The sequence below is a fragment of the Dermacentor albipictus genome, chromosome 1, assembly GCF_038994185.2.
Source record: "Dermacentor albipictus isolate Rhodes 1998 colony chromosome 1, USDA_Dalb.pri_finalv2, whole genome shotgun sequence".
Lineage (NCBI taxonomy): Eukaryota > Metazoa > Arthropoda > Arachnida > Ixodida > Ixodidae > Dermacentor > Dermacentor albipictus.
In genome coordinates this window covers 268403551-268547729 of record NC_091821.1, presented here as the reverse complement: position 1 = coordinate 268547729, position 144179 = coordinate 268403551, and the positions used below count along the sequence as shown (strand labels likewise).

The window sequence follows — 144179 nt, the reverse complement described above, 5'->3', positions numbered from 1 at the left end:
AACATGTCCGCAATAGAGATTAGTAAGAGGCGATTGGAAGATTGTTGGAAGAAAAGCAGGTAAACGACAAAAAACGGAGACGTACAAAAACAAAGTTCACAATAGGGGCTCAGAAAATTTGGTTATGGCAATTCATCGTGGATTTTCTTGCTTCCCATTTTTTTTTACCCCACGTAGGACATTAGGCAGTATAATAGCAAGAGCTTGGTGGTGCAACCCACCACCCTTTTCCAAAGAGGACGCTCATAGTATTCGATCCATCCATCCATCCTCGGTGGTGCACGAGATGAGACGGGAACACTGTTTGTCAGCACCCGGACGAATAGATTTCGCCTGATATTTACCGTCAATTCGCCCTCATGCAGCCCAGCGTGTGCGCCAAGGCCGTGTCGTGCACACAGTTGCTCAGCAGGAACGCTGGCCACCCGCCGTGATGGCTTTGGTATTGCGCTGCTAAGCACGAGGTCGCGGGATCAAATCTCGGCCGCGGCGGCCGTATTTCGACGGGCGCCAAATGCAAAGAAACGTCCGGGCCGTGTCCCGCGCATATGGGGGCACGTTAAAGATCCGCTGGTGGTCAAAATTAAACCGTAGTCCCCCACTACGGCGTGCTGCATTATCAACTCGTGGTTTTGGCCCGTGAAACCCCAGAGTTGATTTATTCAAGAACGCTAGTGTGTGCGCGTGCCCAACGCTCGTGCCGGCAGCGGAAGCCAGAACGCTGCCCCGGCAGAGCCCGTTGAGCTTGGCTTCGTCGCTTGTGCGTCGAAACGGAGCGCACGTCTCTAGAACCGACCTGATTCTCCCCGCGCCGGCGCCGCACGCGCGCCGATGCCGTGACATAACGACGGCGACGACGCGAATGCGCCTCGAGCGTCCGCATTGATTGATATTGCAGTAAAGCTATGAGTAAATAGGACGTCATAAAACTGAAGCCAGGAAAAATTCGGCCCAGTGCGTGATCATGCATGTCGCGGTAGGTTTCAGTCTCCCGGCGCTAGCCGCGCTCAGCGCAAGCTTCTTCGAAAACAATGGGTTACGACAGCGACTGGCGCACTCGCACGCGCGAACGAAGACGATAAATGCATACGCACCAACAGACGACCGAAGTTGCGTGAGCATACGGGAGAAAATGTGCACCACTAGAACTATAACGCGCACGGGACCGGTTGTTTCCCATACCGAGAACATGCGAGCAAACTGCATGGGCGGAGTTCGCCGAGCGTGCGTGGGGTGAGTGTAGCTCCGTCTTAAATGTGCCGCGTCAGAAGGCCCGTCAACGGAAGCTTCGTTCTCAACAACCTCAATTTCAGAAACCTGTGACACATTGGTTCCTTGTCCCCAACTCCGTATGAAGTGCCCATCTGAAGCGATTGACTTCAATGGTCTAATATGTGTAACGTGCAACGATCAGAAGACAATGTTATTGACCTTATTTAAAATTTTGCTCTATTCGCGATCTTTAATAATGGCATGGCTCCTTACGCAATCGTTGTAACAAATGCAAATATAGAATTGAGCATAACGTTATTTCTCATATGTACGAATTCGAGCTAGGTACTCATGGCCACAAAGGGACGTGCACCGCTTCATTATAGGCCCGCAACGCTCTTGTAACCACGGAGAAAGTTAAACTAGAAGGGAGCATTACGTCATACAGCCAGCCTTCGCGAGCCAACTCTTCGTAAAGGTTTTCTCTCTCGAAAAAATCGGACCAGCGTGTCACATGTGACCCTATAGTAAGCATAGCGCCAGCAATGCAAAGCCAGATGTTTCGAAAATTCTCGGCCTGGCTGAGTTTTGGTGTTTGCCGCATAATACATGCTGAAAGAGCGCACTTTTATGTGACTTCGAAATTTTCGAAGTTCGGACAAGAATCACATTTCTTTTTTTTTTCTTTTTTTTTTGCAATCCACATGTGCCGCTCATGCCTAACAAGAAGAAAAAAACTTTATATCCCTTCAGCTCCCATTTGATACAAGCTTTTCTTCCGCGCAAAAGATATGTCCACCAGATATTCATCGCTATACTATGGAAGCATGAAGGTATATAAGTGCCTGCTATAGCCCACTGTTAATATATGATGTGCGAAATTTTATCGGAAAGAATTCCGACCCGAAGTCGCGCTTCATCAGCCCAAAACAGTGAGTGGAACCTAGCACTATCTCCGACTTAGAAAAAGGAAGTTCTAATGTGTACAAGAGTGCTAATGCGCTATTGTGGGCTAGTTGGCTGACCATCGACATACTGAGCAAGCAGCGCAGACAACAGGACTAATTTGAACTTCATCGCCAGCTGGAGTACAGTGCAGGCAGAGATGCATTCAACTGCGCTTTTAGGTATTTTGAGCTCTTTACTGCGCACATGAGTCAGCTTTGTGAGCCCCTGCGTGCTTCCCATGCATGTAACTGGCTGCATTTATTGGTGGCGTCCAAATTCACACCCCAGCGACAGCTCTCTCTCAGGGTAACAAAAGCCGATCTCGAAGACAATGCTTCTGCTAACTGCATGCGCTGGAAGCAATTGCAGAGTCCGAAAGATGTCATAAGCGCCATGTATTAGACATCACTTATTGCGGCGCGATCAACCTCGAGTAAACCTAAAGCTTCTCCATCATCATTTGCAGTGGAAGGCTTGTCGATTGAAGGGCTTTACTTCCGCCATGCCAAACTATCATCGCACTATGTATGGACCGCAGGCGATGAAAATCATGATCCATTTCCCTCAGAAAGACGGAGCTTGCGTTTTAGCTTGTCATAAATATATCTCTTTCTCAGCTTTCTGAACTGCTGCGTGGGTTGTTTGCTTGCCGTTTAGGCGAAACACACAGAGGCGATGGCATAGAGGCGTTTTTTGAAAAATATAAAGTACCAACGCATGTCACAAGCTTCACGATTTGTATACCTTCAGCCAATACAGTGTAACAGTAAAAGGCAGCGGGCAGTTACACCACCGCCGGGAATCATCACACGATTCCGCTGCCAACCCGCACGCAGTGACGCTTAAGTTCCGCCGATATATACTGCGTCACGCATTCACTTGCTCGGTTTTCAATTCAGAGAGGAGCACAGGTGCGCGACACATGGCCGGGATCATAGAAACCAGAGCCTGGTGCACGAGGCGTAAACAACAAAGACCAAATGCGAGAGCTGGATCACGTGTTGCTTTGAAGGGCTGTTTTTCGAATGGCGGGCACAGGAAGTACGCGCCGTAGTTGCAGGAAGGCCCGCAAAGGTGGGGCGCGTGATCACATCACGGGCAGCAAGCAACCCGGTCAAATCTACCACCGCTTCACACCGCAGTTCGCTTGCATGTTAGTATATTGTGTGTGCGAACATAAATTGAGAGGTGCAAAAAAAGAAAGGTGTGGCGGCAAAAACAGTCGCGGTGCTGTCCGCTCGCCTTCGCGAGGCTCTGCACGGAGCCCGTTTCGGCAGTGATTTTAAGACATCGCGCAGCCAGCCCCTTGTTCGAAGTTACTACGACGTGCATCATTCTGGCCTTATGCAGCTGCGAAGGGCCCGAGCAGCTGTGGCTTCTCTCAGTGCTGCCACTGAAGCCCCCACACTGCAGGCTCTGCTTCGGTGCCGCAGACAGTTGCCCTCGACAATCGAATCTTCACGCTGTTTGACATGCACGCACAATGGCGAAGCGTACAGCGAAAGCATATGTCTTAGCAATAAACAAGATTGTCACCCCTGCTGCCGGCTTCATCCGCTTGCAGGTATATTAAGTGCACCAACAAGCGCATAACAGATTTGAACAATACCAGGAGTAGAATTGATAAAGAGTTTCTTTCGTAAGTGCTATTTGCCATTGGCCGGTCACCTTCGCTAAATATATGTCCAACATCAAGATTCGCTGGACTCTGCTCTTCCTAACACTTCTGTAGCGTGATAATTAACTTGCTTCTTTTCTTTCTTTTTTTCTTTGAGTGAGCGAAGACACGGGCACGCAGTGGGAGTCGAGTAAACTACTTCCGTATCGCAACGAAGCTGCCCTGTTTGAACCTCGAAACTGCAAGACCCGCCTTGAATGTGTCGCTTTATCTCGCACACCCCGCCTTGAATGTGTCGCTTTATCTCGCACACTGTAATCTCAAGCAAGCAGGAAGCGAGGATTGCTCAGGTTACTACGAAAAATATATCCCGAAGCACGATCCTCTGCACGCCCGCGCAGCGCAAGTAGTTGCAACTTGCAGTGAAATATGGAGAATCTTAGGCATGAAACTGCCACCTTGCGGGAGGCCCAGGAAACGAGCAGACACGCACAACGCGGCGCGTAAATCTGCGATCGCCTGCGGCCGGATGGCTGTAGAATTTCTTTCCATAGCCCGCAATACGGCCCAGAAGAATCCTGCAGCTCTGAAAAAGCGCGTTAACCTTATGTTTGGAATGCTGACTTCACTGACTTCACTTTGAGGCTTGAGATAAAAGACATAAACAAGGTGAACTGCGGCAACCACCGCGCTTCCCGGCATATTAAATGCATCTGACTTATGGTATAGTTTGCGTATATTAGGTGATCTGGACAAGCTCACTTTAAACGACGACTAAACGTGTGGTGCTAGGAAGTTCCTGACCAACGAGAATCACGAGGTTCGAGCATCCTTGACCTGACAAATCGGGTCGCGCTGCGAGCAGGATTACTGTCTCTGCTCTGCCGCCAACATGGAAAAAGGTAAGGTGATCAAATGACAACCCCTACTAAGCGTTTGGACTTCCCTTTTGCCTATGCTCGATCATCGCATGGAGCTCAAAGGCGAACCTTATTGAAGACTTTCCGCATGTCAGGAATGTCGTGCGACTCGATGTTGCTACACGGACAGACGTGCGAACAGTGGTGTCAAGGATAATGCGTGTACGATAAGAGAGGGGATGAGAAGTAGGAAGCGCTAGACGCTGGAAGCCCGTGCGAAAATTAAACTAGATTGCTTACGGCAGCGTGATCTCCCCCCTAACAATATATAGCTACATATGCGGCCGAGTTGGCCTCCTTGCGTCATGTGGGCCTCTTTCGTCGTCTAAATATCTTCTTTTTTTTTTCACTTCGAATTATGACAATCCGATCCATTTAATTTCACGTATTTTTTAACAATAGTTCTTTATTAGACGATAACCAGGACTTGTCTATACCTGAGAGGCTCACTTCCAGTCATAAGTTCACTCAATTCCATTGCCTACATACTTCACAACTGACGATACAACCACGATACTCGACATTCTCATCATAACCACTATAAAAATGTTCAGCAACTATCCGGTGCGTTATACTGTAAAAGCGTTGTACTCGAAATGCGGAGATGGCAACGGTCGTCTGCGCAACCATAAGCAATGGGCAGGCAGGCTCTAAGGTGTAGTTTTCTTCAAGAAGTTGTAATCGTAAATTTATGCGCGGCGATTAGAAGACAGAAAGAGAAAGTAAGAGAGATGGCAGCGACGTTAAAAGTACTGACAACCAATTTTTATGGCACCTATTTTTTAGTGCAGCGGAAAGCCTACTGGTGAGAGTGTCCAATCACACAGTGGTAACCCGGAAAACGCTGTGGAAGATTTTTTATAAGACATTTCTGATCTGCATTGAGGACGAAGTATACTGCCTAATAAACATGATGGAAACAGTGATACGTGAGCGCGATAGCGATTATACGGAGGCATTGATGAGAAGCAGACATGTGCGGCTTTAGCTGTAAGAAAATATAATATTTTGCTTTTCAAGCCGATGCTCCTGCGGTTCATATTTTATGAAACGTCGAATTATTTTTACGATAAAATCTGAGGACACCTAAGCGCTTATGAGTTGTCAGTGCGAAAGCATTGATGTTCATTTGAACACCGCTCAGTGATCCTTCGAGTCGTCAACTCCTCGCGGGCAAGCAAGCGCGTTTTCATGTGACGCAGAACGCAGGCGAGGCCTTGCGCGGACAAGGAACGCGCCGACAACACAGGCTTCCGAGAGCGAGGGTGACGTGGCGTCGCATCCAATGGGAATTTAGGCTGCTACAGACGACGGCTTCTTCGCTCAATAAGCCATTTGACGCTTTCGCATCAAAACAGGCGGTGTCTGAATCTATGCCCCAGCGACGGCTCCCTCCACTCGAAACCTGACTACATGCGCCAGATTTTATTTTTTAATTTTATTTTTTTTATGTTTTAAGCCAAGCTAATTGGTAGGATATGCCAGTAATGCTATTATTGCACTGCTGGCATCCATTCACGGCACAATTCGTCGATGGCACTTTGTATCGCACAGAGACCACAGAACTCGGGGTACTAGCGCGCGCCCTCATGTGCGTCGCGAAGCATTGAACAGCTGTGCGTTAGCGTGCACTTTTTTCTTTAATTCGCAATACGCACAAGATAAAGCACAAAAGCCTAATAATATACGAAGTCCAATTTTAAGCAATAGATATGATATACTTAATAACAGCCGACTTACGTACAGTAATCTCATATGCTACATGCGAAGTACCAAGACTTCACCGCCAGGCCGCGTCACCTACTGGTTTTAGAGACTTCATTTGCCAATTTAAAATTATAATTCCTACTTAAATCATGAACAGTGGGCTGGATTCTGTCAAAAACAGCGTGACGCCACTGCGAGTGCCCCTCCCATCTGTCGCTCCTTCAAAGTGGCCGCTGGTGGGGAAAAAAAAAAAAAAAACGTTCACGCGACCTGTTCTCTCTGCATAAGAGCGCTGCTTGTATGTCAAGGGCCGCAATCTTAATTCCGGCATCTTGCCATTTGCTGAAGTGACAGCATCTACCAACTTTCTTAGAAAGTATAATCGACAACGTAGCGTTGTTGCCGACTGCATGGTTCCCTTAAGTCAGCATGTAGCATGTAGATCAAACAGCCACAAAAAAATTATTACTCTTCGACCAAGAAAAAAAAAAAAGAACAGGCACGGTTAATCCGGCAGGCCGAAGACGCCGCCAGGGCCCACGGGATCATGGACAACGTCTAGGCTGGGCCCCCGCGCCTCCTCCTCTGCAAGAGGGAGGGGGGACTCTTCTGCGAAATTGAATAAAGTTTGTTCCTCCTCTTCTTTGAAGGCCAACATTTTATCACAAATGATGCACATTTTCACGGTGCCGAAATGATACTTCGCTTAATTGATGGTCTTCGGACAAAAATTTGTATTGCATTGTCGTTGAGGTACTCACTGGCACCCCAATTACACTGTAGCTTGAAACGATATAGAAGATGAACTTCGTCTACGACTATCAGTCATACCCATCACGGCGGCTCAGTGGAGCTGTATCAAGTGGCGGCGCCTAAATTTAGATGAGGGAGGAATGCAGAAACCCTTGTTACCGTGCATGCTTTAGGAGCACGCTAAGATACCCCAGGTGGTCAAAATTAATCCGGAGCCTTTTCGGAAGCCACTGCGCAGCTTAGGTATGTTAAAGACCACAATATAATTTTAATTATTAGTCATGGTCATGGTCATGCGAATGTACAAAGCAAAAGCGTACATACGCACACAATCCGTTGCGCGGTAACTTAGCTGTGTCTGCTGCCTGCCTTCGCCGCTCTCAACCTTACAAGACCCAACTTTTGCATGTTTATGTACATCATCACAGCGTGGAGTCCTTGCTGTAAAGGTGAGTACAACAATAAAGAAACCGATAGAACATTAAGTTTTTCTTAACACACGGGAGATATGCGTTGAAATGCGATAATTTCAGTGGTTTGCCATTTGGGCATTCTTCATGGTAAAATGCATACGCACAGGTTCGGCAGTGTTAAAAACATGCTAGGGGCTCATTTACACTCCTACCTTTCAGCCCATAGATTATGCTCAATCGAAGGGGCTCTTTTTCTGTTTTTTTCTGCACACAGTGCAGATGGCTCCGAGATACATGCGCTCAGTAATCATCGCGTCTCATTAATTACCCTAACTACGGGTCCTGAAGTTCTGTCTGCGCGTGATCACTGCGACCGGCTTCATTAAACGCAGCAGGCGAACACAGCCTCGCAAGCGAGATGTATTGCTAATCGCGTAGTGCACCCACCCGCACATGCACACACAGAGAGAGATAAAGTGGCACGTTTCCCTACGAAAAGATGAGCCGATATCGTCGCTGTTCCTCGCCGTACACTTCACCACAACGTACGTAGCAGCTTCCATGGAAAAGCCCATATTCTTCATCGCACAATCCATCACAGACCACCACGTGGTTCACGTTCGCAAGTAAAAAAAGCCAGCGTCGCCAGATCTTCATCACGCAGTTTAGCACAAGCCGATGTCCGCCGACACACAAATACTCTTAATCTGGTTGGCAAGAGAATTGTGGATATTCACGTAACAAAAAGAAAAAAAACATCCGTCAACGTGGCGCCTACCTACACTAAGCACTGCGCGACTGCCCCACGCAGAAAGCCGGCAGCGGCGGCTATGTTTTGCCAACCGGGGTCACTGCACGTGCGCCGGTGACGTCATGCCGTGATGTTGTCGGCACGGTGTGACGTGCCCTAGGAGAGGTCTGGGTGCCACTTATCAACTGCCTGTTGTTCGTCATGTGCACACAAATATAGCACCGTTACGCTGTTGTGAAGTGTTGATAAGCCTCACGCGGTAGTGATAACTGCGATGACGTCATGCTTGCAGCGTGGCGTCGGCGAAGCGCGTCGCAAGATATATATAGCGGCAGGTGTTACTGGTTGTCTGAGCTTTCGACGTGTTCATCGACCAAGCCTAAAGAACTACAGGTTTTCCCGCTCAATTTAATCCAAGCGCCAGTCAATTTAATCCGAGCGCCAGTCAATTTAATCTAAGCGCCAGTCAATTTAATCCAAGTGCCAATGATTTTAATCCGAGCGCCAGTCAATTTAATCCAAACGCCACTCAATTTAATCCAAACGCCAGCCGAAATAATCCAAGCGCCAGTGAATTTAATCCAGGCACAACGGAATTCAAGAACCTTTGGATTTCAAGACTTCTGAAAATTTGCGAACATATTATGAGTTAACACCTTGAACATGAAAGAGCGCGGTGGTAAACCAGCAGCTATCCTGCCACGGGACTAACGACAACTTTTGGAGGTTTTGAAGCGAAAAACTTCACTACGCTATAGTCAACACCGCGCAGCGCGCGAGCCGGCATATTTCGGAATTGGCTCCGTGAGCGTGTTCGCAGGTGAATTGGCTCCGTGAGCGTGTTCGGAGTCGAATTGGCTCAATAAGCGTGTTCGGAGTCGACGCAGATGGCCACTGCCCCGCGCTATGCGTCATCGTTTGACGTTCGCCGCAAGCGCGTGTTTATCGCGGAGGCCGACTATATAACCGCTTGGTAGGGTATAGGCGTGCGCATTCAACATGGAAGGAGAAGAGAGTGATACTACTGATACAGAGAGCTGTGTTTATGGCTGTAGAGAAATCGCAAGACGATGTGTCCAACAGTGATGAATAAAGAAGTTTAATAATCCTGCATAACTTATGGTATATATAATTGATAATCAATTTGCATAACTACACAAGGCACACGTATTCGCACTTTCCAGCGCCTATAGGTGGCGCGGAAAACGTTCCAATATGGCGGGGATAGAGGTGATGGAGGCGATATGAAAGCGTGCGCATCTGCAGAAGCAGGCGGCTTACTGGCCTCTGGTATCTCTAAGCGCGATCCTTAACATTGCTAAGGAAACGCAGAGATGTGTTGTAGAGGGAGAGGCTACGTTTAACGCTGGCCATATAATATGGTGTGAAATACGAAAGACGACAAGCGCGGCTGTTCAGGTCGAGTAACTCTGCCTGCAGACAAGCGCCGTGAGAGGCCCGCCGCATACTATAAAAGTTCAAGTCTGCAGTGCAACCGGCGCCGTAAACGTCACTATGTATCCTTACGCTTCGTAACCTATACGCGATGTACAAGAATTGACACCAAGCAGTTAATCGGTAGCGCTCAGATGTAAACAAAGCGCAGTATGCGCTTTATACCGCTGCATAAGGTAAACGTTGGGTGCATTCACGATGAGATAAATGGCTCGACGCACCGGCTTATATACGGAATGCTTGTTAATGATGCCAGATAATACGTAAACATTTCAGTAGTGCCGATTTACAATATATGAGTGACACTATGACATGTGCCAGCGCGCCCCGTTTTACAGCACGATTAATGTTTTCGCGTGCTGTAGGGAAGCTCGCATGCGCATTCTTCATCAATGACCGCTTCAGGTACGTAGTCCTGGCCCTTGTTTCTTGCAACATTGTTATAGAACAGATACTTTAAGACCAAACAAAACTACAAAATCAGAAACACGTGCGCTCGACCCCCGATCAGTACACACCTTTGAATACAGCAAAAGAAAAAAAAATAAGCGAACGCCTTGTGCATAGACCGCCTGTTTCGTTCTCACACAAAACGACTACGAACAGTTGCGGAATAGGTTCTCTAGTTTGCAATGCTCGCGACGCAGCGTCAGGCACCGTCGCAGAGTATTTGCCGAAACAGTGCGAGTGCAGGCAGAAAACTTAATAAACGGTGACACTTGTGTACTTAAATTTCCTTTGGGAATCTGTAGAGGGCCTTCTTCGGCCAACGCTAGGTCTCAGTTACACCATGGTCTCAGTCTTGCTTCGTGGGACCGCAGCGGGATCTTTTGCGAAGGCACAGCGTTTCTCTTCAGCCGCTTTCGTAAGAGCTCGCCGCAAAAATAAAATGAAATCATTGAGCAACAGTCAAGTACACTCACCAATTGGGTGGCCCCAAAAGAAGTTTTTGTTGAAATTCTCGCTACATATGACTATTTCTTCGCTCACTTGCTTCCCGATGCGGAGCTTGATCACCCACAACTTCCTGTTTTTTTTTTTTTGGAAAGTGGTGCTTTTTCCAATACTTTTCCCAATATTGCACGATTTGTGCAATGTGGCACACTGCACATGCGGTTGCTCTTCGCTCGTCGACTGTTTTCTTTTTCCCATATCAAAGAGTACCAAAACGCCAACACAGCTGCAGAAACCGCGTGGGCGGGAGATCCATCACCCCCTCCCGGGTTCCGAAAAAATCCGCGCGGCGGCGCTAGCGTATCTGGAAAGCGTGAATAGCATAACCATAGGCTAAACGAAGCATATCCATAAGTGAAACCGTAAGCATACCCATAGGCTAAATCATAAAGCATAACTATAAGCTAAACCATAAGCATCACCGAACCTTTTCGCTTCGAGATATCCAGGCTTAACCTTAGCTAAGCCCCAGCGAATATTTTTTTTTTCTACTTCGTTATGAAAGCGACACAGAAGATGAACATTCTCCGAATTATTTGAGAGGAAACGTCAGCATGAGTACGTCGAGTTAATGGTACACATTCGATTTGGTCATGGCTATCAAACGATACAATAAAGTTTGATTCGATGATAATTATTAGGCCCTCGCTGGGAGGCTTCGGTCGCTAGCGAATACGATTCACTATTCTACTGCGATATCCGCAGCCTCCAATCAAAGACCTTGTCATCGGTACCGCTAAAACAGTCATGAATTCCATTTAATAGCATAACTGATATGGTCAAGCCACTAGTGATCACAAGTGAAATACAATGCGTAGTTCGGGGTTCTTGGAGTTTTGTGAAACATGACGTCATATACATCCAATGAAACACGATGAAACGAGTGACTCACTATGCCTACTATAAACTCGTATACTTAAGTCACTGGTGAATATTATTCACCTATTTTACTATCCCTGAGGCAGCTTTCCCTCGTGGGTGCCGTCAGTACTATCAATGAAGCTGTAGCACGATGAGTACTTTTGCGTTACCACTACTAACTGATACCTCCGAGTTTTTAGTCATCCCCAGTGATGCGCTCACTGCGATGTGCTCGAATTTTTATGCAGAATAGCGTGATAGATATTAAATGGGTATGATAGATGTGAAACGGCTATTCACTAACTATAATTTGATAACTATAGGAAATACTAAGATTGATTCACTTTAGTGATGAAGAATCACTTTGTGTAGTTTGATGGTCAGAGCCATCGTTCAGGCACGCCGTGAATGGTAAAATGAAAGTCTCAATAAATGAGAGTTTAAATCAGTCAACATTGCTAATTTACATCGCAGAGCCATTAATGATCACTAGCGATAAGCTCTGTTCGGTGTTCTGTTCGGTGTTCATAGCGTCGTGCATGTCAAATGAAACCTTTAAACAATGATCCAATTATGCTCATTTACGATCACTGAGCATTTGGTCTGCTACCATTGCTACCTGATAGTGAAGGGTGAGTAGTGATCACTAGTGACAAGCTCAGTTCTTTGTTTTCGTACTTCTTGCAGCCTAAAGTCGCGCGTATCAAATTAAAATTGAGTCAAATGGCAATACAAGTTTAATAACTGGGAGGTGCCATCTTGAATGCGCACGCCTATAGATACCCGACCAAGCGGTTATATAGTCACCTCCGCGATAAACACGCGCTTGCGGCGAACGTCAAACGATGACGCATAGCGCGGGGCAGTGGCCACCTGCGTCGACTCCGAACACGCTTATGGAGCCAATTCGACTCCGAACACGCTCACGGAGCCAATTCACCTCCGAACACGCTCACGGAGCCAATTCCGAAATACGCCGGCTCGCGCTTTTCGCTTCAAAACCTCCAGAAGTTGTCGTTAGTCCCGTGGCAGGATAGCTGCTGGTTTACCACCGCGCTCTTTCATGTTCAAGGTGTTAACTCATAATATGTTCGCAAATTTTCAGAAGTCTTGAAATCCAAAGGTTCTTGAATTCCGTTGTGCCTGGATTAAATTCACTGGCGCTTGGATTATTTCGGCTGGCGTTTGGATTAAATTGAGTGGCGTTTGGATTAAATTGACTGGCGCTCGGATTAAAATCACTGGCACTTGGATTAAATTGACTGGCGCTTAGATTAAATTGACTGGCGCTTGGATTAAATTGAGCGGGAAAACCTGTAGTTACCCTGCTTATACGGTCTTCGTACTCGGGTGGAGGTTATCGGGATGCTTCTTCGGCTCTCGCAATAGTCGTAAGAAATTAACAGCAGTGATAAATAATGCGAATTAAAATGTTCCTTTTAGTCTAATGCCGCCGTTAACGCGAAACCGGGCTGTATGTCCAATGTTGAAAACAGTATCGTTTTAGTCAAGGTGATTCCAAAGAGGCACCAGCGAGCAACAGCAAAGCAATAGAACCCCAAAAGCGATTTGAACGAAAGCGAACGTGTATACCCGTCCGTTTTGTGCACAATGTGGTCGCACCACAGTTACTTAACTACGACATTCGTGCGCTGTTTAAAACTTCTTTGTAAAATAAAATTATACAGGCCACCGGAGCAGAACCTCGGTACCGCTTGTTAATAGTAGGAGCCGTCTCCCCGCATGGCTTTGAGATACGCATAAGGTTACCATAGCAACAAGGTAATATAGCGACAACACATAGCTGAACGCAGTAAGAACAAGAAATTTCAAAAGACAAGTGCAGTGGAAGATTTCGTTTGTGATAGAAGGGTGGAATCATGTAATACCTCCTCTGAAAATGTAATGTTACCAAGGGTAACATTACATTTTCACACCACTAATAAAACATTAAATTACGCCACTAATAAAAGTTCTCCTTTATCAAAACACCCTGTTTCTTTTTCTTTTTCTGAAGGTTGTTTAAAAAGAGTTTAGCTGGCGCCACCTATAGGCATCAACTTCTCCTTAAAACAGTTAAAACTAATAAAAAAACGGGTGCAGGGATATAAAGTACAGGACGTTCACAGGCTTTAGAGGGTGTTCCAATGTTCTAATCAGTGTTACAATATTTATTCTAAGAATTCTTTTGCGCCTAGGTCTGGTACATGTCCTTATGTTGCAAGTACGAATTGTTAACTCAAACAACTCTGTTTGAGCCTACCGGACTCATCAGAATGATCGATAATTAAAAAAAGAAGACATCTTCATCGTGTGACGTCGACGGCTTAGATTCGAAATGAAGTTCTGAAACAAAAGCTTTGTACTTTCCCATGCTTTTAGCTAAATGTTTCCTGCAATCTTTCGGCAATAGAATTTTCTCGGATCAGTAGAAAGTTCGTAAGGTAGAGCCATTTCACAATCTGGAAACAAGCAGTCACATTTAAACAATCTACCTATATATTGACGCGAGTACATTGCTTACCCTTTTTTTAAACGGTAATTGAAAAAAAAAAAAGCGACAGTGTGCTCGTGTCATTGTACGTGACAATGTACTCTACACGAGAATCACCAGTACAATGATAGAAAATCCACGCACCTCTCTGACTTCCAAGAAGTAGCTCCTTTTTCACACCTGCCGAACATCGCTTTTAACTCATTCTGCGTTCCTTCACCTTACAAATCATTCTGCGTGCCCTCACCTTACTCCTCTTTTGAATCCGCTTATGCGGATTCAAAAGAGGAGTAAGGTGAGGGAACGCAGAATGATTTTTTGGCCCTTTGCGTCTTCAATAAATATAATTATATTACTATCATTATTTGCTCAAAGATATCATTATGTCTAACTACCATTCATCCGGAGTCGAGCATCAACCAAAACAAAGTTAGAGAACAGTTCGGTGCGGCACCGACGCTATAAATAAATGTTCCACAAGGGCATACCAAAACTATAGTGCATTTTAATTGAAAAGGGACATAAAATACAATACACTTGCGCATATTATTGCGTCACAGTGAGATTCCACATTTCTGGGCAACACTGCTGCAACTATTTCTGCTATAATTAAGTCTAATATCAGATGAACAAAATTCAGTGTATGAATAAAATTAGGCGTCGTTCTCGAGCGTACGTACTTGCAGCCCAGCTTGCACGAAGCTCAATGCAATCAACCAGCAAATATTGCACACAAATTTTCCGGCCACACTGACATTTTGCGCGAATTATTTTAATACTCTACGTCACATTATCGCATGAGCCATGAGATATGAGCACATGAGCCGCAGTAGAGTTACCACCTTTGGTAGCGTATACCGTAAACCTAAGCCACAGTGCGTTATTGTGCCTTCTATCGTCTTGTCAATCAAGGAATTCAACTATCTATAGTCGCGTATAACTCAAGTCTGCAGTGAAGCCCCGCCCACGCCCTCATAACCGCCAGCCACTGTTCCTCCGCGAGGCTGTAAATAGCTCGTACTTCAAACTTTACCTGTTACCTAAATAAGGCGGTAACCACAAAAATAAAATTACAAGCGCTTAATTTTATATGTGTTCACTCGTCTATCATAGTGGAAGGGTAAAAGCCTAATTCTGTATTGAACTGGAATAAAACGCTTGCTTCACTGCCTAAATAAGGCGGTAACCACAAAAATAAAATTACAAGCGCGTAATTTCATACGTGTTCACTCGTCTATCATAGTGGAAGGGTGAAAGCCTAATTCTTTATTGAACTGGAATAAAACGCTTGCTTCGCTGCAGCTGTTTATTGTCAAGTTTCACTTCAGTTGGCAGTGAAGTTTCATGAGTAAAACGGGCTCAGCAGTGAAATGAACTGTACCACGGACTTTTGAAGAGCGAAATCCTCAGACTCCATACACTTTGTCCATGTCTGTTGCACACCTCATCGCTTCCGCCGATGGAAAGAATCATCAAGAACAGCAGACGCTCCGGAGGTACCAAGTGCGACGCCGTTTTGAAATGATCGCATGACGACGATTTTGTTTGCTTCTGTGATTTCCTGGCGGAGTAACACAACCCCGCGTGGTCCATGTGCCTTGGTTTCGAACTGCTGTTTTCTTTTTTTAAGTTGCATCCTACTATAGATGTCACATATGTAGACGATGGCTGACAAACAGATTCTGGCATGTTATGTGAACTTTAACATTTTTTTTTTGCTTCTTCATAACGTGCGGTGGCACTTGTTGGTTTGTTTTTTGTCTCTTAATGCGATTGTAAGGTGACTCATGCGCATGGCTTTTGATGTATAAATTGTACTGTATCGTAAATAAACCTTTAGTTAGAAGATAGTGTTTGCGTATGTCGTTTCTCTTCTGTCTCATTTTTTCGTTTCCGCGCTATGAAGTTATATTACAGAAGGCTGTCAACCAATTTGGGGGGGGGGGAGGGGACAAGAGTGTGGGGAGGGGGGGTGTATCTGTAAGTGTCCATCCTGTCCATTTTGGGCGTATCTGGTTGGCTATAGCTGTACCGCTCACAAGGGACTGGGTGCATGTTCTTTCTCACTGGTACCCCAGCCCAGCCACACTTAAATAACCCCCCCCCCCCCCCCACACACACACACACTTCTTGCGAATGAAAAACTTTATGAATTCATCCTGCAAACCTTATTCACAAAATCTTCTTACAATATAACCATTCGTAAAAGCATATACAAGCCACTCACGATGCTGGACATATTATTAGCGAACGCGGCCGGCTAATAGCAAACAGCACTTAGGAAAGAATATTTTGTAGATTCGGCCCATGGTTGTTATTAAAAAATAATAAAGAAAAAAAGAAACACGCATATACAGCTCATGGACAATATACGATAACGGATCATACAGACCGGCGACAGAATAGAAATATTGGTACGACCAATATTTTGGGCGTACCAATAATAATAGTAATAATAGTAATATTGGTAAGAGACCGTTTATAGTGCCCTTGTGTAAGATGTCCCTCCCAAACGTACGCAGTGCTTACTCTATCCCTTTCTTCCTCTTTCTATTCCCCTTTCCCCCACCCCCAGTCTAGGGTAGCAAACCGGATGCTGTTCTGGTTGAGCTCCCTGCCTTTCCTATCCTTGTTTTCTCTCTTGGTACTGTCTAGCGTATGTACGGCGGAAAGAAAAGAATGAACGGCTTCTTCGCGGAGAAAATTTAAATTGAAGTTGAATATTTGCGTGCATACCTCAAATATGTGACCTCGCACACGAAACCTTGTGATATCACCAGCCCCGACAGCGGCACACGATTCCAGGCCAATTCCACATCTGTCTTGCAGCAGTTCCATGAGTTTTGGCACAGACGTCCGGTGCCCTAGTTTAAAATTTTTATTAGTTCTATTTCTTACCACACAAGATATTGTTACGTCTTAACACGACCAAGGGCATTAATTAGATGTTTACCGCGAAGCAACCCCACGCATTCATAAGCGCCTATCCAGAAGTCAACGCAGTGTTGGCACCGACTGTTGACGAGCCATCAAAGGAGCCCTCTACTTGCACCTGACCACCTGAACTAACGGTGAAAAGAGACAACGTCAAATGGCTTCGACCTCGGATTCCCAGATTGCTACGCGCTTGCTAAATACGCGGGGGCGGAGGTACATTGGAGGCGGAGTTCGGCGGAATGGTGCGATATCATGCGTGGGATATTTCGACCGATTCGACGATTGTGATTGGTCGCGACACAGTCATCAGATTCCATAGTCTAGTCACCTAGGGAAGACGACGGGATGAAAACCAGAGACATTTGGGTGCAGTGGAAAGTGCCGACGTGTCCTGATGTGTGAACTCAGACGTTTATTATGCTCCTGCATGGAGCGGACTTTTGTATCTGGAGCCAGTGTAAATAATGTAAAATAAACCCTTTTCATTCCTACTTTCCGGACGTAGTCGTCAATGGGCTTGATGGATTCCTGGCCCCAACGCCACCTCTGGCCGCAACAAACTGGTTGGCAGCGGCGAGATTAAGAAAGCAGTCCTCACGATCTGGGATCGGCGGTCCTGGAAACCTTTGCAAGCTCGAGGTAAACTGCGGACAAAAGAGCGGCTTCTGTGGATCCCGGATCAGCAGACCTCCTCTTCGTGGCTCAGGGAGGCACAGCCGTCTCAGTGATGGCGTGGAGTCTTGGAAGACTCGAGAAAACTTGAAGGAAGAGCCGAAGAAGGCAGTCCTTACGATCTGGGATCGGTGGACCTAGGTACGCGGCTCTGGCAGGCACAACCTTCGCAAGATCGAGGTTGGGTGAGTGCTAGAGCGTCTACATTTTGCCAGACGATAAGGACAGGGTCCTATCGGTCAATTAGCTGTACGTGGTTGATCGCCACGGGGTGTGCGGTCAATACAGGGGAAGTTGTAGTCGTCTCTCGGAAAAGCATGGCTATCACAGTGTTAAAGAAAGAGGAGCTGTTGCGCTTGGCAGCAGAGCTCGGTCTGGATATTAATCATAAGTTGAGGAAGCCCGAAATTCGTACTGCGGTTGACGAAGTCGGTTTCGATGAGGACGAGTTCACGCATGCCTGGAAAAAGATGTGTCGCGAGAGGAAAGAAAGGGAGGAAGAGAAGGAGTGCGAGAGGAAAGAAACATCTGAAGAGAAGGAGCGCTAAAAGGAAGAGAAGTAGCGCAAGAAGGAAGAGAGGGAGCGTGAGAGGAAAGAAAGAGCTGAAGAGAAGGAGAGGCAGGAAAGGCGGAAACAAATGCCGCCAGAAATTGAGTGCGAGAGAGAACAAAGGCAGAAATTGAGCTCCTGCAAATAAAACTAGAGGAAGGGAGTTTAGCACGCGATGCGGATGCGACGCCGGCACAAACGGAAAGCGTGAAAATGACGACTTTTCTTCAACCGTGCAAAACAGGCGATAACATTCGTCTGTGCCTGATTAATTTTGAACCGATTTGAGAAGCAGTGATTTAACTAAGACACATGGCCGGAGCGGTTGCTTGCGTTGCTGCCGGGAGAAGCGTCGCAATGTCGTTTTCATTCGAATCATAGGACACCAGAGTTCATTCCCACTGTCAACCTAAACTCTCTTAACATCAGTGCAGTTATTGAATGCTCATTTCTTGGAATAATTCTTGACTCTAAATTAAAATTTACGAAGCATATCGCCTATTTAAAGCGCAAAATTTCTCCCGGTATTAGAATTTTACTTAAATCTAGATATTATTTTAGCAAAACAACATTGCTGACCTTGTATTATTCTTTTATTCACAGCCATCTTAATTATTGCATTACAGCATGGGGTAACACATATCCAACTCATGTAGCACCACTACAGCATTTGCAGAATCAAGCCATCCGGATATTGTCATTCAGCTCATACAACTGCAGTGCTTCTGATATGCTTTTCAACCACAGAATACTTTCAGTAAAAAATATTGTTAAATATAAATTAGCCATAACGTTATTTAAGGTAACACGTAATCCTTCTCCAGTAAATATATTTTCTATGGCTACTTTGGTTAACTTGAACCGCACAAGGTTTGCAGCTTACAACAATTTCTTATTGCCACTAATACATACTAATTATGGAAAACAATCTGGATATTTCGCAGCATTATCCACTTGGAACAGCCTCCCATTAAATGTCAAGCACTCTTCTTCTTTGAGTTCCTTCAAGAAAACATTATTCACTTTTCTACTAGATAGCCAAAATAATCCACATATCTAAGCTATTCACCTCACTCCTGCTCATTTCCTTGCTGTTTTTTTTCCTTTTTTCTTTAGTTTTCTTATTCTCTCATTTTTAGCCAGTAAAGTTTTGGTTTCTTCTCTTCTTCTTCCGCCGGGTTCTTTCTTTGTGGTTGTTGCTCGCTCTCGGCTCTTCCTGAGCCGATGCCCTGCTTTCTGCTTCGGTTATCTCGGCACTAACGATGCTTGATGTCAATCATTTGAACTGATTTATTTACAGGCAGATAGTACTTCGGTTACAAAGAGTATATGGATTACACGGAGTTACAAGCAAACAAGGAAAACGGCTTCACATTTACGAATGCGGCTGAGCAAGGCCTCGGAGCAGTCCGTCGCTCCGATCGGGCACCTGACGAGAACGGTCCGTCGTCTCTCAGGCCTCAGCTCACACTGCCCCGCCCAGCCGCACACATTATCACCCCCCAGCCAGCCGCGGGACCATGTCCCCGGGCTAACTCGCACCGGCGGTGGCCGCCGCTCGAACCCCCCCGCGGCGCCTCGGCCCGACGCAAAACACTCCCCAATTACTCCCTTCTCCAGATGCCGTTACAGCGGCTCGCTGCGCGATTTATGGCCCTCGCCAGAACCAGTGCGCCAGAACCCCTGCCGCTCCCTTTTTCGCCGAACAGCGTCCGGCCACCGCCTTCCCAAAGCAGGCGCTCTCTGGAAGCGGCCCGGGTGCGAGCCAGCAGCACAACATTGCCACGAAACACACACACAAAACAGAGTGGGCCCCAGAGAAGTCGGGGAAGCACGCACTTAAGCAACGAAAATAATGCACATATGAGCTTCACCAAGCCGAACATTCACAACGACCTTACATAGCCTTTATAAGTATTTTGGTTTGTTATGTTGCGAATGCCCTAAACTACTGTTTTAATTGTACGACTAGCTATTGACTTCATATTACTTTACAGTTTGTTCTTATAATTTGAATATTCTTCATCATTGTGACTACTGTATTGCTGTTTTATGCCTTGTATTTCCTTTAATGTATATATTTTCTGTCAGGAGGCCCCCTTTCAGCCACATGCTCTGGGACCTCCTTCTGTATACTTATGTAAACATGTATGTCTCTTCCTTATTAAAAAAAATAAACTGAAAAAAAAGTCGTAGCCCAACTGAGCGCAGCCGAAGCAGGCGTGTGCAGTTCAGTGCAGTCGAGTTTGATCGCAAAAATACAAGCATTCCGCAGAGGAACTTCGGAGGGGGTTTCGTCAGGAAAGAAAGAAGCCTAACGAAAGCTTGAAGAATAATTAACACATGACATTAACACAATAACATGAGCCTGAAGAATAATTTTTCAGAGTGGGTGAAGGAGCAGGGGCGGATAACGTCAGTAAGCTGTCAGATTTAATCTGCTTAGAGCAATTTTACGAGACCCAGACGATAACGTGCGCCTTTGGGTTAAAGACAGGCAGGAAAGTGTGTCTGTAAAGAGTGCAGCACAGCTGGCCGATTAGTATGTGGCAAACCGTGGCTTCTGGCCACAAAGCAGTAGCGCACAGTACTATCAAAAGCCGTCCCCACGGCCAAAGCCGTATCCTCTAGCGCAGCAAACCACAACAAAAGAACGATACGACACCAGTCGCAGTTCAACGCGCACCGAAGCATAGCGAAATCGCCTGAAAGGCGTAGAAAGGAACCCGGAAATAATTTGGAAGAGCGCGACTCGAGCAGATGGCATGCTATAACTGTAAAGAAACGGGTAACTTCGCCCGAAAATGCCCAAATAAAAGGCCAGTATTCGCTTGCATAAGCAATCATACGGGTAACGTCGTTCTACTAAAGCTATACATGACGGACCTAATGGTAAATCCCAAGGGTACTCAGGGAAACCGCGGCCAAGATGGGCGTTGTCCATGCGAAGTATGTGAGAAGCGAAGACTACATGCCCGAATGCGCGTGGATAAGGCAGGCCTTAGCGAAGACTCTGTGTTTACCGATGGGAAATGCACAGATTCAGCGACCTTTCGGAGTTATCGAGACAGTAACAGCGGTCTCCAATGGGCTGTCGGAAGGCTACCTTCACCTTCTCTCGAACAGCTCAGAGTCGCTACTGATTAAATGTGGGTGCACATTTGCTGAAGTCCAGATCATGGCTTTGGCGAGGTTACAAGCACGCGAACTAGCTCAGCGGATAAGTTACAACCATGAACAAAGTGCACAAAAAGAGGACGAAACTGCTAGCTCCGGAGAAGTAGTTGTGCCGGAGGAGGAAATATTTCTGATTTCCCCGACAGAAATTCGGGAAGATAGTCAGGCTGAGGAGCTGCTGACAGGAAGAGAAAAAAAGCACTCGGAATCTAGCACGAGAAAGCGGCGTCGCAGAGTCAGGAATGCGGCAGAGAAGGCAACGCGGCCGAATCAAATGAAAGCCGCTACCTGTGGGGAGCGCAGAGAAGGAGTGCCTGACTATATTAGGAAGGCGCGTTTGTCGTTTGGAATGTTTCCAGTCAGAGCGCGCCCGAGCCGCTAGACGAGGAAGAAAAGAAAGTGAGGTTCGGCGAGGAGGACAGAAGCCAGGGGGCAAATATGTTCCCCCTCTTTGAGTTCTTTTGGAGGTGTAACTTGTATGACACAGTAGATGGCGCGGCGGTAAGGCGACGCGAAGTATAGTCATACTAGGCAGTAAATTCGTAGTGAAATGCCTAGACGGCACGCTGCCAGTACGTCAAATGTCGGGGGTCTGCAGCGAGGGTAATGGCCTACGTACTTCCTGGTTGACAAGGTTCACAAGAGCTTTCAGACCACGCCCGCCTCGAGTGCGGCTAAATGATATGAAGCAACGGTAGAATATTTAAAATGAAAAGCGGTATACATGTTTTGTGGAACCTGTTTGTTCCTTTATTTTTAAGCTTAGGTTAGACGTTTTGAGAGGGAGAGATCGTTGCGATAAACAAGTTTTGAGCTTTATTTAGATTGTATATTTTAGAAGCTCTTCAATATTCCGAAAGAGATATCCCGAAAGAGCGCGCATAAAGCTTTGACACTTTGTTTTCTCGATATGTCGTTCTTACTTTTTAAACACATAGGCGTCTTTTTTTTAGATACGCTTGCAACGCCAAGTCTAGGTTATTTGTTAGAAGCCTGTAGTGGCCCGCTTGAGTATCAGATCACTTTTCGGAAGTGTTCACGAGAATTTCTTTGAAAGTAAGACGCGTTATTTGGAGGAGCCGTTGTTTAACCGCACAATTTTAGAAAGTGTTTCTGTTCGTTTAGGGCGTCTTGCTCGGACACAAAGAAGCAAAGCGTTGGTGGGTGTCTCGCACGTGTATTCATAAGATGGCAGCGTTTTGAGCATCGCTTAGAGCGTGCATGAAAGTATTTAGAAATAAGCTCAATCTTCGTGTTGTTTGAAGCGCGTGATATGTGGAGCAAATGTTTTGGCTATTTCTTTAGTGCGGGAGAGAAAGACAATTTTAGTGCGCGAGTCGTACAAAAGAGCAAAATTTGCGGAGCTTTATTCCGAATATGTGGATTGTTTTGAAAACACAGCTTTGACTTCACGGCTTGAGCTTGTCTCGCCAGACGTTTGCAGAGAATTCATTCTCTAGAGTGATGCCAGCGACCGTGGTCTAGGTGTCGTCCTTGCCCAACTTATCAAACGCGGCGAAGAGCATCCCGTGTTGTATCTCATGCAGTCCAAAACTGACACCGCGAGAAGAGGCGTTCAGCAACTCGGAGAAAGAGTGTCTGTGCATAGTATGGGCCATTCAAAAGCTAAGATGCTACATTCAAGGCACGAAATTCACGGTCGAGAGCGACCATTGCCCTCTTGCGTGGCTGAAGTAAATGTCGGGGGAAAACGGGAGACTGCTGAGATGTAGTCTCGTCTTGCAGGAATAAAACTTCGAGGTCAAGTATAGGAAAGGGAGCCAGGGGCCCTACAACGTAAAACTATTCCAATATGTTTTTATTCCAATCTCCTGACGTCAAATTTGCGTAACCACTGACGCAAGCACCGGGCGGTGACCCGCAGGGTTGTCTGAACAGACCAATCAAATGCTTTCCTCGTTTATAGGCGGTCACTTTTGTTTGCTTTAAAAACGAATAACATTGCCTAAACTGAGCAGCTTGTCTTATCTAATTAGCTGATAAGAGGCGAGGAGCACGGCTTAAGTAGAGAGGGGTTCGATGGGGCCCAGCCAGTGCACTGAAAATCGATAACCGGATGAAGAGGGTGGTGCGGCGTCTGCGATTGGTCCACTTTCGCTTACTTAGCTTGCGGTGGCTGGTTGAAAATTACGGCAGCATGCAACGGAAGTTTAAGAATGCCGCTAAAAAGGATCATCAGCAAAGAAAAGTTGACTGAGCGAGGTCGTAAACGTGTCGAAGGTGCTCGGAAACGTTACACGGCCACGCAAATATAGTTTTATTACATGCAAATAAACCAATGAAATCCGGCAGGTGCGAGTGGCCAGTGCCTGAGCGAACGGCGGCAGCCTTCTTTTATTCCTTTTGGAACGGGACAGCCTGCGGCTATTCAGACAAAAATTCAGTTTTGTCCGGCATATTAATGCATCTTTAACGCGTACATGTCACTTTGACGCCGTGAGTTTTCGCGGTTATGTGACGTCGCGTGACAGGCAGGTGAAGTGGGTGCAGCCCAAAAACTTTTGACCGATAGCCGAGGTCTAATGGCGAAAAGGCGTCGAATCAGAAATAAGTACTTTTCTTTTGTTCTTTACATTCACGCATAATCAATGTGTTCATGTCATATCAGATGGGGAGCTATCGCGGTTTACGCGACGTCGCGTGACAGACAGGCGAAGTGGGGGTGGTTCAAAAAAGTTGTTGACCAATGGCGGAGGGCTGATTGCAGAATTGTAATAAAATAGTTTGGAATAGTTTTACGTTATAGCGTCCCAGAATAAGAATGCAGACGCTCGGGGATGGGGATTTTAAGCAAAGAACTCTGGTTTTTCTTTTTATATACATAGAACGTTTTTTGTACGTATCGCTAGCGATGTTAGTGAGATAGGCAATTTATTTCTGTCTTGCCGAGGGCTGACCCCGACAAAAAGAAAAGAAAGACCGGTAGAATTTAGTAAAACGATGCGGGGATAATAGCGTCCGGTGTATAGGCGTGTCGCTCGGGCACGCCGGCCAACGTGTGTGTGTGTGCTGGTGTTTTTTTTAGGAGGAACGCCGCAATGACGCTGCAGTGGGTCCTTAGCCATCATTTCGGAAGGGAACCTCGAAACTTCGGGCAATTGAATGCTGGTAACCCTCAGGTCGAATCTCCTGGCGGCGGAGGGGTCTGTTCCATCTCGATATAACCTGTCTGGTCTGTTTCAATTAGACGCTTGCCACGAGGCAATCCTATAGCCATTCATCAGCGTCTGTCCAGAAGTCAGCGCAGCGTTGACACCGACTGTTGACGGGCCCACAAAAGGCCACTACCACTACCTGACAGCCTGAACTAATGATGTAAAAGGGCCAACGTTGAGTGCTACCATGGAAATGGCTTCGACCTCGGATTCCCAGATTGCTAGTTCATCACACCATTCCCATTTCAGCGGAATGGTGTGATATCGTGGACGGCATATTTCAACCGATTCGACGATTGTGATTGGCCGCCACACAGTCATCAGATTCCCTAGTCTAGCTACCTAGGAAAGATGACGGGATTAAAACCGGAGACCTTTGCTGCAGTGGAAAGTGGTGACGTGTCCTGATGTGAACTGAGACGTTTAAAGTGCAACTCCGACTATTTTTGACCATGTCAAGGGGATGGAATATTTAGGTTCCCGAGACCCACTGTCCCGTGTCGGATAGTAGATTTGTTCCGCAAACAATTTTAAATAAGCAAGAAAGTGCAAAAACTAAAGCGAAACCTGACGGAACAGCCGAGAAAAACCTTTTCGTGTGACGTCACGAGTGTCTCCAGCGGGGAAGGCGCGCAAGGCATGCGGGTGTCACCCGCTGTGCAAACGAAACCAGCGAAGAGCAGACGCTAAGCTGATTCGTGACCGCGCCAGACCTTCGGGTGACAATGTCAGCTGTACCAGCTCTTCGGATCTGTCAAATATTGACAGTTATGATTCTGACAAATTCAATAGCCACGAATCGCCGTTCGCATTCGGCCCGTCACGACGAGAGCCAGAGCCCATGCGCTACATATCGTGCTGCAACATGAAGACCAAGGGTAGCCCTATGACCACTGATTTTATACGTGCTACTTGCTATTTCGGGTGTTTTAACCCTTCTCAGCGATGTACTTCGCATGCTCACTGTAAGATGGGGAGCACGACTTTCCGCATTTGTATCCCCGCAAGAACGCCGCTGACAGACCGAAGCACCGACCAGTGCATTTGTTTACATCGGCAGGCACAGCGACCACTCGTCGTTCGCTTGAGATATAATGTTAGCCGCTCGTCGGTGACAGCAATTAATATCAGAACACATCAAAACAGGTAAATTTTGTGCATGAAAGCGCTGCTGCATCACTCTGAATCGCGCTGACATGAGCGGCCACACACCTTCGAAAACAGCGAGCGGGATACCGTAGTACGAGGCTATTTGTCATTCTTCGTGTTCTCTTCATGCACACAATATGTTCCGTAATGTGGACACAGATGAGGACTTTGCGTGTATGATCGTTCATTTAGAGAACGCGTAGTTTTCTTGCGGGAACGCCGATGCCAGTATATATATTATTGTTATTTTTTATTTTTATTTATTACATACTGCAGACCCTTGGGTCCAAGCAGGTGGGTAGTTTTAAAGAAACAGTCATAATACAAAAAAAACGACAATACAAACTGTTTGAAGAAATAACATAGATAATAAAACACAAAATATCAACAATGGAATATGTTTCTAGATTAGTGCATTAATAGTGCTACAGTAACAGATGTGAAATGGTGCAACAGTGATACCTCGGTGTGGTAGGAGAGACTAAGATGTCTGGATTATCTCGTTCCAATCTAAGACCGTGCGTGGAAAATAGTAATACTTATAAGTGTCAGTTCTAGCAAAATAAGGTGCTAAAGAGTTAGGCTGATGGTGCCTTGTGGGTCTGGTTGGTAAGGATGATAGGTACGGTGATGGATTTATCACAAGTTTGTGGTTAAGAAGCAGTGAAAGGAAGTCGTTTCGGAACTGTTTTTGACCCGTTTTAAGAAGGGGAATGTCATTGGCTATCATTATTTCGGATGGAGAGTCAGTTCATGAGAATTTGTTATAAATAAACCGGACTGCTTTCCTCTGTATTCTTTCAAGACACTTAATGTTTATTTGAGTATACAGGTCTTATACTGCACTGGCATATTCTAATTTGGGTCTGATTAAGGAATAATAGCATAGTAGTTTAACATTGCTTGGGGTGGTGTGAAGTTTATGTTTCAGGAAGCAGAGTTTTCGAAAGGCAGATGAACAAATATTGCTAGCATGTATATTACAGGATAAATTAGTTATTAATGTAACACCTAAGTATTTGTAATTGTCGACTTTTTCAATGACGATGGGCGAAGTCTGTAAGTAAAAGACAGAGGTGTTTTTTGACACCCTGACACCCTTTGCAGCCCTTTACATTGACACCCTTTGCAGCTGAACGAGGTGGTTGTTTACGTTGCTGTATCGAGGTGGCCTGTGCTTGCTGCCCATTTGGGATACAAGGGAAGCAGTGCACCTCGGAAGCTAAATAATGAGTCTGCATGACTATACATAAAAATACACCCACGTTCGTAGTCGCATTTAATTTAGGGAAGTGCTGGCGAGTGCGGCTGGCAGCTTGCCGTCGAAAACGTCAACGTACCGATGTTCATACTGCTCCGTGTCGTCGCTTCTCGCTTTGTGTATGCTCTGTACAAAATGAGGAATGCTTTGTTTCCAATCCCTATGGTCAAAACTGAACTACAGAAGGAGTTTTATTCATCCTGATGGCTTAATTAGCTTCAGGTCAGTCGCTCAGGTCCGCCAGCAGTAGACGCATGAACTACGCGACTGTGACATATAGGCTTGACCTCGGCTGAACGCGATCGGCATCGGCTCAAACTGTGTGTGCGGATGGCGAGGGCTGAAGTTCGTGCAGCCAACAACACAACACCGCTTGCCAGCCCGCATCACTTGCCCGTTCACAGGGAACGCAACTCCTCGCGACAGCGACTCCTCAGGCCATGCACTAGCTCACGATCGTCGACTCCTCGATGCTCTCGTCGCCGTCGTCTACATGATCCCGGCATGCTCTGCATGGAACTCTCCTGACGTCATACACAATGTGGCATGTAGCTGAGGAGAAGGTAAGGTAGGGTGTTTGAGGCAATATATAAATTAATTTGTAAAAAATCTGTGCAACTCTCAAACCTGCTTTTTTCAGGACACGAAGGAAGTGTTCAGAGGAACGTACCCAGCGAATTTCATCGGCATCCATTGATATCGAAAAATCGCCGGAGTTGCCCTTTAATATGCTCCTGCATGGAGTGAGCTTCAGTATCTGGAGCCACGCAGTGTAAATAATGTAAAATAAACATTTTTTCCTTCATTCCTACTACCGGACGTATTCGTCGATGGGCTTGGTGGATTCCTGGCCCAAACACCACCTCGAGCCGCAACAATATTCTGCTAAGAAAACGTCATTTCTTTGGTCCAGCCACTGTCACTGAAGCACCTTGTTTGAACAAAGAAGGACCGTCGTTGTGTAAATGCGCAGACCGCTCAGCGACTAGCTGAATATGCTCGATAGCCGTGACGTAAGTGGAATTATCAAGAACGGTATCATAAAATCGCTGCATATATCATACAGTGCCACAAATAGGACCTAAGCATCTCAGAACCTCGATTTCACAATTTGAGGGTGAGGTTGAAGATCACTTCTCAAGCTCATGACAACAGATTGACTGAAGGTCGCCTGAATTGTGACTTCTACTTAGCATACAGGTTGGCCGGATATATATGATTTGATACTGAGGTATTGGTCAACTGTCTTCGAGTTCATTCACAAATGAGTTAATTTGAGTTTATTATTGGGTTGATTTATGAATCTGATTTGGAACATCTTTCAGAGCACGCATGGTTCTTCTGAAAGAGAGAGAGAGAACAAACTTTACTGATTATTGATTACTGAGAGGTTTGGCAGCGTTGCAGGCGGCCGTGGACCCGTAGGTAACGTACACCTTCCAGAAGAGCTTGGATTTAATGGGGACGGAAGCACCAACCAGTCAGCAGTCGAGATAGGCAAGATACTTTTTAGAATATTGGTGATAAAAGAAAGCAGGGAAGAGATCGATACGACCGGATCCCTTACAGGCATAGGTAGCGCTACAAGCTAGCAGTTTAGGCAAGTTTTGATGAAGAGAAATAAGTTATGGAGATGTACACAAAAATGCTAGAATGAAAAGCATGTGTAGCGTACCCGATTAACTCCATTGAAGGCTATAGGGTGGCTATTTTTCACCGCCCCGTTTCAAAGGGGGCGACAGTAAATCATCATGAGCATCATCACGTACCAAATGTATGCCTGGCAAAAGGCGCAATGGCGGCACAGAGCCAGTAGGTTTGGGCCGCGCTCTGACTGAGGACCCTGCACACAAGTGGGAGTATACTTCAGGACGACGAATAGCAGCTTGCCTATATGCTTTAAAAAATGCACATCCAACACACATGTTGAAATCTGTGTGAACCAAACATTTGTGAAACGGGTAATTTTGTAAAAATTATGCATGTCCAACGCACATTTGCGAATCTATCTGTAGCGGAGCTTTTGTAAAGCATGGTTAATAAAATTCTATAAATCTGCCTATTTGATTCCCACGCCCGTAGCGTAACGGAAACTGTCGTGCGCGCATGCGCTCTCGCGCACCCGTGCTGTATACGCTATGTGACAACTCATATATTGCCTTGCACTTCTTCATTTGTTCTTATTTATTTTAAATGTACCACCCGCTTCTTGTAAAATCCCCCGCTGAGGGTATGTGCCACATGTAGTATGGAAATCATCAGTCTTCAACATGCGGATATCATCTCGAAGGGCTACTTGGCGTTGGTACGATAGAAGCATACGTCAGTGTTTGATGCTCTAACACACAAAACGAGTGTGGTCACTAACACTTCTTTTGGCTTGCATCCAAACAGAACGTAAAGAATAGTGCGATTGTACAGCATCCAGCTGCTGTGCTTGGAGGATCGAGGTTCAATCCTTGCATCCGGCGTGTACTTCAAATGAGATATTCGGCAAGAGGGCAGCAGCCGCGGTCCTGAAAGTCCTAAAGGATTCGAAAAGAAAGGTTCGGTTTAAAAAAAGAAACACCGCCCATGAACCCCGTACGTATGGTAAACCAGCGTAGCTAAATATCGAAGCTGAAGCTGGGTTAATTCCGACGGTTTATTAAACTCCTTCTCGATTATTGGTTACATCAGGCACGTACCCAGGATTTTTTTTCGGGGGGGGCCCACCACCTTTATCATCATCATCAGCAGCAGCAGCAGCAGCAGCAGCAGCAGCAGCAGCAGCAGCAGCAGCAGCAGCAGCAGCAGCAGCAGCAGCAGCAGCAGCAGCAGCAGCAGCAGCAGCAGCAGCAGCAGCCTGTTTTAAGTCCACTTCAGAACGAAGGCCTCTCCCTGCGATCTCCTTTTACCCCTGTCCTGCGCCAACCGATTCCAACTAGCGCCCGCGAATTTCCTAATTTCATCGCTCCACCTAGTCTTTTGTCATCCTCGATTGCGTTTTCCTTGTCTTGGTACCCATTCTGCAACCCTAATGGTCCAACGGTTATCTAACCGGCGCATTACATGCCCTGCCCAGCTCTATTTTTTCCTATTGATGTCAATTAGAATATCGTCTATACCCGTTTGCTCTCTGATCCAAACAACTGTCTTTCTGTATCTTAATGTTATGCCTAGCAATCTTCGTTCCATAACTCTTTGCGTGGTCCTTGCTCTCAAACATCTCTGTCTCCGACTCTCTGCCCCATATGTCAGCATTGGCAAAATGCACTGATTGCACATCTTACTTTTCAATGATAATGGCAAGCTTCCAGTCAGGAGCTGGCAATGTCTGCCGTATGCGATCCGACCCATTTTTATTCTTCTGTGAATTTCCTTCTCATAATCAGGGTTCCCTGTGATTAATTGACCTAGGTAAGCGTGCTCCTTCACAGTCTCTAGAGGCCCACTGGTGATCCTGATCTCTTGTTCCTTTGCCCGGCTATTTATCATTATCTTTACCTTTTGCATATTATTATTCAACCCCACTCTTACACTCTCTCTGTTAAGGTCTCCAATGATTTGTTGTAACTCGTCTGCATTGTTGTTCAATAGAACAATGTCATCGGCAAACCGAAGGTTGCTGAGATATTCGCCGTCGATCTTTACTCCCAAGCCTTCCCAGCTTATTAGCTTGAATTCTAAGCAAGCAGTGAATAGCTTTGGAGAAATTGTGTCTCCCTGTCTGACCCTTTTCTCTATAGGTATCTCCCTGCTTTTCTTGTGTAGAATTAAGGTAGCTATAGAACCTCTGTAGATATTCTTAGGTGAAAGACGAGTCAGTAGGACGAGAAACTATTTATAGGTTATATTTACAACAATGCTTGCAGCGCTGACCGGTTAGATTCACAGCATGAGCCCATTTCGTTCTTCCTCCTCTTTTCTGGAGTGACGGCACCCACGCGCCTCGTTCAAACAAATACCACATGCGTGTAGCAATATTACTCCGCCAGTTAATCACAGAAGGAAACAAAATCATCGTCATGCGGCCTTGTCAAAATGGCGTCGTGCTTGATAGCTCCGCGGATCGTCCGCTGTTCTTGAAGAGTTTTTCCATCGGCGGAACCAATGAGGTATGCAACAGACATGGACAAAGTGTACAGAGTCTGAGTATATTTCACTCTTCAAAAGTCTGCGGTACAGTTCTTTTCACTGCTGAGCCGATTTACTCATGGAACTTCACTGCCAACTGAAGTGAAGCTTGACAATAAATAGTTGCAGCGGAGCAAGCATTTCAGTTCAATAATGAATTAGGCTTTCGTCATTCCACTGTAATAGGCGAGGGAAAACGTGTAAAATTAAGCGCTAATAATTTTACTTTTTTGTGGTTACCGCCTTATTTGGGTAACAGGAAAAGTTTGAAGTACGGATTATTTGAAGCCTCGTGGAGGAACAGTGGCTGGTTGTAATGAGGGCGTGGGCGACGCTTCACTGTAGGCTTAAGTTGTCTCCGACTATAGTAGCAGTTCTTGTATTAGCTCGGGAAGAATTGCAGCGAAATATATATTTGCGGAACAATCACAGTTCTTTTGGATTCCTCGTTTACTGCTCCAAGTGCGAAAACGACTCGTGTTGTTATTTGGGAAGTTGCGTACCGCTGTGTGGCCGCCAGTCCCATACAACCGCGTAGAGCGCAGAATACTGCGATTGTAGACGCACTGCGCCCACCGCGAAAGGTTAGAAAAACACCCACATAAGCACAATAGAGAAGTGGCTACGGGAGGCGGTTCAACCGATAACTGTAGAAGCGTCATTCAAAACACGTAATTGTTCCCCGCTTCCGACGGCGTTTTCTCTACTTCCTATTTAAATAAAAAGATGTTGATCCATAAATATTTTATGAAGCAAGGGTTATATTTGTTAGATTTGTTGTTAAATTCGCTTTTCCTTGCAGTTTGGTTGTTGCCTTGGCTCTCTCCCTTAGTAGATCGCTTGATTTCTCAACTCCTCGCGATTTTTGTTTCCAGTTGCCAATTTTGCACGAAAAGTGCTATACAATTAGGGAAAAACCAGACGAGGTAACGGGCGACAGTCATCTTGATTATCGGTTTGAGGGTTATTGCAGGTTTTCGTGATGGATGCTGTTTCACATTATTTTATTTCCCACCTTATCTAACCCATATCACGTGTATATGGTTCCGGGCATCTGCCAGCGTCGCGACGAGCTGTCATTCAAGGAAATAATGAAGCAAAAGGAAACGTTAAACGCAATTCGCGTTTTCTCCGCCCGCAACTTGTTCCACGAGAGTACAGACCAGCTGAGTAACAGCCGCATCCCTTTCCTGGTCCCAGGATGAGCCTAAACAAAGAAGGTTGAACTAACGAAAGCAACAACTATGCGCGTTACAGTTGAATGGATGGTGACAAATGAACGCATCTCGAGTTGATCTCGCGGGCGCCGAATCTATGAGAAAACTGGCCTTCACATCCCAAGAGATGCTGATAACTACCGCTATCCAAAAGGAGTGAAAAAGGCAGCATAATGCTGACCGATGAATAGCTGCCAAGTCTCAACATTGATCTGGCAGCGCTTTAGGAATGTGTGAGGAGTGGTGGCGTGGGTGGGGAGGGGGGGGGGGTTATGCCACCTGATTTCGGGGGGGGCCCGGGCCCCCCCGGGCCCCCCCCTGGGTACGTGCCTGGGTTACATCTTTGTGTTTCTTAATAATGTTAGGCACACGTTTGGCTCAGGTTTATCACAGCGTTTATTTGAAATGCTGCTCATCGGGCTTTGCATAATCACCATCATGGAGGGGTGCAATGAGCGGTTCATTGTGTTAATACAGCGGGTTCAACAAAGTCTTTCTGAATTATGTTACGCATTTGTGTTTCGTAATGCGTTATTCATAGTGTTAATGACTCGGTTGTGCAATGTAGTTACCAAGTGACACACCGGAGCCGCACATTTCAGTTAATTAAAGACAGGGACACGTTTTTGAACCTATTGCGAAGTCGGAGAGAGACTGCTGCGAGAAAGGAACGACGTTACTGCCGAAGTAGCCAATGGCGCGCCGCACTTTCCGCCGGAGGGTTTCTTTGGTCGGACCGCGAGCGCTTCGCCCATATAAGGAAATACTCTTACAGCTTCACTGTAAAAGTGTTTCTTAAATTATTTCATCTTGATATTGTCTTAACCCCGTCCCCTTCTGTGTTCCTTCCCTGCAATATTACGTAGATTTCTATGCCTACTCAACGAGAAATTTGTCCGTCCGTCACGTTAGACGAATGCAATGGCTGATACCCCCTAAATAATGGCTCATACCCCCGTAGTACGGTTTCTGTGGTCAGACCACAAGTGTTTCGCCTAGGCATATACAGCTTCGCTGTAAATGTCTGCTTTTTCTGCCCCGTCGTTTACAACATGGCGATAACCTGCCTGCCCGGCGAGACGGTAGCCCGCATGAGACCCCCCACTACGTGACTCAGGCGACCGTGGATAACACTTTGTCCGGGATCGGCCCATTTACTTTACTCAGCCAGAAAATATGGTCCGAGCAAGCGTGCCAAACGCCGGGGAAGAAGGCATAGAATGCTTCGCGTCAGAAGATTGGGTGCTTGAAGGCGTATGTTTAGTGCCGTAAGGACATTCAGGAACCGTTTATTGTTTCGCTGCGTGATTCCGTAGAGAGCGAAGCCGGTCAGCAGGAGTATGGTACAGATGGGGCTGCATAAAAGCCGATTCGTTCATGCGTGCTCTACAGCTTATGAGCCATTCGTCAAGACAGCAGCAGCAGAACCCGCAGCAGCAGCCATGGTCAGCAAAGTTCGGGAGCGTTCGCGAAGTAAGCATCGCTTTAGCAGGAACTTGCCACTGTCCAAATGGGCCGAAACATAGAGACTTCCGGAAAGGGTTAAAGGGAGACCAGGAAGGTGAAAAAGAAGACGATAGGAGCGACATTAAAAGTCATCTTCTCGTAGAATAACTGCTTTTTTTGTTTTTGTTTTTTGTGGCCACAGCATGCGGGCGGAATACCTCTGTCCCCTCACCCAGCGGACGCTGGCACGCAGGGGAGGGTTATACCACTTCCAAGTTGAAACTGCTGAAATGCGGGGCGGTCCACCTGAGTGAGGAGACAAGGGCGGCCGCCCAAATGCGGTGGCCGGAAGGCGAGCGGAAGGCAACGGGATAAGAATAGGAGCAGCATCATTTTGACAAAAGGGGCAGGTCGACATTCTCAGTCATATTAGGAGGAGCAAGTGGAATGACATGTAATGCTTCGAACGGACTCCCTGCGGTACCAGGTGAATGAAAACAAAGTCGAAGGCTGCAGACACGCAGTGGAGGGCGCAGAGAGCATTGGCAGGGGTCTTTGTCCCTGCAGCAATGGACGTCGTTCGGATGATCGATTGCTTCAAAGACCGGCTGTCTTCGTCGCTTAGTTTCTCCACCGCAGAATTTCATCAGAACAATCGAGCGAGTGTCGTCAAGTGTGGCTGATTAACTCTCAGAGGCGACCTCGTAATTGATAAACATCTTGTTCTCCAGAACGGCGCTATAGACATTTTAGAGCACTGTGGACGAAGTCAAAGCGCATTTAGTGAAGAGTTTTCAGCTACGCAGGAACATTGACGCATGCTAGGCCATTGAAGAATTATTACGCAAGTCATACGCAACCGTCAAACGAATGGTAAAGCGTTGTTCAACGCTTGGAAATCAGGGTGGACTAAGAATACCGGGAGGACCATCTCCCTAGTTGCGGATCATCACATTGTATACCTTTCCGTCCTCCCAAGAGGGACTCTTGCCCACCGGAAAGCCATATACGACAACTTGCAACTATTTCCTGTTGAGGAGTGAAATGATAAACTAATTACTATAGGTCCCTCACCGAAAGCACCACAGAAGTCGTATTTTGTTTATTTTTAATAAACGCTTATTTTCGTTTCTCTCTCCGTCCTCCGTTACGAAGTGCGGGACGTACCAAGCCAATTCGTTTTCAAGGCTTATCAAGATGTCTTAGGTGTCGTCGAGGCTTATCAAGAATTCACTGTTCACTTTCCTGCGGTCAGCAATTCGCCCTCGTCAGCAATTCGTTCTAGCTATGCGATCGGCCTGCCTCCTGGTTAGTTCAGATGGCAGAGCGGGTAGAGCGACCGTTACCCCAGGTGCCAGGTTCGAGTCCCGGACCAGGAAGAATTTTTCTTCAACTGCGAGGCTTTCCTTCTGAGAAACCCGCATGGGTATCCTTTGTAGCTTCGTGCCACAATTCGGGTGGATGCCAATTTTTACCCTTCATGTACTTTCCTCCACCTTGCGGGCTTCCGTAGAACCATTCCTGCGGTGTTCCAAACTCGGCCTCACAAAGCGCTTCGTACGCAAGAACGGCTCGCTTGGACGGGCACTCGCCAGTCATGATCGCCTAACAGCTAGTGGTTGGCACCAGCCAATGGCGAACAATTGGTACAAAACGAACTCGGAAACAGGTTGTTGCTTTGCACTGTTCGTGTGTGCCCTGCCTTCTATAAGGCCCTATACGGGAAGCATACGATAAGCGCCCGGCGCCTCGCTGCGAGACGCGGCGCTGCCCCGTCCCCAGGAACTGCTCCACGAACGCAACGCCGCGATGGGCGACGCGACGAGGCCAGACGCCGGGTCGAGTTGCGCACGAGCGTCTCTCGTTCCAGTGATGCCCGAGAATAGCAGCTGCCGGAAATACCCCGCCGACCCGCGCGCTTGCGGGCTGCCCCAGGATCCGTCTAGCCACACGGGGGCAAAAAACCCCGCCTACACTGGCGGCCCTCCAGCAGTGCCGCCGCCGGTGCAGTGCACGCTCCGGCGGAGAAGGCGCGAATCCGGCAGCGTGCGCAGACGGCGCGCTCCCGCCGCGGGCTTCCTTGGTGCCGAATATCACGGCGGCTCTCAGATTTCACGGCAGCTCTGCCAGTTGCGAGGCGGTTTCCCGGGGCGCACTGACTTGGTGCTCCCGAGGCCAGACATTGAAGGGGCCACGTTGCTATGGGGCGAAAGTGGCCGGCAGAGTGGCCTGCGCTGAGAGAGATGCCGCGGTGTTTCGTGGGCATGGTTGCACCACAACGAATCACTGGGCTGAGATGGAGGGACCGTAATTCAAGTCCTGTCCGGGCGCATTTCAAGCACCTTTAGCTTTTCAACGTGCACACCTTATATGGGTAGGCATGACCCCCTTTACATTTAACCCACACCATAACGGCAAGAACTTCAAGGTTTGACGTCATAATTAGCAGTAGCTACATGTTATTTTCTGGGCTCATATCCCCCAAGAAAGGTTCTTACGCTAGAACTGTTCGTAAGAGTCAGTGTCAGCCAGTCGTGGTATCGGACATATAGAGAACGCGGTCGGCCAATGGCAAGCAGCATTTACGAACAAAAAGGTTTGTGAGTTCGTCTCCTGGCCCCGCATTCACAAAAACCTCTTACGCTGGAATTGTTCGTAAAAGCGAATTCCAGACAATTCCGATGCTAGACATAATATTCGTGAAGACAGCCAGCCAGCGGCAAAAAAAAAAAAAACCTTTACGAACGAAAAGCTTTCTCCATTCGCCCACCTGTGTTTTTGACTCGTGGGCAGAATATAATAATAAAATCTCGAAAAATTGACATTATGGTTGTCAAGCTGGCACATCTGGAATGTTCTTTCGCAACAAGCACTAAACTTGTAGGGTCGCATAATTATAAGAATAGATCACAGCCAAAGCTTGTTATATCGATCTCGATATAGCGAATTATGCATTTTAGTGTTGTACGTGCTTCGTAATGTCACTAGTCCGAAAAGTACTGGCGAACTTGCGTTCATCCAAAAATTTCCTATTTTTGGGACATTAGTGTTTACACAAGCGGCATATGTTGCCGTTTGCTTTAACTGGAACTTCTGATGAACTTTTGTCGTTATATTTCCTTTTTTCTTGCCGCTGCATAAAATAGAAAACAAAACATCGTAGATTCATCACTTTGCGTTCTGTTACTCAGACTTCAACGTATATGCTTCCATACCCATGCTATCGTTGAAAACGTGCTCGCTAATCGTCTGATGACTTAAAGAGAGTCTTCAATGGGCGAAAGGTGAGGGGCCAGGCAGAATTCCTAAAGCGTAAGCCTTCTTCGTAAGTCTTCTTTGCCATTGGCCTGGTGCCTTCGCTAATGATATGTAAAGCATCAGGATTGGCAGAAATTTTCTCTTACGAACAATTCTAGCGTAAGAGCTTTTTGTGAGTGACAGGTCGAAGTGTCTGGCTTCAAGCCCGCTACTTCATTCTGGGGAAGAGGAAAAAAGGGTGTAAAATGTGTTGTCGGAGTTTGAAATGGCTAATGACAATTACCTTTTTCCAAAGGAGGTAAACGCAGTTGAAACGAACCAGCACAAAAAATTCACTAAAATGCCTTAATTTAAACGTTCGCTTACTTTACAACAAGGAAGCAGAACTGGATTTTTTTATCTCTAGTTCTTCTTTTTTGCTCGACGCTGTCATGTTAACTGAAACTTGGTGTAAAGACGACCAGGATAACTTTCGGTTTTCATGTTATCAGTCCTTCTGCTTAAATTGGAAAAATAGTCGTGGTGGTGGAGTCATGCTATTGATGAAGCCGAATGTAAAGTGTGAACTGCTTTCTTCTTTTTCTGTGCTATGCGATGATTTTCAAATATTGTCAGTTCGTGTAAATAAGCATGTGTTTTCTGTTTGTTACCCGCCCCCACATGGAAATGTGTCAAGCTTCTTTTTATTTTATGGGCAGTTTCTCGATTTTCTTTCTGCAAATGGTTACTCTGTCACGTCAGCCGGCGACTTTAATATAGATATGTTAGCAAACACTAACGAACAAAGAAACATGAAAATGCTTTTTACATCAAATGGTTGCGATAATGCAATCACACTACCAACCCGGATTACGAAAGACAATAAAACACTGCTAGACCTTTCTGGGACAAATTTTGATAAAACAGACATCACAGCAGGGGCTATATCATGTGGTCTTAGCGACCATCTTCCGATATTTGTTATAGGTAAAGAAGCAGAATTTAGAAGGATGCAAAAACCGACCACCCATTTTTTTTCAATCTATTACTCTGTCAAATTTAGACAGCTTCAGGACTGAACTACTGAAGTTCGATTTTACATGGGTAATGGAGATAAAAAATGCCGATGAAGGGTATGAAAAATTTATGACCCAGTTCCTGTAGATTTACAAGCGACATTTTCGAATAAAAACTTTTAAGCTAGGTAAAAAAATCCGCAAACCTTGGATAACTCCAGAACTGCGCCGAAAAATCTACGAGAAAAATATGCTTTACCATCCGTTTATTAAAACAAAAGATCTTGATACCTTAAAACAATTTAGGGCGTGCCGAAATAAATTAAAGAAGGAGGTTAAAAAAAGCAGATCTAGTTACATTTACTCTGAATTCCAGAGTTGCCTGAAGAAAAGTGACCTCGTATGGAAAAAGTTGAACACTGTTTTTAAACGCACGAAACTTTCACCTAGAATCGAGAAGTTGTCAATAAATGACTGTGAAGTGTCTTGCTGCGCCCTTGCAGATTCCTTTAATGAGTATTTACTTCATTATTCCGATCATGGTATACTTGAAGATTTTTACAATTTTGTGCCCATTAGAAATAATTCATCTGCTTTTCTAAGCCCTGTAACAGAGGATCAAGTTACATAAGTTTTTTCTTCTTTAAATAATAGTTCAAGTTGCGACGCTGAAGGAATTCAGACACGTCCGGTGAAATATGTGTTGGATATCTTATGTCCATATTTAACCCATATTTTTAACCTTTGCCTAACAAGTGCATGCTTTCCAAAGCGAATGCAAATCGCTTGCATTCGCTTTGATTGCGGATCTACGTGAAGCAGATTGCGGATCTACCTGAAGGATACCTTTCTGATGGCCCTTTGAGCGAAAAAGTCGGCGTCTGTAGAAGCGAAACGGCACCTCGATTCCCATTGGCTGCGACACCACGTCACGTGCGCCTCCAAGGAGCAGAGCGGGCGAAAGGGACGGTGTTGCGTGAGGAGACAGGGAATCGCCGTGACGCCACGTCACCCTCGTTCTCGGAAGCCTGTGTTACTCGCGCGTTCCTTTGTCTGTGCAAGCTCTCGCCTGCGTTCTAACTTAGCCTCGGTAATCGCTATAAAAAATTAGTGTAAAAAACAGAATAAATTCGAAAGGAACTACATTGGCGGTAACGAGTTTCGAACCTACGACCCCACCCCCAGAAGCCGAGCGTATTACCCACTGGGCTGCTATAGGTAGCACGCCTGTGCAATCCGCTTTAACATCATGCTACTTGCACCGTAATTTCAATTGCCGAGCCCGACGTGACGGAAGAGGTGACGTCAAAATCACTGCGGCTTACTCGGGAGCGTGTCCATGAGATTCTGTGGCAGTCAGGTAAGGTAGCATGACGTCACCGATCGAAATGCACCGGCCTTGTGCTATCTAGGAGGCGTTGGTCGAGCGTATCAACGCGCTCGCTTGCCCGCGAAGAGTTCATAACTCGAAGGACCGCTCAGTGGCGTTCAAATGGACATTAATGATTTCGCATTCACTACTCATAAGAAGCGCTTAGGTGTCCTAAGATTTCTTTAACTTTGATCATGCAACTGACAAAGCGAGAGAGCACACAGTGCAAAAGACGTGATTTGATAGGTGGCACTCATAGACAAAGGTCGCCTTATCACCTGCTTCTTCCCTAGAATATGTTAAGGAAACTCCTAAGATTCACATTCAGAAATCATCGGTTCCCTGAAGCCTTTTCTTCTCATTTCTAAGCCCATATTCCTATCTGCGCGCTTGCGTACACAGAACCACGCAGACTGATGGAAGGACGCATCACCGACGAGTTATGGCGTGGTTATCCTATGCATTTTTACATTTTTAACGAGAAGAGCAATTGAAGATTACACCGCACAAGCTGAAAAGCACGAAGGAGAGCGTAACGAACACAAGCGCTAACTTCCAACTGTACATTTTATTACGAAAAGATTTTACAAACAAACCAAGATCAGAACACTAAAAAGACTACGCTGAGCGCAATCTCTATCGCCTCGCGCCCGAAGCAAGAGTTTCTTTCTCCGTGGTGTCGCACGAATGCCTGAAGTCCCTAGGTTCGGTCACGCTCTGAAAGTCTGCCATCCTCTTGGTTAGCTCAAATGGTCAAGCGATGGCACCGGAATTTGCGTTGGCTTAGGGTTCGCTCCCCCTATACCATGACGAATTTTTCTTCCACTGCGAGTCTTTCTTTCTGAGAAATCCTCATGGGTTTCCTTTGTAGTTTCCTGCAATTTCCACCAATGGCAATTTCCTCCTTAAAGGGCCCCTCACCAGGTCTGGCCGTTTTGAGCTGAGAAGCGCGGAGCATACAATGCGCGATAATGATCGTGTCTGCAAAGTATTACATCGTTACGTGCCGCGGAAATATCTGAAATTTGAAACGCAACGCCGCTTTCCCTTATCCTCGCGGCCGCCGCGCTCCAAGCCGGACGATGACGTACACGTGCTAGTGCGCTTACGTACACGTGTTCGCGCTGCTACGTCGCTCGTGGTGACACGTGAATTCGAGAATTATTCAAGCCAACATCTGTCATTTGTGTAATATGTTGCTAGAACAGACGAATTAAAGCTTAGAGAAATAATAAAACACGGAAACCGAATTTCTGCATGTTTTCGTTTTACTTCGGACCGCAGCAAGAGAGATGTACTACCGTTTAGTCGGCTTGTTCCCATGTCGTGCAGTCACACGCACAAACACCGAAACTATGTCATTTTCTATCGTGTAGCACTGACTTATACCGCTAGTCAGATGTCCGCGTGCACAGCGCGCAAAATCGTGTGCTGCGCTAAATGAGACAATACCAAGAACTCGTACGCGACGCCGCAAAAAAGCGAAGACAAAAAAAAAAATAACGAAGGCGGGGCTCGTGACGTATGTGTCACGCGATCCTCGAGGTCCGGTATGGGAGAACGCAGGGAAGGAATTTCGCTTGCGGAGGCTTGACGGGGCAAGTGGAGAGAGCGTCTACGTTTGCGGTGAAACTCGCCTCCTGAAATCATGGGTTCGCGGCATTGAAATATTTCTATCTCTTCTATTACTGAGCCGGAAAAGAATTAATTACGGGGTTTAACGTGCCATAGCCGCCTTCTGATTATGAGGCATGCCGTAGTGAAAGACTCCGGAAATTTCGACCACCTGGGGTTCTTTAAGACGCACCTAAATCTAAGTACACGGGTATTTTCGCATTTCTCCCCCATCGAAATGCGGCCGCCGCCACGGCCGGGATTCGATCCCGCGACCTCGTGCTCAGCAGCCCAACACCATAGCCACTGAGCAACCACGGCGGGTATTAATGAGCTGATTTGAAAATTTTTTGTGGCAGAACGCTGCCTAGAGGACACGTAACAACTTCCAGCGTACAATCAAAATTTGCTATGGGGCCTGGTGAGGGGCCCTTTAATGAAACTTCCTGCACCTTGCAGATTTCAGCAGAATTAGGCCCAAATTCACAGAAAGCTCTTACGATAGAACAGTTCATAAAAGAAAATGTTAGCGAATCCTGCTGCCGGACATATTATTATCGAAGGCGACCGCCGGCAAATAGCAGAGAGCACTTACCAGCGAAAAGCTTTGCGAATACGACCCCTAATTTGCCGGAGATGAACACTGCAATGCCATTACCAACCTGGGTGAGACAATTAAGGTAATACAGCGAGGTAATACAGCAATAAAGGTAGACAGCGAGGTAATGTAGCAATAAATAAATAAATTATGGGGTTTTAAGTGCCAAACCCACGATCTGGTTATGAGGCAGGCCGTAGTGGGGGACTCCAGAATAATTTTGACCATCTGGGGTTCTTTAACGTGCTCCTAAATCTAAGTATACGGGTGTTTTTGCCTTTCGCCCCCATCGAAATGCGGTCGCCGTAGCCGGGATTTGATCCCGCGATCTCGTGCTTAGCAATGCAACACAACAGCCACTTAGCAACCACGGCGGGTAACTATAGCAAGAACAAGGAAGGTACCTTCAGGCACATTTACACCAAATAAACGAAGTTCCCAAGTCACATTAGTTCATTACTATCCACAAGTGTGCCGAACCAACCTTTATGAGGTTTTAAAGCGAAGCTTTCTTTGCTCTTCCTTCGACTTTCCCACTGCTGCATTTGGACCCCACCGTTGCTGATGATGTTACCCTGCTTATCTTTCAGTGCATACATCTTGGTTTGTCCTATGCCAAGTTTCCTTCTCACTGATTTCAGGCCGTGTCCACTTTTAACGGCTTCTTCAGTCTTTCTCATGTTATAATTTCTAATACCAGTTATTTTCGCTTTGTTGATCAGTTTTGACAGTTCCGCGAATTCTATCTTATCTCTTGAGTTGGACACTTTCATTCTTTGTCGTTTCTCTAGTAGGTCCTTTGTTACTTGTTTGAGAGCTTGCCTACTGGTTGCCCCACTACTAGAGTAATATGCTACCTTTGGTAGCATCTACTCGGTTTCGGGGAAACAGGATAAGCTTAAGTTCAAGTACGGTACAGTACGTTGCTGATATTTCTGAAAAATAAACGCCATGCAAATATGTCAAGCGGGCAACTTACGCAGGGCGTGCAGAAGCAGAGCCGCAATAATTGAAGCGCACCGCAGGGTCCAGGCGACACTACGGAAGCGGTCGACCGTCAAATCAACACTTCTGTGCCCGCCACGGCAGCTTTGCCGGTATGGCATTGCTAGAGGTCGTGGATTTGACCCGACCGCGGCAGCGCCATTTCGACGGGGGCGAAAAAGAAAACACGCGTGCACTTAGATTTTGGGACACGTTAAAGAACATCACGGTGTCCAAATTAATCCGGAGTCCGCCACTACGGCGTGCCTCATAATCCGATTGTGGTTTTCGCACGTACAGCCCCATAATTCAAGTTTAATATTTCTGCCACGATGCGATGTGCCATGTGAGGCAATAACAATGCTCAACCCTCTCAGAGGTTATGAAATATGGGGCTCAACAACGCCTCAAGCAAACACCTCTCCCTGTGTGTTTTGTGTACTACGCAGACAAACAGCAGGAGTGCACGCCAGGTAACTTTAATATCAACTCACCACTCTCGTGTTAGACTAAACGTTGAAGAAATTAAACATTCGCCGTCAACATCACTGCTAATTATCGTAAATCAAAGCAAACAGGAGAGAGAGCTTCGCCTACATCGATTCCCACAGTGCGCGGTATCTGCATATTTTTTTTTTGAGTACCAGAATACTTTCGATTCAGTAAAAACATAGGCATTCATGTAAGCGTTGTGTAGCCAAAGCATAAAGGAGCTACGCGTAAATACATCAAAACATCTACAGATATGAATGCCACCTGCGTCAATTGTGTTAAAGAAGCTTGATACGGGAAATGATAACCTTTTTAATCCTTATTTGCTACCTGCAAAAGGTGACAACAACTTTTCTCTTTCCCTGATGTCATGTGAAATCAGCTTGGGTCTAACCGCCATAATGCCAGCTTAATGTGACGAATTGATCCTTCACACCGGGTGATCCTATCTCAGTTGTAAGAGTGAGAAAGAGAACATATGTAAGGAAAGAAGGCTCAGCATTAACCGAACCACCTTCGTTATCAGTAAAAATCCAGTTGGCTACCCTGCGCGAGGAGAAGGGAACACATAAGGACTGGAAAGTATGAAGCCGGAGCTGGCAGTGACCGGTAAAAATGCATATTGCTTTCTTCTATCGGTCGCAACCCCTCCTCCCCCTTTGACTTTTTCTCTAGGAGCCACAAGGAAAGCCTGCACAGCAGACAACGTTGCAGGCGACGAGCAGCTGACGAGGCAAATGCATTCCAGCCTGTACCTTCCACAACGCTGGAGAAACCTGACTGATATGAAGAAAGGACTCATACAAGTTTCGGGGAAAAAAAAATGAAGCCGATTACAATTACAGTTGCTTCATTCAAAAGTATAATTGATTTCAGTTACCAATTACAGCCCCAGGAAAGTAATTGAGCAATTACTAAAATATAATCGATTACTGTAACGTTACTTTTTTCTTCCAGCTTTCTGTAATATTGTGCAATATATACAGTAAATGGAAAAAGCTGGCCTGGCTCTTTCAATGCCTCCTCACCAATTATTCACACGCTGTTTATCTTCAATGGCAATTGTTTTTCAAAATTTTCGTTGGTCATCTTCCCTCGTTTTACTGTGAAGGCAGCAGCAAAACTCGCTCGACGTATATGCACGAGGGAAGGGGGGAAGAGAGAGAGAGATAGAGGTGTAGCGTACGAGAAACCTGAGCACAAGGTTGTGTTTACACGATGGCGTGATGCTTCACTGTACAACGCACTGTAACGCACTGTAAACGTCCACTGTAAAACGCAACGCTTCATTGTTGGTTGGGCGCCTTACGGCAGGGGTGCAGGGAGAAGCTGAAATAATTGTCCGTAGATGATTTCCTGTCAATAACGTCCGACGTGGCCATCGCTGGCCATAGGAGGGCCGGTTCAAATCGTCGGCCAACATCCGGTGCAGTGTTAAGGCGAGAGAGGGAGAAAGAGAGAGAATAAAGTTTATTTATTGTTTATTACAAAGGAAACACATACTGAGCGCTCGCATGTGCCTGTCGGAAACATTAGCGAAGCTGTTGCAACCCACCGCGGCAGGTGTTCTGCTGTATATATCCCCCCCCCCCTCCAAATTCAAGTGCTCGAAACTGTGTCGTCTGTTACACAGCTTGTCTCGTAAATAAAGGACATAAAACGACGTATCCTATAGCTCCATCTTGTGACAAATAAGGGGATGCTTAGCGGGAGAGAACTACGGAAGCACGGGGCCCATATCTAAACTCAAAAACGCGACACACGAGGTAATCGTGGCCGCGGGTCTGGTCCCCATTCAATTGAATGCACATTGACTTTTCGACATTAGCAGCATGCACTGCGTGTGCTGTTGTATATACGCGGTGCTCTTTTTGGACAACACTGTTTATATATATATATATATATATATATATATATATATATATATATATATATATATATATATATATATATATATATATGTAAAGGACATAAGCGCAGTAAACGTGGCGTTTTCACGGAGGAGTTCCTATAGGCGAGGTGAGAATACTTTGCCGCTAATAACGGGAACTTCAGAAGATAATTCCTCTCGACGAAATCTCTTGGTTAGGGAAGGGAAAAATTGTCATCCACCCGAATGTAGCACGAAGCTACAAAGGAAACCAGGAAACCCAGGCGGGTTTTTCAAAAAGAACGCTTCGTAGTTGACGAGAAATTCGTCCTGGTCCGGGACTCGAACCCGGGACCAATGTTTTTCCGGCGCTGTCGCTCTACCATATGAGCTAACCGAGAGGCTAGCAGATCGCAGCGAGAGGGCGAATTATTCGACAACTCCAACGCAGGGCATACGTGGTTTCAAATGTCAGAATTTTTACCTTGATTACTCTTTGGGGCCTTAACAAGAGGAAGCCTCACTTTTACATCGAATAAGGACAGGATGTGCTCGTACACCGGCATGGTGACTTAAGACGGCGCACGAATTCTCCGAACTGCATGGCATGCGACGAAACAGGAGACGTTGAGCACTTTCTGTGGTCGTGCCCGAAATACCAAAATGAAAGGGACGCTCTTCTGGAGAACCTGCAAAAAAAAAAAAAAAAGAAATAGAAAAGGACCTACCGCATAAGTGTCTGCAACACCTCGTGTTTCTCGAAGGATGACTTTTAGCTCGCAAAGAAGCTTGACGTCTCCTTATTGCATTTTTAAAAGAGACTTGTTATGGACATTTGATGAAACACCGTAGTGATGTAGTAAGAGACGCTCGGGCGGAAATATATAGCCGGCCTTGATCGTCAGGCTAAACCCGCCTGTTGCTACAACCCAACACCAAAGAATACTAATTAACAAACCTTTATTCATTAGCTTTTTTTTTTCAAGTGTCTTAGGGACAGTTTTTTGTATGGTGAATTTGAAGACAGTCACATATTACTGCTCCCTCCTTTTCCTTTTTTTGATCTTGGAAGTCGCAGCTGATTCGAGATATCTATCATCGACTTTAAACGGTAAATCCTGGCAATATGGAAACCGAGCGCCGCGGGATGTGCGTAAAAGCCGGCTCCGCCATCACAACCTACCGAAACGCACCGTGACGAGAAGCGCGAGGAAGTTTGAAACCGAACGTCTCGGCCATGGCCGAGACGTTCGGTTTCAAACTTTTTCGCGCTACTGAGCTACGCTTTGTGTGGCAAGCATGCGTGGCCGGGTCAGGATTCGCTGCGGCATGCTGTCATTCAAACTTCGCCCGACGCTTCTTTACGTTTGCCACGTGAGCGACGCGCTCGGTCTCGATTGAGCTTTGGCATTTGATGACGAATATCTCGAATTAGGCGCGACTTTCAAGATTCTTAAAAGAGGGGCGTGCATGAAAATTTTGTTAGTGTCCCAAAGCACCATCAAAAAAAGTTAATTAATGCATTTTTTGTTAATTAATCTACTGAAGCTCACGTTATTAGCGCCAAAGGATGTCCGCCTCGCCTAGCAACTCGTCTGCAAAAAACGCCACGTTCGCTGCGCTCATTATTTCGTATGTATGGTCTAAAAAAACCACCCTGTATAGTATATACATACCGTTTGCCCTCGCAATAGAGCATTACAAGTCGAAGTGTTTCGTTTTGCCCATAGAGCGCTCTGCGTGAGATGGGCGCTCGCAGTGCAGCGCTTGTGGCATGCCACCGAGATGCGGGGTGTACAGTGGCTTCTATCAAAGATATTTGCTGTGACCTATAGGGCATATGAAACACGCGCTGAATTCCGCTCTCAGAAAGAGTGATAGACTGACCAGCTCTGCTGTAATGAGTAAATTTCAAACCGTATAAAGGCACAGACGACATTCAACGCGGCGACAAAAGTGAAGTGTGTGTGTGTGTGCATATATATATATATATATAACTCCGGCCTTTCAGCTAAGGGGATGATGAATTGCAAGCATGTCCTTCCATTCGGCGTCGCTCGTATGTGGCTCCCTTTGTGGATTGCCGTCCGCCACAGGATGTCTGCAGTTATCTTCCTGATATGTGGACCTTTCAAAACCATTCGTTGCCACGCAGAAATGTAGCATGGTTTTCCCGGTTTTATCCGCAGTATTGATTGCGCATCGCTCAGTGGGTAGTCTGGGAGCCGGTATACCTTCCGCGTGCGGTGTCACCGGCACGTAGCCTGCGGTCCACGAGGCTACTTGACCGGCCGAACGGGTTGAGGTCGGCCTTCTGACCGACCACGGGCGGGTCATAAGAGCTGGCCTTGAGCATTTTGAGGCTGAATACCGGGCTGTCCTCCTGCGCGCATGCACTCCTCCAGCAGGACTATAGTAATATATCAAATGACATGGCCCGTGGGTGAAGGCTCTCGTATACAAACATGATGAGCAGCTTAGAACGACAGAAAGCTGAGCTAGTTGGTAAGGATTCATTATGCAAAAAAGAAGTGAGGCGTGCAGACAGGACGCAAGAGTAGAGAAGTGGACAACACGAACGCCGGCTATCAACTGAAGGGAGCACTGAGGCGAAAAAAGAAAGAAGACACAAAACTCATCTGCGCAAGCTCAGGAATGGTATCAGCACGTGTCAGTCGGGTACATGTGCCGGTCTACGTGAGGCACTGTTAAGGCAACTGTTAAGGCACTTAATCTCTTCCTTATGTAAAGTAATCGAAGGCTGACTCACGCATGCACTTCCACCATTATTGATAAGCCATGCCTCGACCATAAGACGCGTATCTTCATTCTTATGCCTGTACAATATGGCGCATTCATCTAACTCTGGCGTGCAGTTACAATCTCGGCAATTTAGCGAAAGATTAGAAGGCGATCCGCCGGTTAACGACCTTTCATGTTCCATTAGCCTCTGATTGATACACCGTCCCGATTGCCCTACGTAGAACTGGCCACAGCTAAGGGGAATTTTATAAACCACACCCATACGACAGTCAGTAAAACTGTTGTTTGTGCTTCACTGGACAAATATCTTTTCGTTTTTTGCCTTTTACCCGCTCCTTTTTATTCTGTACGGCAGCGCATATCTTACCTAGCTTATTGGGAGCAGTGAAAGCAACAATAACATCATATCTACTTGCAACTTTTTAAGCCTGTGCGACACTGAATGAATGTACGGTATGGCCACTACTCTTTTTTTGCTATTACTACTTTCTGTAATCACGTCCGTCCCTCTCGAAACCGACTTCTTTAGGCGCACAGCCACAGTGGCCACTGCTACACTAGGATAACCTGCTTCTAATAGGCGCCGGACCTGCGCATTAAAACTGGCGCTCATTTTGTGCATACAGGATCTGGTGAGGGAAGACTTAAGGCACGACATGGAAATTCCGTTTTTTATTACTTTGGAATGCTTGGATTGAAAGTTTAGCAACGACTTCGAAGATCTTGGAGAGTACTGCCAGCAAACATGATTTTGTTCGAAGATCAAGGAAATGTCAAGAAACTAAATTACGCGTCGCTGAGGAAATTCCTTGGTAAAGTTTAATCCTCCCCCATAAAGTTTAAATTACTCACTTACTGAGGTAGCAGCGGAATCGAATTCCTCCCTATTGCAGAAAATCAGGTAATCATCAACGTAACGAAATATCTTGATAACTCTATCACCTAAGGCTTTCTCTAAGCAGTTGTCAACCTTACTCAGGTAAATGTTGCTAAGAATAGGGGCAGCCTTTGAGCCAATACAAATGCCTGATTTCTGCAGAAAAACGCCATCTCTCCACCCATTGAGTGTCGACTTCAAGTACATTGAAAGAATTTCTAGAAAAGCTCCCGTGGAAACACCGCATATTTCAATAAAAGCCGACTCTTACACTTGTTCTTTAATGCATTCATTTACGGAATTTAGCAACCCGTCATGCGGCAAGGAATAATACAGGTCTTCGATATCCATACTAAAAGCTGTACAATCACCAGGATTTTTCTCTCTCAAATACTGAACTAGTGCCTGAGAATTACGTAAGCAAAAGGGGTCTGAAAAAACTAGTGAAGCTAGGCAGTTCTGTAGGTAACTAACGACACAGACCTGCAACGTCCCTTTCTCTGACACTATAGCACGAAAAGGAATTTCTTGTTTATGGGTCTGGCCGAAAAAAGCAGTTCTAAGGTGAGGGATTTAGCTTTCTTGACATTACAGACAAGCTTATCAAGATTATCTCTTGACAAGAGGTCAACCGTACGTTGCTTAACTACCGAAGGCTTGAGTTTTACTGGCTGTAAATTCTTTTCTATGGCTGAAATCACTTTTTCTGAAAACATGTCATCTGGCATAATTACGAAATAACCTTCCTTGTCAGATATTACTGGTCTAAGTTTATGCTCCACAAGGTAATCAACTAACGGTCGGACAGGGTCAGGCGTCTTAAAATGAGAATTTGATGTTCAGTCGGCGTCACCCTTGTGTGCAGATGAGCGCGGTAATGGCGGCTGCCGAGGCGCTCAGTAGCCAGCCATTCCCGCGCTCTACACACAAGGGTGACGCCGACTGTATACTGCGTATAGCACTAAATACGGGTCGCAAGAATAAGGTAGAACGAAGCGCTTCGTCTGTGTTTTACCTTATTCTTGTCGACTCTCTTTCAACTTCCAGTATACAAAATGTTCAGTCAGTACCAACTAGCCCAACCTTCTGTTCTACGAGCACGCGTATATGGTGTTATATACTCACGCATGCTGGGGCTCGGACAAGCGCTCCGTCTTGTATGTCAGGTATGCGCTCGGCTCTAGTTTCTGGCGTTTGTTTTCGCGCTCGTGCGGTCTGTTTAGTATGACGCGGCGTCTTCTACGTGGTAAACGGTTCTATGAGACGTACTGATGTGGTTTAAGTCGGCATGGCCGGACTTTCTCCGGGCGTTAAGGCCGACGGAGCACGCAGCACGATGTGTGCGCGCGTGTTTGACCCTACAATCAGCCTCGGAGATCAATTGTGTATTCCTGAAAATTCCATTCGCTAATGTGACCTTACTGCAGTATTCTCCTTTAGTTTTAAGCTGCTCTTTAAGAGCAATGAAACACACGTGATGATCGTAACAGCGTGGGTACGGTTCTGATACGATAGCAGTTGTGCTGTTATACTTTGACAAGCGTTCAAACTGTTAGCTGCAGATTACATTGCGTGACTACTTGGTTCGGTGGACGAAGTTCCCACCCATGAATAAAATTGTTCTGGTTTGTGTGAACACCTTACAGTGTTAATTATACTTGTCCAGCAAAGTTGTAGTCGTGAATGATCGCACTAGAAACTTCACCGACGCATATCCATCAGAATGCACAAGACTGCCGCTAATCTGTGGTACGAAGACATTTCACTTGCTTAAAACGCACTGTCGTCGCAGGTGAAGAGTTCTTAAGGAACTGGCTTCTAAACACGATGAATACCAGTTCAAGTCCCAAGGTCGTCACAGATGTCACTTCTCACAGTGTTTCTTTCGAATATGTTTCTAGAATGTGAATATATCTGCTCAGCGGTCGATTTGGGAACCACTTGCCTCCTTGAAGCCCTTGGGTTCAGCGAGAGCAGGGTGAAGTAAACATGTCCACAGTAGAGATTATAGTAAGAGGCGATCGGAAGATTGGTGGAAGAAAAGTAGGGAAACGACAAAAAACGGAGACGTGCAAAAACAAAGTTCACAATAGGGGGTAAGAAAATTTGGTTATGGGGATTCATCGTGGGTTTCATTACTTCTTTTTTTTTTAAACCTAGGTAGGACATTAGGCAGTATAATAGCAAGAGCTTCCATGCATTCCGCAAAAGCAATGTACGAGAAAATTCGAAGTTCCATTGCTGAAAAAAAGAATCTAAAGATTATTTCACCACGGATGCTTGACAAAACACTTCACCGCAGCATTTTTGTACACATGAGCCCGGTGAGAGCGAGCCGAGACAGAAGTCGGGCACTATGACCGGAGAGAGCCTACAAGAACTATCTTCTTGGCGGACCGAAATCTCAGTAGCAGTCTGCGCGTGAGGGCGAAGAAACAGAACACGAACACTAACCCTGCTTTTCCACTGCTAACTACGAAACTTTGACCTGTCTTGTTTATATACAGGGTGGTCATCTTTAAGTTCTACGGAATTTTTAAAAATCGCCTATGGCAGATAGCATAGTTCTTGTATACGTCCCTGAGCTGGATTATTCGAAGAGGCGGACTTTACTAGAACGAGAAATAAAAACATATTCAACTAAATAACAAACAAGCACTAATTAGTTCTTCATTAATTACTTTACGGCACATATTGCAATTTAGGAATTGTAGCCGGTGAGTGTGCAGGGTGTATCCACTTCAAATGAATCTGCAAGATGACTCCAGTTTCCAGATATTATTTCCCAAAGTGTAGGACGAAATACATGGACGTTCCAGCTACTTCTGTGCTTGAATGCATAAAATAGCGTTCTGTTAAAAAAAATAAAAATAAGTGGAACAAACTTGCATCTTACGGTGAGTTTGATGGCGCATATCTCTCGATTGGTGTCATTCTGGAAATTCATTCCAACTGTATACGCCTCGGAAACTCACCGGCCACAATTCGTAAATTGAAGTATGTGCCGTAACGTAATTATTTAAGAAGTTACTCTGTGAATTGTTCTAATTAGCTGAATATATGCTTCGATTTATCGTGAAAGTAAGGTCCGTTTCTCTGAATAATCCGCCTCAAGGACTAGAATTACGTTATTTGCAATAGGCGATTTTTTTTTATTCCTGGAACCTTAAAAATTATCATCCCGTATTCACACGAACATTTCCAAGCAGGTCGGGATGGTTCACCCAACACCCGCCGCGGAGGCTTAGCGGCTATGCTGTTGCGCTGCTAAGCACGAGGTCGCGAGGAATCATAAATGCCGGCCGCGGGGGCCGCATTTCGATTGGAGCGACATGCAAAAACGCCCGTGATCCGTGCATTGGGGGCACGTTAAATAACTCTCGGCGGTAAAAATTGATCCGGAGTCGCCCATTACGGTGGGCCTCACAACGAAACTCCGCAATTCAACTTAAGTCAGCCAACTTTTGAGTCTGCCGGACGGGCTAGAATGTAAGGGAATCTGACAGGTAAATTTCACCCCGACAAACATATTCGACTGGGTTTCGTCGGATTCACGTACAAAGCCCCGAATGACAGCTAATGCCTTGGCTAACGCAAGCACGAACAGCCTCCAGGCTGCGCGACCGTTGCCCGGGGCGTCCATCGTGAGCCAATCACTGCGGCTCCCGCGCACACGAACAAAACTGCGGACAATCGCGATCTCCGCTCGCAGCTTTCTTGCGTGTGTGCGGGGCTTTGTGGCCCCTTGCGAAGGCTTACTCGCGAAACATCGGCTATCGATAGTGAATGTGCACCGCGCTGAGGGCTGTACTTGGTACTTAAAAAAAAAAAGAAGTAATATTCACTAACTAAATACTAACACGTTACTTGTCACAAAAACCACTATCTTCTTAGTAAGTGCAAGTAGTGAAACGACAGCTAGTACCTTTGCTACCTTCTGAAGCTAGGAAAAATCACTAACTTCGTACGGAGTACTACTTCGGTAGTGTGATTACTAAAGCCACCGAAATACAATTACCAACAAAACAATGGGGCCCATTCGATTTATAAGTGCCGCTTGCACTGTCATATTAATTCGGTGGTATTGGATAAGCATAAGAAGGTAAAATACTACATATTTAAATAAAGAGAGAACCGCGTCATTTGGATATATATGTTAAGCATCAATTATTGGTACACGTAATGCTTACCAGAGATATTACGGCACAATGACTGCGGGTAACAATGTACTGCATCATCGAATGGCATCAAGCAACGATCAGCAAGAACACAGAACAACGACAAAGGTGCTACGCGACACGTACAGTAAGAGTAGCCGTGCTTATATTTAATTTCGTTCTGACGTTATGCAGCGTGGCAACCCGAGCGAATAAAAATTTTAAAAATTCAACAGTATTTATAACCCTATAGCTTGGGAAAGCAGATGTTGCACCGGCGAGCACTACGCAGCTGGATAAATAATCAACGCTTATACCCAAATTCCTATAGCCTGCTGTCTACATATACGTATGCTAAGACGTCGCACGTAACTGTTGGTCACAACATAATGAACTTTTGCATAAGACTGTCACAATCACAGCATCAGATACCACGGCCAGACGAGGTATAGTAGCGGCTCAGTAGTTGCTTAGTAAACACTACTAAGAAGCCTTTCTATAGCTAGTGAAGGCCCTAGCCTCTGTCTAGTTTTTGCGCTAACATCCTTTCGTTACCAGCTAGCCCACGACACACGGACAGCGACAGATACCCGCGTGCGTCCCAACTCGATCGCGACAGACGGCTTACGTCTTCCCCCTTGTTGTTGCGGCTCGCGATACGCAGCGGCAGCCTCCCGACACCGCGATGTCCGTAAGCACCGCGCCTGGCGACACGAAGTACGCCGTGCGTGTCCGCGGCTGGCGCGCCGTGCTGCGCGTGTACCTGTCTCGTGCACGGGCGCAGCGGCGACGCTGTGTCCCCGCAGCAGTCGTCCGAAGAGGCGGCCCAGGTGAGAACCCATGGAGTGGCGTGGGCTGCCAGCCGCGGCTGCGGCCACGCAGCGAGGCCGTCACGTGACCCGCAACTGACGACCCCCGGGGGACACCCTCGGACCGCCCCGGCGGCTGCATCGACCTGTGGCCCGCGCACGACGCCCACCTTCCTTCCCGACCTGTGCTCCACCACAAAAGCCACCTGCTCACTCTCGTTTTATGTTACGTATAATTTACGCGCTCAGCTTTCAACACGTCTACTTCGCGGCACAGAGCGAGAACCTCAATGCACTATATACACTCAACATAAGCCAAAAACTGGCCTCACCGCTTCCAAGAGCTTTATTCACAGGTATTAAAGTATTATTATTATTATTATTATTATTATTATTATTATTGTTGTTGTTGTTGTTGTTGTTGTTGTTGTTGTTGTTGTTGTTGCTGCTGTTAAAAGTGATATCAATGTTTTCAGTGGCCATGTAACGCTGCGGGACAGCTGTAGGCACACGAGCCAAAGCTTTCACGACGCGGCGCGACGTAGATCGGACGGGGTATAGTTGCCGTGTGTAGGGCGGAGGACGTTAATTTTCACTCGAGTTACCGCGCAACTGGGTAGTTCTATAAAGCAACGTTAGAGACACAATGAGAAAAGAGGGGTGTGTAGTTCAAGACATGAAACATCGCCATCTTTAAATCTATTTCGAAAGCCAGTAGGCGCGCTCGATGCTGACGTTACAATTCAGTTACGATTCATGGGAACCACGTCAACGGCATCCCGCGGTGTTTGACTTTTGACGGTGTTTGATGGTGTTTCCAAGCCACTTTTGACGGTGTTTCCAAGCCATGTTTGTTAAGGAGGACACTAAAGAGAAACACTAAATCAGTTTAGACTAATGAAGTATTCTTTGTAAACTCTAGTTTTAATAATTTCGCGATAATAAGTTCATCTTTAACGAGAAAATTAAGGTTAACGTTAATTTTTCTTGAATTTCGCGCCAAAAGCTCAGCTTCGGTACGTCAGTGTGACGTCACGCCTTTCAAAGTATGTCTTCGTATTTGGACCGCGTTGGCTCAGTAAACGTTCTCGAAACTTGCCATGTTCAATATTTGGCTCCTTTATAACACACAATGATGTCCAATTTTGCCAATCGACGGTTGAAACGCAGTCGAAATACACAACGCCATTGTGACCTGTGGCGGGAAGGTGCCCCCCGCCCCAGGCATCCACCCCTTCCTTTCCTTTTTGCCAAGCCAAGGATTGCCAAGCCTCTTCTAGCGGGTAACAGTGGCGGTATTGTAGAAGGGCAATTTACTAATATACCTGAAATCATTTTGCACTTTAGCGTTCCTTTAAGGATGAGCCACGATAAGCCATTTACGTATACATACTGTTATGATCGACCTGTCAGGTGTGAGAAGCATTCAAACGGGCTTCCCCACGTGACATAATTGCCCTCTTCTCCGAATCGACGACACGCTTTTCCCAGAGCTGGCACAAAAGGGGAGACGAAGCAAGACAAGCCAAAGGGCAAGAAGGCGCTGCAGCCCGCTCTCAACAAGATGACACAAAAGGATGGACGGCGAAAGCACTACTACTTCCACAGGCTCCGGAAGAAGACGGCGACGATCACATGACCACCAGGCGTTATTTAAGGCCGTGCTCGCCCCCGTATGAAAAAAGAAAAAGAAAATACCACTCGAGATCAGATGAGAGTCGCATCCATGTACCAATGGAGTGAATACAATCTTTTCAACTTTTTTCATTCTCACTATGCCCGACTTCGTCGTCGTTTCCTCATTCCTGCGGTGAAGACCCACCTCACCCGGTCGAGATTATATCAGTACGTATGTTTGCCTGGTGCGGTTTAGCTTTGCCCAAAACCACACAATGACTTGCGTGTGCAGCTCACGTCGTAAGTAGACCTTCGTGTAACACAGTCGGCGAGCAGAGTTGTAGAGGAAGATGTACTATGTACGTTAAAAAAAGGCAGCATTCATTCAATCGTGTCCGGTGAGTGAACTGAAAAGTAGCACGGGGATAGTATGGCTGCCGCAAGAGAGGCCACCGCTGAAAGGTGGGCAGCGAGCAAGCCTTCAGCTGAAACGTCATGCAGCATTGAATTGGACTCTGCTTGCGCAGGCCTCTGTCAAAGAATCTACGCGCCCTCTTCAGAGAGAGCAAGCTGCGCTTCGGGCATCGAAAGTGGCTGAATTTCAATTTATGCCAATATTTCTATCGCAGGGGTCGACAGGTACCATTCGGGCCCCTCGACCGAGGTTTGTAAGCGCGAATTACCTGACCACATCGTGTGTAAGGCGACAAGCGCCTGCCACTGACGCCTACATTTTTCCATGGAAAATAGAATGTCCATGCACGCATATCGAGAGCTATAGCGTATATAGTAATGGGAGAAAACATAGCAGAGTAGGATGTTGCATGGGCTCGCCATCCTTCCGCGATGTTCAAGAGCATCACAGTCTTTAGTGGGTCGGATCGCTTCGCAGGAAAGACCTTCAGCGACGGGCCTGCGCTGTGTAAAGCACTAGGAGGCTTTAATTGAATGCTCAAGTGCTATATAGCGGCCGTCGAGGAGAGAACACTTAACCGACCCATTCACTTGCGCCACCAATCTGCCTTCTCTACTTTCTTTTCAGTCTTCGCGTTGGGCTATATAGAACGCGGCACCGATGTCCGCCCGGAAGCAACACTTGTGCATATTCACGCCGATTTAACAACGATATATAGCCTTCGCAAGGCTCGTCACGACACTGTATGCTCTACTCTACAATACGCAGCCCTTGCCATCTGCACTGGGCTGATACCACTCAATGTCAAAAAGCAGCCTAGCAATTACGATTCCTCCTGTAACAAGAAAGAAAGAAAGAAAGAAAGAAAGAAAGAAAGAAAGAAAGAAAGAAAGAAAGAAAGAAAGAAAGAAAGAAAGAAAGAAAGAAAGAAAGAAAGAAAGAAAGAAAGAAAGAAAGAAAGAAAGAAAGAAAGAAAGAACCTCGCGAAGTATTATTGCGCAGAATGAGACTCGAGGTGGCTTTCATCCGACGAAAGATCGGTTACGAAAACGACTACAAATGACACATGTGCAAGATTCCAGAAACAGTATCGCACATTATCTGTGACTGTGGGCCCCGATTTTGAAACCGAACGTAGGACACTCAGTGCCATATATTGCCTGTTTTGGACGGCCTATTTAGGAACGGAAGTGCATTGCGCGCAGCATACGCACAGAGAGCGGCCACAACTCCAGTGTTGTGGCATGTATGCACAGCGCACGTGTACACTGCACTCGTCGCGATGTGCACATTTTGTTTCCCCCTTTGCCGTCTCCCACTCCCGTATGTATAGCAGGTCAGAGCTCCTCCGGCCGCCCTCCCCGCCTTTATCACAAAAAAATATTTTCTTTGTCTAGGGCCCTCTATCAGCTGCTTCAGCGAAAATAGCAATGCTTGAAAACGGTGCATGCAGTAGAGATAAAAAGGTCATTTTTTTTCGCCAAAGCATTGTTATTTGGCAGAATGCGTAAAACACACACACACACATATATATATATAGGTCGCCTCGTAGGTATCTCTAGTGGACACAGACCAGAATACCGCATGATAGTCAAGGTTTCTTTGACAATTTAAATATTTGGCCTGCCTCCATTCTCGGGTTAACGAACTGTGAATTGTGCGACATACTCTGAAAGTTGTAGCGCGTTGCACCGCGTTATGGTGTTAACTTTTTCCTCTCTTTATTTTACTTATTCCTTATATCCCCTTTTATTCCATTTCCCCAGCACATGGTAGCCAGCCGGCACTTGCACTGGCTAACCTCCCTGTCTTCCTCTCCCTTTTTTCCTACAAGCCAATCACCGAGAGTAGATACATGTGCCACAGTGAGATAGACGGGAAGTGAATGTACTTGCATATGTGACTGTGAAACAACGCCTACACAACATACGTGTCGTTCATTTCTTTGTGTACACTTCCCCACACAATTGCTCCCCCCGACAAGTATCGATATCGCCAACGTCTCACGGCGTGCATCCACCTCAACTGTTCGTGGCATTTCGGCATAGCTTGTGAACAGTGTATAAGGTGCAAAAACATAAACATTGCAACTTGTCACCTGCGCGGTGCATAAACATCGCATGAATTTACACGTAGCATAAAATGAAAACGTCGTAGCGTCGCGTAATCTCGAGTTTTGTCCGAGAGAAATTGTCCCTCAGGACGCATATTTTTAGATGTGCGCGCCGTTGGCGAGGCGAAGGAGTGGCCGTCGGCTGAAACGTGCCCGGGTCGCCGCCACCAGCGTGCGCCGATCACGGTGCCGGGACGCTGCGGCGAGCGCCTGCAGTGCAAACTGCGCTGGCCGCGGGCGGTTCGCCGATTCTATTTGCGGGTTATGCACTCGCGGTAAGGCCAAGGATCAGCAACGCTGCCGTGCTTCCGTGACGGCAACGCGATCGCGTGCCGCAGGTAGGCGGTTCGGCTAACCCACTTCGGCGGCGCAATAATGGTGGCCCACTTTGGACGGCCTTTCTCTCAAATGACCGCTACCTGCACGACGGCGTATACTTTTGCGCAACTAGACGCATAGAGGTAAGAAAGAGAAAGGGTTGTTGCCCTAAATGTATTTCGATAGCCTGACGTCCCAACAAACTTGACTGGCTTCAGCGAGTCATCTCGCCTGCCAGCGCACAGCTGCGCCAAGTGCCGTATGCATCGAATCGAACGGGGAACGAACGGGCGGACCGCTTGGCTCGAGGCATGACAGGCCGAGCCGCGGGCCACACCGCCCGGGAGAACACCTCGACACCCGGTGCGCCAAGAGAAATCCTCGAGTTACAACGGCTAAGTAGGCGAACCAAAGCCCTTCCTCACCCAGGCCTAGACAGGAGGCAAGCACGGGACTGGCGCCGCCTGCAAACAAACACTTTCCCACATTTATACAGGCTACACAAAATGTACCCAGACAAATACAGCAACACTTGCCCGTGGTGCGAAGGAACACCGACATTGGAACACATAACATTCCAGTGCGTGTCACGTCCGGCGGCTGCCACCTCGCCGCTGCTAGACAACACTCTACATAACTGGTCGTGGGAGGCGCGACTCGCGGAAGTGGAATTGGGAAGCCAACTGGCGACCCTTGACCAGGCCCGGCGAGCCGCTGTAACCAGTGGGGCCCTGGAGGAGGGGCTCCACCCACCATAACCAAACAGTCTCTGTTACAATAAACGTTTACTCTCTCTCTCTCTCATCGAATCGAAAGCGCGGTGTGTCCGCGCATTTGCGCGACCTTACGCGACCGTCCCACGTAATTTGAGTGGAAAGAGAGTGAAAATATATCCAATGACGGCAACCCTAGTCCGGGTCGCCTGTTGAGGTTACAGCATATCCTGTCACCGAGGGGTCAGTGCCCGACCGAGGAGGGGCCATGGCGTCGCCGCACGTCATCTCGCTCCGTCCATTCCCACTCCTTATGCTATACTCGAACCATTAACGCAGATGAAACGCAGATGAAAACCAAAAAGGTCTCAGGCCTCGTGACAGACCTTATTCGGCATGAGAGAGACATACAAGCTTTAATGATACGCTGGAGATGTTAGCCTGGGTGTTCGTAATACTCGCTCACGAGAAATTTTTCGCATGAGTAAGCTTACAAAGTGAAAAAAAAATATATCGTGAGAAGTCCTTTGTTGGGTGTGTTCTGATAAGGACAGTCAGCGGGATGTCCTGACATTTTTTTGTTTGTTTGTTTCAGTAGAATTTTATATACCATGTCAAAATCACTACACACATTCCCGAACCGAGTTCATTTATCCGACGCAAGCTTCAGTATATTTTAGCATGAAAAAAATTTAACTAAGACAAGTTTGAAAACTGGGCTTGTATGCCATCGCACGATGTCCTCACTTCGAAAGAATGTTTCCCAACTGTCTCCCAATTCTGAAAAAAAAAATTTTATAGCATACTCAGACAATATATTAACTAGAAATATAATAAATAAAATTTATTATACAAACGGTCAACACAAACAAAAATCAAACACACAACCGCCCCCCCCCCCCCCCCAAGAAAGGTAAGCTTGTCTTCTGAACGAGCAGCAAAAGTACGTTAAGTATATACGTTAAGTATATCCTAATTATGTATCTTTTGAAATTTGGCAGCAAAATTGGCTGTTTGTGCACGGAAATTTAAAAAAAATGGCTCTTTCTGGCGCCATCTAATAATAATATAATAATATTTGGAGTTTTACGTGCCAAAACCACTTTCTGATTATGAGGCACGCCGTAGTGGAGGACTCCGGAAATTTGGACCACCTGGGGTTCTTTAACGTGCACCTAAATCTAAGCACACGGGTGTTTTCGCATTTCGCCCCCATCGAAATGCGGCCGCCGTGGCCGGGATTCGATCCCGCGACCTCGTGCTCAGCAGCCCAACACTCTGGCGCCATCTGGCCCTTGCGCTAATAAAATTAATTGATGGCCAAACCCCAACAACTGCAACAAAAAAAAAAGAAGAAAAAGATCAACCTCTTACTTGTCTGAAATCTTCCCACGTTCATCATGGTGCACCATTTTGTTCCGAGCGGGTTCCATACACATGCGGGCTCCATAGCTGTGGGTTCAACAGGCTGTTTTATAAAGCAACGCGCGTCGCGCAGGCCTCAGGTTCCTCGATGGCTTTCGTTTGTTGCATGAACTGAGAAGCAGCCACGCAGAGCTAACAGAAGGAACACTGGCGCTCTCCAATTGAAGAAGTGCAAAGGCGAGACTAATTAAGTCTCGGTGGATACGGAGATCTGCTGCCGAGCACGAGGTCGCAAGTTCGATTGCCGGACGCGCCGACCAAATCCCGAAGGCAGGTGGGAAAATTTATTTCAAAGCGCCCTACTGCGGCGTCTCCCATAGCACCGGCGTTTCGTTGGGATGTTGAACACGTTCTGTCACCCAATTACGGAATGAATGAATGAATGAATAAATAAATAAATAAATAAATAAATAAATAAATAAATAAATAAATAAACTCAACAAAACCAGCTGAATATATAAGTCTTGTATGTTGTGTAGCGCAACGGAGCGTCATGTTATACGACTGTCGCTTGATGCATTGCCTAAGACGTAAACTGCACAGCTGCATGCGAAAAAGGAAGGTATATATTCATTATTTAAAGGCAAAGGATGGACAAAGCAAAACTTGAGCTCAAATGTCTAAGAATATCAGCTTATACTCGGAGACTCGTGCAATCGCTGTACAGGCCACCACACGGCCGGACGCGATACGAGATATTAGGTAATGCGGTGTTGCTGATTAATTACATAAAAAAGAAACTAAGTCAGAGCTTAGCCCCGCTAATACTCTAAGTATGCGACAGCCTACTCGCATTGCGATGCCTACATGTGACGTCAAGACAGCTGCGCGCGTGTGCTTGCACACACTTATTTGTCAGAGTGACGTTTCTGTGCCTCGTATATGCTGCAAACTTTCGATGTCGTGCACACTGTGACGCGCTCGCGTATACAATACAGTTTTATGTAACGTACCTCCAAAGTGGGTGACGTTCGCGTCCATAATGATATAGCGTTAAAAAAAAAGAAAGAAGAAAAAAGGGCTACCATTCAAATTTGCCGAAGTGGACATAGCCCGTTATTGATGGCGTGTCTCACTACTCAGCATGATGCAAATGTGGCTCTTGATGAAACTTGCGCATGCGCTATGCGGACAAGTCGATAATACTATTGCGGCTTCCAGAAGCTATACCCAACACGGAATACCTTTTTCGCGGCTGGAGCATCAGGAAAGGCGAGCGCCTACTGTGCCTCTCATTTACGGCGCCAAACAAAATGTGAACAAATACGCGATAATAAACGTCAAGTGTATTTCTCACGTCAGCGACAAGACCTTCTACAACATCGAACTTAAAGGGCTCCTCAGCAGGTCTGGCTGACAAGCGCAGTGCATACAATGCGCGCTAACGATCGTGTCTGCTAAGTGTTGCATCCCTACGCGCCGCATAAACAGCTTGAATTTGAAACCAAACGCCGTTTCCCTTCTCCTCGCGGGCGCCGCTCTTCCAGCCGGAGAGTCGACGTATATCGCGCAAGTGCTGTGATATCGCTCGTGGTGACACGTGACTTGGAGAATTATATTCAAGGCAACATCAGTTATTTGTTTAATCTGCTGCTTCAATAGACGAACTAATGTTCAGAGAAATAATAAAACACACAAACCGAATGTTTGCGTGTTTTTGTTTTACTTCGTACCATAGTAAGAGAGAAGTACTTCCGTTTCGTCTGCTTGTTCTCACGTCGCGCAGTCGCGTGCGCGGAAAACGTAACTATGTCATTTTCTACCGTGTTCCAGCGCCGCGATCATGCTTTTTCATCCTCTCAAGCATGCCTCATTGCTCGTGATTGTGGCACTGATCAGGTGTTATCGTGCAGTGCGCGCGAAATCATCCGCTGCGCGAATCGAGACAAACGAAGCAGCTCGCGCGCGAGGCCGTCACCAGAAGTGCGCCCATTCAGCAAAAACGCTAGAAAAAGAGAGACATACGAATGCGACATACGTAGACATACGAATGCGCGAGAGGACGAAGTCCTCTCCCTGCGATCTCCAATCACCCCTGTCCTGCGCCAATCGATTCCAACTATAGCACCCGCGATTTTCCTAATTCCATCGCTCCACCTAGTCTTCTGCCATGCTAGACTGCGCTTCCCTTCTCTTGTCATCCATTCTGTAACCCTAATGGTCAACCGGTTATCTAACCTACGCATTACATGACCTGCCCAGCTCCATTTTTTTCTCTTAATTTCAATTAGAATATCGGCTACACCCGTTTGCTCTCTGATCCAAACCGCTCTCCTTCTTTCTCTTAACATTATGCCTAGCATTCTTCGTCCCATCGCTATTTGCGATGGAGCCGCCAGTTTTTCAAGCATTGTCTCCTCCATCTTTGATTAAATCGACTGTTATTCCATCTTCTCCTGCCGCTTTCCCGGTTTCATGTCTTGCAAGACACTTCTAACCTCATCGCTAGTTATAGAAGGAGTCTGTGCAACCTGTTCATTACTGCTTCGAATGGAGGTATCGTGGCTCCTTTGGGTACAGTACAGGTCAGTATCGAATTCTTCCGCTGATTTTACTATACCTTCGAGATTGCTGATGATATTACCCTGCTTATCTTTCAGTGCATACATCTTGGTTTCTCCAATTCCAAGTTTTCTTCTCACTGATTTCATGCTGGGTCCATTTTTTACTGGTTCCTCAGTCTCTCACGTTATAATTTCTAATATCCCTTATTTTATCTTTGTTGATCATTTTTAACACTTCCACGAATTCTATCTTATCTCTTGAGTTGGACACTTTCATTCTTTGTCGTTTCTTTATTAGGTCCTTTGTTACTTAGGAGAGCTTCCCTACTGGTTGCCTTGGTGCCTTACTTCTCACTTCAATCGCTGCTTCTGAAGTCAGCCTAGTTATGGTTTCATTCGTTACCTCTATGTCATCTTCATATCTCTGTTCTAAGGCTGCATATGCGTTTGCAAGTAGCAGCCTGAATTTGTCAGCTTTTACCCTTACTGCGTCTAGGTTGGCCTGTTTCTTTCTGACCAATTTTACTCTTTCTCTCATCAAATTGAGGTCGATCCTAGACCTGACTAACCAATTATCACTGCACTTTACCAAACACTTCAACATCCTTCACTATGCTGGGATTGGCAGAAAGCATGAAATCTATTTCATTTCTTGTTTCACCATTAGGGCTTTGCCAGGTCTACTTTCAGTTGTTACGCTTTCTGAAAAAGGTGTTCATTATTCGCAGCTTATTCCTTTCCGCGAATTCTACCAGCATCTCTCATCTAGAGTTCCTAGAATCGACGCCGTAGTTCCCAATTGCTTGTTCACCAGCCTGCTTTTCCCCCACTTCTGCATTGAAGTCGCCCATTACTACAGTATAACAATATTTTTATTTTTACGCTGATAAAATGATGTCTTCCGAATGGTCTCCGGTAGTCTGAAAGTGCGTTTGGGCATTTTTGCATTAGAAAGTGGTAATTAGATAAATAGTGCTAGAAAATAGTGTAAAGCATGATTGACGATTGCGAAAGATGATAGAGCGTGGTTCAACTAATGTTCTAGATAAACCGCCTGTCATTGAAGAAAAATTAGATTTTTCTGGACAGAAAAAAAATTTTATAACATGCTACACAAAGTGACTAGAATTATGAGCAAAATTTTAAATTTGTATCACCTACAATGCCACTCAGTCGACGCGAAATTTTGCGAATGAGCACCCTATCGTGCTTCATTTCCAAAGCTGCGTAAGCTCTCGTTTACTCGCTCGGCGCAATGTTTTGTGACTGAGTCACGAGATCGTTTCCCTGCCCACGAGGGCTGTGGTTAAGTGAATTTTTATGTTAATTAAAAAATGAAATTATGAGATTTTACGTGCCAAAACAACCTTACGATTATGAGACACGCTGTAGTGGAGGACGCCGGATTCATTCTGACTACCTGAGGTTGTTTACAGTGCCATTGTATTTAAGTATAAGCGAGCGCTTTCGCATTCGCACCCATCGAAATGCGGCTGCCGCGGCCGGAGTCGAATGAGCGACCTTGAGCTGAGGAGCGCAACGCCATAGCCACTAGGCTACCACATTGGGTAGATAGGTCGTCTGGCACCGGGGCCCATAGGTCTTCTGTCACCCCCCTCCCCGGGTGTAGCCGGCGGAAAGGGGGGTGTCTTCAGACGTATGTGACACCCCCCCACCCCCCTCACTGGCCCCTTGCACCCGGGGCCCACGGCCCCCCGGCCCCCCCTGTTGCTACGCCACTGGTGCCATGTTACGCGAGACGCAATCAGAGCGCGAGGAAACGCATGAAAATGAAGCTATCATAGCCGGAGCGTGGCAGACGACAAAGGCGGGTGCCCCGACTGACGTCACCGGAGCGCCGTTCGCAGCGCCACCATCGGTTGCGCACGAGGCTAATAGAGTGCTCGGAACACATTTGCCTTAGTGTTACTGTACATGCTACCAAAGCTACCTTTGGCAGTTTATACAGTAACTCTAATTTGCCTAAGACACTTTATTCTATGCCTAGGCTGCCTGGATGTCAGTGCAACGTGGTATGGGGCCGCGTTGACAAGCTAAGAGCGCTCGGAGGCTCTCCCACCTCCAACTTGGGAGCGTGACCGTGATCTGGCAGAGACTCGATTGCGTGGCTACTCCAATTGGCCTGAGAGTAGCTAACGCGTTCGCCTTCCGCGTGCCCTCTGCAAGCATGTAGGAAACGGAATGAACATATGAGCCGTGTTTCCCTCTTTTCTCAAAATTGAAAGTTTTATTTTGCACTTCATCAACTACTATTTTCCTGCCAGGTTTCTTTCTTGTTTTTAACGATAGCTGGTTTAGAAGAAGCTTTAGCTCGGGTGCTCCAATCTAAATACACGTAAAAGGAGAATTCGTTTTTCTCGGCAACCACGGCACCAAATTTGCCTAGATTTGTTGCATTTAAAAGAAAAACTTAAAATATAGGGGCTGTTGGTTTCGAATTTTTCATTTAGGTCGGCAATTTTTTATTAGAAAGTAGCAAAAATAAAAAGAATCAGAAAACGAAACTATCAAGTTTACAACGCTGTAACTCAGCGATAAAAAATGATATGACAATTATGAGAATTGCATCTAATAGTACATCTAAAGCGGACAAAATTGGTATGTTACACATGAATCTCAAAAATTTTAGTAATATAGATATGCAGCTTTTGCAGAACCCTTGTACAGAACGTAATACATTCACATAAGATATAAACCGACATATCAAATTTGTCCGCTTTCAGTGTTCTAGTGGATGCCGTTTACGGAACCTCGATATCGGTTCTTGATTCAGAGCTATTAATGTGTAAACTTCGTGCTTCTATTTTTTTCAAACTTTCGAATTGAGGCCCTAAATCGAAATTTCGATTGCAACAGTCACTAGAATTTAACTCTCTCTCTCTCAAATGCAACAAATTTCATTAAAATCGGTCCAAGGTTTATCTCAGAAAACGTTATTGCGTTTTACATGTATTTGAATAGGCCGCGTCGGAGTTGGGCCCGAGCGCGCTAGCGAAATTCATGAGCCTTATCCAGACGTTGCGTGTTACTACAACCACAGGCTTTGTAAAACAGCTGTTGTTGATCCTGGAACACATCTACTGCGGGAAGTAAACCAAGAATCTAACTGTAGGAGGCAACAGAATAGCAAACGCGAAAAAAGAAACACAGTACTTTTTTTCTTTCTTCGATCCTGCATTTCTCTTTCACATTTACAGACGCCTTCATTATACTACTACCGGTCATACTGCTACGTATATGTGTTCTGTGATCTACTTTTACTGCCCTGCGACGGCAACCAGTGCACAGAAACCTGCACAACCATGCGGCAACCATGCGACGGCAACCAGTGCACAGAAACCTGCACGTGCAGAGTGCATTGTCGTACGAGGCTGCTCCTTCCTTTCTGTAGCTGCGTTGTATGATAGATGCTACTTTTGTTACTAGCTTTTCTTTCCCACATAGGTGTTCCGTAGTACACCTACGGTGCAAGCTGAGGGTCAGTCAAGTCGGGTCACGGAGTAAGACATTTAGGAGGTGAAACTCCCGACAGCGCGAGCGAGCGCGGGCGACCAGATAAGGTCTGTTGTATGCGCCGACGGGGCCGTATACAGTGGCGGCGCCATACGGCGCGTCGTAGAAGCCGCAGCGAAAAAAAAAAAAAAAATGCAGCGCTCGGGCAGGCGGCTTCGGCGCGCTGCGCGCTCGTTGCTCTCAACAGCGGTAATTTCTTTCCGGGCCGCCAGGCGCCGCCAGCACGATAACGGCTCCGCGGGCTTGTGACCTCCTTTTCTGGTCGCCGCAAACAGCGGAGTTTCCACTCCTAAATGTTTTTTCCTCCGTGAGTAGGGTAAGGCAGCGCCTTAGTTCAGCGGGGAAGTGTTGCCATCTTGTGGAAATACGTAACACAGAAAGAGAATGAACAAGCGAGTTGCAAAGCTCAAAGCAACATCGTGACTGCAACGTACATGAGTTTGGTACTCACTGCACGCGTTATGAAAAAGCACAATTTTTCCCTCTTTTTACGGCCGTGACATGCATAACGAAATGTTACTTATGCGTGACTGACGTTTCTGTTTTCCTCTTCCAGACGCCAGGGGGCAATAGAGCGGCTCACCGGAAGTTGCAGTACGGAATATGGCGTTGCTTCCGTTATGGGTAACCAGGTTTGCTTTTCCGTTTGCGTGAAATAATTATTTAGCACGACTATTAGTGGCGGGGAAATAACGTATGAGTTTTTGCGCTACAATCAGGCCAAACTTCTTCGACTGCCTATTCTGTGCTCGGGCCTATTGCTGATCAAATTCAAGCTTTGCAGGGAATAATTTCAATATGGAATTCGGTTGAAGCCTTCACGTATTTTAATGCTGTAATTTTGTATTTACGTTGTCATTTGTTTTTCCATTTTCACTGTTAATGCTATGCAGAGCTAACCCGCACAATGCTTGCTAACCTTAGTGGCTACTAACTGCAGCACATCAAACGTGCTGCGCCTATTCTCGCTTTCTGATCACTAACCATTGCCACCTCTCCTTCAGATATAATCCAAACGACAGCCTACTAGCACCTGATTGTAGGTCTGGGAATGATTATTTCCTGAAACGATAATGAATGATTTGTAAGTAACCCTTTTCCTGCTTCTCGCTTTTTTCTTGGGCCTTTGACGCATGTCTTTCGGTATTTGACGTCTAACCATCGCCAGCTTGTGATGCTTTCACTTCATATGTAATCGCTTTGGCCTGGCATATGGGTGCGTGAATTCGCGTTCACTACGATGCAGAACTTTAGCGTACACGAAAAGTTGCAACGAAATCTTGTTCACAAATTCTGCCATCCCTTCTTGGGAAAACACAGGTGTGTGTCGTAATCCTTGTCTCCTTCGAAGCATGCGTTGAGGACTCGGTATATGTTGCTTTAAGTTTACCTGCTCACTGGCCTGATTTTGCTTCGCATGAGTGCGTGCTCTGCTATGGTATGCTGAAACTGGCCATCCCATTCAAATGTGCTGTGGGGAAAGCTCTCGGCGAGACCATGCCCTACTTGCAAAAATTTAGCGCCTGGTCTCGCGCACGTTGCTCCAAAAACTGTCTAAGCAAAAGAGGTTAGACATACTTCATAGCAACATTCGTTGCAGACAACTTTTGCATGTTGAATCCATACCAAACAGGTAATGCCTTACATGAAAGCATGCCTGTTGGAGTTTGACATAAACCTATATTTGCAAGTAGTACTTTTTTTTTTGTATATGTGGGTGCTTGTCGTGGTATGTCGCCTGGAGCCAACATGCACTTGTTACTGCCAAATGTTGCCCTGTGTGGCACTGATCGGACAAATGACAATACCTGTTTTTCTGCTAGCAAAAAAAAAAAAAAAACGCAATTGACCATGACATGGCTTTGCTTTTCTTTTGCTTTTCTTTTGCTTTTCTTAGTGCATACTGTGCCTTTCTGTGCCTAGCAGTGCAATTTCTACTGTTCGATCAGCCGTTCAGCATGTTATCAAGCTGCTATTAGTAACTTTTGTGGCCCTATAGTGCCATAGCTGTACATCCATCGTGGTGGACATTAAGGTGATCATAATGCTGCTAGATTGTGTACAGTGCTCAGCGATTGAAACGAGACACTCAGACAGTACGGCAGCCGGTGATTCTTGTGCCACCGGTGAGCGCTGGGTGATCGCTGAGCGGGCCCAGTTGCGTCCTGATGAATCAAAATGACCCTCGTTTTTATATGACAAAAGCGCATCAGCTCAATGTCCCCAGTGTCCAACGGTGGCGCAAAAAAAGTGCCGGCCACCATGCTGCCTGAGTATCGCATTTCAATCTCTGAGCACTGTACGTTTGGACATGAATGGAGTTCATTGTGCTCCAGTTTTCCTCAGATGCATTTTATTTTGTATGCTGGGATGCAATATTCTATCATAACTGAGTAAATTTTGGTTACATAAATACAGTGTATCAGGCACTCAAATACATAACATTTTAAATGCAGTATAATCCCATAAAATGGAATCTGAGGGGACCGGGAAAATAGGTGCTCATTAACAGCAGTTCTGTTTACTAAGAAAGTTATGCAGAAATGCAGCACTATATGTCATACACCCTTTTACCAAATTTACATATGTTAAGCATAATGAAATGTATGTAGCTGCTAGTTTGTCCCATTGTTTCGTGCATGATCGACGGCTACTGGATTGACCAGGCTTTATAGTTTCAGTTTTGAGGAGGCATTGGTGACATATCAAAAGAAAAGCATAGCTCTTGCTGCTCCAGTCAGTGGTTGAATTACATATGGTCATGCGAGAGAGTCCAAATTATCAAACGGCATGCTGCAAGGCTCTCAAAATTTTCATTGTCCTTATTTTGGTAGTCTGTTGAGCGAGTGCCAGCGCTAAGAAGCTGTCCATGTCTGTATGTGCTATGCATTAAAAATCAAATGTTTGCCTGCTTGAGTCATTGCCACCACTTTTTAAGAATGGCTTTCTGGATAGAAAACAGGGTTCACAAAAAATATTGCCGATCCTGCATCATTCTGAAAAAATTCTTTAGAGCTTGCTTCTGTGGTTTTGTTTGTAGAGAGTTGTGAGAATGTTGGTTCTAGTTATAGAAATTTTTTTTTGCATTACCGTTTACCCTTACCATTTTTTGCATTAAGTACAACATCAAACACTTTAGAGGACGTTGTTCCACTTAAGCAGCAATTCCATTTAAGCTATTTTTGTTAAACGAAATTCTACTGTACTGTGAGTGCTGCAGCCTGTCACTTCACTCGCATGAATTGAAGTATTGAAGGTAGTCTATCACAAAGCATGAAATATTCAGGCATACAGCCCAGTGAGGTGTGAAAAATTCTTACAGGATGTGCTTAATTGTGCTTTTGCTTGAACTGTGCTCCACATATCATGATGCAAAATTTAGTTTGGTTCAGTGTTGATTGTGGGCTGTCGAAGTCTGCATGTTGTACCGCAGCATATTATGAGTATGAAGTAAAGGTTTAAAAAACCAAGTGAAGTTTGCGCTCGTGTAAGGAAACAAAGTAGTTTTGTGACCAAACAATAAGAGTGACTCTGGAAGCATATTAGATTCTTGGTTATCGAAAGAGTTGGACAAGAGTTAAGTTGGTCAACAACGGGCAAAACCAGTAGAAGTTCAAAAATAAATATTGCTTCTCTTTTCGATTCTACTTTTCTTGGTCTTTGAGGAATTAAAGAAAGAGAATACAATGGGCAGGGACAGAAAAAAGATGGGGATACGGTGACTGCAGGGATCTGAAAGCCAATGACGATGGGAAAGATACTTTCCTGGCATTTGAGTCTGAATAATGCAGCAAACATTTTGAGCACAGACTTTTCAAGGTGCATTCAATTGAGGCACACTACATATAGCAGCTGCATGCAGCTCCCTTTCTGTCTCGCTTGATATTTAACAACTCTTGTCCTTTTTGATGATTTAATATGCAAACCAATATTTATTTTCCCACAATGTACCACACTTCTCCTAATTTAAGAAGACATTGATTTATTGGCTATTCGTCTGCGCTTCTTTTGCTTTCGGAAAACGCAGCAGTTGGCCGTTCTGCAGATGCTGACGTTCTGCAGATGCTGACTGTGTTGCTGATTCACAAACAAACTGTGGTACTGCCACTGTCTGTGAAAGTTGTGAATAAAAATTTTGTTTAATTTCTTAAAAATTTTTAGAAGTTTTTTTTAAAACAAACCTAAGTGTGTGTGTAAGTGCACTGTAATGTAGTCATGGGAAGTAGTGGTCATGTAGTCAAGGCTGTGTTAACTTGTTTTTATGTTCTAAGCCGAGTGTCAGACATGAGGCCTTAAGAAAAAACCTTTTTTTTTTTCTCATATATAGATATAGTACTTTTGTTTACTTGGGTGGCTTATATGTATGCATCCTGAGTTGTACTCTGCAAGTTTGTAGGCTCGAGCAGCGAAATTTTCTAGCTTGCACCATAAATGAATTGTATATGACATATCACAGTTGTATATCTGCCTCCTCACTTTCACGAGCCTGTATTTGCTAATGAGACGTTGGATATATGGTTGTATGCATATGGATTCCATAAACATAATTTTTGCTATAGGCCATTTGAGGCATCGATTTCTTTGATGTGCACCTTTAAATGTTGATATGGTTATATTGTGTGCTTCATATACAGTGTCTAGAATGTGCTATAAAATCCTGCAAATGAACCTTAAAATAATGTATGGGAAAATGGGGAACAGTTTTAGAGCCGTGAAAATTGCCCAAGTATGGTTTGGCTAACGAATGCTTGGTCATTGCCATATAAGGCTGAAAACAGTTCAGCCCTAAGAACTTTGGCACTTAAAGGGACACTAAAGGCAAATATTAAGTCAAGCTAAAGGGATAGATTGGGGCTCGAGAATCTCTAAGGCGTCAATATTATCACGAACAGAGCCTTAATAATAGAGAAATTGAGGTAAATGCAGGACATGATTAGAGACTTCCCCGGGACATTCAAGTACTTCCCCGATGACGAAAGCACTCCTCGGTTAAATTCTGTCACTAGTAGTCAACCATTCATTGCCAAAGAAAAACATCCTTGTATTGTATTATAAGGCGAAATGAAATTATCCTTGTCCAGTTCTATTTCATTTTCAGACAAAAGAACTCATTAAAATTACGCTGACAACGACGCGCGTGGTCGAAAGGTTTCATTTCCGCTCGACTCCGCGCCGCCCACGCTTTAGTCTTGCAGTAGTTATTGCGTAGTGCTGTGCTGGTTTTGCTGATTCGTGAAACTCTCACAAACTGCAAGTAGCAGAGATTTCAACTTCCATGTGATGTCGCGGGATGCCCAAACGGTCTACGCCACTTGACCAAAAAGCAGTTGCAGCGGCGAATCTGCCGCTCTGACTTGGCTTGGTACCGCCATCTGTCGGACGCCGTTTTACTCGCCAACTGCAGCAAAGGGTAGTGATAGCGTATGCAACCTCGCCACTTCCCCGGTTCGGTGGCGAGAGATTTGAATTTCAAAAAAGGTATTCACATCCTTCAGATGCAAATTTCTCGTAAACTAAGTCTTTTCTTGGCACGAAACAAGCGTTGCGAGGTTTCTGGAATATTATTTAAACTGTCCACATTGACTTACATGTAATATTTGCCTTTAGTGTCCATTTAAAGATTTATTAAGAAAATTTGACATGGAAAATTTTGAATTCAGAACTTCTGTTATTTGCAGGATTTTACAGTAAGCAACATCCCAGTTTACAGAATATTGTGCTACAGAGGTCTCTTGTTTCCTTTGAGATGATGTGTTAAAATGGTACTTTTCTGTAAAAATGAGTACTAGACATATTTTTGGTGGCATGTTGAAATCATGTAGTTTTGGTAACACTATTAATGCTTTTCTATAAATATTTTCTGCTGCATTAGTACAGTGGTTTGCATTAAATATTTTCATTTACACGGTTGCTTGTTTATAGAATTTTTGTTCGCTTATAAGCAAGCATCGTCACATTTTGAAATGAATTAATGCTAAAACTTAATTTAAAATGGCTCTTCATTCATGGAGGTATTGTTGAATTAAGGTTTGAATTCTCGAAGCTCGTCAAAAGAGAGAGAGAGGTTCATTGTTTAAATGTTTTTTATCGCTAATTAAGGACAACCAAGATCAAAGTGTCTTGTATAACCAATAGCAGGTATCGTGTATAACCTGCTGAATAACTACTATCATTTAGCTTGTGGAGCCACGTAGATGGTCTTTTACTGATTAATATATATTTTCCTTGAGCACACATTTGTAACTAGGCTTTTGATTTAGGGTACTGCCATGTGTACTTCTGTGGCTGCGCCTATTTAAAAAAAAAAAGTGGGTGCCAGGAAGTTTAATATTGATCCTTGATCTCGTAGCAAACATGAAAATCAACAAAGGTGCCACTTGATGCGTATGTGTGCAGCACAAGGCCTACTGCATACTATGGGCAGTCATCGACAGTGTCGCGTATGCAGCAGCAGTACTGGACCACCAAGCAGGCATTCTTCCGCAAGATTGGTCGCAAGGAAGATGACTGCATCATTGCCAGTGATGCTGAGCTTGATGCCAAGCTCGAACTCTTCGGGGCCATCCAGGAGTCCTGCACTAACTTGCTGCGGGTGCTGGAAAACTACCAAGACCGCATATTGGGTGCGTTCATTTTTTATTTTTTGCCAGCTGGGAGCAGTTGCAATAATGCTTTATCAGACAGCATTAATTATTGCATGTATGCACAAAATAGATGCAAAAGCATACCAAGAGCTAGGTATGAGGTATGATGATGCTTGACTGTGAGCTGTGGTGTGCCTCATAATCAGAAAGGGGTTTCGGAACGTAAAACCCCATAATTTAATTAGCTATGAGCCGTGTTTTCCTTGCAAATCATTTGAACATTTTTAAAAGCTGCATGCATGGTTAATTGTGTAACACTGTATATGTCCTGTACTTTACTGGACAAATACCAGTGTAAGAGTGGGAGTCAAAATTAAGTAGACCCGACAGTGCATGGCTCTCATCTATGTTTTTCTTTGCTGCAATTTACCTTGTGTGCTACTGTGTATAAATTCAGATTCATTTTTATTTTTTGATTAGTGGTACATATATACAGGGTGTCTCAGCTATCATGCATCACAATGTTAATAAAGGTGGACCGTTACATTCTATGTGAAAATAGCCAAGTGTTTATTGTTCACAGTCGAGTAGAGCAGCCGCCAGTAATTTTTTTGTTGATGCCATTAAATTTATTAATTAATTTTAATGAGCTTACTTTTTTAAATTACTGCTCTGAATGGCATGCTGTCAATGAAGAATTTCTGGAAAATTGAAAGAAACTTAAAACTGGCATGTTTTCAGCCAAGTACACCCGGTCACAAAATATTGCGGACCATGAAATCTGAGAAAAAGCTGGACATCTCTGTAGTTTCACAATGCAGCCTGATAATTGCCTCGGACCCGCCGTGGTTGCTCAGTGGCTATGGTGTTGGGCTGCTGAGCACGAGGTTGCGGGATCGAATCCCGGCCACGGCGGCCGCATTTCGATGGGGGCGAAATGCGAAAACACCCGTGTGCTTAGATTTAGGTGCACGTTAAAGAACCCCAGGTGGTCAAAATTTCCGGAGTCCTCCACTACGGCGTGCCTCATAATCAGAAAGTGGTTTTGGCACGTAAAACCCCAAATATTATTATTATTATTAATTGCCTCGGCTAGAATATGCTAACAACATTGTCGTATATAGTTTTACTGGCTACTGCTACAGGCTGCTGGGGAAATGAATGTTTTCTGAGATCTTGTGGTGTGTAAGCTTTTGGGGTCAGGTGTACTTTTTGCTGTATGATGTATGAAAAACGTGATGTATGATAGCTGGGACTCCCTGTATAAGAGTGCGACAGTTTGCTCAGTGTTGCAGAAACTGCTGTTGGACTGAGTATATAAATTAAATGGCCTGAGGTTGTGATGGTGGTGTGTAATATCTGTGGCTGGGTGGCAAACAGTATTGCTCCCTTCATGTATTTTCGTTGCAAAATGTTATATGAAGATAAGAAAAAAATGTAATCAGTGAACACAACATGTTTGCACACTAATTGGTATATATATTCATGCTGTGAAAGGTAAAGTTTCAGAAAACTTGATGTATAAGTTCTTGCATACACAGGCTTTACTGTACTCTCACCTGAAGGCGTTGAAGGACCCCTCACCAGGTTTGGGCATTGCAAACAGAGTTTGCACAATGCATGGGTCATGTGCTGATAATCATGCCTACAAAGTATCAAACTGCTTCAAGGTGCGAAAACATCTAAAATTTCAAATGAACACCTGTGCACTCTTCCTCTCAAGTGAGCGCTGCTTCCTGCCGGAGAATACAGGTTACATGCATAAACGCCTCTACATAAGACACCTTGCCTGCAATGTCGTTGATTGTGGCACGTGACTTCAGTAAATCATCCAAGGCTGCATACCCCAAACTGCAACTGGAAGTGCGCTGCTGCTCAGCAAGAAAGGAAGAGAAAAAAAAAATGCAGAGGTGGAGCTCGTGTCGTAAACATTACCAGTCACTTGGTTCCAGTATGGAAGAAGGCAGGGTAGAAATATCACTTTTAGACACTAGTCGAGGCAAAGATGAGGGTGTCATGTTGGTGGTGAAGCTTGCCTCCTGTCAGCATGGCAATGAAACATTTCAGTTTCTCTCATCACCTCTGATAAATAGTCAATATGAAAAATTCTTGTGGTAAGATGCTGCCAAGGTGGCAGTTTACGTTTTCTGTTCTATAGCCAAAATTTCCAATGGGGCCTGGTCAAGGGGCCCTTTAAGACATGCTATTGGCACATGTGCACCAACCTTGAACTAATGACATTAGTGGCTGTTTTTCGGGTGGTTCCTGTGTCCCACAGCCGCACATCAACATTAAAGTAATTTTAGTGTGGGGCTGTGGGTTGTTTTCCAACACCTGGGGATTCTTTAATGTGGACTGTAATGTCAGCATATGGGTATTCTTTGACCCCATTGGTGTGTGGCTTCTTCTGGCAGGAATTGAACTTGTGATTGAATTTAATTGGTTATGTATGTGCCCCAAAAGAGCATGTAAAAGCATTGTAATTTGGTACATAATGAAGAATAAGTAAAAAAAGGATCATAAACAAAATACATATAACATCGAAAAATAATTCAATGGTATTTTTAAAAATACAGGTACCGTTTATGAAAATGTCAGCACTGTCATCGTTATTCACACTGTTAAATAAACATTGAGAACGAATTATGTGACTTGGCTTGCGAAATTTATTTACTCTAAACAGATATTTCATTCTAAATCGCTTTGCCAGGAGAAAAAAAAGCAAATACAGTGAAAGCTCGTTAATTCGAACTTCAATAATTCGAATTTATGGATGATTCGAACTGTACGATTTGGTCCGGCCAAGCTCCACAGAAGTCTATGTATAAAAAAGTCCGTTAATTCGAACGCGAGAAGGTTCCCTCACGGATAATTTGAACTACGCTCGCCTGGCACACGGCCAGAGAAACGCACCTACTGCCTACACACAAGGCTGTATTGCCTCCGAAACGGAGAGAACGGCGAGAGAAGGCAAAATCGGAAAAAAATCTAACCGACGCGGGGTCAGCCAGAAGGCAGCGGCGGCTGCCACCTCTCCGTTCTACGTAACCTCCGAGACTTCTTGCCCGTTGCGAATCTCGGAGGCTTTGCAAATCTTGTACAGCTGCTAATGTTGTGCGGAGATGGCACGGCAAGCTCCAAAACACAGCGAATCAAGTACGTTGCAGCTGCGCTTGCATTTAAGAACCAACGAATCAGGGCTTTCGCCACCTTCACATGTTCAGCGTCTTTGTCTCGGCAGTCTTCATCGGTTGTGCACCTCTGTTTTCAGCTTAGGAGGTATCGGCCGTCGCGATTCATTGTGATGGTGTTAAGCCTCGACTAACGTTCATTTCGGTGGACATCGGTGGTGTGGCACAGTCGGACCCAGAGCTTCGACTTGAAGATGGCGTGTGCCCACGGCACACGCCATCACTTTCTGACACACCAAATTTCTGACATGCCCTACTGCTTCCAAATCGCAGTGTATCCTTCACTTTCGTTAGTTCGAACTTTCGTTAATTCGAACTGAAGCGGCTTCCCCTTGCGGTTCGAATACCCGCCGTGGTTGCTCAGTGGCTATGGTGTTGGGCTGCTGAGCACGAGGTCGCGGGATCGAATCCCGGCCACGGCGGCCGCATTTCGATGGGGGCGAAATGCGAAAACACCCGTGTGCTTAGATTTAGGCGCACGTTAAAGAACCCCAGGTGGTCGAAATTTCCGGAGTCCTCCACTACGGCGTGCCTCATAATCAGAAAGTGGTTTTGGCACGTAAAACCCCAAATATTATTATTATTATTATTGCGGTTCGAATTAACGAGCTTTTACTGTAGTAGATTGAAGCAAAAATGGACATGCAGTATACTCATGAATGCACGTCTGCAAAAATATGTTGTCCCAAACTTTTCATTGCCAATTCAATGTTTTTCATGTTACACCTATCAAGAACTCTCACGTAATTGTAATAGTATGACTGACCCGTGAATCTATCAAGAAATAAACTAATAAATCTGCATAGCACTTTTACAGTTTTCTCTTAAAGAACAACACCAATGCTATTCCATACTATTTAAACGGTATTCATGTTTACTAGTGAAACAATCTAATAAACCAATGAGGATCACTAAAACCACGAGTAGTTCAGAATACAAAACCAAGAACGCTAAAAGATGCACTTAAATGTGGTTAACATGTTTACCAAATCTTAGGTTAATAGCAAAATGAACAACTATATCTTTAGTTTGATACTTTTTGTTCAACAGTGTACCATCCAAAAGTGTATACAAAATGGACAGGGCAGTTTTTAAAATTGAAGCTTTTCTTTGCAAACCTCACCGGGTTTTGACACCATGGGAGCTGCGGCTTAAATGTTTCCTTGCTGAATGGGCCAACTAGTCACAGTGGAGCACGCAAGCCTTGTGCGCTGCTGGGTCCCTTGCAGCATCACCAGATGGTGCTCGCATCCACGATAGCGGTGGAGCTGGCCGTGTGGAGGAAAGGAAAAGAACCAGAAAGTTGTTTTTGCTCATCCACAGGTGCATGGTAATGATGAAGTAAACTCTTCTTAGGGATAGAATAGATTCAATTGCACTATGTACATATGCACCTGCTGCCTCTGAACCAATGATGCATTAGGGCGTCATTCGTACTCGTTAATAGTCAGCAACTCCGCTTAAGGGGCCCCTCGCCAGGTCTGGCCATTTTGAGCTGACAGGTGCAGTGCACACAATTCGCGTTATTGATCGTGTCTGCTAAGTATTACATCCCTGCGTGCCGTGGAAAGAGCTTAAATTTCAAATTGAACGTTGATCGCACAAGTGTGCCTACGTACATGACAGTGCTGTGAAGTCACTCATTCAAGGCACATAAGTTATTTGTTTAATCTGTTGCTTCAATAGACAAATTAAAGTTTAGGTGAATAATAATACATAAAAACTGAATGCCTGCGTGTTTTTGTTTTACTTCGTATCGTAGCAAGAGAGATGTACTTTTGTTTCGTCTGCTTGTTCCCACGTCATGCAGTTGCGTGCACAGAAAACAAAGCTATGTCATTTTCTACCGTGTTTCTGCGCTGCAGTCATGCTCTTTCATAGTCTCCAATCTTCCTCAGTGCTTGTGATTGTGGCATCTATTTATACCGCTAATCACATGTTCTTGTGCGGAGCATGAAAAATTGTCCCCTGCATCAAAGAAGACAAATGCAACAGCTCGCGCATGCAACCATCACCCAAGGTGCACCACTCAGCGAAAACGCGCGCAAGAAAAAATCATCATGGGTGGTGCCCATGATGTATTTGTTACACAATCCTCTGACTCTGGTATGGGAAAATGCAGGGAAGAAATTTCACTTGCGGAGGCCAGACGGGGCAAGTGGAGTGAGTGTCTCTTGGCGGTGATGCTTGTCTCCTGAAATCATGGATTTGCAGCACTTCAAATATCTCTGTCTCTGCTATTAATAAATGAACTAATTTTGAAAATTCTTGTGGTAGAACACTCTTTAACCCTTTCAGGGTCGATTTTTTTCGCCATATGCGACCTCCCAGGGTCGATTTTTTTTTCATTGCAGATTCCAATTCTTCTTAGGGACTTATTTCGAAAAAAAATGTACCACAATTTTTCTAGGGTGACCGTAAAGTGAGAAAAAAATATTTTGCATTGGCATATACCTACTGTTTATTCATGAACAACAATAAAAAGGAAATAAACTTATAAGTATGAAAATTTTGATTCATTGTTATACACATAGTTCAAGGCTTAGAAAATGCGCTCACGAGAATATTTAATAATAATAATAATATTTGGGGTTTTACGTGCCAAAACCACTTTCTGATTATGAGGCACGCCGTGGTGGAGGACTCCGGAAATTTTGACCACCTGGGGTTCTTTAACGTGCACCTAAATCTAAGCACACGGGTGTTTTCGCATTTCGCCCCCATCGAAATGCGGCCGCCGTGGCCGGGATTCGATCCCGCGACCTCGTGCTCAGCAGCCCAACACCATAGCCACTGAGCAACCACGGCGGGTCACGAGAATATTTCGCAAGTCTCAAATGTTCCTGCTCTTACACTAACATTTACATCCATAGCATAATCGAACTGCGTAGGTGCACGCACCCAAGAAAACCGTGTGGTTGTGTGCCTGTCAAAAAAGCAGAATGTATGACAAAGCTCCGCTAATCTTCATCTTATCACCAACCATAGGCAATTAGTTTTCGTGAGTCTTCAAAAAAAAAAAAGAAAAAAGAAAAGTAAAGGAAACGCATGCACAGTGGCATCCTTCCTACGTGCACCCTTGTGAGCACTAAATAAGCGAGAAACAGGCGGTCGTCCTTTGAGCGATTAGTAACGAGATAGCCATCAGTTTTGCGAGTGCAAAAAGCTGAAACCGCCTGTGGAACAAAAGCCAAAACACCGGCCGCTCGCGTGCGCGCCAGTGCACGAGCGGTAGTATATAGACGCGCCAGAGCAAACTAGCTTTAAAACAAACCATGCAACGAAAACTGAGAGAGGGAGTCGCAAGGAAAAAATTCCCTCTATTCCCATGTAGTGGCAGCACATGAGAGGAATGAAAAAGTTAGGAAATTGCCGCACTTTTTAAACGTACAGACGGCGGCGTAAATATACGGCATCGACCATTTTGGACTTGTTCGCGGCACCATATATTTACGTCATTGACCCTGAAAGGGTTAAAGGGCACGTAACAATTTTCAGCGTATAACCATAATTTGCTGTGTGGCCTGGTGAGGGGCCCTTTAATAAAAGGCTCGGTATAATTTGTATGCGCCCGCGCTCGTGTGTGTTTGTGTCTGCGTGCACGTGCTTGTGTTCCGACTTTTTATGTACTCACACAAATTTTCGCTGTATATAGATTCCAATTCATTGAATCTGCTGCGCATTTTTTCTAGTAAAAGACATTAAAACATTCTTTTCTGCATTTATAAGTACATTTTTCATACTGTTACTGATGTTACTGATGATATAAGTTTGTTCGGGATCCCAGATGGCAGACGCATATTCTAGGTTAGGACGGATTAATGTTGTGTACGCTAGTTTTTTAACGTGCGTTGGAGCTTCCTTTAAGTTATGTTTAATAAGTCCGAGAGTATAGTTTGAAGAGGCAAGGGTAAGATTAATATGATTATTCAATGACAAGTTTGACTGAAGATTGATGCCAAGGTACTTGTAAGTTGTTGCGAGTTCCACAGCATTGTTATCAAGGGAGTAGGTGGTTGGAATTCGTGGCCTATTGGTGAAAGACATGAGTTTAGTTTTGGAAATATTTAGTGGCATTAACCAATTAGAACACCATGCACTTATTGCATCCAGGTCAGTTTGTAGTAAGTGGCTATCAGTGTTACTTGTTACACATCGATAAAGTACACAATCATCGGCAAATAGTCTGATTTTGGAGGACACTTAACTGGGTAAATCATTAATATAGATTAGAAAGAGTAAAGGTCCAAGTACGCTACCTTCTGGAACTCCAGACGTAACATCAGCATAACATGAGTTGGAATTGTTAACTGATGTAAACTGAGTTCTAGATGAGAGAAAATCGGTGATCCATGCAATTATAGTAGGGTGAATGTTAAGCTGTGAAAGTATAAGTAACGACCTATGGTGTGGAACACGATCAAATACCTTGGAAAAATCTCAAAATATTTCATGAACTTGGAACCCAGCGTCTATCAGTGCGTGTATGTCGTTAATAAATCCGGCAACTTGGTTGTTGCATGAGTAGCCCTTGCGAAAACTGCGCTGATGCTTAAAAATAATGTTATGGTCTTTAAGGAAGTTGATGTCTTGACTGTGTATGATATGTTGGAGTAATTTACAAATAGTGCTGGTTAAGGAGATGGGACGATAATTAAGTGGAGAAGCACGATCACCTGATTTGAAAATGGGTATCATTTTAGCAATGCGCCAGTCATTCGGAATATCACCAGTTGATAGTGACTGCGAAAATAGAGTGGTTAAAGTAGAACAAATACTATGCGATGTATTCTTTAAAATTTTATTATTGAAACCTAGATGGTCGGCACTAGATGACGTTTAAGATTTGTTGGTAGAGATAAAACACCAGACTCACTGATGACTACCTCATGCATTGTGATTCCCACTAATGTCTTTAAAGTTGGCAATGAGTTAATGTTTTCATGAGTGAAAATTGTTACAAACATATCATTAAGAAGTTGAGTGCAATCTGAATCGGGAATAGGGACACCATAAGAATCACTAAGACTGATGTCAGTGCGAATTCCAGGGTTCACAACACGCCAAAAGCAATGAGTATTATGGAGTGTAATGGCGGCAGGTTTTTTTCCAAGATTTGGGGTTAAAATCGAGAGTCCGGCCATTACATGGAAAAAAAGACACATTTATTTTTTGTAAATATTTTCGGTGGTATTTGCCTTTATTGAACTACAGTACTCACTTGTACTGGCTCTGGCTATTCTTGGCTATTCCCGTAGCGTGCGACCTGCGGGTTGGAATAGATAGTGACGTCCCAAAGGCCTTGGAGGCAGCCGCTAAATCTCGGAGGTTGTGCTTTTGCTTCCTTGAGGAACCGAAAACTCAGCATGGCTAAAGCCCCTAAATGAAATAAAAGTAGTACCATCTCCTCTCTCCTCCTCCTGTGCCGGTGTTGGCTCCCCCTACACAGTGCTGAACTAGCAGATGCTCTCCGAAGACGCACTCCGCATTCTCTGCGCATCTCTCTTCAAGCTAAGTAAGCGGTGAGAATACAAAGTGTGAAGCTATATCAGCATTTGGCACTCTGTCTGCATTGCAGATCACTTTCAAGGTACTGTCCACTCGGCGGTGCCGCCGCTTGAGTGGTTTTGGTCATGGTTCATAACAGTTCGACGTGGGTGGATAAGGCGTAAAGAGCGATAAAGACTTATAATGATCAGGACGTCATCAGCGCACTTGGTTGCCTACATATCATCACCACTTCGTAATGTACAGTGAAACACTCAAAAGGGGCTATTTGTATACATTCAGGCCAAACAAAGACAATGCCACGGAATGTATGACTGAGTCGACAAAAAGCACATGCGTTTGAAGACAATTTTGATTGAAGTCGGGCACGAAAGGTACAAATCAATGCAGCGCGAGCATGCGGCATTTAGGAGAGTGAAAAACTAACGAAACAAGTGGCAGCATATGAGATTAGTGATGAGCGAAGAATTGCTTGCTTACCTCACAGAGCCGGCACCATTGCGTTGGGTTGAAATGAGCCCGGCTGATTCTTTGAAGCCAGGTGTTCCGTGCTGCCTCTCGCTTGGCAGATGGAATACGGAATAGTCGCTTGCCATCCTTTTCACTTGTGCTGCACTCGAAGGCACAGCAACGTGGCATAATGAACACATAACTATGCTACGAAGCACAAAGGAGGCATGAAATGTGGTGCCTGCTTACGCCACTTGCAATATTTGACACTGCGATGGCGGTGGAAGCAAAAAACAAGCAAGACAAAGGTGTGCAAAAGCACGTCACAGCCAATGGGAGGACCAAGCATCAAGGGAAAGTGCAGGGTATGAGGATGGTGGCAATCTTCAAAGGATGGCACTACTTTTGATTTGTATTGAGAGGCTTTAAGCACAGCTGCCTTGTTTTGCCACCGATTGAAAAAAGAAGCTTTGGAACTCTTGCACCATACAACAGATAACACTGCCAACCTTCTGAAAAAATCAAGGGTGCGTCCTATACACCGAAGTAATGTTCGAACTATATTTTTGGGGGATTTTTGTTTTTACAAAGTTCTGGGTGCGACTTTTACATGGGTGGTGCCATTACATGAGCATATACAGTAAATTTATCATTGCACATCTGTTATGCCTGGGGTCAATAATGAGCAGACAGAAGAAAAATAATCATTGAACGCCTGGGCAACAGCATAAGGAAAGGCAGACCCATTACCGGATCCTGTAACATCACCACTATGCACATGGGCTCATGGGCTAATTTATATTCCTTTACATATTTCCAGAATTATTCTGGCAGCTTTGAAAAGCTGAATTGCACATATTCCAAGTACTTACCTTGTCTCGATGGTAAAGATGTTTGCACTAAGTTCTAAGTTCACTGAACTGCTTATGCGATTCCTGGTCACGCAATTATTTGTAACGATGATGGAATGACAGTTTTTTGCGGGGCATACGCCGTAACTCGAATGAAAACCAGCAAGGACTTCGCTACTTTTTTTTTCACCGATTTTGGATTATATAGATGAATGTTATTCATTACCACGCAAATGGAAAGTTCAGTAGTGTCATTTATATCTGTTGCATGGTAAATTGGAAACCAGTCATAACATTTAAAATGTTTAAACATACCAAGTAGTTACCCATTAAAAACAAATAAAACATGGCATCACACACCTGTAGTCATTGCATACACAACACTAAAAGACCTGGAATGTCAGATGCTGCACATCCTGTTTAACAAGGGGATCACTAATTGGCACAATATCATCAGTATCAAAATTAACAAGAGCAAGGTCTAAAATGTTGCCAGCCACATGAACGAATTTGTTTATTTGCACTAAAACAAGAAAGAAACAAAGGGGACGAGGGCATCTGTCTGAGTTAACATGTTCCAATTCAGACACAGGATTTCTGTTTCTCCAATTGACAACGGAGACATTAAAAAGTGATATGACAGCATCCAACCACAGCTTTGTTCTTACTTGATTGGATTTCAACTCAGATGCTTTCAGCACACACTTAAAGGTTTCAGTGGTGCCTTGTTTTGAAACTATCCTGCACGGGAATTAGTACACCACTACCAGAACCTACATTCAAAGTGGAGTACTCTCGACCTGTATGAAAAACAGCCTAGTTTTGCAGGTGGTATTCACTTGTACTGGAACGTTCATTAAGCCAAGTTTCAGTAAGACGTGACATCATGATCATTGAAGGCTACATTTGAATGAAATTCATTTCCTTTTGTTTGAAGGCCATGCACATTTTGGTAGTAAACGCTGCAAATAATTTGCCTAAGGCCAATGGTTGCTTAGCTTCCTTTGCCTCCTGCATTCCGAAAATGTCCGAAAGATCAATCCTTGGCATGCACTCAGCAGATGTGCTCAGCAGAATGCATTACCATCAGCAGGCACAGATCAGGCCTCTGACGCATAATGACCAATGCTTTGTGGTCCTTGAATGTACTAACCTTTGACCTGCTAATAGCAGCATGCAATATGTGGCTGGCAGCGCTACCTACTCTGTCTGCTGACTGGTGCACTTGATTAGGGTACAAATGCGTGCTGTGAAAACAAGACACCTGCCTTTGAGCTGTGTGCTTATTGTGAAGGACATGAGTCGTTTTTGCACATGCTGGCTCAATTCCGGGGTGTGGGTAGACACTGGTGACACATTACTTAATAGCTGTTCTCGTCAGCAGCTGCATCAGTGAGTGCCTGTGACTGTGATAAAAGTCCTTACTAGTTTTCCAGTGGGTCACTGAGGCATGACCTCAGAGCACCCAACGAAGAACAAAGCTGTTTATTCATGCTGACGCATACAAGACATTTAATACACACAATAAACGAAAATAGGATAGCACAGACCTAATAAAACAGCTAACAGTACATTACATCTTGAACTGACATTAATAGAGGATTGAGACACCACGGTATGAAACAATTATTTTTGGACCGTGCGGTTCAGTCAAATCTACAACAGTTCACCACTACATAACTAGTGGGGCTAGGTGATGAGGAAAGCGGCGATAATCTCGCCAAACCTGTGATGAGGCTAAGTGATGAGTTGATGAAGAATGTAGTGCTGTTGTGTCCAGCCGGCTGAAGAGACACAGGCATTGCAGTGGAACATTCAGGAGGAAGCAGCAAGAGGTTGGGACGTTCTGGCCAGGCAGCTGTATGCAAGCTTGGGTCCACAGCTCAACTGCTTATGTGCCGCCTATGGTTGTAGGCATCCAAGCATCTCATGGCAGAAGTCTGTGGCCAGGTGAAGTCTTGAAGCACTGAAACGCATAGGCCAGCCCTTGACTGGTAGCCCCTTGATGGTTGAAGTTGTGGTGGCTCGGGTCTGAAACCCAACTTTTCAGCACCCAATAGAGTGTCTGAACTTTCTGGGAGGCTTCTGGGACTCTGCCTCTGGTCTACAGTGCCTTTCGCATTTTTCTCCACTTCATGGCCTTGTGTGTCCCCACAATTGGTTCGCTAAAGCTTTGTGGACTTGTGCGAGTGGCTTCTTGCGTTTTCATTTCTTTCTTGCGGCGCATGTCCTTGCGCTTGGTTCTTTGTCGTCGGCGTTTCTTCTCATGCACAGCACTTTCATCCGTGCGTGCACCCCTTCATGTAACCTTCCTTTTCTTTGTTCCAAACACTGCATTCAGCCTCGTGCACTTCACTCATCAAAGTAAAGAACGATGAATGCCATCACCTATGAACATGTCCTTCATAAGATGTATGCAGCCTGAATACAGATGCCTAGGATTTGCAGTGCATGCTCATATCTCTACCAATAATGGCGCTGGTTATCTGCAGACATATCCTATCTTTTTGCAGTAAGGTGGAAATTTTTTCGAGCTGGAATTGATGCATTCTTTCAATCAGTGCAGAAAACGACAGCTACACAAATGGGAAGGACATGGGACAACACAGCACTCATCCTGTGCCCTTTCTTGTGTTGCCATTGTTTTTTATGCTGATCCAAAGAATGCATCTGATCTCTTTACCAAGCTGTGAACAGTGGTGTTTGGGTTAACTTTGACAAGACCTGCATATCGGTTTGCTTTTTAAAGAGGCACTAAAATAATATATTAAGCCGAATCAGATCAGTAAGTTGTTCGTCTACAAGTCTGTCATCATTTATTGTGTCCAATATATGACTTGGTTGTGCAGAAAATTCCTGCCGAAGGTCCCGCTGCTGCTCTTTAATTTGAATCATCCGTGCAAAAATGTGCGAGTTGACATAATCCCCATGTGACCTCCCTCACTGCCACTCTTTGGGAATCAGCCTGTGCTGATGATGTTGCATGAGAGGTACCATAGTCCAGTATAAGTGGTGCCACTAAGATTTTCTATTTTTAAAATTTTCTCGCTTACAAAAGCTCTGTTCTTGCTATGAATGGCAAATTAATTATTACATTATCTTTCAATCTAGATTGACATAATATTTTCTCTTTGTGTCCCTTTAAATGGGAACAAAACTGTGATTCTGGAAAGGCATTGCAGAATGAGCTAGCGATGTGCATATCTAATGTATCCTTCAGAGGAAGATTCTACTGGAGCCAGCTGGCAAACGGTATTGCCTCCCTCTGTGTTTCACTCTAAGGAATTGTTAGGTGAAGCTGTAGTTTGAGTGTGCACATTCTTTTTATTTGCCCCGCTCTTGTAAGTTCTTTGTACAACAGTGTGCATGCAAGTGTAGCTTGAGGAATGGCATAACAGCAAAGGTGTCACTTTGTGCATTCTAGTTGCCTTAGTGCCTGGGGTGTTAAATTAATCACCCCAGGCACTAAAGGAACGGATCTTAACTAGTACATTGCATTAACTTTTATGGTTGGCAAAGGACTCAGTTTCTGGTGGTTAAGTGGTTTAAGTGAGCACAGTATGTTGCATTTTGTCTCATAATGCGTCTTCCCACTTTGCTAGTTCTTGAAAACTGTTTTTGAAAGCTTGCTTTTTGTTGGCAGATATATTTACTGCTCTGCACACAATTTTTATTTTGCTAGTGCTTATGGAATCTTATTTTTCTATTAGCACTTAGCCAAGAAGAGAATGCATTGGGACGTTTCCTGAAAGAGTGTGGAAAACAGGACAAGACCCGAGCTGGCAAAATGATGGGTGCAACAGGAAAGACAATGAGCTACTCTGCGCAGCAAAGGTATGAGCCTGGCCTACCAGACACAGCAAATCTACACCTATGCTCCAGCCTTCAGAAGGATTACTGATTGTAAATCCTTGTCCGTGCCATAGTTACATTTTTCTTCTTTCATCAGTCTTGAGAAACACAATGACCCGTGTAATTCCTCAAAGTCCAGTTTTCCAAGGAAGAAATATAAACAAGAATTGCATATGTAGCACCATCTAATATAGGCTGCTGCTTATATTGAAATATAACACAAATGGTTTTTCCCAATATCCTTAGCTGCAAAGTCACCCTCACCTTATATGCGAGGCTCATGAATTCAGTTGATGTTTAAAGGGGGTGCTGAACCTCCCCTCAGGCTTAGTAAAATAACGCAGTCTGCGGATATCATACGCTGCTGTGAACATCTCAGCCAAATTTTGCTGTCGTGTACGATGTGCGGAGCTCACAAGCAGAGCGTGAAGTCACCTTCTTCTCACACACTCTCTTTTCTACAGAAGCCTTCTCCTCACTCTTTTTGAGCAGCTATATTTCGTTATATAGCATATTCCCATACACGGCTGCTATTGATCAACAGCTGACATCAATCAAGAAAGGTGTTTGGATCAGTGTGCTTCTTTCTACTGTTACTGTATATATTTATTTACATAGTTTAGTAAACAGGCTGCAGTAAGCGAAAATCCTTGCTTTCGAATTTTGATAAGAATTATGTACTTCCGGAAAAAGCCGACTATCGTCTGCTCACACTTGGTTGCGGCCACCTGCGTAGGAATTAAACTTTAGTTGCCCTGCTTATCGGTGTCGTAGCCGTCGGGTCTCTCTGATTACGATTAGTTTTAACAATCAACTAGCCTTGAACCACGCGAAACTTAAGGTCAAGCCACACACATGCTTGCCAGTACGTGCTCACTCCTGGTTAGATGCCTTCTCAGACATTGCTTCGTATTGAGCTATTGACAGCACTTCAAAATGTGCAAGTTAGATGTGGCTACTATCTGTCAGTCAAGCCGGGGCAGGACAAAGTGCGTCCGCACCACATAGCACGGCCAGACTGGAGCACACAAGTGCGAGCACACCCTCAGGCCCTGTCATGTGCAAAGCAGATGCTGTGCATATGCACTACAGTTGCATGTAGCTGCGGTCTGCTGTGTAGCATAGATGCCGTGGGTGCTGCAATGAGTCCGTGCACTGTGGCTCGCTGAGAACAGCTGCATTTGGCATGTCGTAGGTGCCAAAATTGGAAATAGTGGCTTCTACACGAACATCCAAAATCAAATTTGAACTGTGCGCCATGGTGACGTTCAGTGAGTGGAGCATTGTGGGCATGCCCCGCTTTGCCATAGCCTTCGCAGTGTGAGGCTTTGAAGAAGCAGCAAGAGCACTGCAAAGCGGATTATAGGCAACCTTGGATTGCCAATAACAGCTTCTGCTGTATGCATTGAAGTACTTTTCGTGGCAAAGTATTTTTGAAGTACTAGTGCATTTGAACTTCAAATGCATTTCTCAACTTCAATAATGTGGTTCAGGACCCCTTTAACTATGGCACTGTGAATGCCATATTTCAGTGGATCAAGTTTTTAGACGACGATGCAAATTCTAGCAAACTTCTTATTTTTTGCTTTTGTAGCAGTAACTGTTGCTGAGGGTGTTCTTTACATTTCTCGGATTTACCGAACACTCAAATCAGCTTTTCTGGAAGTTTGCTACCCTGACCAAGTACTATGAGCTGTCACCAGAGAAATCAGCATGTATAATTGCAGACTGATGTTGAACAAGCTGGGAAAATAAATATTCCTTTGCTTAAATCAAGACAACAAATTTATAGGCTGCCTAGAAATTAGGCATCTTTAATAAATGTCAGGAAATTGTTCCATCAGAAACTGGTGGCTCTGTGCACCATCTACAGCTCCTTTACCATAGCATCATTTGTAACAGTCACCACTTGCATTGGTCTTACTCCCTCTAAACTGTAGCAGCTGTTCTTATCCTGCATATTCTAACAAACCAATATAGGAAATTTGCAAATATAGAATATAAGTCAAATAGCTAGGGCTATTCAATTCATATTTGAAACTTCATATTCACATGCCATTACCTTTCACAAAACAGGCGGTCGATTGGCGCTATATTAATCCTTAAAACCAATAACATTTTCCAGGTGTCTCATGTTAGTGACTCGGAAGCTATCCTAGCACTGTAGTCTATTTGCCATGCACCTGTGTAGCATTGTTTGACCTCAGTTTTCTGCATGGTTCTGTGTGGGGTCCTAGTGCTTGTACTGTTCCTGCAGGCTGACCCTACGTGTGCCTCTAGTGCGCCTCTATCAGGAAGTGGAAACCTATCAATTCCGTGCTATTGCTGACACTCTGGCTACTGTTGAAAAGATGGAGCGGTCCAGGACAGACTACCGAGGGGCTCTCCTTTGGATGAAAGACATCTCACAACAGCTGGACCCTGACACGTACAAACAGTTGGAGAAGTTCCGAAAAGTAAGTTTCTCATGGTAATTCTCGTGCTTTAATTTGACTAACTGTTGAGGGGAATTAGCACTAAAGAGAACTGTTAATTAGTAGGAACAGTTTGTAGATATTATACATACAGTCATGCATCCACACAAAAATGTACAAACAGACCACACATTCACACAGGAACGTCATAGGTTGGTGCTCAATAACTTGTATTCAGTCACATGCAGCACAATGGAGGTCTCGCTTACACAACAGCCTCTGTTCAATTTGATAAACTAGACTACAAACACAATCCTTTAAGTGGTGCTATCACTTCTACAGAATGGCCATCCCCGAGAAGCATGCCTCACAACTACATGTAGTACCGTATTTACTCGCATAATGAACACATTTTTTTTTCCAGAAAAATATGTGCAAAGTTGGGGGGCACATTCATTATGCAGGGTAAAATTTTGAGCGATTTTTTTTTCCACGGCCACCTCTAAAAAGGTCAATTTCACCCAAAATGCAAACCATTGATTGTGACAGAAAATGTGCAGATAGCTACATGAAGTAAGGATAGTAGTTTTATCGGTTGTGTAAACTTCCAAACATTTGCCTCAACACAAATTGAGTGGCGAGAATGCAGCACGCACAAAGGTATGAGCCGCCATCGACTCTCCCATTGCATATCACTTGCAAGATAGGGTGCGAAGTGGTTGTGCAATGTGCAGTTGCTGCCGGAGTAAAACACCGCAACCCCTTCCCTTCGTTCCCCTCACCGCCATGCGTGCAACGGAAGACAGCGTGTTTCCTTGCCGCTTTGGGAGACGCTCCCGGACCTTCGAAGCGAGCGGTCGCATCGCCCCTCGCTCCGACGACTACGGCTCGCCCGCCACTTCTTGCGCGCGTACGTCTCCGCCTTCGACCGCGCTTACGAGCGCAGCCCTTTTCAGGGCTCACACGGCAGCTGGCTCGATTTCCTGAGCCACGCTGCTACACGGAGGCCCCATCTCATGGGTGACGCTCCGAAGCAGCAGCATCGGAAGAGGCCGAAGAAGTCAACTCCTGGCTTCAACGACTCGGAGCACCGACGGGCCCGGCAGCACCACCCGCGTGGACAACAACCACGCGCCGGCGGATCGCCTCCCGCGTTACGATGGAAGCGCGGGCTGAAGGCTCGTATGCTGCGTGCGCTGTCGGCCGATTCGACGGACTCCACGCCGTCATGCCGGCCTTCGCAAGGGAGTGCGACGCCGACCGCGCGCGCCCCATCATCCTCGGACACTCCCTTCCGCGCATTTCCATTTGATGTGCCGAAGACGACTTCCAGCGGCCACGACGCCGCACCGTCCGCTTCAACGGACACCACCGCAGAGGCCCCCACTTCGGCTGCCTCCACCGACGACGGTGCCAGCTGCGCGTCGATCGGCGACACCAATGAGAGTGCCGGCAGCTTCTTCTTGCCAACCGCAAGCATGATTGGTGCCGACACTTCGTCCTCCCGTACAGACGTGACGATCTCGCCCGAGGCAAGTCCTGTCCGGCCCGATTCCCCATCACTATCGTCGCCAGCGGCCTGCGCGTCGCGCGTCGTGCGCCTCGCGCTCGGCGGCGGTGCCTGCCACTGTCGAGGACGACGACCAGGCTGACGGCCCCTCGCCCAACGAGAGCCGGCCGAGAGCGCCCACCCCTGCCCCAGCTGCTGAGGGAACAGGGGAGCTCATACAGCGAAACTCTCCACTGCCGCTCGCGGCCGCCGAGGCTGCCCAAGCCTGCCAGCCGGCAGCGGTGCAGCCAAAACAAGCCGCAAGAAGGAGACGCCGACGGCTCGTCGACTTCGAGCCGCTCGCCCCACCTGTTGACGACGGCGTCACCCGCGATACCGATGTCACGGTCCTCTACCGTCCCACCGGACGCAAAGCGACTTTCCTCAAACTCTCACGGGACGGTATCGCTGCCCAGCTCTCCCCTGTGCCAGGCGTGAGACGCGTTCGCGTCAACTTCCGCCGGAATGTGGTGGCTGCAGACGTGATGCGCGGTGCCGACTTGGCGCCCCTCCTCGAAGTGTGCGACCTTGGCGGCGTGACGGTGCGCCCCAAGGCTCTACACAACAACTCCTGTGTGGGTGTCATCCATGGGGTCGACCCTTCTTTCGACGCCCGCACAGTGCGCAAAAACCTGGAAGCGCCCGTCGCGGTGCTGTCATGCTCGAAGAGTGGCGCCAGCGTCACCGTCACTTTCGTCGGGAGTGTCGTGCCTCCAAGCGTGCGGCTTTTCAAGCAGCTGCGCGCCGTTCGTGCCCGCCTTCCTCGACCGCTACAGTGCGACCACTGCGGCGTTTTCGGACACGCCGGCGCCACCTGTTTCCGCGACGCCCGCTGCCTCCGCTGCGGTGAGTCGCATCCTACAGGAGTCTGCCCCGCGGAGAAGGCACGCTGCGTAAATTGCGGTGGCCGACACCCTTCGACAGAGCCGAGCTGTCCAGAGTGGCAACGCGAAAGGAAGGCGGCCGTGTTGTTGTCTTCGTCCGAGCGGCCCCTTTCAAGGAAGAAAGCGCTTGAACTGGCCGGCGCCACATCGCACGAGTCGCATTTAGCCACTCCTTCGACGACTGCTCGCGCCCCGCAGGGCCGATCCTACAGTGACGCCCTGCGTGGCCGCAACACCCAGACGGCCGCTCCTGAGCCGTCATGCGGCCCACAAACCGCACCAAGCAGCGACCCCAGGGACGCACTCATAGCCGCTCTCGCGGCTGCACTCCGTGCCGTGCTGGACCAGTGCCCAGCCATCGACAGCAACGTCCGACAGATGTGCGACGCGGCTATCGCCGCACAGGAAGCTCTGCTTCGCCACGACTAGAAGCATCACCGCTCCTTATAAGCGAATGTAAACAACCTGCCCGCGCGCTGTCTGGGCAGCCGCCGCCGCGTCTATCTCACCCTTCTTTCCATTCCCTATCCCTCTTGTGCAGTGCGGTTGAGGTGTCCTCATCTGAGAGACAGTTACTGCACTGCACTTTACCCCAATTATTTCCTTCCCCAACAAGAACCTCTCTCTCCTTCCCGCTTTCCTCATTTGTACATGGGAGATTGAGCCGTGATCATCGGCACCCCTTGGGCACAGTTGTGCAATACACTGTTGCTTACAGAGTACAATGCCACTGTCCCATGGATCCCCCCCCCCCCCCTTTGGGCCTTTTGTGCGACGAAAGATGGCGTGCGAGATTGAGCGCATCTCCTACTTCACGGCAGCAAGTTCTGGGTGCAATCATTATGCGAGAAAAAGAAAAAACACGCTTATTGATAGGAAAAGAGGGCGCTGCGTTCATTATGCGAGTAAATGCGGTGATATGGGCTACCAGATATTCACCCTTCTCTTTCTTTGTTCCCATAAGCAATCGTTCATGCATCATTCAATTTTACCTATGTACACTTTCTTATAAGACATGGGAATGGCATAAACCATCCCTCTGGAACATTCATGAAGGGATTCTTATGGTTTGTGCTGCAACTTCATCTGCCATCATCGAGTATGGGTGGACACAGCTTCGAAAGCTTATCATGGGCAGAAAAACAAAAGGTATACCATGTCAGCTAGCAGCATTTCTAAGGTTGTGTGACACTTTGTGTGCATAATTGAGCTCTGGGTGCTTGCAATCACACTCCTGATGAAGGCCAGACCCTGACCGAGATGTTGAAATTAAATGTTTGTTTTTGCTGTATGATGTGCGCCTGCACATACTTACACACACACATGCCCCCCTCCCCCCCCACCCCACACACAGAGATAGAGAGAAAGTTACAAAAAGAGAGATTGTACACTACACAGGAGGCAAAATTGCTACCACTCTCTGAAAAAGCGTGCTTGAACAACAAGGATGCACATTTTTGCGTTGCCTAAACAGCTTTTTTCTTAACTCCTGACCAAAGTTATTAATTGCTAATGCGTGCAGCCACTTTTTATATAATTATGCTATTGTCCTAGTGCTGTTTTAGGCTTGTAGCGCAGCTCGGAAGAGCAAAAAAGGAAGGCGGTAGGGGTAATCAAAGGGAACGGAAAACAGAGTGAGCGCTAACTTCCAACTGACAGTTTATTTCGTGACACAAGACTACTTATACACTCGGCAAACCATATGACATGAGGAGATAACAAAGAAATGAAGCAACAAAACCGATAGTAAACAAGTGGTAACATATTCAGACAGCCTGTGGCTACAGTCGGAGATACGCCAATTCATTGCTTGATAATGATAATGAAGGTGAGCTTACACATGCATGGCCCAGACCAATGATAGCCTTTGCTTCGATGATTTCTCTTGTGAGCTGATTACGACTGCGACCAAGAATGACGCATTCCTCTAAGACAGGTTCGCAACCACACGTTTTGCAGTGCTGCGCAAGAAACCCCCCAGCTGTAATACAATTCTTAGCATTGTAACCATGTTCGCGCAGCCTGTCATTCAGACATCGGCCAGTTTGACCAACGTAACGTTTTCCGCACTTGAGTGGAAAACAATAAACAACACAATGTGTGCAATTAACAAACTTATTTTTGTGGTTCTTGTCACAGGAAAGAGGAGCTACCTTATTGGGATTAGTGAGTTTGCAAATTCTCATTAGCTTGTTAGGGGCAGAAAACACTACACGAACATTCGCTCGCTGGGCAATTTTCTTAAGATTATGTGAGACGGTGTAAATATAAGGGATGACGCTAGTCCTACCCCTAGTAGTTACAGGATTATCTGCGTGCTGGTTGTCTTTTCTACGCTCTCTTAGAATTCGTTCTGCTATTGACACTTGTAGGGACACGGGATAACCAGCCTGCGAAAGCCGATCGCACTGAGAGGCAAAGCTAGACGAAACAGTATGGTGGCACGACTTTTTCAAAGCATTATTAAGGCAAAGGTTAGCAATGCCTCTCTTGATCAACTTGGAATGGGCAGAATGAAACGGAAGAAGTGGTTTGTTAGCACGAGGTTCATAGGACCAACACGTATGAATATCCGAACAAGCTAAGCGCAAATCCAAAAACCGGATCTCATGATCCTGTGGGAGCTCGTAGGTAACGTCAAGGGGCGCAAGGCATTCTTGGACTATTGGCACTACCGAGGCAACCTCAGTCTCAAAGTCAGCCAGAGAACACTGAACACAAAACAAAAAATCGTCCACGTAACGAAATATTTTAAAAATGTTAGTCTGACAAAGGTTGACTGACATGGCGACGTCTAGGCGAGCTAAAAATAAATCACTGAGGAGCGGGGCAATGCACGAACCAATGCACACTCCGTTTTTCTGCAGATAGATGGTGTCATTCCATGTAATGAACGTAGATGACAAATAAAAGCTCAAAAGTTCTAAAAAGTGATCACTAGACATCCCAGCATTATTTTGAAAAAGGGTGACGCCAAATTCAAAGTCGTGCCACCATACTGTTTCGTCTAGCTTTGCCTCTCAGTACGATCGGCTTTCGCAGGCTGGTTATCCCGTGTCCCTACAAGTGTCAATAGCAGAACGAATTCTAAGAGAGCGTAGAAAAGACAACCAGCACGCAGGTAATCTTGTAACTACTAGGGTAGGACTAGCGTCATCCCTTATATTCACACCGTCTCACATAATCTTAAGAAAATCGCCCAGCGAGCGAATGTTCGTGTAGTGTTTTCTGCCCCTAACAAGCTAATGAGGATTTGCAAACTCACTAATCCCAATAAGGTAGCTCCTCTTTCCTGTGACAAGAACCACAAAAATAAGTTTGTTAATTGCACACATTGTGTTGTTTATTGTCTTCCACTCAAGTGCGGAAAACGTTACGTTGGTCAAACTGGCCGATGTCTGAATGACAGGCTGCGTGAACATGGTTACAATGCTAAGAATTGTATTACAGCTAAGGGGTTTCTTGCGCAGCACTGCAAAACGTGTGGTTGCGAACCTGTCTTAGAGGAATGCGTCATTCTTGGTTGCAGTCGTAATCAGCTCACAAGAGAAATCATCGAAGCAAAGGCTATCATTGGTCTGGGCCATGCATGGGTAAGCTCACCTTCATTATCATTATCAAGCAATGAATTGGCGTATCTCCGACTGTAGCCACAGGCTGTCTGAATATGTTACCACTTGTTTACTATCGGTTTTGTTGCTTCATTTCTTTGTTATCTCCTGATGTCATATGGTTTGCCAAGTGTATAAGTAGTCTTGTGTCACGAAATAAACTGTCAGTTGGAAGTTAGCGCTCACTCTGTTTTCCGTTCCCTTTGATTACCCCTACCTCCTTCCTTTTTTGCTCTTCCGAGCTGCGCTACAAGCCTAAAACAGTCATGACATACCAACTCGCCCAAACTGCCACGCTTTTGTCCTAGTGCTACTTTCATAAATAGGGATATTAAAAAGAATAAAAATTAGTTTACAAATTGATGCATTTATAAAATGTATGTGGATGGCCTAGTTGGCACATGACTTGGAAAATCTAACAGTGCTAAAAATGTTACCAAACAAAAGCAAGACAGTGCACTCTTTGTGTCTTCTTGTTTAGCCCCCTCTTTAGCACTGTTTGTTTTCCCAAGCACTTATATAAGCATATTGGAGGCAGAAAATGTAGTGCAGCCAAAACAGAACAAAAGGAGGACACAGACTACACACACATTTCGCGCTAACTTTCCACGACGAGTTTTAATTGCGGGATTGCAGCGTACATATACCCTTCACTTGGTTACATTAGAGTGCCATCTTCTGAGCATCTCGATAACGCCACTCGCAAAATGTATGGCACATATTGTGATAAAAAATCATGCCATGCACATAAATTCCAACTCTTTTTCTGATAATGAGATGGAAGGTTTGCTGACGCATCACCAAAGATGGCGATGTGCTTCAGTGATGAGTCTGGTCATCTCATTAACGCTTTTTCTGAGAATCCTCATATTTTCAAAGAGGGGCCGGCAGGTGCATCTATTGCAGTGCATCTGTTGCTTTTTGTTCAGTTTGCTCTAGGTGAATGTAACATGAAAAATGGAGGTGCGATCTAGTTGAGAATTTTGCTATAATGATTCTGCACTCTTACAAGAGGTTTAAACAATGAACTGTCAATTTTAACACTTCTACAGCAAAGCTGTTAAAGGGAGTTCCCCAACGATTTTCATGCGGCGGCATGTGGCAATGGGGTCAGTATCAAATGTATATGCTCCACAATATGTGTCAGAGCCACAAATTTGCTTTGATACATAATTAGCAATGATTATTAAATAAAAGTTACCTTGTGTATATCTAATTCGAATAGACAAGAACTTGATGCGCAATTTCTTGAACTAGTCATCCACAATTTTTGTTTCTCACATCGCATTATAGCGGCTTCATATTGGAGGTCAGCCAGGAGTTTGTATAGCTTTAATGGTGTAAACAGATGCCTCGGCGCTGTGACACAGCCTACGTAAGAGCCGTCAATAACAGCCAGCCATGACCACGCTCAAACACCGCAGCAGTTACTGCGTTTGAGCAAGGCCGTGAGCAGCTTTGTTGCCAGCTTTGTTGTCATTGATGTATTAGTTCTCAGATTTTTTTAAACACGAAAGTGTTTTATGCTGGGGTCCACCATGAACTTCCCGTAACAGATGTTACGTCGGTGCGAACGCATAAAATGTGGTCTCTCTTCACAGAGATGGCACCGCCATCCAGGAGCAGTGAAGCGAAGTACTGCATTATGACATTAACAAGCGCAGACAGTGAGTGCTTCGGTAATCTCAGCGCAGTGGAGACTCCAATGCAGTGTAGTCTGGTGCAGGCGGTGTAGGCCTTCTGCTGAGGTGATGACGCAGTTTCCACACATGGTTTGTCTTTCGCATCCAATTAGCCTGTGATGCCTCGTCGCCTACGGAGTACAGCTTCAACATACATCAACAGTGCTTATACTATGCCTACTGGTTTGCTTGCGATCGCACCAAATGAGAAAACTGCTGCGCTAAGCGGTGCAGAAAGGCAACGACGCTGACGGGCGAAGCTTGCTTTGGTCCGGCGAGAGACAAGCTAGCGTGAAGCAGAATGCGTTCGCGGCACACGCTGCGAACTCTGCCACTCATATTCCTGAAGCTGAGTGTGTCGCAACTCAACTGGCTGCCCAAGACACTACGGAACGGGACCAAAATGCTCGTACCTTCGCTGGAGCGACTCGGCAGCAGGATGCCGCTCGCCAACGACAGCGCGCACCAAGCAAACCTGCAACACGATTGCCAACCTGCAAATCATGTGCCTTTTGCTGCAGCGGACTGCGAGTTCACGAAGCAAACATGTAACAGCTTCTGTAAAGACCCGTTTCACTTTCGTGTTCTACCGATTCCTATGAAAGAGGGATCAACCATTTTTTTTTTTTTGGTTTCTTTCATGCTGCTGCCCAGGTGTGGCATATCTTTATCAATGTATGTAGACTGCAGCATGAAGTTTGCAACATACTCAACGAACACTTGTGAGCCTGTCCCAGCCACTTTCATACCTGTGCCATGAAGTCTGTTCCTTTATGACATAAAGCGGTTGATAGCAGGCTGAAGCAGACAGTGCTTCACGTCTTTACAGTGGGCTTCACTTCTGGGCTCCTTCCTTTGTTTTTGTATTCTCTTCGAGGCCTGTTATAAATGTTGCCTGAATTAGTCAAACAACAGGGTCTGGTTATTAACTCTTGCATAGTGTCAAATCTCGATTTCAATTATTGATACTTGCCCCCGAAAAATTTGTTTTAAGGAAATGTCTTTTAACTGGTGATTATATGGCGTAAATATGAAAATAATTTTGTGCTCTTTCATAGAGTCTCCCTGTTGGTTACCCTGGGAATGAGCATCCTTATATAAGATTGCAATAAATGTAGGAAACAGTTGCATGGGAGCTATAGAGGCATAATCAAACCAGTTCTATGGTATGAGTGTGTTTCAGAGTACCCCTCGAATATAAAGACTGCATTTATTGGGGTTAGCACTGACATGCTGGGTGTTAGACGGCAGTGTTAAGCATTTTCCTGGTCACTTCAGCATCAGTGTCTCTCACAAAGGCTGACAAAGTGCCTGTGCAATGCACAAAGAGCGACCAAAATTGCTTTGTTGAATTGAGACAGGTAATCCATAGTCTTTAGTGGAAGTGCTCAATGTGAAAATTTTACTGCAAACTTTCATTGAATGGAGCCAATATTTGACTTTCTTGCACAGGCATGTGGCAAAAAATTTGTGTGAGAAGGTGTCACTCCTGTTTATGCACTCCTGATAAGTGTCATTTGTTGCAGGCTGCCTGTAATAGCCTCTGTAGTCGCATACTGCAATATTAACTTTGCTGTGGCTTGGACTGTGCAGGTGCAAGGGCACGTGAAACGCACTAAGATGCAGTTTGAGAAGCTGAAACTGGACACACTACAGAAGGTGGACTTGCTTGCAGCCTCACGCTGCAACATGTTTTCTCATGTGCTAGCCACTTACCAGAATGCACTACTCTCCTTCTGGGAAAAAACCTCCTCCACTATGACCAATGTCGCTGAAAGCTTCAAAGGGTACCAGCACTATGACTTCATCGTTGTCAAGGTGTGTATGCCCATGGATCTTTCATGAAGGGGAGCAGACTTTCATTTTTTCAAGTGAGGTATCTGGATATGCTAAAGCTTTTAAAAGGTCTAATACTTGCACTCTCAAATCTCGTGCAGCAGCTTACCATTGTCTTTGAAAAATGTACAGTCAGTACATTCTACCAGTGCTCAGTGAAACGGCTGAAACTTGCGAGATACCAATGTAAATTTAGATGAAGCCAAGGCCCATGCAGTGAGCCATGAAATGAAAATAATAGGTAAATTGCTGAGCACTGTACATAATGGCAATGGTCCAGATTAGTTAATGCTTCTAGATAAGGTCTGCTTACACTTACACTCACATTTACACTCACACTTACATATTTGAGCTTATTAAGCTGTGAACTAAAAGGTTGTGTTAATCGGCTCCTGCTTTCCCAAATTACTTGAAACAAGTAGTGCAATAAGTAAAATCAGGTGGTGCTTACTAAGGATCTTTGTGTAGTGCAATAGCATTGTGATAGTGATAGTGATGTCATTCACCACAGGAACTCCAAGAGCCAAGTAGAAAACTAGCTGAAGAAATGGGCAATGGCGAAGAAAAAGCAAGCAAAGAAGATGGCGACAAAGACAGGTAGGATTGGGAATATTTATGTTTTCCTTAGTGCAACTAACACACTTGTCAACCTCATATTTAAGTTACCTTAGTTAAGCTGTAGCAATTTGGAACGAATGCTTACAGTTTCAATCGAAAGCCCATGGAAGAAATCTTGATCAAAGCACAATATCTTTAATAATGTATTGTAGTTGGCGGCGTTAAGTTGCTCAAAGCATGAATCTGAAGTGCTTGTTTTCTTTTGCAATTTTTATTTCAATTCGCATAGATGAAGCAGAAAATAGCAATGAGCAAAAGAATTGGCATACTTGTGGTGGGACTATCAGTAAACTGTCTTTATATTCAATGAAACACCTGTTTAGCAAACGCGTTAGTAGTTTGTAGATTAAAAAAATTTTAATCTTTAACGTTGGCATAGCTCCTATATTTACAAATTCGGAGGACTTGAAAACAGTAAAATGTGGATGTATCTATCAATTGTTAAGAAAACTTGAGGAACGATGTTGGCTAACAGGAACAAATACGAATTCGTTTTGCATGCATGTGTCTGCCATTTAACAAAATTATATTTTACAAACTGGTATATGACTTTCTTTTAGGCTTGTGTATAGTGTTGTATCTCACTCACCTACATGGTCCTGCTGTATGCCACCCCATATGCAATGCCTATGGGCTTTCAAGGTGGAATAAATGAAATGAAAAAGGTTGCCTGTTTGCCAAGTTGCAGCGCATGTGCATAATCAAACAATATGAGCTTGCTAGGAGGATGAGGCCAAGTACGGCATTAGTTAAAGGCACCCTGAAACGATTTTGACGATTTTGTACAAATGTACCGAGTCGTTAGAGTAGGTCTTTCTGATCATTAATTGACGCATCTAAGTGCTCCGTGTGAAGCGTCTAATTTATTATAAGGTTTTAAACAAGTACATCGCTGCCGATCGCAGCACACTGCTCGACGGAATTTTCAGCCGCCCCTACCCATATGAACATAAATCACCCAATTGACGTCAGTAGGGCGAGCTATCCGATTGGCTGCCCAGGGCATGTCATCGATAATTTTTCCACCTCTGTAGTGAACAAATAATGTTCGTAATAGTTGGAGTATTAGTTAATTTGTTTCTATAAAAAGAAAGTAACAGAAATAGAATGCACAAGAACAATTTCTCACTACACTTTAGCACTTCTGGCACACAGTAAGCATCATCTGCTTGTGTTACAACGTGGTCCATTTTGACTAGAGCTCTGCGGTCAGAGTCTTTTCGCGATAACTATGATTCGACTTTGTTGTGTTGTGGACTGCAAACGCAACGACTGGCAATATGTCAAGCTGCGACATCGTGTCCCTCTGCCAGGCAGCAGACGAGCGGACTGGCTGCAGCGCATCGGACTGCCGCTATCCAATCGGCTGCAGGATTTGCGCATTTGCGGCCGTCACTTTACACCGGAAGATTACTAACGCAATAGTGTTTCGCGTGTCCGGCATTCGGGTAAACACAAGCGCAATGGAACAGGGCCTGGCTGTTTGTGTCGTTTCAAGGGATGAGCAAAAGCGCAAAAGTAAATGGTCTGCACGGTGTAGCCATCTGGTGGCACACAGCTCAGCCACACACAGTTGCAGTAACAAAATGTATTCTTCTTTGCAGCTGGTGTAAATTTTTCGCAGGAGTGTAATCTTTAACACGTTGTTTTTGTAAATGTTTAAAATGTTTTACACTTGGTTAAAGCAGTATTAGCTCATTGTTTGGCTGGTTAAGCACTGCGCCAACGGGTGCCTGGACTGTGGAGACCGATCAGGCAGCTCACATATGTCTGCACCAAAGCTCCTTCATCAGCTTGAGTTTATGCCTCCAGCCATTCATACGCCCAGCTCGCCTGTGGTTACTGGAATGCCAGACACGTTTGGCGCTGCGACAGAATGCTTGCAACGCCTGCTGTTTCGATAGCTCTCGCTTGGGGTCGACTGCTTGGCTGGCGGAGAGTTTGGAGAGGCTTAGCACGCTCACTCCTGGAGAACCGGAAGTTGAGGACATGACGTGCCATCATGACGCAGAGCCAGTGAAGGTGGAGCTTAGCCCCGATCACTCTGTGAACGAGTTGAGGAGAAAATGCATGACTATGGAGGAGGGTAACTTGTATTCGTTCGTAGCTCTCTTAATAAGAGACGTTTCACACAAATTGTGGTGCAGCTGATTAACTTTAGCTGTACCCTACACATCTACAAAATTTGTCTGAACCGTTTCAAAGGACCTTTAAAGCCAACACATGTGTTTACCTTGATTGAGCACTTGGGGATGCTCTGAATTCTACTACCTCTCATGTTGGTGGGTATAGATCAGAAATATGAAGGCAAAAAGGAAAGACAATATACCACAGCTGTTGGCTTGTAAATAGATGTTATTCAGCAGTTGCACAGAAATATATTTATGGCAAGCAGGCCAAAATCAATGTAACAATACTGTCATGTATTAGTGAGGGTGAAGAAAACAGCAAAACTGTGAATGACAAAAGTAGTGTTTTATTGGGTGAACCTGTGCCCTCGGATATAGGCTGCACTCAAAGAACAACAATAGCGGCAAACCGCTCGGCAAACACAGTTGGTGATCGTTGAAAATCTGATCTGCCGCTCAAGCGCGTCAGCTTTTATACATGAGTCATCGAAGTTTCCAGAGTTATCGCTGGTGCCTTGCGTGTCTTCCAGAAAGCACTACACAATTCGCATCGCATATGCAGTCAGATTACACAGGCTTTGGTGACAACAGACAACGCATAGAACCACCGATAACATTCCAGTAAGTTCCGATCATGCAGGCATATTTGGCACTGAGCAATAACTTTAAGCTATAAGTGGATGAAATGAAGTCTCCAAGAAAAGGATAAGTAAATACATGTGTCAATACTGCCAGGCAGCCATACATAAAAGCAAGGCAATTTGAGCTTTTCAGTCTGCAAAGGCTACATAGGATTGGTAAATGTCACTGAGAAAGCCTGCCACTTTTTAAGCAGCACATTCATTGTAGTATGTTTCAGCAGTCTCCCAGGTGTTTAATGCTTGTTATAGAAAGCTGAGCTCATTGTTGGTACTTGCTCACAGCAATTTACGACTAAAGTGAGGTGCATTTCACTCCAAACAGGACACTAGTATGCATGACAAATAGTTATTGTATGAAAAACACTGCACATTCCACCATGGTATCTTGCGTACCTATGTGCACGAAATCATGGGTGTGGATTTAAGCACTGGTTAGATATCGGTTAGGTATTTAGATATTAGTTTCCGAAATTTACAAAGTAATACATTGGCAGTCCAGATACTTTTGTGCTTCAATCTATAAAACGGCATTTTGTTAAAAAAAGTGGAACGACAGTGCATTCTTTGCCCAAATCTGATGGTACTTTCTAGAAAATGGCGCCACCCGCAGAATTAGTTTCAAGTGAATATTCCTTGCGGTCTCACCGGCTAGTAAATTGCAATATGTGCTGTAAGGTAATTAGTTACAACCTTATTTAGTGATTTTTTTTTTACTAGCCAATTATGTGTTTCGATTTCTCCTGCAAGTAGTGTTAGAGTTTTTTATTAGACCAGCTATTTCTGCTATTTGCGACAGACGGTTTTTAAAAATTGCTTAATGTCCTCGCAGAAACGAATGGTATAGTCAAAAGCACTTACAACAATCTACTGGTCATAATATAACTTGAGTTTAGTCATACTACAAAATTCAAACCCTATGTACTGAAGTTACATTGAGATATATTTCAAACCACTATACTGATACAATAGGCCGTGCATGCCCACTTACTATAAAAGAAAACGAGCATGTGTGGAATAAGCACAAAGAATTTTTTTCAGCATCTTTAGAAAGGTACCAGTGGTTAGTCATTTATTTCTTGGTGTGCTTCCTTAGATGTGTAGAAAAGATAACGAGAAGGGGTACAAAACATGATGGCATACACGCACACCAACTCACTCTCATGCACACGCAGGCTGCGCCATATCACTCTTGTTCTCCTTCATGTTAACATTAGTTTGATTACCACATCATTATTGTCGAAGCAAAATGGGTAACCAGATGCTAAGCCTTCTGCTGCAACTGTTTTGGTTGCACATTTGCTGTGTGTGGGCTACGCCATTACATTGCCTGTTAGAAGTGCAGGCTCTATACCGTGAAGTGTTTCCTTTCAGCAAAGGCACAGGTGCTGTGGTCGCAGACACCACACAAGTGGCATTACTTAGCTCAGTGGGCCACCTTGGCCAAGCAAATGCATATATGTGGGCATGTTCGCTGGAAAGTGCTCAGATACTGACACAAGGGTGGAAATGCTGCGCCAACTGTGCCATCCTGCTCCATACCTTCGAGTTGCACCAGCCTGCTCCGAAATGCAAATTTTGAGTGAAGTCGTTAAATTTAATGGGATGTGCTCGTTCACTGGTAACCACACATTCATTGCTGTGCATTGTTTAGCGTTTAGCCCTGCACTCCAAGCCTAGGCAGTCAGTTTCAGTTCTGGAGTGTGGGTGTTAGGTGGCACATTTTAACTTGGCCACTGGGAAATAAGGAGTGCATTATGCATGTATTATACACTAGGTGGGGTGATGAAATTAGGAATTCACAGGTGCAAATTGGGATCGGTTGGCACAAAACAAAGGTAATTGGAGATCACAGGGAAAGACCTTTGTCCTGCAGTGGACATAACATTGGCTGCTACTGCTGCTGCTGCTGCTGCTGCTGATGAGGATGATTCACATTTTATGCAGACCAGCAAAAGAGGATTTAAAATGGTACTATTTTCATGGGACACCCAGGAAGGAAAGCCACACTGTCAGTTGAGGGAAGATGTTGTATTTGATCTATTCAGCATGCAGCATATCAGTTTAGTTATGCTACATTATAGTGTTTGCTTGTGCCCTGTTAGTAAATCTGTGTCGAAGTATGGGCGAAGACTGTGTGTATAATGCCCAAAAAATATTTCACCCATGCACCACGTCCAGTTGCCAAGTTGACAGTCTGGCATAATGGTAAACCTCCTGCTTGCTTTCGTGAAACTTCTCAACTACAGATATCCAGTGGCAACATTGATCATCACTCAAATTTGGTTTGACATAATACTTCTGCGGAAACCCGCAAGGTGATGAGAAGTAATTCGCAACAAGAGAAGTAAGGGTGGATGTCTGATTTTCCCTTTATTAACCACATTTGGTTTCCATCTACTCCATTTTCTGTGTAACCACAAGTCAAATCAGACTTTTTCCACCACAGAAACGAAACCAGGGGTCCAATGTAGCGGCTTTAGTCATGGTTTTAGTCAAACTTAGTGACCAAATGCCAATCGCAAAAGGTTGGAGGAAACGCAAGTGGCAGAAACTGTGTATGCAGCAACAATGCTTATGATGCGACTTGTGCAAGTCAAGTCTTGATTATTTAATAAAGCTTCATACAATGTTTAAAATATTGGTCGGCGTTGTAGTTTATGTCTGTGGGACCTGTGGTGGGACCGCGAATAAGACTTAGCTTGTCCGAAGTGTTGGTCTGGGATTGTCTGGCCCATGTTATTAAAGGGACACTAAAGGCAAATACTAAATCGATGTGGATTGTTTAAATACCATTCCACAAACCTTGCAACGCCTGTTTCATGCCAATACTTAGTTAACGAGAAAATTATTGCATTATTGCAATACCTTTATCACCAAAACCTTCATCGCAATACCTTTATCACCCAGGGTGTCTACCAACCGGGAAAACCGGGAATTCTCAGGGATTTTGAGTAGTCTGGAGAAACTCAGGGAAAACGCAGGGAATTTGTGCCTCTATCAGGGAAAATTAGCTGTAATTGTATTGAAAGGGTTGAAAGTCGCGGTAATGTTGGCTCGAGTGGCAGGCAGGAATCGTAATGAATCATGCCCTGTCGTCGGCTGGAGTTGCCAGTGTACTGTCAACGACCGGCTTTCCGGATGGCCGATAATTTGGACGGCTTCACGGCACCACCACGTGCTCCATCGAGTCAATGCATCAGAAGGCCTGAAATTTTGGACGCAAGAACCCTTCGCCGTCCAATTTTCCGGACTTTTTGCCGTTACCGCAGGTCTGAAACAGCATTAATCAAAGCCACCACCGCTGCCATTTTGATTACCTTGCCGCCTCGAACCGGCGCTCTCGCACGCAGATCCGCTGGCATCCGTAGCCACCACTGCGGCAACGCTAGACTTAGCTACTTCGACGTTCGCTATTAAGCTTCTTGCCATTGGATGCCGTGTTTTTAATTTAGAGAATTTGCTGCTGTCAGCAACGCCACCGACTCAACCTTTGTGGTCCTCGCGATTGGCTTAGAAGCTTGAAAAATACCGTGTGTTGCCGGTTTCCGAAAGTCCGCTTCGCCTCTCTACATAAATGTTACTTGGTGAAGCATACTCAAAAGTATTGCAGTGTAGCATAACAAGCGTGGGAAGGGGCTATTGCCACGGGACCAGTATGTATTCCTTAATTAAACACGTGTGCACCCAGTATCTCTTGTCACAGTACGAGCACCGATATGCCTAATACGTGTACCGACAGGCCTTCAGAGCGTTTTCAAATGTGCCTGTGGTGGTTTGAGCCCTTAAGGGCAGTAAACAACATGCATTTATTTTTTCCAACTGGCGGATTTTTCGGACGTTTTCGCGGCCCTTAGGGAGTTCGAAAAATCGAACGAGGACTGTGCAACTGACCAAGAAGATGCTTCAAATGGTCCGTGGGGCGAACGAGTGGCAGAAGGAGGACAAGAACAGAAAGGACCTACGCATTAGGGAATTGATTGGAAAAGAAGCATGCTGCCGCCGTTTTGAAGGAGCTTGAGCTCAAAAAACGAAGTGTTGGCCGATTCAGAGATGCAGATGTCCCTCATCCAAACCAAAATAAACTCTTTAAAGCCCAGAAACACAACACTGAAGCATCGTGTGCGGGCTGAGAGTGTGCCAGGACAGTGGAAGTTGACTTACGAGCTGTTGAGAGAGACTCTGAATTGTGACAAAGTTTGGGCCTTATACCACTGAGCTTGCAATAAGTTGATAGAGATAGCTCATATTCGAAAATATTTGCTTCTGTATGCATCTCTTTTTTATTCGTATTTAAGAATGTCCGACTCAATTCGCAATACTTTCGAAGACATTTTATTTGATGTGTATTTTACTAACCGCTCCCTTCTATTCTCTTTTTGGATAACATAAACACTACTCCTTGGAATTCAAATTGGATTAAGTCGTTTTTCTAAGTTTTTTTCATATGCTTACTAGAGAGTGACAGCCTCGGGCGATATGGTTTCAGCCCGTTTTGACATAAAACATATCTCAGCATCACTCAGGGAATTTTGCAAAGGCACTCAGGGACAGCCTGGAAAACTCAGGGAATTTGGAAATGTCAACTTGGTAGACACCCTGCTGCCACCTAAAGGGGGAGTAGTGACATTGCATGTGCCATGACTGCCCTTTGCTGCCATCGGTGAGTAAAACTACGCTCTACAGACGGTACTACATTTTTTTGCCCAAAATGCAAATACGTGGCCATGGAGAAACCGAGCCAAGATAGAGTGGTGGATTTGCTGCTGCAGATGCTTTTGGTCAAGTGGCGTGGACCATTCGTGCATCCCACGACATCACATGGAAGTGAAATTCTTTGCTACTTGCATTTTGGGCAAGTTTTGTGAGCCATCAAAACCAGCACAGCACTACGCGATAACGAAACTGCTAAGATGCAAAAGCATGGGCAGCGCTGAAGGTAAAAAGCGAAACCGTTCGACCACTCGCATCGTCATCAAGAGTAACATCAGTGAGTTCTTTTGTCTAAAAATCATATAGAACTGGATAAGTAGCATTTTCTTTCATCTTATAATGCAATACAATGGTCTCCTTATTACGAGTGGTTGAGTACAAGTCACAGAATTTAAATGTGGAGTGCATTCATCATTGGGCAAGTACTATAATGTCCCGGGGGAGTCACTAATCGTGTCAGAAACAATTTCTCGATTACTGAGCCTCTGTTTGTAATAATATTGATGCCTTAGAGATTCTCAAGCACCAATCTATCAATTTAGTTTGACTTAATATTTGCCTTTAGTGCCACTTTAAGTGTGTGCGCGCTCTGAAAGCCAGCGAACCTTTAAAGTGCAGCTCTTAGGTGGCCGTTCCTGCATTGAGTGTCGGCGTACCTTGGCGTATCCATGCGAACAAGCACAGTGAAGGATGAAATTGTGAACACGGAGCACATTGGGGGATGAAAGACGGCAATAGCGAAGAGAGCATGAGGAAGAAAGCAGAGGAGGAGGGTGCAGTGGAACCAGGAGGCGGCAAGTGGAGGAGAAGGATGGTATAGTCAGTGGCGTCGCAATGGGGTGGGGGCGTGGGCCTCGGGTGTGACAGAAGACCTATGGGCCCCGGGTGCCACACGACCTAGCTATGCCACTGGGTATAGTGAAAGCATGAGAAGAAAAGTGTAGTGCCGTGCAAGATATGTTCTGCAGCGACGATGGCTACGGGATGCCGCAAGAGTAGCACGCTTTGTCTGTTCACCGATGATGCCATCGATAAGCCATGCGGCAAGTGTGACCACTGGTACCATATATGGAAACAAAGTGATACATGAGTGGAGGTTTGTGTGCAGCAGCTGCTGTGAATCACGGCCACGTATCGTCCACACGCTGCCTCTTGCGATCTGATTAGCAAGCAGTCGCCCCACACTTCACTCCATTTGCAAAGTGTTGCACAAGACAGATTGTCCACGCCAGCCAATACATATATCATGAAAGGAAAACACTAAAGAAGCTGTGCTCAAATTTCGCAATAGGAAGTGTCATAATCGTCGGTGAATTTTCCTCTCATACATCTTTGTCAAAAAATAGTTTTTCCCTCTGCGAGGGATGTGAAAAACTGGCAAACATGCAGTGAAAGTAACTTCAGATTTTGTTCTGCGATAGGTTAATACAGACTGTCCCAAAAAAATGTCACTAAAATAAAAAATAATGTTATTTTCTCTCTCTCTCTTTTCTTTTTTTGACAGCTTTATGCAATTGGCACGCACTCTGTATTGATGGGCGTTGTTCATGCTATGCCATCAGACAGCTTTCTGTGATGATGAAATGAAAGCTATGCAGGCAAAATATGAACTGGTTAAGAGCATTCATGAAAATACAGGAATGCAGCAAAATAAAGTGAAATACACCCCTGGGTGTAAAATTTTATTTATTTTTCAGCTTATATCTCCACGTGTGGGCAAAAGCGGAAGTGTTACACGTAGAAGCTACGCTGATTCAGCACCTGTTCCTAAAAACCAAAATTGATGTCAATTGCTGCTGGAATACTTGGCATAGTAACGCACATGCGGAAGCTCCGCCCCCATAGCTTTCCCTTTATTGCCCTTGAAAGTTGTCTGTGAGTATAGTGATGGGAATTTTTTTAATTGTGCACAAATAGTTATTTAAGCGTAATTAGCAAACTTTTATTAACCTGCTTTATCAATATGGTGTCAATGCAATAATTGTGAAAGATTTTGAGAAATGACCGATGACAGCTCTTAAAGCAACCTACATTCACCTACAACCTACATGCATTTGTGGCAACAAAGAAATGTTGTGAAATTATTTTTTAATGCACTGTCACAGTATGTTTGCACATTTATGATTGCAGCAGTCTCAAATGTAAGCCTCATCAACAGTCCTAGTTCATCACACTGGGAACAAGCAGCATGTTCTTTCTCTAATGTGTCAGTGCATGTCTTTGTTCCTTATCAAACACAAAGCTGTGGTTCGAATTGTATGTGAGATGTGCAATATACTAAATGTCAAGGTTTGTGTATCATGTTGTGGTTTTTAAAGCTTGTTTTGTTTTTTTGTTTTGTTTTGTTGAATTACCCTCACGTTTCTGTGTCGGGAATGTGTGTTTTTAGTCTCTTTCATTGGCCAAGCCCAAAGATACTGCTGTCTAAAATTGTAGGCCGATCTCAACGGTAGTGCTGTATAAAACCGTTAGCATAGGTATATGCAGTCTAAAAATGTGGGTCAACACTGGTGGTACTGATAGTACCAGTGGTACCGATGGTATTGGGCGCGGTGGTACCAGTGCTCTTGGTACTGGTAGCAAGGAGAGCATTGTTGCATTCTTCCCTAGTAACAGTGAGCATTTTGAGATGCTGTCGTTGAGACGCTGTGCTTCTGGTTGAAGACGCAGACATGGTCGTTTTAGATACTGTGGGCCTCTCAGAATGAATTATAACTTGTGGTTCATACATCCCATTCTCACCCCCAACTTGCTCAGGAAGACATTGTCTTTAATCGATGTCAACTGGAGGTTGAATGTTATCCAACTTTAAATTTTTGCAGGCTCTTTCTTTCTTTTTCTGTTTTGTGAGAAATAAAGGTTTCTTTAAATCTTTCGTTACCCACCTATTCAAATCGGTCACCGGTGATTGATGCTTTACATCACCGATTTCTACATGTTGTATCCATTTCTTACCCACTTAAGGCCATCCAGTAGTTATTACAGGCACTGCACTTGTAGAATCAGTTTAACTTTTCCGCTCTGGCGATGTTGTGATTTTTGACGGACCTTTTTGCAAACTAATAATGTGCGTATGTTGTAGTGAAAGGGGGCGTGGCTGTCACCCTCTACCGTGCTCGAGAAAAAAGCATGCTGCTCATGATTACGTTGCACTAGCATCAAAGTTTTGTACTCAAATGACTCCCAGCAAGTCAAGAATTAAATTATATCTCCAGCTTTGCTGTCCAACTGTGCTGAGCAGTGATAATTAACCTAAAATGACGCCAGCTGTTCACTAGTGAGCTTTGGCTTGGAGTCCGAGTTGTTTATTCCACCAAAGTGCATTTCTGAAGGTCTGCCGCGCATCCAACATGTAGACCTAGCATTTTCAACCAGTCCTCCCTTTTCTTGTAAAGTTGACACAAAGGGTGCTACCAGTGTCACTGCGCAGTTATCGAAAATCGCTCTCGTGGCATCGTCCCACGTGGCTGCATTGCGAGAAAGGTGTCACACTCCAAACTATGCTGCACCCGCACTTGAATTTAGTGATGAGGACTCAAGTTATGATTCCGAAGATGACCGCAAAGCAAATTCAAGCTCTGGCAGCGACTATGTTTTGAGTCAACCTGGGACATCCATAGCAGTTCACTGGCGAGTTTCCTTTACAGCCGTGAGCGGTCTCCTTCCTTGTGCACACTTATCTGCTGATCTTTTTGCACAACCTGAGAGCACTGATTATCATCGGGGCGCATATTTCGCTTGGTCATAATGTGCTGCCATTGGCCGCAAAGAAGCTTCCGTTCACACACCCATAGCACATCTCTACCCAGCACTACGGAGTAGTGCAAGACAGTTTACAACGGCATGGGATTTCTTTCTACTCTTCTTCTCTGCAGAGGTGATAAAGACAGTATGTAAAAGCACAAACAGATATGCTTGGATACGTAATTCTGTAGTTGACCAGCTACGCTGAGAGTGATTGGTCTTGGAAAGAAGTGCATGACTCCAGACGAACTAGTGAAGTATGTTCCTTGGACTTCTCATCGGACTATCCCCAGAAGATGCCGAAAAAGTGGAACTGCAAATTGTGTTAGGAGGACCACAAAGTTGAACAAAAACCAGACGTCTTGTGGGAAAAGTGTGGAGTTGACCTATGCTTCACAAAATCCAGGAACTGCTTTACAGCATAGCATTAGCGATGAACTGGTCTTAGTTTTTTTTTTTTGTACCCGAAGAATGGCGGTGTACTGAGCATTTATTTTTTCAGACACTATTCCTGGGTTATTTATCTTTGAAATGTATGTTCTGAATTTCCTTTGACATAAATTTAAATTTTTTTGTAGCTATCATGTTTTCCTATTGTTGTTTTTATCAACTAGCACCAAAAATGGCGCTTTCTAAAATTTTTATGTTTTACCTAATACATTTTTTTTGTTTGGCAACTTATGTTTTTGGAAAGAGCATTTCATTATGTGCTATATGCTATGCCGCAGTGTGTGCTAGTATATTGTTTGCAGTGGTAAATAATTTTTTTTTCCGCAACCTATGAAAAATGTCCATTTTCTCATGGTAACAAAAGAGTTAAAGGCTGTTATCAATAATTTCTTGACATTGATCACAACATTTGCATTGACACATTGATTAAGTTAATAATTTTTTTCTAATTAAACCTAAATATTGTTTACTTATTCCTGCAGAAGAAAATACTTAAGACCAGCATGAACACACGCCAACATAGAGTGAGCACAGTTCTTGTAAAGCAATCTCTTATTTTTTATTTCTGCCACATTTGGCACAGCTAGTATGTAACATAACACTGTTATGCAGAGTCAGAAAAAGAGCACCTTTTTTAATCTACCTTTGTTTCAGTCATGTTGAGATTTATGAAGCTGCTCTGAAATGCATATATTCTCCTCCAAAACGGGCAATTGCTGCTCCGAATTTGCTGCTCCCAGAGCTGGTCCGAACAACAGTTGGCGACTTCTACCCCTGCCAATGTATTGCAATGTCGTGGAACATGCCTCAGGGTTTACAAATAACAGGCACCTTCAGTCCATGTGCTGTCAATGCCACATAAGATAATACCTGTTCCCCTCCATGATGTTAGTACTTGGGATCTGTCAAAGCTGAGGGCCAGCATGGGAGAGCATTGATTGCAACTTAGTACTAGTTTGCCATGGCTCTTCTTTTTTTGTCGTGGCTGCCGCTTTTGTGAAAAGTTGCTGAGTAAATATTTGTGGGCGTAGACATTGCATTTTCTGTGAGATATGAGAACATTGGTAGAAACAAATATTTACAGGCCTTATTTGAATAAATAGAACTAATTTGCGTAAACATTGAGCAAAAGATGCCAGCAGTATAGAGAATATAAGGTAACCATTTCAGAGTGACAATATTTTAATGGGTTTTCTTGCTGTTTAAAATAAAAACAAGCATAAACGTTGCAGCAAACACATTTAGAATTTGTGTTTTGGCAGTTAGACACAGTTTTCGGTCATTTGTTTGTTTGTTTGTTTGTTTATTTTGTTTCATTCCAGACATTAATCAGTCAATATCATTAATTATTTTTGCAAGCAGTGTTTTAAAACATTTGTTGTAGTGTGTGACTCACAGCTCATTACTTGTTCAGGTGTGCATCCAAATAAACATTAGACCGGCTCACCACATTGTACTGCAGAAAAATTGTATTGTGTTTTGAGGGCAGCAGGTGTGGTGCACAGTTTTCAGCTATTCAAACCTGATACTTGGGCCGCATGGTGACTAGTGCTTTTTCCATCAGCTGTGAGTACTTGGCGACCAAATGTAGTCACCATGCATCACAAACACTCTCACCCTCATTGTATAGTACAATGTATAGTACAATACATCAGCTTTATTTCCTTAGCACCTAACCGTGGCACAACAAGGCACAGCAGCTGTGTGCTCCAAGTCTCATATTTGAATTGTTGAGCACTCGCAGCACTTACTGGACATGAATTTAACATTCAGTGTCCAATGGTATTGAGTTTGATCGTACAGAATGAGCATGACAAGGAGAAAGGCAGTTCTTTTTTGTTGCCTCAGTGCTGGGCTGCCCGATGAAATTGTAGTCAAACCTTGTTGTAATGAAGCCACATTGCACACGAAAATACCTTCGTTATATCTGATAATTCTTTATATCCATGTTTGTTATATCGAGGTTCACTTGTGCCACACACAGTAATGTGACCTTCACATTTCACATTTGAAATACAGCACATGTTTTTAAACCTTAGGTACGCTTTTAAAGCGACAAAACTGTTTTGACAAATTCACTTTTCAAACACTTCTTTATTCCAAAAACTGCATCTGCAACATTAGTTGGCTACCGAATTCAGCTACATGATACGGCTAACGTGAGAGCTAGGAGCTCACTAGTTTTGTCTTGTCTAGGAAGTGTTTATGATAAGCTTTGCATGTTCCCCTTCAGATTTCTAGCACTTACACACATATACAGCTGAAGGCTTGCAGAGAAGTACATGACCATGCTCAACAATCTGCGAAAGACTGCCTGAGGCACTGCAATGCAAAAGCAAGCAGTGAGCAGCTTTCAGTTTTTTTTTTTCAATAAAGAAATGGTTCATTGCAACTAGCTGCATTGTCCTTGATTTCGAGATCTTTTTTTCATGGTAAGTTTGGGTATAAAGAATTCTCAGATATACTTGCTGCCTTATAAGAAATTATTGTGTTCATTGCAAGTGTGTTCAACGGCATTCTATCTAAGGGTTGGCTATAAATGTTCAAAATATTGCAACATTAAGTGTCAGCTTTACTTGCAGGATAGACAAATATGTTTTAAAGATGTCTAACAGTGTTTTTTAAGAAATCGGTATTGGTGTTACCACTTACTTTGTTCTTGAGACCTTTACTTTATAATTGCAGATATTCTAAATCTTCAGCATCAGGCACAAAAAACCATAAGTAAGAACTCTTCCTGCTTTATATGCATTAGCAGCGACAATTTTTAGAGCAGTCATATCAAATCCTATCATGCAGTCTACAACACTAAGGCTGACAGTTGAAATGTGTTTAGTGCTTTTCTTAAATTTATCAAAAATCCAAGAAAAAAAAAACATGGTCAGAAGCAGTTGCCCTGGCAGAACTTATCCGGAATTTTCGTTCAAGATCTGCAGTAATATTGGGACAAGGGCGTTTATACACTGCCACATACATGGCACAAGTGCTTAACGGTTCTTCTACATGTGAAAATACTGTATCCGCACAAATACAGCACAACAATGAAAATACAAGAGGAGGTACTTTTGGAAACTGACAAAGAATGCCATAATTATATTGTGAACCTAACAATGTGTAATACAACTGTAGCCACTAGTTTAGAATATGGTATTCTTCTATAGCCTTATGTGCCATTCAGTATAGCAAATGTTCTGTGTAATGGGGCCACCCACGTTGGCATGCATCATGGTTAAATGGCAGGACTAGTGTGCCACCTCAAGGGGTCAGATGCATATTCGTTCACTTGTGAACCTAAACAGCTTAGCTATATTTTTGCAGTTCCACATGGTAGGCAGATTTGGCTGTTGAACCGAAGTCCCGCTTCACCCCCTTTCACCTTGTGCCAAGTGTCAGTGTCACTTCCTTGCAGGCCTGCATCACCTGTTTACTCGTGCATCTGTGATCACCCTAACTTGTAGAGTTTACAATTTTCGCCATACAGCTAAGTCATTGTGTGGTTCAGGTTGCCATATTTTGGAGCCCAATATTGAGTGGTCTCATTTTACAACATGGTTCCAAATATAATGCTACATACTTTCTGCTATGTTTATGCTAATACGGTATGATTTTTAGTCAACCATTATGCAGGGTCTTTGAGACGAAATCCATAAAAAATGGGGTGTTATGGAAAATGCAGAAAATACGAAACAAGGAAATGTGTAAGGCAGTTGAAATAGCTTCTATCAGCAACCACCAGTGCCTCAAGCCTGTGCTTGGCCTGCTGCTAGTGGGCCATCTCCTGCTTGATGTTGTACTTGTGGCCATTCTTGGTGGCACAGTATTTTTTATCCGTCTTTGTTGAGACTGTGCCCCAATACATAGCAGTTGGCCAGCTGGGTAGTGAGCAGGTGGGAGTGAAGTCGTAAGGCTAATGGTTTAGTGCATTCTCACAAAGCAAGAGGCCTTGTTCTCATTCAGCCTCTTTTGAGAATATCACATTCAATGTGTAGTGATTGACTAAGCCAGTGCAGCTATGTTTGTTGAAGGTACTGACACTCCTCTGATTCGTGTTATTTTTGTCTTGTTGCTCTCAAGTGCAATGACAGGGTGTCTGTTGCTCTAGTTAGGTGTCGCACTAGGTGCTATGTTATGCAAAAATGAAAATATTCTTGAAAGTGATCTCTAGAGATTATGGCCCCTTGCTTAAGTCTCCCTGGCCTTGTGCACTGAAGCCAAGCCCTGCTTGAGCAAGTATTATGTTGCTGTTCTCTTCCGAGACTGTTAAACATTACTTTAGTTTTCTGCAGAATAATTTTTAGACCCACTCTTCTGCTTTGCCTCTCCAGGTCAGTGAGCATGCATTGTAATTGGTCCCCGAGTTACTAAGCAAGGCAATATCATCAGCAAATTGCAAGTTACTAAGGTATTCTCCGTTAACTTTTATCCCCAATTCTTGCCAATCCAGGTCTCCGAATACCTCCTGTAAACACGCTGTGAATAGCATTGGAGAGATCGTATCTCCCTGCCTGACGTCTTTCTTTATTGGGATTTTGTTGCTTTCTTTATGGAGGACTACGGTGGCTGTGGAGCCGCTATAGATATCTTTCAGTATTTTTACATATGGCTCGTCTACACCCTGATTCCGTAATGCATCCATGACTGCTGAGGTTTCGACAGATTAGGTTAGTTTCGGCAGATTAACAGATTAGAAGCAGCTCTGAAAAAAGCTGAGATTTATATGTCATCATTATGATGTGACTTTTTACCCTCTTCTGCACTTCATTACTTGAATTTAACATTGCTCTATTGCTGCATAGCATCATTAGATTTTTTGCAGAGCATCAACTCTTTGGTTGGACTTTCAAAAAAACTACAACTTAAAAAAGAACACGACCAACTCACCCAAGCCTCTACCCTACAGCTATACTAACCCCGTGCCGAAGTCATCGACATGACATCGCAACTTGAATGTGACGCCCTACTTCGCATGCACTCAGTTTAAATTCAGCTTTTTCCCTTGTTCCATAGAAGACAAGAATTCCTTACCTGCGGCTATTCGCTCATGCCCATCTCGAATTTTTTTATCCACCATCCAAGATGTGTGGTCTTAGCACATCATCGTTATTGCTGCATGGTATTTTGCTGTGTATATTTCCGTCTGTTAACCAGCTCTTGCTATAGCGCTTAATGCACTGCAGTATTTACAAATAAATAACTAAAATGAGAACTTGCTCATTGCTGGGCTGTTCCTTGTTGAGCAACAAATTACACCAGATGAAGCATGGTGAACTATTATGGCAGTATCGTGGCATTAACAAACTTGAAGCTCTTCTGGATTTACCTCGCTGACCCTCTACTTTGGTTGTAAAGTTGGTGGCTTATGTTGGAAAGCTGATTTTAAGATTTCTTTTTAATGAGCACTTGGCATTACATAGCATGCACAGCAAGTTTCCCTTTTCTACGGCTTATTCTGATTTCATTATTGAACTGTTGTTCATACTATGATCTAAAATCATTGATGCTGTTGTTCATTGATACATTCATACAATCATTGACACATTACATTGGGACAACTGTACTTTTTTATTTTAACTCTTACTTTCCCCTCATCTGCAGATAAGGGCATTCTCGGCTATCGACTGGTATCTGCAAACATATTGTGGGTCCCACTGTATTGTGTTCAGCATCATCACCTGGCTAGACAGGCTGTTTTGCTTGGATTGCCTGCTAATATACCTTAATTTCTTTACATCAAACACCCTTATGGTGGATTGGCCAGTATAATTACAGGGCAAATGTGGCCCAGCAAGTTTGTTATCTTTTATGTGCAGTTCATGAGCTACAAAAGGTACTTTTTTAATGACTTTGCTTGTTGAACGAAATAAGCTTTATGTGTCTCATAGCACCTTAGTGTTTTATGATGAACATGCATGAAAACACCTTTATAACCATTCTCTACAGAGTGGTATGGTAACTTGAGCACATTACACTTCACCTGTAGGCCTAACAGACTGCTTTCATAACTTTGCACATGCAATATGTTAGCAATAATATGAGTCATGATGATACTTGTGCTGCTACATTACGATCTTATTTTTAAAGCTTTGCAATAGCAGCATTCATTCTTGGTAGCTTTCTCTATGTCACTGCCAGCATGCCACCCACATGCTTTGACATCAGGTCAGCAGAGGATAACTCCATAAAGTGAAGTGTCCAGAGGATAATAACATTTTCTTTAGTGAATGTCTACAAAAACTACTCCGACTGAAGTTATTCAGTGCACTTTTTGTACTCTATTAGGCTATGGGAGGTGTGATCTCTATATAACAAAGAGACCTCTATAATGAAGAATACTTATGGTCAAGGCGTCCAACTGTGTTATAATATAGGCAAGCACTGCCTTTGTTCATGTGCCCTGCATATAGCAGGATGACTTGGGAACATCTATGTCTTGAGCTTCCTGCTTTTTGAAGCTCACAGGTCTTGTTCTCCTGCCGGGGTGTCTCCTGCTGGTTCGTGGATGAAATTAACAGTATTGTTCAAAAAATGAGGTGCCTGTTTTGTGCTGTTTGAACCTGAAATGAGATATTTGGTGCCTAGTTTATGGCACTTAAAGCATGCACTTTTAATGCCTGGGCACCTAGTATCTAATCAGTGATAACATCATGACTCTGTGAAGTGAATAGACACAATCCTTAATAAGCACATTTGACTGCTAAGGGTAGTATCATTGCTAGATCACTTTACATTGTTATTTTTAATGAAGCTGCAAAAGTAGGCTCAGCTGATGTTTACTGTTTAATGTCCCAGCACAAGTGTCCTGATTAAAATATTTTTGTAAAGAATTCAATACGGTTTCTCTCTTTGCTTGCTGGACAAACATTCATGGTGAGCACGTGCCACAGGATGTTGTTCTTCGAGTCGGAGTACCACGATGACGAAGGCAAGCGGGACGCACGAGCCAAGGACAAAAAGCGCAAGAAGAAAGAGAAACCTCCTCGACGTGATGGTGTGGCAGGCCCAGGTGGGGTAGACAGCAAAGAAGGCGCACGGTTGGACGCTGACACCAAGTCCCAGAGCAGCCTGGATGATGTGCCCCTGCTGAGCCTGGACGAGTCCACGTCAGAGGAACGGCCCCACTTTGCCTCAGATGCACTGCGCAACGCTGGCAAGTTGCCTCTCTGTGAGCACTTGGGCTGCACTGCTTGCTAGCCTCATTTTCCTTCCTTCCACTCTTTCTCTTCTGCTAGCTGCATGGCACCTGACTGTCTGCCAATTGTGCAAGTCTATAAAAAACATGGATGGCCCCACCAATAAGTGCTAAAGGCCAAGATTAACTAAGCAATCTATTGCTGTTATGACATATGGGCAGTTTTTCTGAACATGAGCTGAAGTGCTCCTAGCAAACTCTTAAGGCTACACAAAAGGGGAAATAATTGGTGCTGTATCAGTATAGTACCCTCTGCAGTGCCAAAAATAAAAAAGCCACTCTTACCTTGAGAAGAGGGTTGGTAAGCCAAAAAAAGATGCAAAAGCTATAAACTGGTGATGACACTGCCTTCAGTTCCCGTACCATTTCGCCATCACACGCTGTCTGCTTGAACCTACTCAACCTTTTGTCTGTAAAGATAGACTGCATTGTGTTCTGAAAGAGCCGGAGACTGGGGTATAATGCCATTGTGAGCAGTCAATATTTGTGGTGCAATCACTAAGTGGAAGAAAGAAAGAGTGTCCATTTCTTCTTTTTTCCAATGACCTTCGCACCATAAATATTAAGTTATGCACCAACTAGCCTACCATCGCAATATGCACAAGTGAGTGAGGCATGGGGAACTAAAATTTTTTCAAGCTCTAGGTGAATCAGACATAACACGAATGCCGTCGGGAACAGGCAAAAATTACGTAAAAGTAGTGTATATTGTAAAACTTCATTAATTTGCATTTCATGGGACTAAGAAGAATGTCCGAATTAACCGAATGTCGAATTATTGAGGCCACCAAGAAAATAAACAAATGCTTACTTAATAAACACGCTTTTGTTTACTGAATGAATCAGCATATCCTGTTTCTATTTAGTACAAAAGCAGTGCAGAAGCTGCAGTTATCGTCGTCTCGTGACTGATTAGCGCTCGCTGCGGTGAAGGCCTCGCGACCTCCTTTGCAGCACAACTGCAGGCATGCATCTTTATCTCTTACTTGTTTAGCACTAGCGCACATCCCGATTATTTTTTCACTCATGAGCCTGTTGCCAGCAGATTGTCCATCCATTGTGAGATGTAGCCGGTGCTCTTCATCCTCGACAGCTTTGCACTGACTCAAAATGAAGCAACTGTTTGCCACAATTGCTGCGGATGAAACCGCAGCCACTATTGATGTCACCGTGAATGGTGACTACACAGTTGCGAAGGTGTGCGGCCGACACATGCTAGAAGCCAAAACAAAACTACTGTTTGCCGCAACTGCTGCGAACGAAACCGCGGCCGCTATCGACGCAATCATGGATGGCAACTACGCAGTTATAAATGCATACAGGTGACGCGGTCTTACACGCGAGAGTTAACGCAAGAATAAAGTCTTTATAGGCACAAATAGGAAGAAGTGTTCCGGCGTTGTCGACATTCACGTACGATTTCCATTTGACGATGGCTGTGCAGACTCCGCCGCTTCATTTCGGTTGGATGCTAACGCCGTTTTTGCTCTTTTGCATTGCACATTTGCGGCGCAGCATGGTCGCCGAGATCCAAGAGTTGTCTGAATTAACTGATGTCTGGCCAAATAGGTCTGAATTAATGAGAGTTTAATTGCATTAAATAATGCATATGCCTGCCGGGACCAGAGGATGAGTTCGAATTATATGATTTTCCAAATTAACAAGGGTCGAACTAAGTTCTACTGTATTGTTGAAAGAAGTGCTAGTGTGGACTAGTTGGTACGTATAACGAAATAGAGTAATAGACTGTGGGACAGGACAAACAAAAGTGGTTTGTTCATTTCCTTTGGTTTTTTCTGTTCAAACATGGATGCGCGATCCTTATCAGTATGTGTTAACAGTGCGATCTGGATGCTGACTATTTATTATGTGTAAGAAGTTCTGTACTATAGCAATGACTGCTGCATTGCATTCTTAGTGGTATGAGGGCAGTATAAGGAGTGCAAAAAAAGCTAGATTCTATGAGGGGCAGTCTCGTGTAATGCTTAAAAAGGAGCAAGTATTGAAATGTTGAAGAACATCTGGACTTAAGGACAGGTGGGTGGGAGTTGACATGCTGTTAATCGCTATCAAGCAGGGAAATTGGACGACCACAAAAAATTGTCATCCTGGCATGTCAAGATCATGCTGTGTACTTACATTCCAAAGAGCATGAACAGGGTGGCGAGAAGAAAAAAAAGGAAGGAGCGGAAATGTGAATGAGCTGCTTGTTCCTGTGCGAAGGCAACATCGCATTCTGGGGCAAGAAAGCTTGTGACGTGCCACCCGCACTGCCAATCACTGCCTCATCACTGATGACCCCCAGCTGAAATGTGTAAATTTCACTCCTGTCCTTGCTCCTGCAGTCCTTAACTATAGCCTAGAAACACACTTAGTAACACGTCACTGTTGACTTGCATGTCACATGCCTTTTGCCTATGTTTTTTTATTGATGCTTAAATCGGCAAAATACTAACGTGCATCATCAATTGGCATAAAAATTCACTTAATGAAATGCCAACTTGAGTGACTAAAGAGCACTAAGCATACTGTAGTTATAGTTTTGTTGTATTTTGTTTTATGTTATCTCATCTTTTATGTTAATCTAATCTTCGCAGTAGGTCTGCTCTGCATCTGTACTTGGTCTAGTACATACAGATTGGCATGTCGCCAATCAATAGGTTTGCAGTCCACAATGCAACAAGGGCAAATCATGGCCCTCACACAAAGAAACCTTGAAACCAACACTGACCGTGTAGCTTGTGTCAACACGAATCACATTGTAACACAAGCATACACTTCCTCTGTGCCAGAAGTGCTTGAGTGTGGCGATAAATTGTCGTTGTGTATTCTCTTTCTTCTTTTATAGAAAAAAATTAACCAACATTCTAACTACCGCAAACAACATTTGTTCACCATAAAGTTGGAAAAAGTATTGATGACGCAACCTGGGTAACCACTCAGATAACTCTGCCACCTGGCGTCACACACGCCAGCTCTGTAGATTCTAACAAGGGGGCTGAAAACTAAAGGGCGCGATGCCGCTGCAATCGGTAACAATGCACATTTTTCAAACCTTATAATAAATTATATGCTTGCACGGAGTGCATAAATGTGTCACGTAATGATCAGAAGGACCTACCTTAACAATTCAGTATATTTGTACAATATCATCAAAATCATTTCAGGGTCCCTTTAACCCTCAAATTAATTCTGCAAAAACGTTCAAAATTTCCTGGATCTTTCTATATTGTCAATTTTTTCTATGTCTGATTTTGAAAATGTATAACTTGATTGGTTTCTGCTTAGAATTACCACAAAAATTTAAACAAAAATGAAAAGCTGCGTTTGAATGCAGCTTTCCGTGAATGCCGACTGTAACTCTTCCTTGGCAGTGGGAGCAGCACAACATTGGGCAGAATGAGTGTGACTTGTCTGTGGCGATATTGGTGCAACCTCCCATGAGGACTACTGCTTGAGATTGGGGTTAAAGGTCTAAAGACAATTTATAGTGGGATAAAGAGGAGGTAGGAGGTACTTATTTATTTGTTTATTTATTTATTTATTCAGATACTTCAAGGGTCGGAAGTCATTACAAAAAGGAGTGGGTTTGTATGTAAATTATAAGAAATTCAAAGAGCAACAACATATGTGGTTACTAGAGGAGCTTTCTTCGGCAGCAGGTTTGAAACAAGAGGCATCAGTTACAACTGATGCCTGCAGTGGGCAGACAGTTCCAGTCATTTTAGCTAATGGGAATGAATAAGTAAAGAAAATAAGTGTGACAAAATGGACACTTTATATTGGTGATCATGGTGACTTAATTTATTAGAAGGCTTGGAAAGGAGAGCGTGCTTTGTGTTCTTAGAAATTTTTGAAATTTTAAAAGTGTTTTAGCATGGTAGCAGTACAGATATGGCACGGTAGTGTCACTCATCTGTGTAAGAACAAGATTTTTTTAGATCTAGAACACACAGCTAGATTACCCGTCATTACATTTATGAATTGGTTGGCATTAAGAAAAAACTAAGTGAATTAATTGGTTTCTGACTGTCATGACAAAACATGACAGCGTAAATATCGACCAAACTTTTAATTGTGTTCAGCTAACACCTAAGCCTACTTCTTAAACCAGAGTTTTCATGTCCCAAAATTTAGGAACAATCGCTGAAAAGCCTAGCTAGTATGTGGGATGTCAGCAAGTGCATTACTCATTCATATAATTCAGTTTACAGTATGCCTTATCATGTACTACAATGAATTAATAATTGCAAGGACCTGTTCCTTGCAATTTCTGAAAGGGGCCTCCTTAGTGAAAATTCCAATATAAAAACATTGCAGCATAACCCGTGCCACAATGAGCGTCAATGTTAGTGCGATTAGTCTTGAAGACATCCGTCTGCACACGCCAATGCAACCAGCAAAATGCATCATGTATGAGGCGTGTATGCAGCCGAGCTGCTCAACAGGAAATACGTCACACTAGTATTAGTGCTGTCCCTTAGCTGCCGCGAGCATTGGAAAAAAAGAATGGGAAATGAAGTTAAGACATTGTTTTATTTTTTTTTTAAATTCTTTCCCGCGCTCTCGTGCTCCCTACCGAGCATGCTGTGCCAACTAGACTCGCTGCAACAAAGTCCCCGCATGGAGTGTGTGTGAATATATATTCAAACAAGACTGTCTGAATATATGTTACATGGGTTCAACTCTGCCCAGCACCGAATAAATTTTAATGATTTTCTTGAATAAGTAGATTTGTGCTGTTCACCATAAGCAAATTTTAAAAATTCTGTTAACATTAAAATAAAATTAAGTTTTCTGCCTTAATTTGCAGCAAGGAAATGTGTCCTTCAGAAAGCTATTCTGTAACAGTCCTAATTGATGGTGGACCTAATGCATACTTTTATTTGTCTATCAGCAAATACCAATAATAGAAACTAATACTAATAGAAATTATCCATAGGCTAATATACACCCAATTCAAATTTATATTGAACTCAAAGAAAAGTAATTGTTGTGCATGAGCCTAAAATAAACTCCTATTATCATTCTAATAAATATCTCATAGTTCAAATGAAATATTTAATTGGCCGATAAAAATGTTGGAATTCTCACTAGGGCTACAGTTCATACAAAAGTGGCCTTGCAAAGAATTCGCACATAACCACGGTAGTACATATCTAGCTCTTCTATTTTGTGAAAGTTAGTGCTTGTGAATTAATACGAAATTTGAGATTGAGCCAAGAGCTTGAAAGGCACTAGAACTCCATCAGAGTAAACTAATTGAGACCAGGCAAATTCAGAATAGCAGGAGTTTCACTTTAAGGGTAGTTTCTGTGAACACTTGTTAAACCAACAAAATTGTTTTAGACACTCGCAAAACTGTTTAGTAGCCCATGAAAAGACAGTGAAACTGTGAGGAGAAACTTTTGTGCCCTCATCATTTATGTTAGTGCTTCAATAAAGCCTTAATTAAAACTGCAACTATGTGTGGGAACAATAGGATGTTGTGATAGATAGCGTAAAGTTTTGCCAGATGTTCACCACAAAATTAGTGGGTGGTGCCTTAATAACTTACACATACAGCTGGGATTTGAATGCCTGGTGATGCTGCAAGCAGGCATGTATTCATTGAGAAGGTCATTTAGGCTTTTTTATTATAGTTACTATTATAGCTTATTACCATTCTTTCTTATAGTGAGGAATTTACTCTATCTGGAGTCAGTATAATGAGGTTGTATTGTATTTAAGCTCACAAATAAAATCTTTACAGTATATAGCTGGTGATGGTGACCATAACCTAAGGTTGGAGAATTTTTTATGCCATTTCAATACTACCATGGAAAGGCATGGGGGCATATCATTTTGTTTTCAGATGTCTTAAATTTAATGTTTGTGCCATTACAATAATTTATGAGCTGCACAGCAAAACAAAACTGCACAAGTGGGAGGAATGTGCAGTACTTGGGGATCAGTTTCGAACATTGTTGAGTTTAAAAAGCACCCAATAGGAAGGAAGATATAATGAGCCCAGCGTTTACTTTTCCTCCTCACCACAACGTTTCCTCTAAGCTGGAGCAGCAGTGTCTTGCCTATTGCTCATTTCTTGCTTCTTCCTGCGATGCACTTATGGTAACCCTTTGAGACTGGTATTTGACGTTCGAGCAATGACAGGATGGGTCGGCCACATTAACAACTGCTGCTTCCTAAAAATTTTACTAGAAGGGCGTGCATATGTGTGCCCAAATGCTGGCATCTGTTGGGCTTCATATGAAGTCATTGCTGACGTTGCCTAAGGTAGAAAAATGTGGGGATTTGGAAAGCCGCAAAGCAAGTGCCCTATTACGCAAGATTATAGGTCTGTTACTTCATGCATCGAAATCGAAATAATGTTTGACTTGCATGTTCCTGGTGACATTGTTTACGCATCATAAAATTTTTTTTACCATGTTCAAGAAGTGTTTGAGTGTCCCTACAAGAGCTGCAACGTAATGCCAGAACTTGTCATTTCCAACTGTTTCTACTAGTTATCACTAGCCACATTGATGGCCACTGGCCTTTTCATACTTCAGATTGTTTTTGCACTGGCTGTGCAGCCTTCTAAAAAACTGTCTGCAGCCTATTGCAATGCATAATATACAAAATTTCAGCCTGTTCTGCTGACGTGGTGTGAAAATGAATAATATGAGCAGTAAACTACTGCATTTGTCTAAGCAGTTTCTACACATAATCTTTCGTGCTCAAGTGCCAGCAGGCCAGTGTACTGTCAAGTGCAGTCACTGTGGAATCACAAGTGTCATTACAAGTAGTTCCTGTGTTACATGCCTGATAACACTCAACATTACATAGGACATCATTGTGTTCCTTACCTCTCGCAGTGGCTTAGCGGCTATGGTGTTGTGCTGTGAAGCATGAGGTCGTGGGATCAAATTTCAGCCGTGGCAGCCACATTTCGATGGGGGCAAAATGTGAAAACACCTGTGTCTCGTGCATGGGGGCACGGTTAAGGTCCCCTGGTGGTCAGAATTAATCCAGAGTCCCCCATTAGTGCATGGCTCAAAATCAAACTGTGGTTTTGGCATGTAAAAACCCCAAAATTCAGTTCAGTTCATTGTGACCCTTCTCAGACAAAAAAAAAAAAAAAAAAAACATTGATGCCTTTGGTTTAAAAGATTTATTGTATTTATGTTGCCAAAGCTGTACTGCAGCAATGCATTGTTGGTATTGTGATTCAGTAGCGGTGCGAAATCAAATGGGGAAGTGGTGTGTGCACACAGGGCGAGAAGACCTGCTGACTCACAACCCCGAGATCAGTGACTTGGAGAAGGATGACATGACCTTACTGTCCGAGATCCTTGCCTCATCTGAGTCGATCTACCCAGCTGCTTTTGAAGCAGGAGCACCTGAGGACAGCTTTGCCCAGCAGTGGCAGACAGCGTTTGGCCACCTGCCGCCTAGTCCTCAGAAAAGCCTCTCCTTTGGTGGCTCGCTGCTTACCAAGACCGAGCCCCTGGCCAACCCTCCAGCTACAGCAGCCACCACACCGCAGCCAGCCGGTGACGCCCCGTCACAGTTCCTTCCTTCACAGCTGCTTGACCTTGAAGATGGCATTGGAGTTCTCGAAAGCAAGGGTAATCGCCAGATCCTATGCTTATGAGAGAGTCAGTGTTAAGTGAAGCTTTCTTTGATGTTTGTGCAAATGTTAAGACCAAATGTTTGCAGACGTAACGCTAATGACTGAAACATTTGTACAAAGTGACTCAAATGGAATGGAATTTTACTCTCCTTCATTTTCACTTCCCTGTAGCTCAATGCATTTTGCTCAATGCATTTTGCTTGATGCATGCTCTGCTCTCGTTTTGTTCACTTGACTTTTCTCCACACTTCTTCACTCCTCTGCTGTTTACTTAAATTTTCTGTTGCTAACTTCTTCCCTTCTGTGTAGCCCAATGCTCATCGCTTATTGCACTTTTTAGTGCCTTTTTATTTCAATTCACTTTTCTTTCTGCATGCTCACCTGATTCTGTAGCCTTCTGTAGTCCTTATTCTTCACTTCTCTGCACCCAACTCCTTCAATATTCTGAAACCGACTTCTTTAATAATGATTTATTGGCATCCCCTTTCAAACGAGGTGGTGACAGTCACCTAGCCTGCTTGAGTTAATCAGGTATGCTATACATGCTTTTCATTCTAGCATTTTTTTTTATATACATATCCTTAATCATTTTTTCTCTTCCTCAAAACTTCTATGTCTATCTTGTACCGCTACATGTGCCTGTAATGGATCTGGTTGTATCAATCTCTTCCCTGCTTTCTTTTTACCAATACCCCAAACGTCTATTGCTTATCTTGACTGCTGACCGGTTGACGCTTCCATCCACCTTAAATCCAAGCACTTCTTCAAGGTTTGCATTTTACTTCTTGCCTCCTCTTCTGCTTGTCTACTATTTGGGCACATATGCAATAGGACATACCCGGTGGTATGTGCCCAGCGACCCAAGTTGTCTATTTGGGCACACATTATTCAGTGGCACATACTCACTGGCCCAAACTGTGTACTCAGCAAGCCAGTGCACTTCAAAGGGGGGAGTAAGAGACAAAGGAAGCTTCACTTCCAAAATGTAGTACCTTTACACTGTGCACATTGTCAGGCTTGTTTTCTTGGGACATCACAGCTGTGTACGGGCTGCATTGTTCTCCTTCTCGACTTGAAGATGCTGGTTCAAAACCATTCCAGCATTACATTAAGAAAATGCAGAAAGATGCATTTAGGAGTTCCAACTGAAAAGCATATTTATCCTTAGCCCTCGCTGGGGCCTGGTTATGGTCTTGCTATTTCTCTATTGACAAAGCTTGACATACCACATTGACCATGCTTTCCTTGCCATGTCTGGTTTTCATGAGGTCACCAATTATGGCCAGCAAGCATCTATTATGTGAAAATCCATTATGTTTATCAAAAAGTGGAAAATGACACCATAGCCTTTCTCCTACTTCACTGGACTGTGAAAAAGATGCTGGGCATAAACCTCATGTCTTAATATATCTTTATAGCTTATAAACATTCATGAACTATTAAAAAAAGGTCCTTCATTACGCTTGTGGTTTCATGTAAATGACAAATTTGGCTTTTTATTATGTTTTTAAACCATAGTTATATATCCGTAAGTATGTCTCCAATCATTCCCAATAATTATCTTATTTTAACATAATCTGGGATTGATGTAACTAGGATTCAGGGTTTTCTTTTTTTCACAAAATTCGGTTTTAACTAAAAAGAGGTCACTGAAAGCAAATTTACCAGAAAGCTTAGACAGCGATCTGCAGGAAGCTGTGATCCTACATGCGCTCTGATGCAAGCAGTCTGGTGAGGTCAAGGTCATGTGTCAGCCCCCGTCGCCCAAACGATATGTACTTTTTTCTTCTTATTTTAATTCAATTTGCTTGTCGCTGTGACAAAAACAAAAAGCGGAGGCAAACGGTTGTTTGCAGAGGGGGTGGGGAGACCTGGCCTAGGTCATTGCAGTCTTCAAGGTGTGGCCACTTCAGGGGATTAACTGAGCAAGTTCACTAGTGGTAATGCAAGGTCGTGCCTACCTAGTGTTTTTTCATTGTTTGTTGGAGCTCTGTAGCATAATCTTATGAATAAGGTCTCATTCTAATTGTGTTCCAGTACTAAATACCCTCACTTATCAACTGAATGGAATTGCGCCCTTACTACCCTGCTCTTCAAAAACTTTTTTATTTTGTGTATTGAATACAACTACATACAATGTTGAAGTGCAGGATTTGCAGTTTATACATCATGTTTCAGCATGAAGAGAATTATTAAACCAGATATAAAAAACACTATTAGCGTGAGGTGAAAAATCATACGATGAAAAATGCCGGTGAAGTTCATCTGAAAAGTTATATTCACATACAAAAAAAGGGAAAATAATAAATAATGCTGAATCCTAGGTGTGACAGATAGATTTTTTCAAAATTGCACTTACCCGTTTTTTATATCATGCAATGGAATTTGTTGAGGTTGTTGAATTGTTGGCTTATAATGTTTTAATTTTCATGGGTCATTGCATGTTAGTAGGTTTTGCTGATCTCTTTATACATACATGGGCCAATCTGCAGTAGATGTGGTAGCAGTTTAAATTTTTTTAACAGAATTGATGGACTTCTTGCTTTGCATTGGGTGCACATTAAAGAACCCTAGGTGGTCGAAACTAATTCACAGTCCTCCACTGCAGCATGCCTCATAATCGGATAGTGGTTTTGGCACGTACAGTGAAATCTCGATAAATGGAAATCACTTAAACGGAACACAATCCTCATGGTTGGTTGGTTTTGTATTCATGCAATTGTGTTCAGCTTTGTCTCTCAGTAAATGGAACTCCTGATAAATGGAACCAATTTCCCTGGTTCCTTGATGTTCCGTTAAAAGTGAGTCCACTGTAAAACCCCGGAACTATTTTTTCTTTCTTGTAGTAGAAGTGGCAATGATGACAGACTTTAGGCAGCTTCTCCAACAAGCACATATTGATGTTTTCTTTTTTCATTTCACATAAAGTTGCCGCTACTATCTGCAGGAACCGCCTATTTGCCTACATGGTGATTCAACCAGGATGGACATAATGTCTAATGTGAATGGATTTGTTCTGATATTTTGTAAATGTGACATTAAACATCCTTATGGTTTGATATCTTGACCTTCTTGAAGCTACATACTTTGTAGCCACAATTCTTTCTATACGCTATATGTTTCATGTAACTAGAACCAAACAAAGTATAGAATGGTACACCTTAGACAAAGAAGGCCAGTGGTGCATTGTTCGCAACCATCTTGAGGTATTCAGACCATTGTTTGAAGGCAATTAGTTTAGTATAATTATGTAAAATTTCAAATATTCATTTTTAGGGCTTAAGTTGTATTTGAAAAGGTGTAAAGCATGCTCAGAAACACCCAATGACATTGTTTCCTTGACATTATCATTTAGGTAGTCCATTGTATCAATCTCTGAAGAAAGGCCGCAAATTATAATAAGATGCAGTAACTGCACTCTTGCATATATGGGTGGCAGGACACTCAGTCGTATTTCAAAGAAACATCACTAAGCCATTTATCATTTGCAACTGGATTTAGATCTTGCAAAACATTGTGCATAACTTTTAGGGCAAAACTTGGCATCCGAGCCCTCCTTTGCTGAACTTTATACAGCTGTGCTGCTTTCTGATAGAAGCAGGCAATGGGGAAACTATGCACCACTTGCCATTGTCAGCTCCTAGAAAGGGCCTTTAGAGGCTCTCAATCAAGCAAGCGAGCAATCAATCAATCAATCAATCAATTAATCAATCAATCAGTCAATCAATCAATCAATCAATCAATTTTTATTATTACATAAAAATACTACACAGGTATTCGTATACAGAAGGAGGTCCCATAGTTAAAACTGAATTGGGACCTCCTGTTTATGGTTAACATAAACATTCATTTGGCAAGCAATATCAGCTCAATTGGTACAGTTGCGGTAATGATAAATAATGAGATACAGATATAAGTGGATGAAGTAATTAATAGACAATATATCGGCAGTAAGCAATATTGCAAAATTAGAAAAAACTAAAGTAGAAGAGGAAGAAACCAGTGCTGTTAAAATGTTTTCTATTTATGTGTTGAATACATGTTCAATAAGCCATAATAACAGCATTGTCATAAGAAGCCATCAAACAAAGATGCCAAGGACAGCATAACGGAAAGTACTTGTACTTATTAATTGAATTAAAATGATAAATTAATGGAAATGAAAGTGGATGAAGGAACAACTGGCCGCAGGTGGGGCATGAACCCACGTCTTTGCATTTCGCCAATTACCAATACCAAATGACCTACCATGGTGCCGTTTTCCCATCCACTTTCTGGTGTGTTTATGTTCATCTACTAGAACTAACCCTGGGAGTGTTAGCCAGCGCCACCACTCAGAAGCCTTGGCGGCAGATGTGGGACATCCTTTCTGCCGCAGGCATCATGTGTGCGTTATCTTGTTGGGTGAAAGCAACTGGTCAATAAACCCACACATGCTACCTGAAGGCATCAGTGCTGCCAGATTTGAATCCCTCGTTATGTAATTAACAAGAAGAAAGGAAACCGAGGGGCCCGATTTTTACTAGTCATATCACAAGCCAAGAAACAGTGACACTAAGGACAGCATAGCTGGAATTACTTGTACGTATTAATTGAATTAAGGAAAATGATAAATCAATGGAAATGAAAGTGGATGAGAAAGCTGGCTGCAGGTGGGGCATGAACCCACGTCTTCGTATTACGCATGCGTTGCTCTTACCATTTGAGCTACCACAGTGCCATTCTAGTAGGTAATTCTAGTAGATAAACGCAGCTACCCCAGAAAGGGGACAGGGAGCGGCGCTCGGTAGCTCAACTGGTAAGAGCATTGCACACGTAATGCGAAGACGTGGGTTTGTGCCCCACCTGCGGCCACTTGTTTTTTTCACCCACTTTCATTTCCATTAATTTAGCATTTTCCTTAATTCAATTAATAGGTAGAAGTAATTTCCCTGATACTGTCTTTAGTGTCTTTGTTGGTTTCTTATGATACGACTAATAAAAATTAGGCCCCTCGGTTTCCTTTCTCCTCGTTCAATAACAGCACTGGCATTTCAACCACTTGTTTTTGTAATTGTGCTTTGCATGTTTGTGAACTGGTCACTGGCAGTAAAAGCATTATTTGTGGTGTGATTACAGGGTGTCTACCAAGTTGACATTTTCAATTTCCCTGAGTTTTCCAAGTTTTCTCAGAGTGCCTTTGCGAAATTCTATGAGTGACACTGTTTTATGTAAAGACAGGCTGACACCATGTCGCCCGATGCTGTCACTCTCTAAGTAAGCATGTTAATTTTTTTTTAAATGTGGCTTAATCCACTTTGAATAGTAAGGAGCAATGTTTATTTTATTCAAAATAGAAAACTGAATGTAGAGGTAGTAAAATGTACAGCAAATAAAATAGCTTTTAAAAATGGTAAAGCGCATCGCAAATTGAGTTGAACATTTTCAAATACGAATAAAAAGAGATGCATACAGAAGCAAATTTTTTTGAAAATTAGCTATTTCTATCAACTGATAGCTAGCCCTTTGGTATATTGGCTCGAACTCTGCCACAAATGAGATTCTCTCAGCAGCTGGAAAGTCAACCTCAACTGTCCTGACATACTCTCAGCCCACGCACAATGCCTGTGTTGCGTTTACTGCTTTAAAGAGTATATTTTAGTTTGGATGAGGGTCACCTGCGCCTCGTCATCAGCCAACACTTTCCTTTTTGTTCAAGCTCCTTCAAAGAAGAGGCAGCATAGTTAATTTCCCAATCATTCCTCAATGCGATGGTCCTTTCTGTTCTTGACCTCTTTCTGCCACATGTTCGCCCCACAGACTATTTGTAGCATCTTCTTGAGCAGTTGTACATCAACGTCCGATTTTTTGGACTGCCTAGGGGTCACGAAAACTTCCGAAAAATTGGGCAGTCTGAAAAAATGACTGCATGTCTTTTAAAAAGCCCTTAAGGGCTCAAATCACCACAGGCACGTCCGAAAAAGCTCTGAAGGCCTGCCAGTGCAGTTATTAAGCATATCGGTGCTTGTACTGTGACAGGAGATGGCGGTTGCACGTGTGTATAATTAGGGAATACATATTATTTCCCATGACAGTTTCATGTATGCTTCAGCGCATAACATTACTGTGCTGAGGCAAAGCTGCCTTTTGGGAACCGGCATTATGCAATGCGCCGTGCTTTCTAAGCTTTGAAGCCAATCGCGAGGATTGCAGAGGCGTAGTCGGTGCCATTGCTGACAGCGGTGAATTCTTTCACTGAAAAACACGGCACCGAACAGCAAGAACCTTAACAGCAAACGTCGAAGGTAGGCCTCACATTGCCGCGGTGGTGACTACGGCTGCCAGCAGACTTGCGTGCGAGAGCGCTGGTTCGAGGAGGCGAGATAATTAAAACGGTGGTGTTGGCTTTGATTAATGCTGTTTCGGACCTGCGATCACGGCAAAAAGTCTGGAAAATCGGACGGCGAAGGGTTCTTGCGTCCGGAATTTCAGACATTCTTATACATTGACTCTATGGGGTACGTGGTGGTTCCGCAAAGCCATCCGCATTAGCGAGCATGTCCAAAAAATAGGCGTCCGCAAAATCGGTCGGCGACTGTACACTGGAAACTTCACCAACCGACAACAGGGCGTCAAAGGCAACTTGTTCCGGTTCCTCTCTTTTACTTGAGCCAGCATTCGGATGACATTTGTCTGGTTTCAATAAAACGACAGCTAATTTTCCCTGATAGAAGCACAAATTCCCCAAGTATTCCCTGAGTATTTCCAGACTATTCAAAATCCCTGAGAATTCCCGGCTTTCCCGGTTGGTAGACACCCTGGATTAGTTCCGCAGTGTTTTGGCAAATGTGTCTTCTGAGTTTCTATGTCATGATTGTGAGCAGGTAATGGCAAAATATGCAGGCATACCAGCTGAAGCCCTAGTCCAGAGCCTGGAGCCCATTAAGCCTGCTGCTGTGACTACGCAAAAAGCCCAGCCAATACCAGGACCCATGAGCAGACCGAATCTCAAGAAGGTGCGTTCTGCAGGAAACACATTATGCCACCCTTTCCTGTTACTTATTAGCCTTCTTCATGAAAGCTTGTGCCCCTCCACTTTTGGTGGAAAACAATGTTATGTGAACGTGTCAGAGGTGCACTGCACAAACAGATATTTTTTGCAATACTCACAGCATCTCAGAAGGTGCAACCATCCTTTTCCAGATGATTATAAGTGGTGGTACAGACAAATGGCTGGAAATAAGGGGACAATGCACCACACCGGTTCCATGAAGTGTAGTTGTTTTATCTCACCTTGCACAAGCGGCTTCATGAAAGCACTTCTTAAAGCCAAGAAACGGTTAATTCCACGCACTTACTGAGTCAACAAACTTCCTAATGTTATCCAACTTAGCTGCAGTGCTTGTCTACATACTTTCCCAAATGGTGTGATGACTTAGATATGTGTTGGTCACTTCATTCCAAGTTAGTAATGATGTCTACAAAGCTCTTTTATGCTGAAGTTAAAAGATAAAATAATTTGGAGATATAGACATAGCCAAAAATTTGATATACAGTTAAACCTCGTTTTAATGAAGTTGGTAAAATCAGCAATTTGCTTTGTTATATCGAAATTATATTATATGAAATTCAACCTTTTATGTAATTAAGTACAGTTGCCAATGATTTTTCTTCTACTGAATGGGCAACAAAAGCAAGTTTGATGGAGAGAAAAATTTTGTTCAATTTGAGAGTCCGCGACAAAATATGTGACTTCATGCCATGTCAACAATATCTTCACATCAGCAGTAGGAAGCGAAGCCAGCCACACATTCGCATTCGCTCCGCCTCCTCGGCTGATAGTGTCACCCACAGTGGGACGATGGTATCATGAAAAGCGCCGGCAGCGGGAAATGAATGCTTCGTCTGCCTCTCACTTCAATGTGTTTCCGAAACTTGAGGTTACACAACCTCCAATACTAAACATGTGGGAAGACAGTGCACATGATGCCATGCCATATCAGTATGCCCACTCTTTACACACACAGAGCATGCGGGCTGTGCATGTGCTCAGCCATGCTGACAGCCACGCACAGCCATCCACGCTTGAAAAGGAGATGCACTCCAACCTGCCCCTTACTTCCTCTCCTCACACGTGCTTGGATCGCGTTACCACAAGCTCACTTCCCTCTGCCCCTTTCCCCCTGCTCGCGCAGGAAGACAACGCTCATCAAGCTACCATCCTTTACAGCTCACCCTCGCAGGGTGCTATAGAATCCTATGACACTTGGACTTTATACGGCTGCTTCGGGGCTGCTTCGGCAGTCGCTATTTGCTGCGCAATTTGAGAGGTGCATTTGCAAGCAGCTACTTGTAATTCATCCATTTCACCATCTCTATTCGCAGAAGTTTCCATTTATTGTCTCTCAGCATTCGTTCGTGGCAATACGGAAATTTTGTTATATTGAAATTGTCTAAAACACTCTTCATTATATTGAGGTTCTAAATACATTGTGTTCTGTGGACTAGAAGTTATGAAAGGTTAAATATTTTGTTATATTGAAGTTTGTTATGTCAAGGTTTGTCTGTATTAAGGCCCGTCCACGTTACCGGCATGGCAACTCATTGCACGCCCTTTGCTGTGCCGTCCACGTTACCGGCACGATAACTTGCCACACGCCGTTTGCCATTCATGGACCGCCGTTGGACGCTGGTTTTCCTCGTGAATAGCGAGGTTTCCTTGCCATAGAGAGGATGGGACTGGGACTCATTTGTGCAGCAGCCGTACGGTGAAGTGGCCAATCAGCGACTTAGGAGTGGTCATTCTGGCGCCGACGGCATCCTCGCCACTGCCAATTGCCCGGCAGTGGCGATATCGTTGCTAGGCCTTCTCCGGTTCACTTTAAAGCTAAAGCTGGCGGCGCTTCGGAATGAATCACCGATGCTTACAAGCCGAAATATTTTCTTACCGTTGTTGTCGCTCTTCGCAATAATTATACACAAAGAAAAAAAATGCTAATATTAGTGGCGCCATGGGCTGCGATGCAACCACAGCCAAGGCGGCCGTCTGCTGTCAGTAGCCGTGCACTGTGGCTGAGCTCGACAAGTATCGGAGCTCTCGTTCGTGTTTAACGTTTGAGAGTGGATCTAGTTTTTCATAAAATGTACATTACACATCACTTTATCGAGCGTAAATTAGTTTGCTTGGAACAGAAGTTGCAGCGTACGTTTCTATCGCCAGTGGCGGAGGCGTGAATCTTCGCGGTCATCGATTGGCCTGTCAGTCGTGCGGTGGGTGGTGTGCCGGCCAAACTGCCCTCAACTTTTGACACCTCTCGTGCGGCAGACATTCTACGGCACTGGAAGCCGGTTCGCCGTTACGGCATGTTTGCCGCTAGCATGTAGTATAAAAGCAGAGAAAGTTCCAGTAAGTTGAGCAATTTGAAATTGAGCTTCACAGCATATTTATCTGAATCACAGCATATTTATCTGTTTTCTATTATCACCATAAAAGCTTCAGAGGACCAAAGAATACTACATCCAAATTTTCCAAGTGTCGAATAATTGAATAAACAAAAAAAAGAGAGGCAATCAAGCATTAATCATGTGAATATTTGCGTCTAGATTGAAATTGTAACCATCATTCACTTCTAAAGGGCCCCGGCTCAAGCAGTTTTCAAGGGGGCTAACAAATAGCTCAAAGCCAGTGTTGAAATTGGAAAGTGGCTTACTTTGATCAAAGCCATTTATCCTTGCACTGTTATAAATATAAAGGTGAGCCTGTGTATGACAGTCTTGCTATATTGGAGGTTTACAGGGCAGCCTGCTTACAGAGCTTTGGAAAGGCCCATTTTATCTTGCTCACCAGTAAAATCATAACCCAGAAGTTTTCATTTAGTCAAGGTACAGAGCTTACACGTGCTGCAATTCAGTGAAACCAAAGATAGGTGGCTGTGCATGCTATCTTTATCTCCCTTTTAATTTTTCAAAATCTACAATTTACTATTTTTTGAAACAAGCACATCTTGGATGTGTGAGGGGGTTGATTGCATGTGCAAAGTAAAGGGTAGGCTGCCAGGAGGACACTGGCCAAAATGTGGTTTGTGGGGTCATCTTTCCTTTAATTAGTTGTACTCTGCTGCTGCAGGATAAGAGAGACATGTCTGCCTGGTTCAATCTGTTTGCTGACCTGGACCCCCTAGCCAACCCAGATGCCATTGGGAAGAAGTCGACTGAAGAAGACCGAAACTGTTGAAAACCCTTGAGCATTCTGAAAAGGCAGATGCATGTTCTGGCACCTACTCTGTGGGCAGTGTGTGAAAGGGCAGCACTGTGGAGCCACCCTGCAACATTTGAACCGCTCAGCGACCTTCCCCTCAAAATTTCTGGTTGTGCACATTAAAGGAGCAGTTCAGCGTCCCTGAATGAATGCAGCCTGGGCTCTGTACATGTAGTCGGTTTCTTGCAGCTGGTCTTTCATACCTTCCTTGCATTATTTTCTTTTGTATTTCTTGATGCACCCTGATTAATGAAATGTAACTGCAAGCAGTGGGACTTTGGACTTCCATCTTCAGTAATGTCTTCAGCAGGCTTTCTCCGTGTGATTGCCATGCTTGGTAATAGAAGAGAGCCATTCACAAGGCAGTGTTACGCTGTTGTGCAAGGAACTAAACTTGAACCATGTCAGGTTGTGGCAGACAAAAGCCTTGGTGAATGTTAATAAAGAGAATCGCTGTCCACTTTTTTCACTGTTGTACAGTCTGAAGATTTTGTATGCTGTGTTTTACCTAGAGCTGGTGTGTGTGCACATTATGTTGCATGGTTTTGTGTGACACAGGTGGCTTAGGGGTAAACAAAGTACAGCTCAGTGGAGTGCACATTCTCGAAAATGGTGCTTGCCGTGAGCCATTAAGAACTTTCATGATGTACCTACCCATGTAGGTAGGCCTGTTTTGTGTAAATGTTAAGGGACATGTCACTAAAAAACGGCGTGCTCATCAAATCTTATGTAGGTCATGGAGGTGCATTTATGATTAAAGTCCTGATTACTGCTTTTATGTTTTACTTTGTAAAGCATAATGAGTTATTCATGTACTTCTAATCCATGCAGTGTGTTATAGTGCAATTCCTTCCTACGTGACCTCCAAAGGTGTTTCTGCTACAGTGTGTTGGCACTTTTTGCCAGGAGTTCAGAGGGTGTGGGTGAAAAAAGCTACTAAATTGTGTTCAGTTTTCTTTCCATTTGACCGATAATTTATATTCTTTGACAGGCACCTTTTGAGCCTTAATCAGAAATGACCTAGTACATGTGCAAGAGAGAACAAGTATCAACATCTTTTTTTAGGTCATCAGACAGAACTCGTGGATTCTGCCTTTAGAGTGAAGGGAAAGGCTCAATTCACAAAGTCAATGTCAGTACTTCCTTTTTCTTCTTTCTTGCATCTCACCACTTTCCATCGTTTTTGAAAATGACATTCCAAGTTGAAGAATTCTATTATTTTTAGACGCATTTATGGATATGTGCAATTGGATTCTGCTTTTCTTGGTTGCTTTTCATACAAGAGCTGTTGCACATTTCTAGTCATGCTTTTTATTATTTGTTGTGTTAACCTATGATAGGAATTTTGTCTTTGCTCTGTGCTTTGTTTATTTATAAGAGCATTTATTTTAATTTCTTGACCATTAACTTTTAGCATTGATAGCAATGCCATTGGTTCTAACTGCTTTATTATAAACTTTCATTTTTTTTTAGTGCTTCTGTTAATGGGTGTGGAGGGGGGCACTCATTTAAATAAAGCCTGCCATTTGGCATATGATTTAATGTTAGAACTGTCATATAGAAGTAATTAATTAATCATTGTACCATTTTGCAGTTGTGTTGCTTGAAGATTTTCTGTTGCGAATGTGTCTTGTTCTACATTATGTGCAGATTGTGCTGTTCTGGCTTTGCAGTGGCGGGAGGGGTTGTGCAGTACTGCTTTTGCTCACTGTGCAAGCATTTTGTTTAAATAAACATGTGTATTAAGTGATGCCTGCACATGCACATGCGAGATGTTTTTGCTCTCAGTTTGACTGAGACAGTATAAGCGATTGCTCATTGAAGAGAGGAGCTGTTCTCTCATGGCTCTGAGTACACAGCTTGACTATTATTATTCTTGGCAACTTCTGGAACAAAAATTTGAGTTCTGTTAATGTGCAGCAAGATTTCACCATGGTGAAATCTTGCTGCACATTAATTCCTATGGAGACTCCAAACTAAAATCTCACTTGCTAGGGTCACTAGGAATTTTCATTACATGTGCTTCAAACACATTTCAGATGTGCTTGAAGCAGTGGCAAACGTATTGTTGGCTACTACTTTTTGCAGGGTAAATGAAAGTGCATGCAGTGGAAGAGAAAGTAGGGTGTGGCAGTCACTTGCTTGCCATGGAACTGCCCTGCCATAGTAGAAAATTATTTTGAAGACTGTGAGAGGGTGGTGGGCATGTATTCTGATTGCCTCCAGTCATCACTTCTGAAGTTCTGATGACACTGAATTTATTGTGGTGCTCACATTTTTGTACTGTCTCATCCTAAATGCTGCATTGTAAACAAACATTCGGGGCTTCAAGTGGCAGGCAACCTTCTTGCCATAAAAATTCCCTCATGCATGATATCGCTAAAGCATGGCTGACAGTATTTTGCAGAGTGCGTGAAATTATCACTGGTGCAATATTGGCTTTAGTAAAGTTGCTTCACTTCTGAGACCATCCATTCGCTGTCTTGAAATTATGCGACATTTTTTCCAAACACCTCTTCAGTGAAGAGAAATTGTGGTTTGGGCATTGCGTTGTGTAGTCTCTTATGTTCGTCTTCCCGCAACTTCCCTTGTTTTCACAAATGACTTCAAACCAGGTGCGTATGGTAGGCATTACCCACTAAGTGTAGCGACAAGTTGATTTAGGTGAGTCGGTGACTTCGTCATAAACATAGGTTTCTCCTCCTCTAAACTTGTGGCAACATATTTCCATTCACAGCCTGTAGCTTTCAGTGAATTTTGGTAGCACTTTTTCCTTCATCTATGTGAACATAAGTTATGTACTGAATCTTACACTTAGTGGGTATATTAAAGCAGCACGATAGCATGAGGATGAAAAACATGCAGGAAAGGACTAGTGCTGACTTCCAACTAAGCTTTATTTGAAGAAAGCGCCAGCCATCTATAGCCTGGTAAAAACAAAGAGCAATTAGAATTAACAGGCAAAGGCACGGGTGTGCTACAAGTACAGGTAAATTTCCAGAAAAAACATCTCTTGCTTTGACAGGCTAAGTGATACTGCACATACACATTTATATTTTGCTTTTGCTATTCAGTAGCCTTGTACAATTTCCCTTTCTTTTGGTCTTTGCTTCTTCGTCTTTGCGAGGAGGAAAGCGGACGAACAGGGTATGGCGAAAGCGTGAGAATAGAAGTGTAATGCCTCGCAAGACGGGCTTTGCGGCGACGATGGCTACGAGACGGCGCGAGAGCATAGCGCGCGTCGTCTGTATAGAAACAAAGCGTTGCGTGAGCGGAGGTCTGCCCGCGGAAACTGTTGTGAATCGCGCGTACGCGTCACCCACGCGCCATCTCTCGCGATCTCTGATTAGCGAGGCAGTCGCGTCACACTTCGCTCCGTTTGCATGGTACTGCACGAGACAGATTGTCCGCGCCAGCCAATTATATCGCGAAATGAAAACGCGTTTGTATAGAGCTCCGCTTAAATTTAGCATCAGGATCGGGGAGTTATCGAAATCGTCGGTGAATGTTTTGCTTAATTAAATTTATTTTCGAATTTGTAGAACAATTCTACTATCAGGCGCATGACGGGAGGGGGGGGGGGGTCTCGGAAACCTAAAAATGCCATTGTACCTTGGTTATGGCATAGTGAGCTCTCAAATGCGGCTATTCCTGTTCGAATGCACAAACAAATGGCGCGACAACGGCGCTGTCTGCTCACGCGACACATATATGATAGAGTAATGACTTCTTTCCTCTACGCAACAATACCAAAGTGCATGGCATCTATTCACGCATTAGAAAGCTTACAGGCTTGACTTTTGATACTACAGTCTAATCTTGCAATCGTATACTCGCTCCCAGGCACGTACCCAGGATTTTTTTTCGGGGGGGGCCCACCACCTCCATCATCATCATCATCATCATTGTCGTCGTCGTCATCGTCATCATCATCATCATCAGCCTGTTTTATGTCCACTGCAGGACGAAGGCCTCTCCCTGCGATCTCCAATTACCCCTGTCCTGCGCCAACCGATTCCAACTAGCGCCCGCGAATTTCCTAATTTCATCGCTCCACCTAGTGTTTTGTCGTCCTCGATTGCGTTTCCTTTCTCTTGGTACCCATTCTGTAACCCTAATGGTCCAACGGTTATCTAACCGGCGCATTACATGACCTGCCCAGCTACAGTTTTTTCCTCTTTATGTCAATTAGAAGATCCTCTATACCCGTTCGCTCTCTGATTCAAACCACTCTCTTTCTCTCTTAACGTTATGCCTAGCAATCTTCGTTCGATCGCTCTTTGCGCGGTCCTTAACTTGCTCTCAAGTCTCTGCCCCATATGTCAGCACTGGCAAAATGCACTGATTGCACACCTTACTTTTCAATAATAATGGAAAGCTTCCAGTCAGGAGCTGGCAATGTCTGCCGTATGCGATCTAACCTATTTTTATTCTTCTGTGAATTTCCTTCCTATGATCAGGGTTCCCTGTGATTAATTGACCTATAGGTAAACATACTCCTTCACAGTCTCTAGTGGCCGACTGGCGATCCTGATCTCTTGTTCCTTTGCCCGGCTATTTATCATTATCTTCGTCTTCTGCATATTAATATTCAACCCCACTCTTACACTCTCTCTGTTAAGGTCTCCAATCATTTGTTGTAACTCGTCTGCATTGTTGTTGAATAGAACAATATCATCGGCAAACCGAAGGTTGCTGAGATATTTGCCGTCGATCTTTACTCCTAAGCCTTCCCAGTTTAATAGCTTGAATTCTAAGCGCGCAATGAATAACTTTGGAGAAATTGTGTCTCCCTGTCTGACCCCTTTCTCTATAGGCATCTCCCTGGTTTTCTTTTGTAGAACTAAGGTAGCTGTAGAACCTCTGTAGATATTCTTTCGCGAAGGACGAGTCAGTAAGACGAGAAACTATTTACAGATTATATTTACAAAAACGTTGCAGCGCTGACCGGTTAGATTCACAGCGCGAGCCCAGTTCGTTCTTCCTCCTCTTTTCTGGAGTTATGGCGTCTACGCGCCTCGTTCAAGCAAACAAATACCACACGCATGTAGCAATATTTTCCAAGCTTTTTACGTAAGCGTTCTGTACTCCTTGATTACGTAGTGCCTCTACGATTGCTGGTATCTCTACTGAATCAAATGCCTTTTCGTAATCTATATATGGATGGATGGAAAAACTTTATTTTCGTCAGAACGCATGTGCGGACGATTCCGTGCTAGATGGCCATCAGCTCATGGCTGACGGCGACCTGGGTGGCCCACTCCACGGCCCTGGTCTGGACGACCGGGTCTGAGCTGGCCAACACGGCCTCCCACTGCTCGAGAGAAGGATCACGCATAATATCCGCCGGTGGCGGCGCTATGCTACAGCTCCATAATATGTGGTCATAGGTGGCCAGTTCCTGGCACCATTTGCATTCCGGCTGAACGTCCGGGTAGATTTTGTTTAACACGTATGGGTTACAGAAAGATCTCGTCTGCAATCTTCGCCAGACGCTTTCCTGCGCCTTCACCAATTGCTTGTCCGGTGGAGGGTAAATTCTCCGCTCAAGTTTGTAATGGTTAGTAATGTTACAGTGAACTAGAAGCAATTCAGTGCAACGAGCGGAGGGGGCTGCGCCTTGCGGCGCGTGTCACCCGCAGTGGCACCCGAAGCGGTGGCGCTGCCGTCGACCACTCTTGAAGGCGACAGGTCTGGGCACGCAGTACCATTGCATTTCAGCGGTGTGTTTTGGTGGTGGCTTTTTGCTCTGTGCGGTTGTGCGTCGCAAGCGTTCTCTTGTGAATGCGGCCACTTGCATCAATGAGTGCAAAGCAACGTCTCAACCATTGCTACGCCCCAGGGTGCAGCACAGGATACGCCCAAACCAACAGTGCGAAGAAGCTATCGTTATTCAAGGCGCCTGCAGACCCGGAACGGAGGTGCACGTGGGAGAGAAACCTACATAGAGCCGACAAGCCGCTAACCACAGACTGCGCGGTATGTGAGCTGCATTTTGAGCAGCGCTTCATTGTTCGGGACTATGTGCACCGTATAAATGGGGAGGAAGTTCGCATCCCACGCGGTACGCCTACGCTTACTCCGGACGCAGTCCCCACAATTTTGCCAAATCTGCCAGCTTACCTGAGCAAGCAGCCTACTCCCAAGAGGAACGAAAGAAAAAGGAAGGGCGATGACGAAGTCCTACCACGAAAAAAGGCACGAGGGCAGCTTGCAGAGACGACAGAGGTTGACGAACCTACGGGTGCGACGGTTGACAACGAAGTCTGTGTGGCCGCGACTGTCGCTGCGGTGATGAAAATAAAAGTGCCTGGGAAGCGCTGGACGCTACATGAACTTCACGACGCAGACGGAGTATGTTTTACTTCATGTTCCCTCGACTCGCTCTCAGGTGAGGTGAATGTGGAAAAGGCCGTGTTCTTCACTGCAAACAGTGCCGGTGCTATGAACTCGAAGACGTTCGTGCTGGGTAAGCAGGTGGCTGGCGCGTCAGTGGCAACTATTCAAGATGCTATAACCACTCTGCTGGAAGCGCATGATATGCATCTCTGCAAAGGCGCAGCGTCACGGAATGAAAGCTGCCTAACTACCAGCTTAACAATGAGATTGCAAGGCCAAATTAGGCGCGAGGCAATAGCAGCTTATAGTACTAACTGCCTAGGCAAGACTACAAAAGAAGGAACGGCTTGCGTCGTTTGCAAGTATCTAAGAAAAGCCCTTGTTAGGCGGCAGTGGCGTCTCGAAAGGCGTCAAGGTCAGAACCAAAGTTGCAATAATGCTAGCTCGCGGTGTCACGGCAGTGTTTTGAAGAAGCTGCAAGCATGTACCCGTAAAAACAAGCGGCTTTTATCGAAGGTAGACAAGCTCGCCTTGGACCTCAAGAAAATCAAAAGCGAATGTGCTGCAACAGCTGAAGATGTACTTGCTGAAAAGTTAAGCTTTTTGTCACCAAAGCAGCAGCTCGCTGTCAGGCAGTGCTTCGAGGCATCAAGAAGGAAGAGTCCGCGGGGCATGAAGTACGACAAAGAATGGATCCTCGAATGCATCTTGCTCAAAATGAGAAGCCCAAAGCTGTATCAATATATGCGGAGGCAGAACATTTTGGTACTCCCAAGTGAAACAACCCTGCGTAAATACACTGCTCAGTACAGAAGCGGCTACGGGTTCAATGAGAAAATGCTGAGTGTGTTGGAAAAGAAGGTTGCCCACCTGGATGTGTTTCACCGACATGGTGGAGTAGTCGTGGATGAAATGAAGCTAGCTGAACATTTGTCAGTGACCACAGGAGCGAAGATTGAAGGTTTTGTAGACCTGGGCCCGTACACACCCGAAAAAGAAAAAACATTGCCATGCAATCATGGCCTCGTAGTGATGTTTGTGCCACTGGTTGGCAGCTGGAGTCAGGTTATTGGTGTTTTCGGAAGCAACGAGAATGTGAAAGGGGACCTGTTGGCCAAAATTGTGCTTGAGTCCACAATTTTAGCAGAAAGGGCTGGCCTGTTTGTGGACTTCGTAACTTGCGATGCAGCGGCCTGGAACAGGAAAATGTGGCGCATCTTTAACATTCGAGCATCTTTGAAGGAAGTGGTCTGCAAGAAGCCCCATCCTGTTGAGAGCAGTCGGTTCTTACATTTTCTCTCTGATTTTCCTCACCTAGTAAAAAACGTGCGAAACAGGCTTCTCACTACGACTTTTGACACCCCTGATGGTGCAGTTTCAATGCAGTTTTCAAGAGAAGCTCTCAAACTGGATAGCAATGCTGTCACTATGAAAGCAATGCCTGGAATAACCAGCGTCCACGTATTCCCCAACAATTTCGAAAAAATGCGGGCAAGTTATGCATTCCAGTTGTTTGGGCATGGTCCTTTGAGGGCATTCTTTCTTTACCGTACTCAGTTGGAAAGGAGCTGTGGTAAAATTGAAGCGACAGAGAAGTTCTTCATGAGAATGAAGTCACTGATTGCTGTGATGACTGCAAGGTACACAGCCGAAGCTCTCCGACTCCATTCTGCAGGTGAAGAAACCATTAAGGAAATGCTCTGTTTCCTGGACGCCTGGGAGCGCCATGCTGATAAGAAGACATTTCTGAGCGAGTCCACTGCAGAAGGCTTAAGAGTTACTCTAACAAGTACTCTTGAGCTTCTTCGCTATTTGCATCACCAAGTTGGCTTTAGCTACTTGTTGACATCCCGGCTGAGCCAGGATAAAGTGGAAAACTT

The 144179-nt window shown here is 44.5% G+C and overlaps 1 protein-coding gene across 5 annotated transcripts; it reads left to right on the top strand.

Moving 5' to 3' along the window:
* Nucleotides 1-66771: 66771 nt before the first annotated feature.
* ICA69 (islet cell autoantigen 1-like protein) lies at nucleotides 66772-137710 on the top strand. 5 transcript variants are annotated; one of them, XM_065449156.1, is made up of 12 exons: nucleotides 66772-66839; nucleotides 67220-67299; nucleotides 72612-72838; nucleotides 86510-86633; nucleotides 88909-89107; nucleotides 98385-98609; nucleotides 99139-99224; nucleotides 113605-113643; nucleotides 117804-118081; nucleotides 125365-125718; nucleotides 132606-132718; nucleotides 135829-137710. In XM_065449156.1, exons 2-12 carry the CDS (start codon nucleotides 67289-67291, stop codon nucleotides 135934-135936), a joined length of 1764 nt encoding a protein of 587 aa, XP_065305228.1. In that variant the 5' UTR covers nucleotides 66772-66839; nucleotides 67220-67288; the 3' UTR covers nucleotides 135937-137710. The 5 variants fall into 5 exon arrangements, with proteins under 5 accessions (XP_065305228.1, XP_065305236.1, XP_065305213.1 ...); XM_065449164.1 differs by lacking the exon at nucleotides 66772-66839 and adding an exon at nucleotides 66854-67050; XM_065449141.1 differs by lacking the exons at nucleotides 66772-66839; nucleotides 67220-67299 and adding an exon at nucleotides 67326-67535 and having other exon boundaries at nucleotides 117804-118066.
* The last annotated feature ends 6469 nt before the right edge of the window (nucleotides 137711-144179 follow it).

Coding starts and splice junctions, on each gene's coding strand:
- ICA69 (XM_065449140.1), top strand. CDS start 67,456: ATGCAGAACTTTAGCGTACACGAAAAGTTGCAACGAAATCTTGTTCAC. Junction 113,644..117,803: donor TCAGGCACAAAAAACCATAA/GTAAGAACTCTT, acceptor CACGTGCCACAG/GATGTTGTTCTTCGAGTCGG. Junction 118,082..125,364: donor CGCTGGCAAGTTGCCTCTCT/GTGAGCACTTGG, acceptor GTGTGCACACAG/GGCGAGAAGACCTGCTGACT.